Here is a 129715-nt window from a genome sequence, read left to right on the forward strand (position 1 = left end):
GGACCACGACCCGGTGCCCTGCAGCTTGTGCACAGCCCTCCAGCTGTGGCCTCCTCACCTGCTGCGCTGACCACGTCCCTCTCGGACCACGACCCGGTGCCCTTGCCCACTCCTGACCTCTTGCTGCAGGTGCTTAGTCGCCCGCCGCTCCCCAGCCGCACTCATACACCCCCACCCCCAAGCCCCCAGGTACGGGCTCAGGTGCTCTGCCCCACAAGCTCCCCTACCCATCCCTGCCGGGGAGACCAGAGACTTCCGGCCCCCCTGCCCCGGGGCGCTGAGCAGTTCACAGCCCTGGCTCCTCCTGCATTCTGGTCTGCTCGGGAAGACCTCCCAGCCCAGCCCCCACCCACACTGCCCCCTTCTTCCTCTGGCATTGCTGCAGCAGCAGCCGCCCTCGGCTCTCTCTGACACTCTGTGGTCCCTGGAAGCGGCTCGTCCCCCAGCTGGCCCAGTGGTCCTCGGTGGCAAGGGACCATGTCACCAACCTCTGTTCCCTTGAAGGCCACTGATGGCTAGAGCCCCAGGGGCTGAGTTCCAGTTTCCAGTGACATTAGGGCTTCAGGGGGAGGGGAGGGAAGAGCCCTGCAAGAAGGCACAGACCGACGCCGTGTGGTGACAGGATTCAGGTGCCTGCGCCACGCATCAGTCCAGGGGAGAGGGGAGATGTGCAGAGGGTGCCATTTGGCCAGCCGTAAGGGAGGAACCACAGGCACTGTCCCCCTGGCCTTGGTGGGACTGTCACAGGACTCAGGCACGAAGCACAGCACCTCATCCTCCCAGGGCGGCAGGAGAACCGCACCTGCACCACGCCCAGACAGGAGGCAGGGAGCAGTCCTCCCGCCCACACCACATCCCCGAAACCCACAGTGGGGCTGCAGAGGACAGCTGTCCCTGGGGACACCACTCAGATGACGGCTCCCGCGAGCCGGGGCTCAGTGCCAGCTAGGGCACGCCTGCAGTTAGCCACCCTCCGCCCGCAGGAAGGGCTCTGTAGTGCTGCCAGCTGCCCGGTAAGCAGCAGCCTTTTGCGTGCCCAGGTGAAAAGGAAGGGGGCATGCTCCTGGCATCAGCACTCCGGCAGACCAGCCCTGGGACCCCTGGCACCTATCTCTGCCAGCAGGTGCCCCCCTCTCTCCGTAACGGTCCCCAGGCTAAACCCGCATTCACTTCCAGAGGTCAACCAGGCAAGGCTTCCCTGGCCAGAGACGCACTCCCAGTGCACTGGACCTGGGACAGCCATCGCCTGCTGCCCGTGACCTCCTACGTCTGCAGAGGCCGCCGCCGAGGGACCAGCCACGCAAGGAGCACTGCAAGGGTTGGAAGGCACCCTAGGGCCTCCCCATCAGGCCTGCAAGGTTGTGCGTGTGGGGTGTCCTCTTCCAGAGCAGGGGGTGGGGGGGGCAGTGGGGTGCTGACCTCGAGGCTTTGTCCAGACACAGCATAAGAGCCTGGCCCCAAAAGCTTCCTCCGCTCTCCAGAGTGGTGCAGGACACTGTCGCGTTAATGACCAAACTAGGGTCAGACGGAGCCCAAGTGAGTCACAGCTGCCACACTCAAGAGCCTGACGAGCTGTGGTCAAAGCCACACTGGAGTGCGTGGGTGCTAGACCCACTGCAGACCTCCAACAGTGCCCCAAATGTGCACACACGCACACCCTGCACACACACCTGCACACACCGCACATACACGCACCCACATACGTGCATACACACCTGCACCCCTGTACCTCTGGATATACACATACAACACACCTGCACACCCACATCCACATACAGACCCCACACACACACGCACACTCACAGGAAGCACAGGATCAAGGAAACGGGGCGAAACGCCAATGAGCAAATCCGGTCAAAGGCCGTGCACCATCCTTGCTCCTGCGACTCTTCTGTAAACTGGTCGTTACTCCAAATAAAAAGTCTGAAACAAGAAACGCAGCCCCAGCTCCTCCGCCCACACTCAGCGGGCCAGGCCTGCGGCACGGGAGCCCGCCACTTGCAAGGAAAGCCCTCTCCCAGGGGCATGGCCCGTGGGTGTTTGCGTCAACCTTGCATGGGACACCACAGCTCCAGGGCACCCTGTCATGTCCGCCTCCAGCTGACAGCCCAATCTTGGACAGCCCAAGTCCGCCTGGAGGCCTCAGAGCCGGCAGGAAGGGGATGAGGAGCTGGGGTCACCCCACCAGGGTGTATGCACGTATGTGGGTGTGTGTATGTGCGGTGTGTGCAGCTGTTGGCAGAGGTTGGTCACTCTGACTCAGGGCAGACTGTACTCTTGGAGGGGGCCACAAACCGCCCGGGAGATCCAGAGTGTGGCCTCGCAAGACCTCGAGAACTTGCTCGGAGACGTCCCTCGTGCCCTGAGCTGCCAGCAGGCCGGGGCACCTCGCAGGTCACTCCCAGAGCTGCCCTCCAGGAAGGTCACTTCGCAGGGCACAGCCCAAGCCTGTTACTGGCTCTTCTCGTGCAAGGGCAGGTGGTGCATGCGGGAGGAGACCCCATCAGTGTGCAGGGCTGACACCCCCCCCCGCCCCGGTCCAGGGAGCACTGAAGCCTGTGCCTGGCTGCCAGGGAAGGAGGAATCCAAAGTCACTTCCCGGTGAGCGGCCACTACTGTCGCATCTTCACCCAGACTCTCTTCCAGGGGCATGGGCGGGGGGAGGCTTTCCAGTAAACAAAGAGGGACTCTGAGACAGGCCACTGGGTGTTCCCAACTGGAAAAAGAACCCCCCTCAGTAAAAATGTCACAGAGGACAGCTGTTCAAATACCTTTTCTAACACATTGGTTTGGGGGAAAAAACCCGAACACGCCGATCTTAACTACAAGCTGACCGACAGGTGATGGGGCACAGAGAACAGGCAGGGGGAGCCCAGGGAGGAGGGGGATGAAGTTCATCTGCGCAACCGCTGTGCGGGCCCCAGGACCCTGCCAACACCCACCGCGCTCGCCGACACAGGCCCAACAAGCACCCCCTCCCTGCCCACAACCAGGAAACAAAGCTAGTGACCTGCCTTCCTCTTGCCCGAGTGAGAGGAGTGCCTCGACTCAGGCCCTGAGGCACCAGGCAGCACAGGACCCCAGCCGGAGGAGCCCCCAGCAGGAGGAGCCCCCCGCAGGCAGGTCTACCTGGCACCCTCCAGGACTCCCTCTCATCAGCTAAATGCCCAGACAGAAGAGCCACCTGTGGGTGTGCCTTTGAGTAAAAGGTAGAGCTGACCTGATTGGCCTTAGGGGGCAAATGCTCCTGCCACACAGCCCTTTATAAGCAAAACCTGTCCTGCTTAGAACTGCATGCGTCCCTACAACCCTCCCCGGCCACGACACACCTTCTCTCCTTCCTCGGATGTGGTTTCCTCTCTCGAGAGCTAGCGTGGGAGGCAGCCCCTGACTTCTGCTCCCGGGGGCCAGCCTGGCCAGCAGGGTTTGGAGGGAGCCTCCCGACTAGGTGACATGTAAGGAACTGATCTCATTAGACCAACAGGAGTGGCCATCCCAGCCTCTGCTCCTTGGGGATGAACATCTGGCCTGTGACAGCCCTGGACCCTCTGTTGCTTCGCCCCCAGCTGAAGGCGGGGACACTACTTAGCCAGTCAGCTCGGCTAGGGACCGCCTAACCTTTAACGGAGTCGGACGGCCAAGCCCACGGAAGAAAACAGCCCCCAAGGCCTGATGTGCACTTTCCAAGACAAAGTCCGAGAAGTCCTTCTGAGCAAACAGAGCTGCACTGCTATGGGCAGAACACTCACCAGCTGGGGAGCGTGAAACCTCCGGCTCAACCTGCCAGGGAGCCAGGCTGGACGTCCTGTGCTCACCCGCCACGCCCTCCCATGGACCACCGTGTCCCCGCGGGGCGCACCCGTGAGAGCACACGAGAAAGTGTTCCGCGGTGCTGTTCACGTCCCGTGTCCTTACTCCCATCTCAAACTTCAAAACTCTTGAGGTTTGTGCACCTGTAAATTTTACCACAACAATAAAACAAATTAAGAATTAAACTTTTTTTAAAAAAAGAGATTTTATTTGAAAAAGACAGAGACAGAGAGCGCGAGAGAGAGCATGAGCGGGGCGGAGAGGGGGAAGCAGATTCTCCGCCGAGCGGGGAGACCGACGCGGGGCCCGATCCCAGGCCCCGGAACCCCACCTGAGCCGAATGCAGACGTACACTCAGGCAGACCGACGAGCCACCCAGGCAGCCCAAGCATTCAACTTCCCGACGCGGGAGCGGACTCGGGAGCGCGCTGGGGTCTGCGCGGGCGGCCGGGGCAGAAGAAGGTCGGTGCCGGCATCCAGCGGACGGAGGACGCGCACAGACCTCCCGCAACTCGGCTTGTGCCTGGAAAGGCTCGCAGTGCGCCGAGGGGCTACAAACTCTGAGTGAGAACTGGACCTTCAAGAGGCTCCCGGCTGGCTCGGCCCACGGGGCACGCAACAAGTAATCTCTGGGTCCTGAGTTCAAGCCCCATGTTGGGCTGAAGAAAATCGAAAAGAAAGAAAGAAAAAGAAAAAGGAAGAAGAAACAGAGAAAAACGTTCCTCTGAACTCCCCCACAGAGCACAGCGCAGGTGAGTGAGGTCAGGACGGTGTTCGCTTTCCGGAGACGACGGGCTCCCTGCCGCAGACGAGAGACCAGCGTCACCCACGCGACCGAGCGAGACCTCGCCCGTCGGGTGGGGGTGAAGAACCACAGGACAGCAGACTTGCTAAATAGGTATTGTTTATTAAGGCTTGTATTCTCCAGAGGAAAGTTATCCGACGTTGTCCGTGACTCCGTGCGGCCGGCAACAGCTCGGAGTGCCGGGTTCTCAATACAAGTCTAAACAATACGGCTTGCGCTTTGACCGAGAGGGTCTTTTGGAGTAAATAGGTTCCAGAAGGTACCTGCTCTCCAACAGTCGGATCCCCTCCGACGGGCGGGCGCAGACTGTGCCAGAACGACGGGCGTGAGCACTGTTTTCGTGCTCCAAGTCAGACTCTGGGCGGCAGCGAGCTCTTCAGGGTCCCTCATTACACAACACAGAACAGCAAATTCAATTCCTCAAAGGATTTGTTGTTTGCTTTTTTTAAACCCCACCACAGCACCAGCTATCCCAGCAGCTCCTACGTGTGAAGCTCGGCCTCGTGGGCAAACTCAGGAGGGCACCGGGATCCGCAGGTGCAGAGCGGGGGGCTGGGGCGGCCACACGCAGCTGAGCCCGCAGACCGCTGAGCCCGACCCCCCGCCAGCCGCCCCCTCCCCCTCCGTCTGCCCCGCCGGGCCGAGGAGCCAGGAGGGGCCTGACACTCCGCGCCAACACAGCATGCTCACCGAATCTGAAAAACTCAAATCTATCTTTCTAAGTAGAAAAATCAAGTGGACAGACTAGCATTTCAGACAGACAATGGGTAATAAAAATGGCAAACCGGCCGGATGAAGTTGATTTCAGCATTTTTGAAAAGTATTTTAACAGAACGCAGGAAAATGACAAAACAAGCCACGGTTTCTCGTGTTTGCTAGAAAGTAAGAAAGGTGACAAAGAAGTCCCTATAAAGACGTTAAATGACAGTGACTCTTCGGAGCAAGAACATAACTTCTGCCGAATGACAACAGGACCTTTGGGACGTTCTGCCGTGAAGGACGCTTGTGTTTCATGCCGGGTCTGACCGGTAAGCGGAAAACACACTCCTCTATTAGTGAGCTCTGTGATACTGTAACACATAGAAAAACACGAACGCACGCAGATCCATCGGGGCAAAAATAAAAGACAAAGGCCGTGAAGACGCAACAAGTCGGGCCCTGCACAAGACGACAGCACCAAGCACGTGTTCCCTTCAACTCTTCCGGTCCAGCGTCAGAACACAGAAGCTGGCTCATCCTTACTGTTTGTTTCGATTCTGTCGTTCCTGCGGAAAGAACAAGAGTTTAACAAACTGCGTGACCGGCCACGGACACTCCCTCAGAAACGAGGTCCCAGGCTGCCCGGCCCCGGACTGGCGCACCCCGCTGGCACCGGCCAGGCCACGGCAGCAGGGGGGACTGGGCCTCTGAACGCCACCCACCCACGGCGTCTGCCTGCTGCAGGCGAGGCCCCTCTGGCCAGGCGGCCCCCACCAGGCACAGACCCACGTGGCCCCACGTCGGCCTGTCTGGCGTCCCACCGATAGGGTCAGAAGCCCCGTCGGCCCCTCCTCACGACGCTGCAAGTAAAATCAGCCTGAGACACGGACCCACGGGGCTGAGCAGCAGCGCGCTGGCCGCAGTTCAAACCTCTCTCGAGCTTACTGGGGGACAGCTCGAAGCCGCAGGCAGGATCCCACAGACCAACTTAAGACTTCCTCTTCCCAAAACCCCCTCGCTAATGTACCTTTAGGACCCTCCGACTTTAAAACACAAACCGGGTGACGGACAGAAAGTTACCCCTAACCTCACACAACATCCGGAACCCAGTGAGCTTCGGGAAAAGACCCGAGGCGCCACAGGACCTAAGATAAACCACGGCCACCCGCGGCCACTGCCAGAAACCCACTAAGGGTCTTCAGCTTACTACCAATGACTTCTGCCCTATCCCTGTCAAGTCCGCAGTTCAGCTGTTTTAGCTTGTGCCCAAAGACTTAAAACAGATTCTCACTAACGAAGAAATGACAAGCCCCTCTCTCCTCCACACCGAGGAAGGAGGGAGCACTCCCGTTCACGTCTTACCAGCCACGAGCCGCCGTGGCCAGTGCGGCTTCGGAAACTGCAGACGGCACTGGGAGTCCCGTCATCCACGCCCGGCACGGGGCTCCAGCTAGAACAGGCCGCAAACCCGTCTACTCTCAACGGACATTTAATTAAAAAAACGATGTTTTAATAGCAGAAAAGCGTGACGAATGGGGACGAGCGCTCTCAGACAAACCGGCTTCACGAGGTGTGCTCCGCTGTCCTCACTCGCCCCACTGCGGAGCCAGGTCACGGGCCTCTGAGCCCTGTTCTCCTCCGGCACCACAGAGGCCCTCCAGCGGCCTCCACCAGCCCCGGCTCAGGACGCTCCCCGTCACGGGGCGGGAGACAGAGCCGGTGTCCCCGCCCGCCGCGAGGCCTGCACTCCGGGCTCCCGGCGCGAACTCGCAGCTAGCAAACGCCCGCACTGCAGACCTTCCCAGCCCGGACCCCTCCTTACCACCGGGACGCCGAGTTCAAGACTAAGACACGGGGTTTTCGAGGGAGAAGGAAGCAACAGCCTCTGGAGCAGCCCTTCCGGCCCACGGAGGGCAGGGTCTGCAGCCCCCGCGGCTGGCCTACCCCGTGCCAAATACCGCTCCTGAGAGTCCCTGACAGAGGTGTGCACTGTGGTCCCAACCACGACGTCCTCTCAGACCAGGGAGGTCACACGGTGACACCCACATCCCCGTCACTGCTGGTGACCAGGCCTGGGACCCCGACTTTGAGCCCCGGCACGGGGAAGCCAGACGCACCTTGCGCACCACCTCCTCCTCCTCCTGGCGCTTCTCGTAGTGCGAAAAGTCGTCAAAGATGGAGGTCGTGTGCTTGTAGGACGCGATGATCTTCAGCACTTGCTTGGCTTTTTCTAAGGGCACCTCCTGGGTGTCGCGGGAGTTGGTGACCGGCTTGTTGTCGTTGTTCTCCAGTCTGATGTGCCGGAGCTGGTTGTTGGGCACGTCCTTGACGAAAATCCACTTCACGTCAAACTTGCCCTTCCACTTGTCCTGAGCCCAAACCCCCGCGCTCGCGCCGTAGTCCACGGGCGACTTCATCTCCGCCAGCCCGCAGAAGTGCCCGCTGCCGTTGACGCTGAAGAGCAGGTACACGGGCGCCCTGCTGCCAGCGGCGCGGAAGGCCCCGTCCAGGCGCCTGTTGCCGTGCTCGGTGCTGCACCAGATCGAGTACTTGATGGAGCGGTGCACGTCGTCCTCTGAGTAGCTCTTGATGATGAACACGCGCCCGCTTTTGAGGTTCCAGTCGAACTCCTTCGGGTTGTAGCTGTGGGCGGCTTTTAGCTGCTCAAGAACAGGGTGCGACTCCGCGGCGGGGGCAGAGCTAGGCTGCACGGTTCCAGCAGCGCCGCCGTCGCCGCCAGCCCCTCCGCTCTGCCCAAACGCCGCGCTTCTGTTGCGAGGGGCAACCCAGCGGGTTTGGGGCGGAAGTTGAGGGTTCGGATGCTGCGGCTGGGCCGACGGGGGAGGCTGGGTGGGAAGAGGCTGCGCAGCCAGCTGGTGCTGGGGGGCGGGCTGGGGGGCGGGCTGGGGGGCCGGAGCCTTGGGCGGGGGCCCCTTACTGTCCCACGTGCCGATGTCCATGTTGTGCTTTATCGGCGGAGGGGGCAGGGCGGCCCCAATCACAGGTCCGCTTTTCGCTTTCATTTTCGGCTGTGGTTTTGCCGGCTTGCTGGCGATGGCAGCCCACGAGGTCGGCTTCGAGACCGGCATATTTACATTTGTGCCACCGTTGCCAGAAAGGACACCAGTCACCGCCACGCTGCTAACGACCGACCCGACAGTCTTGACGGCAGAGGTGGTGACATCCCCAATCTTCAGGCCCACCATGCCCTGCTCCAGGCTGTTCATTCCAGGGGCCTTGCTGAGAGTGTCGCCGTGAAAGCCCGTCTGCCCGTCCACAATCGTGCCGCCCAGAGAGCTCGGCGGGTAAGTGTAGCTGCTCCCGTATGCGGGGCTCTGCGCCTGCTGGCCCTGTGACCCACTCGTCCCCCAAGCTGAGAAAGCAGGGTTTTCAGGGAAAAAATTAAACCTGTGCTGGTAGATGTTGTTCCCCAGGCCCCCGGGCTGCCCGAAAACAGCATCGTGCATGAAATGATGGTCTCCGTTGCTGAGCTGTCCGTAGGTGGTGAGGTACGGGATGGGAGGGTCTCCTCCAGTAGACCAGGGCGCTTCACTGAGCGAGTACGGGAACCCGATGGACGGCGGGTAAAAGCCGGACAGGTAAGGGTCCGCCATGGACGGGTAACTGTTACTCTGGGGAGACAAGCACAGGAAACGTTAGATGGCTCTGGAGACGCGCCCCGGTGCGGACTGCCTGCGTGGGCACCGCTGACTCTGGAGCACTGTCACTGCCAACAGGGAGGCCCAGAGCACCGACTGAGAACAAAGCCAGAACAGAGAGGCCTGGTGGCCACCTGTTCTGGGTCCAGGCGACGTGACCAGGCTCAGCACTCTACCATGGGCTGTCTGCGGCCCACTCAGGAACCCCCCTCTCCCCTCAAGGAGTGGACGGTTTAAACCTAAAGGATCCCAGAGAGAGGCACAACCCCATCCGACTGGCAATGATGCGGACCCGCACGCCAGCAGCACAGGCAGCACAGCAGGTGAAAATGGCCTCCAACGGGCAACGAGAGGTTTGAGCCACAGGACAAGCTGGGGTGCGCAGGGAGACTTGCCCCACAACCTGGTCGCAAGCCCTCGTACCGCTCAACGCACCCAAGCAGACCCGACCCGCGTGCGACACCCTTCCCTCCCACCCCCTCTTCTGAGTCCGGAGGGGTCTCACCATCTCACGGCCCCACCCTGTCCTGGCCGGCGCCTTGGGCTCTCAGAGTGGCTCTGGCAGCTCCTTCGCCAGCTCCGTGTCCTGCCTGCTCTGAGCTGGAGAGCCCCTTGTCTCGAGCTCCAACCAAGCTGGAGTCCTGGACACAGGGAACACCTGTGCGGCAGCCGAACCACCCCTTGACGCAACAGGGACTCCTCTCAGAGTCTCCGGAAGCCGGCCCAAGGCACAGATTTATACCCGGGGTCAGCAGTTCTGACAAGGCGCCTCCTTGGGGAGATTCACTGGTGGTCTGGCCAGAACTGGACCTCCCAGGCCAGGCCACCGTTGGTGACTTAAATGGTTTCCTGAAGAGTGTTCAGGGTAGGGGGGGGAAGCTTCCTGCCCAAGGCAGCTGACCCAAGAGTGGGAAGCCTGTAAAGGAAAATCAGAGGAGGGGACAGCAGCACACTTCCTAGTCTGTGACCCCATCTTCTGACTGGTCCCCACCCTCCCCGCTTCCTTCCATCCCAAATACCAGAAGGTTCTACATGGAGATCGCTGGCCAAAGACCTCCTCCTCCAACCCCACACCAATCTTCAGGTGCGCAGACCTGCCGGCCCAGCTGGCACAAGGTGTCTGCTGCCACTCCGGTCCCAGGGACCCACTGAGGAGGGAGCTGGGCTCAGGCAGCCAGAGGGTGGGGGCTGGAGTACCAGACAAGCGAGCCCCTCCGCCTCCCTGCAGTGGCAATGTGGAGTGACTCAGCAGACCCCCCAGAGAACCCTATGGAGAACAGGCTGGGCCCCCAGCAGTCACGGCACAACACGTGACAGAGGTGACCCAGCCCCCTGGCTGCCAGCGAACCTGACGTTCCACTTGCTTACGAAGGTGACCCCCTACTGACGGGGCCTCACCCCAGACCCATCCAGATGCAGCCCAGAACACCTGCTCCCGACAGACGTGCTGCCACCCGGCCGCGGCTCAGCCTGGCTAGCTGACACCAAGCACGCAACCTACTCTGCGCTGCACACCGGGGCTGCCCACGCAAAGTCTGGGCACCGGGGCTGCAGGTGCGGCACACACTCCAGGCTTCCCCTCAGCACGCCGGCCACGCAACACATCTCTGCAAGCACAAGGTAAAAGCACCTCCCCGACCGATGTTCTCACACACGAGACCTCTCATCATAGCCTTTGGTAGAAGACACGACCTCAAAAAAGAGGCTGACACGTCTTCAGGGCAAAATCAGGCAACAGAAGGAAGGACACGGCCAAGTGCTGGGCACTTCGGGTGCCTCCTTGAGGCCCCGTCCAAAATAATAAACAAGAGAGCCCTCCAGAAGTCCGTGACCGTTAGCCCTATGTCATCTCCGCTAAAAAACCATAAAAGAAAATCATCTATTCTAAAATTCAAACTTTTCCACACTTAATAATAAGAGAACCACACTAAAAAGAAAGAAAGAAAGAAACTCGTTCTAAATGACCAAAACTGAAGCTTGAGTAAATTATGTAAACAGGGAAGGATCAAAGGGACCCGGGCACAGGGCACGCAGCTGAGGCCCAGCAGGTGCACATGGCAGAGGCCCTACGGATGCCAGTCCAGCTGCGTGTGTCCCTGCACCAGAGGACCGTGGCTGCAGGTCCTCGCTGGTGGGGCTGTGTGCGTGGAGCACGGTTTGGCACAGAGGACGTCTGCCTCTGTCTCAGCTCAAGACACATGGTTCTGAGCAAGGAGACAACAAGAAGTCCACGAAGATCCCCATGGGCTCTGCCAGTCGCACTCCGTGATGTCCCCACTGACTGGCTGGCATCGCTGGAGGCCACGGCACACAAGACCACACGCTCCTCACCGGTCCCTCCCGTCACCCAAGCCTACCACAGAGCAAGCCACTGGCACGAACCAAGGAGCTCATGGGCTTGTCCCGTGACGTGGGCCGCCGACAGGGCGTCGGTGTAGCCTGGCTTTGTGCGACCGGGTGAGACCCCCCCAAAGCTGCCGGAAACCCTGGGCGACAGCTGAGCACCATTTTCAAGACAAGTTTGTCTTCTACAAACCGAACACCTCTCCAGACCGGACAGACGCGCCAGGAAAAGCACTAAGGAGGCACCAAGTTAACCATGAGAGGACTTCTGAGAGCCGGTTCACCCAGGTCCACGAAGAGATGCGGACCGCGCAGGACACCCTGACCCTGAAGCACCCCCACCAGCACTCAGGAGGTCCGCTCCGAGTGCAGAGCAGGCCTCCTGTGCAGGGCGGCCGGCCGGCACGGCCTCCCAGAAGAGTGCTCCAGGACGAGCGAAAGCAGCACCGAGCGACCAGCACTGAGGCTCCGAACAGCAGCGTTTACACAACGCCGCTAGAAAGCGGACACGTCCTTGGACGCTGACGGCACAACTAAGTCGCTGAAAAAAACTACGGAAGTTTACCATTGCTCCTTTCTGTCCCCGTCCCACGTGACCAGACCAACAATGTGCTGACGACGGAGTATAACCTGAGCACAGTCCCAGCTGCTCTTAACTCCCACAGCGCTGCCCGGCCCCTCCCCCAGAATCCCACCCAGAACCCCTCCGGAACCCTTAACCCAGAGCCCCTCCCCCAGAACCCTACCCAGAGCCCCCTCCTCCACAATCCCACCAGAGCGCCTCCCCAGAATCCCACCAGAGCCCTTCCCCCAAAGCCCCACACCCACAATGCCCACCCAGAGCCCCTCGGCTCCCCAGCGCTCTCCCTCCCTCTCCCTAAAACTGACTAGTGCATGCTCCCCGGCACACAAGGGGACCCCGCGCTGCTACATCTATGCAGGAGGGTCCTGGGGGCAATCAGGAAGGAATAAAAGCGCAGCAGAAACAATGTCCCGAGACCTTCCTCTGGGAAAAATCACCCGCCCCAGGGACGCTTCTGTTCAGGGCATTCCAAGTTAAATCACCTTACAGGCCAGCTCTGAACCACGTCCTACCATCCCATGTCTTACCACCTCAACACAAAAACAGAAAGGGCCTCCAACTTGCTACTGCAAACATCTGGGTTTAAGTAAACCACAAAGTGCTGGGGGCTGCCAGCTCTACGCATGGCCTTCACCGTGGTGGCCAGGCACGGGTGCACAGAAGAGCCCCTCGCAGAGCGGCACCCTTTACCCGTGTGCAGCCAAGCGTGCATCGACACCTCGCTGAAGACGAGCACAGCGCGGGGTACCGCGCCCGGCCACCCACGCTACCTTCTCTCCCTCGCTCGGCGGCACGCGCACCCCCGATCCGAGACCCGGCGAAGCAGCACGCGGGAGCTACCCTCGGCAGGGATCTTCACCAGCGGAGTCCCGGACTGGACGTGGCTCAATTCCCAGCGGCTCGTCTGCAAGGTGCCTCCCCACCGAAGGAAGGAATGACAAACGAGCACAAAAGGAGCCCTGGCCATGTGCGGGGAGAGACACACCCCACCCCTCAGTGGGGAACCAAGCTCTGCCACAAACAGGTCCCACCACCGGGTAAACCAGGCCTGTCTGACCCCGTTTCTTCACCCGAAGAACAAGAGGACCAGGAGAATCAGGATCTCAGAGCTCTCCCGTGTTACCTGCTTCCCACACTCCTTCAGTGGGTGTTTCCGGAAATCCGTGCTCAGTCAAGAACACAGATTTACTCCACAGCGATGTGCTGGTTAACCCCGCACCCTCACAGCCAGGACACACAGCGGCCGTCTCGAGGCGGTTCACGGCAGCGCGGGCCTGCGACGGTCTTCGCACTGGTTTCCCCAGGGTGAAAGAGCCGAACCACCGTCCTGACGGAAAATCATCTGCCCCACTTCCAACGAAGGCTCCTCCCAAACAACATGAAAGCTCCTGCCTTCTACAAACCTCTCAAGTGTCTTTGAAACAACCCCCACTGCCTTTCTCTGGTTAAAACAGAACACGCTACTGCCATGGTATTCAAATCACAGACAAAAAAGTAAGGCACCAAAATAAAACAAGTTCATTTAACTGCCTGCCATCACCTCCAGCAATACCTCACGGAGGCCAGGGCAGGCCTCCTCTGTAGCACCTGGTCCTGCCCAGAGAAGGGGCGGGTTCTTAGGGGAGGTGGGGAGGCTCTATAAGGGTCTCCCGAGTGCCTTTGCTACTGATCTGCTCAATGCAACCAGGACATCGGTGCAGAGAAGTTCTAAGACACGTTAGACAAGAGCAGACGAGAAAAAAAAGAGACAGAATAACCTTATTCCTCTGCAAAAAGAGGCAAAGCTTGGTTTTATTCTAAAGCAAACCCAGTATGTTTAAGAAGTGGTAGACATCATGCTTAAACCTACACTCCAACGAGCCTGGTGGCTTTAACCAGGGCAAGCTGGCCCCCAGGAGACATGCTGGGACATTTTCGGTTGTCCCGCAGGTGTGTGGGTATAGGGCAGTCGGTTACTAAAGGCGTCGTGGGGTTGAAGGCCAGGAAGGCTGCTAAACATCTTGCAACACACACACCGCGCCCCAAAGATGTTTCAGTCCAAAGCATCCGGAGTGCCGCGTGTCTAAGATCGGCAGCTGTGACCTCCCGGGGCCAACACAGCTACGGACCGGAGCTCCACGCAGCCCCATCGACCTGCCCCACGATCCTATGAGCAGTTACCACAGCCAGCGCCACAGAAAAGGTCCCTGAGGCACAGGGAAGGCACCTAAGGAACTGTCACCGAGTCAGTGGTGACGCTTCGAACCCAAAGCCAAAGTCTGGCTCCACAGCTTGGTTCTTCGATGCTCTCCTACACCCCAGTTCTAATGCCCAGAGCTAGACTGGCTCACCAGAAAGTTCCAGAGAACTACGCACACCGCACTCCATCAAGAGCAGTGCGTCCCGGCGCCCGACGCCGAGGCCCACAGAAGTCCACCGGCGCACAGTCCCCATGGGTCACTGCTCCCTCCGGAGAGCACCGCAGCCCCATGTTTAGCTCCAGGCTATCGTCCGAGCGAGGCATCGCAGTCTTTCCGGTACCTCATGTTGTGCTTCTCAGTTGTCAGGGTAACGAAGTCGGAAACGAAACACTAAAGGTGTGTTACAAAACTCAATAAAAACTAAAACAGAAACATGCTATTGAAAAAAAAAACTCACCTGATTTGACTGTCCAGAAAGGTAGGGCTCAAAGTCATTGTCATGGACCGTATCCTTCTGATGCAAAGAACCATTTTGTACTAGAACGAGAAGTTGAAAAATATTATCTCTGAATTTTAAACAGTGACTTTTAAGCACAGAGATCAATAGTAACGTCGATGCCCATCAATTCCTAGAAATTGCTCCCACTGAAAAGGAACACGATGGGTATCCCCGGGCGTCTACACAACTAATCCCAACGACGATGCACAACTTGAGCGATTTCCGTGTTTCCGATAAAGACTTCATCGTAAGTCGAAAGAAGGCGACGAGACAGCGGTGCCGACACACGCACGGCGAGAACCTGCAGCCGGTTCTGCTAAAGACGGTCTGGTCGGCGAGGACTACGGGGCCAAAGAGAGGTCGCTGCTTCCAAAGGCCCCCTGCGTGCGCGGGACAGAGACGGCGGAGCCCAGCGAGGACCCAGCTCCGGTCGCGGCTCCCCGCGCTGCCCGCGAGCTCAGCCACACAGGCAAAGCGCCGAAGTGAAGCCCGGGCGTCTCCCCACCCTAAAGCGCGAGGGCCCGCGTCTGGCTACACCCGAGGACACACCCTGCCCCGCAGACACGAAGGGTCACTTACGGGATCCCGCAGGGCGCTGGCGGCTTATCCGAAGCCACAACGTCCCAGCGCGAGCGGACACAGAGAGCCAGGCCCGCGGCCGCCGGGGGCCCAGCTGGCCGAGGGCTGACCGGGCGCCCCAGGGCCGCGCCGCGCCCGCAGCCCGGCCGCCCGCCCCTCCGCCCACTCCGCCCCACGCCCCTGCAGGGGGAGGCGCGAGGGGGTCGCCCTAACCGCCCGCGCCCCGGCTCCTCCCGGAGAAGCCCCGTCGACCCTCCGCAGACGCGACGGCCCGGTTCCAGCTCCCGGAAGCACACGGAGCAAGTTCCCGGGGCCGGACGCCCTTCCCGGGCCTCGCCTCCCCGCGCGGGGTCCGCGGCTCCCGCCCGCCGCCCGCCGCCGCCGCAGGACCGGCCCCGCCCGCCCGCCGCCCGCCGTACCTTTATTGTCTTGTCCTTTCGCTCTCTGCGGCGCCGGCCGGGGCGCGGGACGGGGGAGAGGGAAACACCGAGTTACTCACGGGCGCCGTCCGGCCTGCGGCGCGCTCCGGCCCCAGCGGGCGCGCGCTCCCCCGGCCCCGCGCCCCGGCCCCCGCGCCCCGGCCCCGGCCCCGCTACCTGGGCGTCCACGCTGGCGGCCGACATGCTTCATGAACAGCCCGGCGCGGCGCGGGGCCCGGGCGGCCGCCGGCTCGGGCCTCCCCGCGAGGCCGGGCCCGTCCCCCGCGCTCTCGCGGCCCCGGGCCCGCCGCCTCCTCCCCGGGCGCCGGCCGGGCGGCGGCGGCGGCGGCGGCGACTGGCGGGCGCGCGGGCCGCTCGCGGGGCGCGGCGCAGGGCAGCGAGCCGGGACGGGACGCACTGACGAGGCGCCGACTCCAATGGCGGCGGCGGCGGCGGCGGGGACGAGGCTGCGCGACGTCAGCGCGCGCAGGGCAGGCCGGGAGCGCCGACGGGCCGCCGCGCGCCGCGCCTGCGCGCCACCGCCGGGCGGGATGGATCTCGCGCCCCGGTCCTGGTATCGCGCGGCGGGGGCGGGGCGAGCCCGGGGAGTCCAGGGGGCGACGTCCTGCCGGGCCACCCCCGGCAGAGCTGGAAGCGGCGGGGGGCGGGGGCGGCCTCGTCGGGCGTGCACCTGCCGGGCCCAGCGCCTGCAGCCTCTGCCCCTGGCGCCCTGTGCGTATCCCCGAGGTCTGAAGAAGCAGAGCCGGCGAGTAGGACCACGGCCACCTACCTAAAGCCGCTCACGGCAGGGCGGACCCGACGGTCCACCCTCCGGCCCCGCCCAGACGCCCCGCAGACCTCCCTCAGAGGGACACCCTGAGCGCCGCCCTGCAGCCGCTGGGGCTGCACCTCCCCGCTTCCCAAGTTTTGTCTGTGTCCTCGCCTTCTGCAACCGCTGTCCCGGGGGACCCTGGCTTGGGCCTCCGCGAGGGTCCTGCTTTTCAGCGCTCTCTTGGGTCTCCGCGGTTCATCATGGGTTTGCATGTTAGAGTCTGGACCCCGATTTAACCACGGGGAGGAAAAGAGGGTTCAGCCCCACACTGGGCCCTAGTCCAGGAGGGACAAGGGGCCTTTGGTCTCCGTTTGGAGACGGACAGCCCTGGAGGAGTTCAGTTCTATTCCTCACTCACCCCACCCCTCAGCGTAGCCCCCCCTCCCCCCCCCCCCCCCCGCCTGGACCCGCCTCCCAGCTCCAGAGCCCCTGTGGCCACTCCCCACCCTGGCTCCCAACCTGCTCTTTTCCTTCCAGCCCGCCCTCCCGCGCACTCCTGTAACCTTCACAGACCCCAGGCTCTGCTGAAGGAGAGAGGCCTAGAATGCTGGCTCAGGGTAGGGAGCCAGGCAGGTGGGCATCAGAGGATCTCCCCAAAGCAGGGCCAAGGGGGACGCCAGCAGGCAGGTTAGGCCCTAAGCAGGTGGGATAGGGACTGCTAGGGTCATCGTGGGATCCCAAGACAGGCTCAGAAGCTGCACCAGCGCCGGAGAGACAGGATCAGCGGAGTACCAGACAACATCTCTGGCGGCTTCAGGGGGAGGTAGAGATGGTGCCGGCAGGTGGGTGGGCCATGGGGGAGTCCGCTGCGCCCCATTGCTCGTCACTGGTTCTCCCTGGGCCCTGTCTGACCTAAGGATGGAGAAGTCAGGCTGCTCACAAGGGCGAGAGGAAGCTGCGATTGTTGCCCTGCAGAGGGCTCGGCGTCCCGCAGGGCCAGGCTGCGCTGGGGCCATGGGCAGCTCGTGGTAAGGTGAAACATTATCTTGGTTCTTGAAGGCACAGGCGGGAGACACATGCAGTCCCTCTCCGTAGCCCTCCACCCTGACGGCACACGTGCATGTGGGTCTGTCGGTTTGCGCCCCGCACACAGCTCTGCATCTCACGGAAGCTGTCAGGGACCGCCCACCGCTCCCCTCATCCCTCCCAAGGGCGTCCCTGGGCTGTTCAGGCTCAGGCTGCCGTGGGATGACGTGCCGGGTGGACTGGCTGTGTCGGACGCAGCAGGTGGCTCCCAAAAGAGGCTGCGCAGATTCATCCAAGCTGGGGGGCGGGGCCCAAGGGCTGTGGCCCTGAGTGCCTGACACCACCTGGCTGGAGGCCCCTCACCCAACAACTGGCCTTGGGGGCCTGCAAACAAGGACACCTGTCCACCCAGCGGGTAATGAAAGCGCCCACACCAGTGTCTTGCGCTCTGGTCACCTCCTCAGCTAAACTCCAAGTATATTCCTGAGCAGGGGTCTCCCGGAAACCCCCGTCTCTGCGGAGCTTTCTGTAGAGCTGTTTCATCCCCAAAAGACCTGCTCCTGTTCTCCAGACGTGTGCCCCCCACCCCGGAAGCAACCTTCTGTTACCTCCTGTGAGTCTAGCGTTTTACAGTTTCCAAACCTCTTTTTAATTACTTCATTGGCTCATTCATTCCATGAATGTTAATTGAGCACCTGCTTATGTGGGGTGCTGGGAGTTAGGCAGCAGTCTCCACCCTGAGGAGCTGGCAAGGGGACTGGGGATCTTTGACGCAGCCTGGAGAGCGGCTCTGCTTGCGGCACTGAGCACCTGCTGTGTACGGGGACCAGGCGCAGGGGCAGGATCAGCCTGATGCTGCCCTGTGACCCAGAAGGGAGACACATGATGACAAACGGGTCACCTTCGATTAGAGCTGAGACAGCCAGAAGGGGCTGCTGGTCTGGCCTCAGGAGGACCTCTGGGGCCCCGTCCAGAATGGGGGCTCTGGGGCAGCAGCTTGTTGGCTAGGACTTGGAACCAGGACACAAGGGCAGCTGCAGCGGCCGTGGCCAGGCCAGGGCCGGGACCCACTGCTGTGTGCAGTGCGGGTAGACAGCCTGGCATGTGGGGGTGCACAATGACAGTTAGCAGACCACTGAGGCACCAGCAGCTCTGGGGGCCTGGAGCAGCTGAGCCCCCAGAAGTTAGAGAGCTCACCGGGGCTCCACCGGGAACCCATGGCCAGCTGGCGGGCGTTCACCAGCTTCTGGCAGCAGGCGGCCTGGCCTGTCCTCCACCGGCATCCTCCGCTCCAACCTTTCTGCGTGACTTCCCCGAAGGGCCCAGCCGCACCCCTCCCCAGCCTCTGCTGGTCAGCAACGTTCCCTGCTTTTCCAGGAGCTGAGCTTTTAGAATCTTAACTCCACTTTGCCAACAGCATTCTGCTTCCGCGGTCCCCAGAGACAGTGCCAGGTGGGTCCTCAGATGTCTCACAGCGGCGGGGGCGAGCTACAGATGCCCCCTGCTGGTGGTCGAGGAGACTGCGGGAGTGGGGGTGCTCTGCGCTGTTGTCCCGTCAGGTGACCTTGACCTTGGCAATGAAATGAGGTAAGCTGTGGCCAAGCACCCTGCACTGCTCAGTCTGGGGGAGTGGGGTGGGGGGACCTCACTTCACCTGGCAGCCGGGGGCAGTTCTCAGCCCAGGAGGGCCCAGCACAGCTGGCTCGGCACGGTGAGGGCCCGGGCTGCTCAGACAGCAGGAAGAGGCATTCTCCTCCCTCTGCGTCTCCCAGGGCCTGTCCTGGCATTTATTATTTGCTGCTTAGGGTCATGCTCCCTGGGGCAGGGGGTGCTCGGAGGGGAAACACAGGCCTTCACAGGCTTCCCAAGCCCACACTTGTGACTCGGAGCCCCTGCAGACCCCTGCTGGGGGCAGGGGCAGTATCAGTCACCTGGCAGAGGACAGTGGAGGGGGCAGCTGAGAATCCGTCCCAGGGGAAGGGGATCAGGGAGACCCCCAAGCCTCCAGCACGTGCCACATCATCCCACCGGTTGTCACTTTACAAAACACAAGTTCAAAGACAAAAGTATTAAGAACATCGAGATGGTGCTTGCCAAGCCAGCCCCGCAGAGCCCCGCTGAGCGCAGTGGGACGCCCTGAGGGCAGGCCTGGCTCACAGGTCCACAGGTCCTCCCGCACCATGAAGACTCACAAAGAGAGGGGACCACAGAAGCCAGTGGCCAGAAAACTGGGGGTGGGGGCCGGACCGGGTGCCTGGTGGGGCAGAAACGAAGAGCGGGGCGTGTCCTGCTTTTCTTCTGGGGAGACTCCCCCCGGTGTCCATGGTTCGGACCTGGGCGACTCACCTGGCCCTGTCGGAGCCCCAACCAGACAGCGTCTGGGTCTGGAGATGAGAAGCTTCCTCTGGTGCTCAGCTAGGCCCGCAGGAACTGTCAGTGGTCGCAATGGCCTGGAAGTAGTGGGACGCCGAGCGCAGGGCCCAGAGTGGGAGAAGCAGGCCTGTCCATACAAGCCGCACGCCGTCTTGCTCCGGGCTTTTGGTCACAAGAACCGAGAGGTTTCACTTCCACTGAAGGCTTGAGTTTCTGTCCCCTGCGCCCAGGAGTCTTGACTGCAACAATGACACACGGCGTGCAGCCCCTGGGGCCAGAACTCAACTCGCCAAGGGGGGTTCTGTGGAGCTCAGGCGACCATCACCAGCCAAATGCTGCGCAGCTAGCCCCTCTTGGCTGGCTCCGAGGTCCCACCACAGCCCCCTCCGCCACACTTTCCCCTCGGCCTGGGATGCTCTTCCCAGTCTCTGATGGGCACACTCCGCTCCCTGTTCGCGTCCTATCCCAAGCCTGCCCGGGGCTCCTGGGTGGTCTGGCCCTCCCTCCTGTGGCTCTCCTGAACCTCACGCTCACTCTGGGGGACCTTGGGGCTCCGCCAAGTCATGACCTATCTACAGGATCTACGCTTGACCTGATTGTGAGGGGCCTGCCCCAAGCAATGCTGCCTTGTGAGCCTGAAAACCCAAAGTGAGGGAGAGAGAGAAAGAAAGACGTTTTGCACCCCTATAACCCGCTCAGCCCTTGAGCTCTGCCTGCATGGGGTTGGGGAATTGGGGGCTTGTGTACCAGTGCAGCCTGTCAGCTCTTTCCCGGGAGCCCCCTCCCAAAGGTGGGTTGAGCCCTGATCCAGCCCTCCCTGAAGCTGAACCTAATTGCCTGGGTTCCTAGGCTGGGATCTGGGCCCAGGCATGGGATTTTTCAAGGTTCAAGATGATGCCCAGGTGGTTGCGGACAGCAGAGCTGGCCCGAGGACACGTGGCCAGGGGACATCTCAGGCTTTGCAGGTAGTGGGACAACAAGGCCGCTGTCCGTCACCTCTCCTTCCCCTTCAAGCCGTGCCTTCAGTCCGTCCCCCATCCTCCTGGCTCAGCTTTGAGGGGCAGCTGGGCTCGGGGGAGAGGCGGGCAGGAGCCCGGCTCGGCTGCACTGAACCGTCTTCACTGAGAGGCCAGTTGTCCTGCCCAGGCCTGGGCCCAGACGTGCCAGGAAACAGTCTGATTCAGTGAGCCTGAGGTCATTCGGGCTGGGCCACCCAGGCAGCCCCAAAGCGGTGGGTCGGGTAGGGTCCCCTGGGCCCTCAGCTCGGTGGCGGTCCCGTGCGTTCACCCTCAGCAGGCGGGACAAGATTGCCTTTCCCACGGGCCACCTGCTGGCCTCGGCGGCTCTGCCTGTGGCTCCCTCCAGCCCCCTCACCCCACAGCCCACGTGCCACGTGCCAGGGGTGCCCCCCCGCAGGGCTGCGGTGGCAGTGACCCTCCTGCAACACCCCTCAGTATCAGTGACTTGCCCACTCCCTCCTTCTGCTGTCTGCAGTAACCCCAAAAGCACTTCTACCCCAGGGCCTGCCCTGGAGAACTCAAGGTAAGATGCAGGGGTGAAGAAGGGGTGGTGGACACAGAAGCACCTTCAGTGAGATCCGACCTCTCTCCTTCTCTGCCCTCCCACCCCACCCCCGGCACCTTCCCCGGCCAAGTTCCCTTCCCAGGTCCTTGTGGCTCTGTGGCCAGGCACCCTGCTAGGCTCTGAGGACCTTCTCGGGGAGGTTCTCACCCTCCCACGCTGCTCGCCTCGGCCGTCCGCAGCTGGCCCGGCTCAGTGAGACTGTGCTGGTGGCCTCGAGGCTGCGTGTGCTTGCTGCCGGCGGCGGCTTCGAGGACAGGCCCGCGTCACCAGCAGCCGGTCCAACAGTAGGGCCAGGTCAACGTGGGCTCTTGGATGGAGCGTGGACGCGGGGGCAGGGGCCCCAGCACCAGTGGCCCTGCCCCCCCTTTCCCGTGCCTGTTGCCATCCCCTCCAAAACCTCTGCAGGCCTGTCCTGCCCTTGCCCAGTGCTCTGTGTGGTCACCTGGAGTCCTGGCTCTGGGGCCACAGTAGGGGAGCTCCTGGGGCAGCTGGGCTTCCAGACGGCCCTGTGGAAAGCTCATGGAGCCCTTCCCTCAGCCAGGAGAGGGGGTGCACAGACAGCAGGCCTCCTGCCCTGTCTCAGAGGGGCTCCTGGGATGCTTCCAGGCCTGGCCAGCAAGCTCGGCCCTGCTGAGCCTCCTGGAGGCCCAAGTGCCAGGGACTCCCTTGTGTGGCCTGGTCTCCTTTGCCCGGCCTCAGAAGCCTCACTCCAGGGGAAGGTGTCTAGTGGGCCGATACAGCCGCCCAGGCGTCCTGGCTCTGGTCATCTCCAGGGAAGGCCAGTGCCTGCGTGGACAGCACATCTCTCAGCTTGCAAGCAAGAGCATTCTCAGGCGGGTGTGGGTTTGAGGGAGGAGGGGACTGTGGAGAGGGGTGCTGGCCCCTCTCCCCCGTGACAGCCCGGCCCCGCTTGCTGGGGGGGAGATGGTCTCAGTCCAGGGATATAACCCTCCAAACCCAGCTGCCTCCGAACCTCTCAGGCAGGACAGGAGTCTTGTCTGCTCCCCAGGAGCACATTGTGTGGGTCCTGGGTGGTCTTCAGACCCGTCGGTGATGGCTGGGGTGACCTGCGGCTGTTTGCCCCGTCTCCCACCGGGCGTCGTCGTATCTGGGAGGACTTCACAGCAGAGATACGGCACCCCCGAGGTCTAGGCGGCCGGCTGCTGGAGGCATGGACAGACGCATTCGTGTTTGAAAACGGACTGTTAACTGAGAAATGGGGGCAGGTATCTGGAGGCGGCGCACGGCGGGGTCAAGGGCAGGGCTCCTGCGTCTGCCTGAGACGGTTGAGTTGCTCCGTCTGAAACCACGGAAAGTGCACCGTCCCCTCCCGCAGACAACTTGCATAGCTTCAGGGCAAGGTCGCACCCAGGAACCAACCGGTAGCTCCACAAATGCGTTCAGACAGTGACTTTTACTCTTTGTATTTTCAGCATTCTCAATATTTCCAGAATAACGTGTGACTGCTATTTTTACCTCCCTGCCTCTCTTTCATTATGTAAGCTGTAAGCCGCTCATGGGTAGCTCTTTGTTCCAGGACTCCCTAACGCGGGTGCAGATGAGCAAGGCCTGGGACGCGGGGCGTCCTCCTCCCTCCTGCCCCGGCTCCACGCCCACCCTCAGAGGCCCAGGGAGGCGGTATGCAGGCCGTGCCCAGCGCCGGGAAGGTTCTGCCCCTGCCCGCGGTTCTGCACAGACACAGACCCGCGCTGGCGCAGCTTGTGGGACATCTGCCCCTGGGTGTGCAGAGGAAGGTGCCCTCGGCTCAGGCAGCAAACCCCCTTTCTGAGCCGCTTCCTCACTTCCACCTCGTAATTCGCAAAACTAGGCGTGTTTGGGATGTCCCGGCTTGAGAGATACTGCTTCTACCTCGCCTGCCCCGAAGCGGTAGGGTCGGAGGGGCCCCCAGAGGAAGCTGCCTCTGCCGCCAGGGCCATCGGGGAGGGCCCCCCTGAACCCGTCCTGTCCCCATCCCCAGAGCATGCAAGCCAACCTAGGGGCTGCAGGGCTCCCCCCACCACGAGAAAAGTAGCCTGGAGGCTGGGTCCCCACCTCCCTGTCCATCTGAGGGTCAGGGTGGACCAGGGGCAGAGGGCTGAGCCCTGAGGAAAGCTCCCGCCCTGGGACAGGCAGACCTGAGGGAAGGGTCCCTCTTCATCCCAGACGGTGGAGTGTGGAGGGGGCAAGGACCCAACGTCCTGAGACCAACATGTTGAGAGCTTCCATCTGGGCTCCAGCCCCCACAGCCCCTGAGCTGTGCCCCATCCCTGCCCCCATCGCCCACCAGGCCACCCTGGCCTTGGGAGCCAGGAGGGGGGCAGAGGTGCAGCCGCCACGCTAGTTGCTACCTGCTTTCCCAGCCACACCCTTCACTGGGGTTTCCTGCAGGGACCCCGGTGGCTTTGGGCCTCTGACAGGAGCAGGTTTCAGGGCCTCTCCGGGACCCTGGCAGCATCCAGTACAGCCAGGAGGGCGGCAGGGTTCCTGGAAGGCGAGGCGGCAGCCCCTCCCCTGCACCTGAGGCGTAGGTGGAGTGCGGGGGTGGGGGCGGGGGGCAGGGGCTGGGGGGGGTGGGCTTCGGCTGGGTCTGTGGTCAGTGGCGCCGAAGGGGAGGGAGGGCCAGTGGGGCAGGTGCCCCGTCAGGTCCAACCTGAGTTAGACCCCAGACCCCTCCACCTCCTTCCAGGTCTTCTGTGACCCTTGCTGCGCTACGGCCCACCCTGCCTGCCGCCCTGCAATGGCTTTGCTGCCGGCCCTAGGGCAGGGTCGCCGTCCGGCCCCACCGCCCACTGTCAGCCCACTGCCCCCATCAGCCCTCCTCCCCCCACTGTCAGCCCCCCCACCCCCTCCCAGTGTCAGCAATGACCGTACAGAGCCCGGTTCCTCGCTTGATTCGTCACAAACTTGTTTTCAAGGGCTGCTGCCCTGTGAGCAGATGGGAGATGTGCGCTGCCAGGAGAAGCGTGTTAGTGATGAGAAAGGGTTTAGGGCCTGAAGGGGCGGAAGAGTCAGGTTTGCCCCAGGAAGCAGGGAGTAGGTTTGGGCTCCTAGGCAGGGCGGTGGGGCGGCGGGAGTGGGGGAGACCGGGGCTGCCGCGCCCACCCCGTCCAGGCTTTCTCTGCATCCTTTCCACACCACAGCCTGTTCTGCCTACCTGGGAGCACCAGCTTCCCTGGGTACAGCCCTCCCCTGTGTCCGCTAACTGTTGGGCTTCGGGGCACTGGGACCCCTAGGCTTGAGCTGGTTGGTGGAGACCGTGTGGCCATGACCAGGTCTGAGGGAAGGCTGCCCCACATGGCCAGTGGCTTTGATCTGGGCCTGGGGTAAATGCAGGTTACCTGGGACCCCTGGCCAGCGGTGGGAGCACCCCATGCATACCTAGCCAGGCAGAGGTGCCCCGGGCAGGCCCAGGGAGGTGGGCTAGTCCTGAGGCAGAGCAGGGGGCACCAGGGAGGGCAGTGGGACGGCCGGTCGGGTCACCCAAGCAGCAGGGCGGGTCTGACACAACAGGTGCAGGTGTTCAGAACTGCGACCCTTCCCCAGAGGTCCCTAGTGTCTGGGTCACATGGCCTCCAGGGCTGCAATTCCAATGGGAAAACTGAACCCACACTGTGTGGCTTCACCCTCCAGCCTAGTCCCACCGGGACACTGAGGCTGAGGGAGGTGACAGAGGTGAGCTCAGGCCAGCCCCTTCTGCAGTGCCTCAGGAAGGGCACAAGCCCGGTGGTCCCCAGTCCTCATAGCTTAAGGGCTAGAGCTGTCCACTGACCTGCTGAGACCTCCTGCTCTGGCCGGCCGGGTGAATGTCTCGTGCCCCCTCTGCTCCAGGGTTCAGAGCAGAATGTCCAGGGAAACTGCTCCAGGAGCCAGCCCGTCACTAGACAACCCTGTCCCTGGGAGCCTGGTGTCATCCCTGAGAGAGGGGGGTGCCCTCCCCTCTGGGGGAGCACTGACTGCATAGTTCAGAGCCCCTGGACCTTCTACCTTCAGAGGCTGGCACTGGCATCTGGCCCAGGAACTTGGGGCTGACCCACAGCATCGCCACCCCCTTCTCCCTGTCTCCCTCCTCCCCCAGGACCTGGAGCCGGCCGTAGCCATCTGTGGCCTTGGGAGAGGTGTCCGTGCTCCAGCCTCTCCCACTCTGTCCTGAGAGGCACCGCCCACCCCGGGAGCCCCGTGACACACTCCTGTTGCCTAGAGCGCGTGACGCCAGCCGCCACACTGGCCCCTTCCAGAAAGCAGCAGCCCCCTGCCTGCTCCCCCACTGCTGCATCCAGTGGGGTAGGACTGGGCCCGCCCTCATCACCCGGCTGTTGTAGGCAAAGGCCACTGCTCTCCCCGGGCGGGGCCGAGAGATCAGGAGCCCCGAGGCACGCTGGCTGGCACATTCCAGGACTGGCTTCCGTGAGCCCCACTGCCGCCGCAGAACTGGTCAGGGCTGAGATTTGCGCTATGGGGCTGGAGGACAGGGCCAAGTGCTGGTGCTGGGGCCCAGAGCCAAGCTGCTGGGAAGCTGGCAGTGGTCCCACACGGGGGCGCGGTGGACCCCTCTCTCTGTGCGGCCACACTGTGGGCCAGTACACCAGCGGTGCCCTGTCCGGGGGAGGGCAGGACTACATAGATGGGCAGATCCTGGGCCAGCCGCGCCCCCTCTCAGGGCAGGAGGAAGAGGAGGAGGGGTCCAGGGCTACCCCAGCGGCAAGACCGGCCTTCCCCGGGATGGGCTCTGAGGAGCTGCGGCTGGCCTCCTTCTGCGACTGGCCACTGACCGCCATGGTGAGGCCCGAGCGGCTGGCTGCTGCAGGCTTCTTCTACACTGGTGAGTTCTGGGGGCGCCACTGGGGACCCTGCGGGCCTGGAGCCCCTCCCCCTATAGCAGGGCGGGGCTGGCCCTGGGCAGAGGGGGCAGGGGTCCCGTGGCCTTTCTGCACCTGTCCCCTGCCTCGAAGTCTCCACTGGGGTGGCCAGTGCACGGGGGGTTGGGCTGGAAAGCGTGTGGGGCATCCACGGGGTCCCGGGGTCCAGCGTCAGGTCTGTAGCACCCCCAGCCCGTGGACCCTGTGGATCCCCAGGGTGAGGGCTGCGGGGGCAGAGACAGGAGGCACCTGGCACTCTCCTCTCCGTCACTGGGACATCCATCCAGGCCGTGACCCTGCCCCTGTCTGCCTGCAGGCATTGCATTCCCCTGAATGGAAGTCTGCACCACTGCCCAGGCACTACTATCCCTACTTCGCCTCTGAGAAAGTGGGGTGCTTGTGAAACCCAAGAATAAGAGCAGAGAGGGGGCAGAGACCCTGGGTGCCCCCATGGCTCATGAGCGACCCCAGATAGCCCTTGGCACATAAGGGAAGGCCACCTGGGAGCCCCACATCCCTGGGGGACACACCTGGCTGAGGGGGTGGGTACCAAGAGATCGGAAGTGGGCAGGGCCAGCATCCGTGTTCCGCCCAGGCCAGCAAGACAAAGTGAGGTGCTTCTGCTGCTGCGGGGGTCTGCAGAGCTGGGAGCAAGGGGATGACCCCTGGACGGAGCACGCAGAGTGGTTCCCCAGGTGAGGACCCTGCAGGCCGCTCCTAGGGCTGGGTACGGGCCAGCTTCCCCTTCCAGGGGCGGGGGCTGGACTGCCGCATTCTGGGGCCGGGGGCGTCTGAGGACAGAATGTTTGCTGTTCCTTCCCTGACGCGCCACAGAAGTTGTCTCCAAAACAGTCTTCCCAGCAAGGGCCTCACCCTCCGTGACCCCCAGCTGCCCGCTGCAGGGCCCTGTGGGGGCACAAGGCTGGCTAGAGGGGCTCTCCTGCAGCCCAAGCCGCACCACGGTGCCTCCCGACCTGCTTCCTTCAGGTGTGAGTTTCTGCTCCAGACGAGGGGACAGGACTTTGTCCGCAGCGTGCAGGAGGCCCGCTGCCACCCGCTCTGCTCCTGGGTGAGTCCTGCCTCTCCTTGGGACTTGGGGGAAGGGTCCCTCGCCCCTCCCCGCAACTCCTCTGTCGACTCTAGGCACAGATGTTCTCTGGCTCCTTTCAGGACCAACCAGAAGAGCCTGAAGACGGGTCCCCTGCCGTCCCATCAGGTGAGCCGTGGTGCCTGCCCCGGGCTCTGCTCTCCAGGCGCCTTCGGCCCGCCCCGTGGAGGAGGCGATCAGTGCCGGGAGACTGAGGCTCCTCGGTCAGCTGTCAGGGGCCTACCTGGGCTCGCTCTGGGCGCAGGAGGCTGCGTGTGGGGGCACTGTGCCTGGGGCTGCAGGGGAGAGGAAGCAGCCCCTGCTACCACTGAGCAACCCACCGTGGGCATCGCCAACCCCCGGGCCGGCACTGGGAGCGTGGAGAGGAGACACAGGTGTACCAGGTGCCCCCTGGCCCCCGCGGTGGCTGTAGTCGTGAGCCCACAGGGGGCAGCGGCTGCTGTCTACACTGAGCCCGGAACCGCAGGGTGAGGGCCTGAGGGGCTCCGGGGCTCAGACCCGGCTCTTCTTAGTGCGTTGCAAGTGACTTTCTCCCTGAGCCTCATCGCCCCGAGCCCTGAGACGGGCACGGTGCCAACCGTTGGGAACTGAGCCGGGCTACACCGGGCCCCTGGCGGGCTTCTGTCCCCAGTGGCCTTGGCGATGAGCTCTGACTGTCTTTCCGTGTCGTGGAGCGTCTGAATCACAGGGAACGTCCCTCCCTGGAACCTCGATAAGGCGGCCAGGATGGCCTCAAAGGCTCCTGGGGACCAGCCACAGTAGCAAGCCACCACCTCTCTCCCATGACCCTGAGCACCGCCCCCTGGCCCCGGCCCTCCTCTCCTCGGTCCAGTGCCCCTCTCCCTGTCTTGCAGGTGCCGGGGACAGCCAGGAGTGGTCCGCACGGTGCCAGTGCCCAGCAGTGCAGGCCGTGCTGCGCATGGGCTTTGGGCCGGACCGCGTGCGGAACCTGCTGCAGCGGAAGTACGGCTGGGCAGGGCCGGCAGACCTCTCCGCATCCTGGCTGGTGGCAGACCTGCTCCAGGAGGACGACGGGGACCGGGGGCCGCGGACCAGAGGTACGTCCCTGCCCCAGCGTCTCCCTGCTCATCCCTTCTGGGCGCAGCCCCCAGGGCCGGGTACATGCTCCCACGGCTACCATGCAGGGTCTGCGGGGACACATCCTGGTGGCGTGGGCTCTGGGGTTTTCGGCATGGTGGGGGGCGGGCTCCTGTCAGAGCCTCTGGGTGGGGTTTCACGTCCCCTGGGGAGCCTCTGTTCTGTTCCTCACCCCTACAGCTCCTGTCCACACAGGTCCCGAGCTGCCCACGCCCAGAAGAGAGGCCCAGTCAGAAGGTGCCAGGGAGTCAGGTGAGGGTGGGGCCCACCTGGGGGCAGGCCAGCTGCCCTGCCTCCTGGGGGAGGGGCCCTCCTCCATCGGCCCAGGACAGATGACAGAGGTCTGGGGTAGACACGGGGTCCTCCGGGGCAGGGGGGAGCCCAGGCCCAGACGCACCTCCGGGTTCTCGAACCCCAGGGGCCGGGGATGCGGGAGAGCAGCTGCGGCGCCTACGGGAGGAGCGGACCTGCAAAGTCTGCCTGGACCGCACCGTGGACACTGTCTTCGTGCCCTGCGGCCACCTGGTCTGTGCCGAGTGCGCACCCGCCCTGCAGCTGTGCCCCGTCTGCAGGGCCCCCGTCCGCAGCTGCGTGCGCACCTTCCTGTCCTAGGCCAGGTGAGTGGCCACGGCGCTGCCCACGAGCAGAGCCCAGCCTGGCCTGCCTTGGGCACGTCCTTCCCCGTGTGGGCCTCACAGATGTCTGGACGGGCCTGGACAGGGACCCCCCCCTGCCATCCCACGTTCCTTATCTCCCGCGATCTTAACTCCGGGGGGGCCAGCCTGGCGGGATGGCGGCAGGGAGCACGTCGGATCTCCTCCAGCTCCCCGGCCCTGGCAGGTGTGGCTACCTTCCCCTGACGCTCAGATCCTTGCCCTGGGTCCTTCTCAACACAGCACCCTGGCTGGCCACCACCACTCTGCTGGGGCATCTTAACCGTACCAGCCAGGCCCAGCTCTGCCTCAATTTCCCCAGTGATCGGGGGATAAGGCCGCCTGTCCAGCTGGGTGTGTGAGCCGCAGCCGGGCCCAGGGGAAGGAGCTCTGGCGGTGCAGTGCGCGACGGGTGTGGGAGGGGAACGTGAACCTTTGATTTGTACAGGGGCAGAAAGCTTGGCCTCCTGGTTGTCAAGGGATTCTGTGCTTCTCCCCATCTCTCCGAGCACCTGCTGGGGGCTCCAGTGGCTGGGGAGGGGCTCCTCCTGCAGGCTGAGGCCCCTGGTCCGTGGACGAGCCGACAGGGCACCGCCCGTTCATCCTTCCTCCTCTCCCAGGTGCCGGCTGCCACGCGGGCGCCCTGCCCATCTCCGCCTACTCCTCGGGCCACAGGGCAGGCCTGCTGAGGACAGGGGAGCTGGCAACCAGAACGGGCCGTCCCCAGTCCCCAGCCGTAGGCCAGGGTGGAAGGGAGCTGCGGACGGCGTGGCGAAGGGGGTCTGAAGCGGGGTTTTCGGCGCTTTTGGAGATTCACAGTAAAGTGGTGGGTTTTCCCTGGACCGTGCTCAGCAGCCTCTGTTTCAGATGTGCCGGCCCCGCCCACCCGCTCACCAGCCTCTGTTCCAGATGTGCCGGCCCCGCCCACCCACTCACCAGCCTCTGTTCCAGATGTGCCGGCCCCGCCCACCCGCTCACCAGCAGGGCGGCCAGCCCCCTCCCGGCATGTCCCCCCACAAACCTCCTCGTGCCCGACGGGCCCTTTCCGTCCTCTCTCCTCTCCCTCATTCTGTTCTCAGCGTCGTGATGACTCCTAAAGCCACCTTGCCTCAGGTCACTTCTGAGACTGGGCTTGTAAATGCCCACCAAATCCTGCCTCTCGGGGAAGCAGGTCTGCGGGGCAGTGTTATGTTTTCTACATGGGGGCACTTTGGGGATCCTGTAGGACCAAGGCTTAAACCCTTTCTGTGAACAGCACCACTGGCCAAGGACAAGGAAGGGCCCTGCTCTTGGACAGAGGGGGCCTCTGCTCCTGGCCGCACCCAGCCGCCTCCCCAGGGCTCCATCAGCAGCCCCCGGAGCAGGTGGGGACTTTGCCTGGGTGACAGCTCACAGCAGCCCGGGTGTGCCGTGTTTAACCAGGAGCCCGGCTGCTCGGAGTGGTGGTGGGGGTCACTGTGGGTTTACAGTGGCCTTTGTGGTGGGGTCACACTTTCCTGTCTCAGAGTCCTTGCAGCCACCCCTCCCCCAGCCACAGGGCATGCAACCTCGGGGCAGGGGGTTGGGTGGTGGTGCAGAGGGGCTGGTGTAGGCACCCATGGAGGGCTCGTCAGACCGCAGCTGGGCCAGCTGGGGGTGGGGGCAACAGAGACCCCTGCAGTCTTCTGTGTCTTCTCTCCCTTTTTTTTCCCCAGAAAAAGGAAAAATTATAAATTCTTCTGAAGTTGTAGCCATCCCCAGGTTAGCCTTGGCCCCAATGGCCTGGCTGGTGTCTGGTCACTTGGCCCCGGAGGCAGAAGGGAGGCCAGGGGAGTCTCCCCACAGTCTTCGGTGGTCCTTGGGGCTGGAGGTCACACGCAGAAGGGACTGATGCTTCTCATTTACGCAGGCCTGTGGGGGCAAGGGAGGGGTGGGCAGAGCTCAGAGAGCCCTGAGCGGCAGCCCTTGGCACTGGGGCGGGAAGGCTGGGGCAGTCAGCCATCAGCAGAGCTGCCCCCTCTGCCTCAGAGAGCCCCAAATGCAAAAGGGACAACATCCCAGCAGCAGAGGGTTCCTGGCCTTTGGCCAGGTGGGGCTTCTAGGACCCCAGCCTTGTGTCTACAGACAGCAGGGTTTGGGCCACGAAACTGGGGGTGTGGAATGAGGGGCCACCCTAGTCCTGGCCACCCAGGCTCCAGTGGCTAGAGGAAGAACCTGCAAGGCCCTCCCAGCCTGGCGAACCCCTCCAGAGCCCCGCATGCCCGAGGCAGTCCGCTCTCATCCTCTGCCAAGGCCGCGTGGCCTGAGCGAGGGCTCTCCTGTCACAGAGATGGGGTGCTTGCCACCCCTGACGGCCCTGGGCTGAGAGGGGCTTTCACCTGTAGGGTGGAAAGGGTGCGGCTGCCAAGAGGGCGGGGGACTCTAGGGGAGGGCCACAGGGGTTGCCTCGAGGCCTGGGTGGGATGGGGGAAGGGGAAGCACAGCTCCACGGTGACAAGGACCCCAGTTCTTGGACCCCAAGTTTCAGGACTGTATGTGGGACCTGGCAAGGCCTGCTTGAGAGGAGGCGGACAGCGCCCAGTTACCCCCATCCTGAGCCGGGGGCACGCAGGGTCCTGGACTCTACTTTTTAAGAGGAAAGAAGTCTGATTCTCCAAAGAAACCAACACCCCAAACTTCCTGCCTCAGTGAGACCCCTCGAGAAGACGTCGCCCTCTTGCGAGGAGGTCTCTCCAGGCCAGGTCTCTCCAGCACAAAACCATCTCAGACCCAAGTCCATGCCGGGCTTGCAGCTCCAGGGGGTGGGCGCCACGCCCCAGAGCCTCAGCTTTTCCACACCCAGCGCAGAGCCGGCACGGAGCCGATCTCGGAGAGCAAGGAATAGGTGGACGGACGGACGAGGGACAGATGGGCGGATAGGCAGACGGATGCCTGGTGAGGCTTCCACAAGGAGAGAAGCCTCGCAGCTACGCTAAACCAACCAGCAAGGCCCAGCCAGGGGTGGGCTCTGCTGGCCATCCTTACTAGTGCGCCTGCTCGAACAAGAGGCTGGAAGGCTTCTCCTTGACGAGGTGAGAAGTGGGTCAAATCCACCAATGAAATCCACTGAAAGAAAACAAGACCCAAACAATGGAAAAGATGGCAGAAAGAGAGCACGCCCAACCACAGACCTCTGTGTGCTAATGGCAGAGGCGGGCGAGCCTGGGGGTGCCCCAAGGGGAGGGCAGGCACCGCCCTAGGCCCGGCCCAGGCCTGGCCACGTCCCTCTGGAGGATGGACAGTGTGACTCCCCAGGCAGAACTTTCCGGTGGACACTGGCGAGCTCAGCAGGGGGAGGCAGCCTGCAGGGCTGGTCTGGGTCCCCAGGGCTGCGGGGCACCTCACTGTGGCCCAACCACTGCCCCCCGCCGTGTCCACAAACATCAGCCACCTGTGTCTGCGCAACAGGCGGGGGGCTGACCTTGCTGGGCAGAGGTGATGCATTTCTGAACCGCAGGGCTGACTCCCATGCCGGAACATTTTAATGTAACCAATACGTGAATTCCCCTTAGTTTTCTCCCAGCCGGCAGTGGTCTGAGTGACGGCTTGGGGGTCACGCAGCGTGAGAGCTGGGGGACCTAGGGGCTGGTCCAGAGCCAGTCTGGTCTCCCAGTATAGGAAGCCATTCGGCCCCCAGAGAGGGCTCTGGCCCCGGGAGCAGTGCCCCCCAGGTGCACCCAGGCCCAACCCACCCCAGCCTTGTCTTCTGCAGAGTCTTTCCAGGAAATCGTGGCAGAGCCAGGGGCAGTCAGGCCTGGCAAGCGTGCTGAGATGTTGCAAATCAGAGGAAGGTCAAGGGGGTCCCCCTTTGTGAGCAGAAAGCAAAAGTGCTGCCTGATGGGGCCTGATGGGGCCACCACAGCCAGCAGGGCCCGGTCTCTCAGCTGCAGGAGACAGAGCGGCCCACCCCTCTGCAGGTCTGAGGGCTGAACCTCTGCTGCGGCTGCTGTGGGGGCTGTGGTGGGACCTGCCCTGCAGTCCAGGAGCCCTCGGACCTGGAGGCTTGGGTGTGAGCTGAGCCCTGGTGCCCAAAGCCCGGGGACCCCCTCATCTGTTCTTCCCTCTGCTCAGACACGGACCCCCGAGGGCAGGGGGATCCACCTAAGAGGCGAGGTCTCAGGCTTTGCCAGCAGAAGTCCAGGAGAGGGGCGCCTGGGTGGCTCAGTGGGTTAAAGCCTCTGCCTTCATCTCAGGTGGTGATCTCAGGGTCCTGGGATTGAGCCCGGCGTCGGGCTCTCTGGTCAGCAGGGAGCCTGCTCCCCCCCCCCCGCCTGCCTCTCTGCCTACTTGTGATCTCTGTCAAATAAATAAATAAAATCATAAAAAAAAGAAGTCCAGGAGAACGCAGAGTCACCATCTCTGTGTCCAACCTTCTGCTCCTTGCCCACGGCCTGGACAGTCCAGGCCAGCTCACCAAGAGGCTATTATGGGCACCCGGGGGCCGCACACTTACAGCTGTCCTCCTCGGCGAAAACGCTGACCATGTAGCAGGTGTAGACGAAGGCCAGGGGCTGAAAGACTCCAAGAGGCCGGGATGAGGACAAGGCAAGCTCGAGGCACGGGGGACAGAAGCTCCAGGGTGTCCCAACCATGAGGCCACAGCCCCTGCCAGGCCTCAGTTTCCTCATCTGTAAAATGCACAAGGAGAGCGTGTCTGTGGGACTTCCTCAGCTTCGACGTTCCAAGTGGCATCTGAACTCCTTGCGGGGGGGGTGAGCAGGGTAAGGGCTGGCCAGTGGGTGAGTCCGGAAGGTGACCACATGCTTTAACGAGAGGCTAAGGTGCAGAGAGAAGCCTTCAGAGACACAACCACAGCTGATGGACCCCCAGACTGAACCCCAAACCCCAGTTCCAGCCCAGCCATCACTGTGGGGTCCTCTTGCCGTAACCAACCACCAGCTTTCTCCTTCTCGGGGAGGGGGTGCCCACATGCAGACGCGGCTGGAGAAGTTGGAGGCAGCCAGGTTGGATGGTTCGGCTGCAGGTGCCAAGGACCCAGCTCCGCGGGCAGTTCTGGACAGAGTGGACAGGACTGGCTGCTGCTGTGAGGGAGTCAGTGGCTTGACTGGGCAGAGGCTCCCCAGCCAGTCCCACGGGAGGACACTCAGAATTCAGGGCAGAGGACAGGTGGGCATTAGGTGCCCCATGGACAGTGAGACACCAGGACCACTGTGGGAGAAAGGGCTCCAGTTGAGATGGAGGGGCTGGCACTGCCTGTGGTCCGGTCTCTCTGCACTCATGTGGCCCAGGCGATGTAACCAAGGGTTAACACCTCCCAAGGGTGGCATTCACGCCGCCGGGGAGCTGCATCCTCCTTATGGGAATGAGGGGACCAGCCCTGACTCAGCCAGAGCCCAGGGTGGGCCCTGAGCAGGACTGCTTGTTTCTAACATGCATCCCAGTGCCACAGGGCCAGAGGTTCCCAGGAAATGCCCACTGTCCTGCGTGTTCACAGGGCCTTGGGAGAGGCTGGCAGTCCCAGCTCACCTGGGAGGCTCTTCCCAGGGAAGCAAAGCCAGCCTCCTCCACGGATGCTGGGAAGCTGCAAGGCTGCTGAGGATGGTGAGGTCATGCTGTCGGCCATCCGAGCATCTCCCACACCAAGCAGGGGTCTCCACCCCAAGGATGCAGCTTGGAGCAGGAGTCCGATGGCAGTGGCTTGGGGGGTGCTCCACCTGACCCTGCTCCACATTCCCCACCCCTTGTGGTGTGGATGGTGTCCATGCTCCAGCGTCCTCCTGCTTGGGTCAGCCCATGGGGAGCCCAGCAGAAGGAAGGGGAGAAACAAAGTGTGGACCCCTCTGTCCCTTCTCCTCAGCTGCATCCCAGGGGCAGGTGGACAGCTCCAATGAGCTCTGCCTGGATGTAACTCCTCCCCACACCCCTGCGGGCCAGAGGGCAACGGCTCTGTGCCTGCACACCCCAGGGGAGTGGGATACGCTGTGTTGTCCCTCGCGTGGCACCCAGACTTAGAACAGCCCTTCACCAGCCCCTGGACATTAACCCAACCAAAGGGCACCACCTCGGTCTTGCAAGGGATTCTGACTTGTCGGGGGGACAAAGAGAAAAGGTGCTTCACAGGGGGGCCTGCTATGGAGAGACGGCACAGCAGATCTTCTGAGAGAGGGTGGTGGGGTCTGTCTGTGAGACTAGCACAACCCAGGGTGGGGTAAGAAATGGCATGGGGTGGACAGGAAGGTGGCCAGCAGCACGGTCGTGGAAGCAAGAAGGACAGCATTTCGAGCTGCCTCCCCAGGGCTGGCCGGCCCTCCATCCGCGACGGGGAGACCGGAGGGGTTTACGTAAGCTCTGGGTCTTGGTATCTTCACGCACAGATCAGGCCCAACAGTCCCCCCTCGATGCCACAAGCCGGTCTCCTCCCCCTCCAGAGGGAAGCTTGAGGAGTCCTCTGGAACTCTGATGGGAACCTGGTGTCCCTCCCAGGAAGGGCCGGGCTGGAGCTGGCCGTGGTGCTGAAACCTCCTCCCTCCCACCCCCCACCCACTCTCTTCCTCCGCAGGGTCCTGGGGAAGGACACCCCATGACCCCACCTCTGCCTTCCCACCTCCTGCCTGTCCCCTGCACCCCATTCCCAGCTGCTCTCCGAAGTTCCCAGAAGCCCATGGGACCTGCAGACTCCGCTCCACCAGCACGAGGCTACCTGCCTCCGTGGCAGGTTCTCTCCTCACCAGCCAGACCGCAGGCCAGCCAGCTAAGGGCTCGCCCCTCCAAGCCCTCCAGAACAATCACCAGAGGGCTGGCTCCTGGGGGGCAAAGCACGTACCAGCGAACCAGTATTTAGAAACTCGCATTTCATGAAAGAAAGTGCATCCCTGCGACCCAGTGGACCCGTCTCTCCCACAGACACACAGAACTCCTCTCCAGCACCAGCAGCAGCATGTTGGAAACTCCCACCAAGAATCTTCATTTGTTCTTCCCCAGTTCCCTTTGCCTTGCCTTTTTAAAAATTCTGTAAATGTATGGAGGAGTGTCCTTGCCAAGCTGGTTCTTTCTCCTTTCGAGGAAGCACCTGGGTTCCCACGCATTTTCAGGTAACCATGACCCTCATTTTGTATCAGTGAGCGAGGTCTGCAGCACCAGCACCGGCTCTGGCTTCTGGCCATGGCGACAGCACCCCAAATGCCCCAGTCTCATCATCCGTCGGACCTATAAAAACCAGAGGAGGGAACGCTGGAAGTGGGCAGGCCACCTGAGCTGCCGTGTTTTCTTATGCTGCGGACCACCACGAGCAGCCAAGCATTGCCCAAGACTCAGAATTCAATTTCCAGTGCCAGCTGCTGGATGCTGAACCTCTGTCCTCTCAACCCACCTGGACACATGGATGTCGACGCCACTGTTTACACCAAGCAAAGTCAGGAGCCTCCAGATCTGACCAGTTCCCTCCAGGGACGCGGTGGACACACCCGAGCTGCTCCGTGTCCTTTGCGGTGCTCATGGAGCTACTGGCCAACACGGACTGAGCTCCTCCTGCAAGCACATTCACCGGAGCCTTGACGTGATCTCCCCCAAAAGGTCCTTCCCCCCTGCTTCCCAGGCCACAGAACAGGAAGCTGAGAAACGGGGCTCAAGTGGCTCACGAAGGCGGTGCCTGCCCGACCCAGGACCTCTGCACTGCCCATGGCTGGAGAAGCACTAGCCAGACTGGACTCCATTGTGAGGTTCAAGGCTCACCTGGACACACACTCCAAGGTCCTGGGGCAAAGCCACCTGGCTCCTTGCTGGTAGGCCTTGGGTTCTGTGGTGGAAGCGAGGCAGGACAGGAGTGAGTGGGCTCCGTTGGACAATCAGGTCAAGAGGCTCCTTGCCCAGCCTCCACAGGGCCACCAAAGCCTGTAGCTGGGCCTGTCCCGGGCCTAACCCAGCCCTGCACTACCCGCACAGCCTGCACGACACACAGCTTCAGAAAGGGACCTGGGTTGGTCTCCAAGGGGGCAGCACTTTGCCACGCGCGTCCTCCAGGAGCCAGAAGCCATCTGTGTGATCCCGAGAAATTGTTCCGTTGCTGTCATGGGTTGGATCGTAGCCTCAGAAATACGCGATCAAGTCCTCACCCCCAGCACCTGCAAATACGGTCCTATTTGGAAGCACTCTTTGAAGAGACAAAATTAAGACGAGGCCACCCCAGATGCTGAGATGTAAGGAAAAGTGATGAGATCTGACACACGAAACACAAGAAAGAAGGCTGTGTGAAGACGAGCTACGTCTGCCGGTGGGGACGTCCAACACCGGGGCTGGGGCAGCCCCTCTGCCCGAGCCCCTGGCAGGAACCCACCCTGCAGAACCTTGATTTTGGAGTCCTGCCTCCAGAACGGAGAAAAACCAATGTTTGCAGTGGCCTGTCATAGTACTTTGTTACCGTGTCCCTGGGAGACTAAAGGACTGAAAAGCCAGAAACCACCGGCCCAGCTGGCGTGGCCTGGCCACGCATGGAGCAGCGGGCGCCCCTTTCAGGGAGGAGCCCAGCACGGACTCCGGCTCCAGGGGCCTCACAGACAATGGCCCAGCTCCTCCCAGTGCCTTTCCCTTCCCCACACAGGGAAACGCCTGCACATGACTGCACGGCCAGCCTGCCCTCGGAGGAGCTCCCTGACCTCCCCTTCCTCCAGGGCCCTCCAGGCTGTCTGACCACCTCGGAGTCCACAGTCTGTTTCTTCGTGCTCCTTCCGTGATCCCTAACCTCTGCCTCTGCTACTCACAACCAGTCTCGTTGTCTCCCACATGCATTCGTGAATAAGACACCCCCCTCACAAAAGGACAAGTTCCCTGAGAGACCCTTGCTGAGCAGCAACCTTGGCCAACGGCCTCCCTGTAACAGGCTCTGCCTCTGGATGTGTGAGCTCAGGACAACTCCAGACCCACAGGGTACACAGCCCACGGAAGGTGACACCCGGAGGAGGAGCACCCACTCCATCTGGGCCTGGGGACAGCCTCTAGAGGATGCTCCTGGAGGCTTTGAGAGAGAGGAAGGGGCTGCAGCCCACAGGGGTTTCCCAGCCCCAGCTTTGAGGGGCCTGGTGATGGGGCCATGCTTTCCAGAATACAGAGACCACATGCTCACGGTCAAAGCCAGTCTGGGCTCTGCAGACCAGACAGCTGTGTCCACAGCCGCCTAAGCCCCCAAAGAGGGCATGGGGCAGGTGCCCTTCCCGGACCCCTCCTGGAACGGGGTTTTTCCCTCCCCCCCCCCCTCGATGGCCTCTTCTGGGTAGGAGCATCTTGCGGCCAGTTTCCGGGCCTTAAGTAAAACTGGGGGCTCCCACCTTCCTCTTCTTCAGACGGGTCCTTATCTCTCTGGAGGACATGATGGGGAGAAAGGGCCTCCCTAGGGCTCCAAACCAGAGAGGGTGGGCCTTGTTGGAAGAAAGGGAGGCATCTGGGCCCCGTCTGCCTTGTCACTGCAGGGAACCAACAGCAGAGAGTCGGGGCTCCTGCAGACTGGTGGATCTCCCCGGAGCTCACATCCTGCAGGGCCGTCTCCCACCCTGACTAGGGCTGACCTGTGCAAACACAGATCCTCCGGAAATGACCGAGTGTGACATCCAAGACAGGGTCTCAGAGGCAACGCAGCTGCCCGTCCCTCTCCACCTGCTCACCCTGTGGGACCAGCCGCCCCATGGTGAGGACACCCAAGCAGCCCTGGGGGGTGCACGCAAGGGGACCCCCTTGGAACCAGCACTTGAAGCCCCGGTCCAGCCTTCACTTGACCAAAGCCTCCGCCAAGGAAGGCTTCGTGAGTGATCTCAAGCCACCACCGGCCGATTAAGCCATTCCTAGACTCCCGACCCTACGAGTCACTGTCTCCAGCAGTGATGTTCCAGGATCCTAGGTCACAGCCGCAGCCACCAGCTCCTGCAGACCCCTCCAGCTCCACGCTCCATGCGCAGCACTCTCACTGGGCTTCCGTTCCCCGTCCGCACGCTGGGGACACGAGGCAGGCACGGGAGGATGAGACACGGACCTCAGCCACGCCGTGAGCCCGCACCATGTGCCCCACCCGACAGCAGCCTGCCAGAGACACGGGCGCCAAGCAGCAGTCTGCAGCGGAGTTCAGACTCTCCCCTCAGAGTGGGGTTCCCGAGCGTGGGTAGAAGTAGCTCCCGGCGCACCCTCACGGGCTTCAGGAGACTTGGCGCTTCAGGCCTGAATGCAGATGACGGACCCCAGCAGCTGCGAGCCGAGGGCGCCCTGCAGAGGACCCCCGCTTCCCACGCAGCTGGGGCATCAGTCCTCCTGCCTCCTGCCCATCTAGTCCCAGAGCCCCTCCATGGGGTTCAGAAGCCAGGTGCCGAGACCTCCATGGTGGGAAGGGTGCAGGAAGCTAACCGTCGGGGTTGCAGAAGAGAAACGGGCTTGGAGAAACCACCGGCTTACGGCCAGAGTCTGTCCCAGCAGCGCCCCTGGTCCCCAGTCCCCAGTCCCCAGTCTGGAGGGGCAGAGGGGGCCGGGCGCTGGCCCAGCTCCCGAGGCCTGAGATGCTCCTGCCCACGCCCGACCCCTGCATTAAAGCACTTCTCTTTTCAGGGCTTGCAGATAAAATACGGGACACCCACTTAAATGCGAATTTCAGATCACGATGAACCACGGATGTCGCGTACGTCACAAATCCCGCGTAGAGCACGCAACGCTGAAGCGTAGTCCTTGCTGATCGGAAACGCACGCAGCCCTGGGCATCCTGCAGTTGCACTCATGGGCCACAACCCGTATCAGCAGAGCAGGTGCGGCCCAGCTGCGTCTCTGCCCCCTCATGTCAGGTGTCTGTGTGACTGGGAGGGGCTGTGACAGAGGCTTCAGGGCGGGCAGGGGACAGACAGACACCTTCATTCTGGTCCCATCGCACTGACAGCATCAGCACAGCCTCGCTCTGTCCTTCTCCCGCCCTCATGGCCCCCCAGGGCTGGTGCCCATTCAGAACCCATTTTGCAGAGCAGCGCACTGAGGCTCCAGTAGCCTGAGGGACAGATGGGGGTGGGGTGACTCCTTACCTGTAAGCCCCCTCCCACCCCTTTCCCCGCTGCCTCTCCTGCCCACCCCCACCCCCCACTGCAGGGTACCGTGTAGGGCCTCAGTGTAGCCGGGCTCCAGGGCCGTCCAGGGACCCAAGACCAGCCTGTGGCTCCACAGCAGCCCGCAGCCAGGAGCGGTGTGGGAGAGGTGGCAGGTCAGGAGCTCGCTGCTCTGGGGGTGAGGGTGGGACCAGGTGAGCAGCAGGGATACGGCCCACCCACCCCTCACAGCCCAGTGTGGGCCCCTGTGAAGGGGGAGGGGTGCCCTGCCCTCCAGCCAAGGGAGGCAGGGACCCCAAGGCCTGCTCATCACTCCCCTGCAAGAAGGCCTCCCATTGCTTGCCCTGGCCCCCTACCCTGCTTATACCCCCTCCTCCAGGAAGGCCTCCCTGCCCAGGTCAGACCCTGAGGGTGTGTTCTCACAAGTGCTCTCAGCCCCTCCTTCATGTCCTTGGTCACCACTGTCATTTTAGGTTTGGAACTAACGTCTGTCTTCCCTGCTCTGCTGCCCCAGCTGTGGCCCCACAAAGCAACGGCTAGTCTGCCCCGCGGCGGAGCAGGGGTCCAGGCCGACCCGCATCCCTGGCTCTCAGCTCGGGTGAGATGAAACTGCTACTCAGGTAGACCACGGCTTGGAGGTGGTGCCCCTGCCTGGGAGAGGCCGGTGGGCTTTACCAGCGTCTGAAAGAACCTGCCCCTCAAGGTGCCCCCCCCGCACCTCTTTGCTCCCCAGCCCTCCTCCAAGCCCACTGCCCGCAGTGCCCACAGCCCCCATCTACCCATCCAATCACAGGTCTTCCCCCAACCTTTACTGAGTCCCTTCTGTGGCCTGGGGCTGTCCTGGGAGCCAGGGCCAGGGCCACGAACCGGCCACGGCAGAGACAGTGGCCCACAAGCAGCCGTGTATAATGCTCAGGGGCCAGGCCACAGGTCCTCGGCTTACCCACCTTCCACAGTCCCCCCACCTCCAGGAAGAAGCAGACAATGAAGACGTTCCAGGTGACCCAGACGGCTGCCCACACAGCTGGAAAGCCGAGACGGGGGGTGGTGGAGAAAGTGAACGCGGGTCTTCTGTGGGGGCCAACCTGCCTTTCCAGAGCACCCAGGGAGGGCACTAGCAGGGGCGACTCTGCTCCCCGAGCCTGCAGCCAGCACACTCTGTTTGGAGGTGACTTCCCCGAGCCCGCCCCAGACAGGGCTCAGGCTGCGGCGGCTGAATCCCGGGCTCTCCGCGATGTTCCGGTGGCTTCTAGGACACGATGCCGCCAGAGCCCTCCCACTGGTCATCCCGCCCCCCCGCCCATGGGGGTCTGCAGGAGCACAACAAACTCACCACCACGACATAGCGAGGCCAGTGCTGGTTGGTCCCAAAGAGCCCCAGGATGACCACGACGATGCGGACAAGGTGGCCAGGACGGGCGCCCACCGATGGCCCCGGAGGGCGAACACCTGCCGCTCCAGGGCAGCAGCCTCGGGGCAGCGCGGGCGCCAGAGGGCGGCAGAGCCCCGGCCTGCGTCTTCCGCCCGACCACCACCACCCGGCACCGGCAACGGTCTTGGGTCGTCCAACAGAAATCTCCAAACGCATCCGACTGGCCCTCAAGTCTCCCCTTGGGGGTGTCCCTTCTGCTTGGAAAGGCTGTCTTTGGACAAGCACCACCGCCCCACCTGGATTCCCTCATCCCCAGCGTGGGAACGCCGGGCCGCTCTAACTCACGGGGTTGCAGGCCCAGCCACAAACCCGGGGCAGGACGCGTGAGGCCAGGGCTTGCGGCTCTGGGACACTCTTGGCAGGAGTGGCGCCGAGGCCCCGTGGAGCTCCGGTCAGGGCCCTCCCGATCTGCGGGGCTTTCCCCTCCCTCCACGGACTGCGGCCCTTCCTGCTCTCTAGCCTGCAGGCACGGCCGGCAGAGGACCAGCAGAGGCACTCCCAGACCTCCGCGGAGCTCGATGGTTTTTAAGGCCTTGCTTTCTTTCTCTTTTGTTAGTAGTCCTCATGCCCAGCGCGGGGCTCACGACCCTGAGGTGGCATGCCCCCCTCACAGGTCCCTCCCACAGGCTGGGTGAGCTGGAACCATGAGCAAGCAGCCCTGACGGGTCTCCAGGTGCCACACTGCTCCTCACTGCAGTGAGGGACAGTCAGAGCCCAGCGGGGTGGGCCTTCGTGGACTTCTCAAATGCCCTGACCCCCCACAGGAGCCCCTGGTCCTGCCCCCACCCCGGCTGCCTGTAGGACTCCGACCATCCCCTAAACAGTGGCCAAGGGTGCATCCTGGGCATGGCCAGCTGCCGTGTATGACCCCAAAGGGGTGGCGGCAGCTGTTTCCAGGTCTCTGGCCGGGGACATTCCAAGTGTGCCCTGCAGAGGCTGGGGTCCATCCTGGGAGACCGCGGGGCGTGGGGACTGGGAGCGGCGCAAGGGCAGAGCGCGTGTCTGCTCTGCATGCCACAGCCTTCCAGCTCCACGGGCCCACGGGGCATGGGCAGCTCCAGACCAGCCCCCACCCCCAGGCCAGGAGGTGACAGGCATCGTCTCCTGAGACGCAGGCGGTTCTCTCTGAGGAGAACCAGGACCAGCCAAGCCCCCACTTTCTGTCCCCACTTTGTTCTTAATGCCCAGCGGGTGCGGCCGGGGTCCGGCCGGTCACTAGTCTCCCCACTGCTTGCCCTGCACAGGATGAGCGGTCTGTAACCGACACGGTCTCGAGTGGTCAGTACGCGTCGGGAAGGACGTGCGGCACCGTCACTGCGGCTAAGAAGGCTTCAGTCGGAGTCTGAGACCCCAGTGGGCAGGTGGGACCCGTGGGCCGGGCCCATCCCTTCAGAGGGACGCCCTCAGAGCAAAGAGGAGGGGGCCAGGCAGCTGCGGGGAAGACCATGGGCCCCCTGTCCCCTCCCGTCTGAGGTGCCTGCTGTCCAACTGCAGCCTCCCTGACCCTGCCCTGTGTCCTCCGTGCCCATGGTTTTGGACCACAGGGGGCATCCCTGGGACTACGGGTGTTCCTGCTTGGTGGCCTTCCAGGAAAGGGACGGAGCTCGGAGGGCACTAGCAGGCCAGGAAGAGGGGAGGAGGGCTGACTCAGGGCCGTGGACGCGCCGGGCAGGGCGCGCAGAGACCCAGCTGCCCAATGGACAGACCTCAGTGTTGCCACCATGTGCTCAGGCCAGTCTGTCTGTCTGTCTCCTCCCAGGGCATCCATCCCCATCACAAGCCTGCGCCTGAGGGGGGGATCCTCAGCAGGGCCTCCAAGCCGTGTGTCCTCCCCACAGAGAGTGGCCCCGGAAGGCTCAGGCTGCTCACCAGCTGGTGCCCGGCCTCCTGCCTGCCCCCCGCCGCCCCTTGTGGTTCTTTTCAATTCAGGACAGAGAGGACGCTCATGCTTCAGTAGCCCCCAGAGCCTGCACTGATCTTTCCAAAATGTAGGTCCCACCCCCACTCCCCCAACCCACCCTGAGGGCCCCGCCACCGTGCTGGGGGCTCTGGGACCCCATCAGGAAGGAGCATCTGCATCCGTGTGCCCTCTGGCCACCAGAACCTGAAAATCAGCTCAGCCCGAAAGCACTTGAGTGTCACGGACACTGTGTCAGCCGGAGTCCTTACCGCAGCCTCACCAGAGGGGTCCCGGGACCCCCCTCACAACACCCCAAAAATGGGAACCAAAGGAAGCATTGGACTCGGAGCTTCCTCCTCCCAGCACCTGAAGCAGGACTGGGTCACGGCTAGCAAAGGCCAGGAAGAATTAAAGAACTAACCACGCAGGGGGCACCTGGCGGCTCAGTTCTCCAGCAGCTCGGGTCACGGTCTCAGGGTCCTGGGATGGAGCCCTCAGTGGGGCGTCCCCTGACAGTCTCTCTCCCTCTCCCTCTGCCCCTCCCACTGCTCAGGTTCTCTCTCTCTCAAATACATAAATCTTAGAAATGCAAAAAGAATTGGAGGCTCCACCGGCAGGAAGAGGCAGCAGAACTCCCTCGGAGAAGGAAGCGTGCGGCAGGGCTGCGAGTCACAGTACAGAACGGAGACTGTAGCAGCGAGGTTTCAGGGGACAAGGATGAGCAGAAACGAAGCCCCCTCCCCAGCACCCCCATTTCCTGGCTCACCACACAGCCCTTCAGGTGTTTGCAGACGGAGCTAACCCCGGGCATGGGAGAGGCCGTCTCTGCTCAGAGGTCGCCCTGCGCCCGCCCATGGCCCAGCCCCTCATCCGTCCTGTTGCCGGGAAACAGACAGTAGCTCCCATCAGGGCCGGGATCCGGGAGCCCAGGACTTCCTCGGTTTCACAGATTTGGAGGAAAGAGACAGGCGTCTGAGGGCAGAGATCCTGCCTCTCCCTGCCTCCTGAGACCCCAGCCCTGCCCAGCAGAGATGGGGATTGGGACCTGGAGCTCTTGGCCAGCCCCACGGAGGACAGCCCCACAAACCCGGGCCTGAGGGGTCAGGGCCTGGGTGGGCAGAGGAAGCGGGCCAGGCCCAGACGCGTGTGGTGGGGGAGGGGGAGAGTGGAGCAATCCGCAAGAGAGGCAAAGCTCTGGCGGGGAGGGGGGCCCAAGCGCGAAGGGCCTGCACTGTGATGGGGGACCGTGCCACACAAGGAGAATGAGCCGTGCACACGCGCGTGCATGCCACAGCCTTCCCGGGCACAGCCCGCCAGCCCCACCTGCTCTCGACAAGAGTGACGTGACGTCCTGAGCCCCAGCCTCCTCTCCTGACTACATGACCCTCATCCAGGGGCTGGGGTTCATGCCCCTCCCCAGCACCCCCCGCCAGTGCCACGCACTCAGGGGAGACTCCGGGCTGCCTGCCAGCAACTCCCAGCCCCTGCAGCAGGCCACCGCTGGCCGTGCTCTCCAGGGTCCGGCCCACGCCCGGACTGGAGGTGTGCGGCTGCGCACGGCTCTGCTCCCGACACAGACCCTACAGCTCAGGCGTGTGCCCAGCGTGGGCGCCGGCTCCATAGAGGCCTCCTGGTTGTTTCAAAGCCCCCTGCCGGCTCTGCCCCAACCCTGACCCCCACGCAAAGGACAGCCAAAGGACAGGATGCCACGCGTTCGAGGACTTTCTGCTTCAAACGTCACGCTCCCTGGGTCTCCGAGCTTCCGGCGGGGAGGAAGGCCCCTGCCCTGCCGAGCCAGAAGCCCACAGCCTGGCCTCAACAAAACCCCATTTCCTGTCTAAGACGGGCGACCCCAGGGCTCCTGGGCACCTTCTCCTCGGGTCTGCGGCCTGGGACCTCGGTTTAGCACTCCATCACCCCCGCGCCATGCCTCCGGCTCCAGAATGACTGGGAGCGGCTGGGGCAAAATGGAAACTTGGCCCGGGAAGGGGTGGGGGATGGGGTTGCCCAAGTTCTCTGGCAAAGCTCTGGATACAGGGGGGCAGATAATCCCCAACACAGAAGGGTCCCGGGCGCAGCTCTGGGCGCAGCTGCTGGTCTTCTGTCCTCCCCATCTCTCCAGGACAAAGAAAGGGCGAGGGGGCCCCATCTTCCCGCGCCAAAGGGGACAGGGCCGCGCTCACACACCCTTAACATACACTCGGGCAAGCACACCCCCACCCCCAGGCTCTCGGGCCTTAGAAATGGGCCGACACCGCTCACCCAGGGCCTGGCGCTGGCATTGGAAAGGGAGCGCGCGCTCACGCCCGCTCGGGAGCCCCGTCCGGAGGCTTCTGCTCCGCCCGGGACCTTTCCAGCCGCTCCCTGGCACCTGCCCGGGCGGCACCTGTCCCAGGCTCTCGGGTCCCCGCGGCGGCCCCCGCTTCCCTATGGGCGCCCACGCCCAGCGGGGCACGGAGGTTGGCCTCAGGGGCCAGCGGGGTCGCGCGCGGGTCGCTGGCTCCCTACCCCTCCAGGGCCGCGGCGAACTTTGGCCCCAGAAGCCCGCGGCTCCGACCGTCCCCAGCGGGGGCCCCCGCCCTTCCCGCACCCCGCGCGCTGGGACCGCGGGACCCGGGCAGTAGCGGCCACTCACCAGCTGGAAAGCGCGGAGGAAGATGAGCGCGCGGCGGCCGGAGCAGCAGCCCACCGTGTCTGCGCCGGCCCCGAGTCTGGACCTGGGCCACCCCCGCGCACCCGCTGCCGGGCGCCTCTGCCCGCGGCCCCCGCCGCCCCCCATTCCCGGTCCGCCCCGCGGCCCCCGGCTCCACCCCGAGGCGGCCCCCGCCCCCGCCCCACAGACTCCGGACCGCCAGCCGGGTCCCACCCCGCAGCCCCCCGCCCCTCAGTCCCGGGCTCCTCGGACCCCCTGGCCCAGCTCCGCTCCGAGGAACAGCCGCGCCGCCTCTCCCTTCTTCCCTCCGGGGCCTTCGCGCGAGCTGGGGAGGGACGCGGGACCGCTTCTTAGTCGTCAGGAGGCTTGGAGCGGAGACCGGCCGCGCGGCCGCCCCAGCGCAGAACCGGAGCTCCCGGAGCCTGCCCCAGACCAGTGGGAGGAAGCAGCAGCCCTCCTCCCCTGCCTGTCGCCTCCCACCGAGCACCCCTTCATCTGCCCCATCAACCTCCTCAATAGCTTCCCGGGCTCCAGCCAGGGTTCACAGCCCAGAGGTCCTCTCCCAGGTCTGAGGACTCAGGAGGAGGGCGGGGTGGTCTACCAAGGGCTCACAGGCCCAGAGAATGTGGGGAGATGGGGGGGCAAGTCTGTTCCAACTGTGTCTGTGCCAGGGCAGGGTCAGGTCTGGGGGTAGGGTCACTAGGGAGCCCCCAGCACCGCAGGCTCGAGGCATAGGTTTTGTGCCCCTGAGGCAGGGCTGGGGGACAACCCTGCCATGCGAAGGCCTGGTGGGACTGAGCAGGGTTGGGGCGGATGGGAAAAGGGAGACCGGTGAGAGGCGTACAGAGGCTTTGCTTTTATCCTTGAGTCATAGAGAGCCCCGGAGTTCTCCATCAGTGGGAGCCATGATCAGGCTGGTCCTCGGGAAGTGAGTCCTACACGGGGAGCCAGTAGGTGGTTCCTGAGCAGAGCACGTGGGGGTGTGGGGACGAGGGTCGCACAGCAGGTGACACTTCAGCCTCAAGCCATTGCTCTTGGCTCCAGCAGTCCAGGGCCAGAGTGCAAGCCCTGCTGGTGATGGCTTCCATGGCTGAGCCGTTCAGCCGGGCAAAGGGGCACCCCTGCTCACCACACACGCGCTGAGCACCCCATGGTCACCGGCCCCTTTACAGGCAGGTGATCTGAAATCCGGTTCCCATGGTGACCTCAATCCCTGACCCCACCTGTGGGATTTACAAAGCACCAAGAGTTTTCACCAATACAATATTGGCTAAAGGTCCCACTGTCCACTTAACAAAAGAGCAAGGCCAAGGTCTAGAGTCCCTAGCAAAGTAGAGAGAAAGCCACAGCAGAGCTCTAACCCAGGGTCTGCGGAGGTGTGCGGCTCTCAGACCCCAGTAAGTAGAAAGGTTGGGACAACCGGGTTTGGTCGAAGGGGGAGTGTTCTCAGAGGGTGTTTGCTGATGGGCAGGAGGGAGGGACAGGCAGAGTGGGGTACAGGGAGGTCCCTGGAGCTCAATCCGATGGCCTTTGTGGGGGGCCAGGGAGAAGAAGGGGCCTCTAGAAGCACCCCCCATGGGAAGTCCAGTTCCTGTTGGGGATGATTCAGCAGGCTGGGGGGGAGGGGCGCTTCAGTGACAGGGTCACACATGGGAACTTGGACTCACCACCCAAGGTTTTTGATCTTCTTTGCAAATCTTGACCCTTAGAACACCCGGAAAGGGACTTCCTAGGAAGATGTTCAATGAAAAAAATAGGTGGGTTGATGTTACAGGCAATGGAGACTCTCAAAACCAGTATCCCACGCACGAGGGGCCAGTGGCTCTGCTCCGGGACCCGGGCACTCTGGGAGTCTGGCAGCATCCCTGGGCTCTTCCACTAGACACATAGCATCCCCACCGGTCACGACAACCAAAAATGTTTCCAGACATGGACAAACGTCGCCTGGGACAGCCCTCACTGCCGTGAAGTGTGGCTTCAGTTTTATCAAAAGGAAAGTGTCTTGGATGCTCCTGGGGACAGGGTGGCAGACCAGGTCACCAGCTGGCAGTGTGGGAGCCCTTGGCTCCGTGGCTTCCCAGAATATTTCTCCCAGATACATTCTCCTGTCTGCACCAGGACGTGTGGGCGAGGGCTGTCCCCGTCCCATCTGCAGACGGAAGACAGGACAGCCCCAGGCCCACGCAGGAGACCACGATGTATCTGGAGTTACGAGTCACCTGGAGATAGAAATGCAAGTCAAAACCACAAGGGGACTCGGTTTCACACCCACCAGCGTGGCCAGAGTCCACCTTCCACGCGCTGCTGGGGACGTGAACGGTGCAGCTGCACGGGAGGCTGTCTGGCAAGCTCCTTGAGACGTTGACTGTAGGGTTACCATGGGAACCAGCAGTGCCAGCACACGCTCAGAAGAAACGGAACAGCCGGAGGAAAGCGTGTGCACCCGTTTTTGCAGCAGCGTCATTTGGAAGAGCCCAGAGAGGAAACAACCCACATGTCCTTGAAGAGGTTAACAGGTCTCTACAAGTGTGGTGTGGCCATATGATGGAGCGCAGCTCGGGTGTCCATAGGAATCGAGCCCTGATGCACGCAGCACTGTGCACGGACACCGACGGCATCACACCAAGTGAGACCATCACGACGACTGTCTGCCTTTCCGCCTGGAATCAGGCACCAGGCGAGGGTGGGACCAGGCCAGCCTCCTCCTGGCAGCACCACAGAGTGTCAGAGCTGGCAGCCGTCACCTGTTCCAGAGTCCAAGTCCTCGGTGGAGGGACTGGGAATTGGCCCAAGCCCCTGGGACCTTGAGCTCGGACGTGTGGGGTCTGCCTGGGATTGATGGTGTGCCCCCTACTGCGGCAGGCAGTGGGATCCCCAGGGCGCAGAGTCACCCATCCCATGGACAAGAATGCTGCGACGCAGCCCGGTCACACAGTGGGCAGTGCTGTGCAGTGTTGGGACCCAGCCACCGTGAGGCGGTGAGATTTCGCTCCTCACTCCACGTGCTGCTGGCTGAGCTCCACAGTTCCGGAAAGCTGAGTGGTGCCAAGCCTCATTCCGCACGGACGCCCAAGGTGAACACACCTGTCCCAGCCCCTGGCCTGCCTTGCCCTGCCAGATTAGGGCGGCCAGAAAGTGCACTACGGTGAGTTGTAACCAAAGCACAGAGACAGGCTGCCTGCAGACCCCGCCGGCCTCTGCAAGGGGCAAGGGGCAAGGGGTGGCCAGGAGCCCAACACCTACCCAAAGGACTCAGTCCTCAGGATGAGGCTGGAAATGTCAACACCGCCCTGTCGCTGGGGCTGCCGTCCCCTCCCGCTTCACGCTGCACCCTAGACACACGGAGGGGAGCATGACATCCTGCCTCTACCTCTCCTGGGGGCAGCTGGCCTGGTCCCCTGTGGGCCCTGAGGTGGGCTGCATGGCGGTGCGGGTACATGGACTGGTCGCTCTCCCATGTCTTGCCTCCTCAGGTTTCTGGTCCTGGGGAACCCACCTCCCCGAGGCTCCAGGGCCAGAGCTTGGGGCTCCGATGCCACAGGCTGGACAGACCATCCTCTGGGCCTCTGAGTAGCTTAGAAGTGGACGCATGACCCAAGGTGGTCCAATCCAAGGGAATGCCAGGCTTCTTGCTGGGATGCTGGTACAAAGGTGGATGTGAACCAGGGAGTTTGCAGCCTTGGAAGCTGCATCTTGGGACCCTAGGATAAAGAAGGGACTGCAGGGCAATAAACCCAGTTTATTATAAATTGGTTTATAAACTGGGTTTATAAACTAATAAACCCAGGTAAAAAAAAAACCCAGTTCTCAACAGTGTTGTTGAGCAGCTGGATCGAGCCTTGCCTGAAAGCCAGTTCACCACTGGGCATTTCATCGCATGAACCAATAATCCTGCTTTGTTGTTAAACCATTTGCCGTTGGATTTCCTGTGTCTAGCAACTAGCATCTAGAAAGATTCTTGACTGAGCTAGGCATGGAAGAGGCTCAGGCAGAGCGTGGGGTCCTTACTGTCTGGCTCCAGGAACTGGGCAAGCCGAGGTGGTGCTGGCCCCATCTCAACACACTCTTAGCCGTGATTCCTCATCCCGTGTAGATACATGTGCTTCCATGCAGCTGCTCCTTGAATTGGGAATGGAAGGGTTGCTCCGGGCTTTTGGGAACAGGAGCACCTCTGCTGTGACACACAGCGTCTCAGATCTGCACAGCCATGCGCTCTGCCGTCCCCTCTGTTTCCTTGTGCCCCCAGCCCCAGCTCCGCCCGTGCTCCACTCAGAACCCAGCCCCAGTGCCTCCCACGCATCATTCAGAGGCAATGCCAGGGAGTCTGTTGGGGCTGGGTCCGCCAGGCCCTTCTCCCCTTGGGACTGAGTCCTGCCACCGACAGGCCAGAAGCCAGAGCCCAGCAGCCCCAAATCCAGCTCATGGTGTTCTGTGCAGATGCAGGATGAAGCCATTCCAGGAAGCACCTGGTGGTGAAGAGAAAAAGGACAGGGAGTCCTCGGGAGGAGATGCACCCTGTCCGACGCACCTGGGCTTGGTCTGGCCACCCAGCACAGCAGGGACAGTGCAAATGCTTCCAGCAGGACAGAGGTGAGCAGCACCGTGAACACAGCAGGGAGAGGGCGTGACAAACAGGCGCTCACGGCAGGGCTTGCAGATCCAGAGATGTGTGCCATAAAAACACGGACGCAGCCGCGGAGAGGCCATTGTACACGGACATCCAGTAAACCATGAGGGTGAAGCAGAATAGTGACAAAGCGATCGTGGTGACAACAGAACCCGGTTTGCAGTACGGGGCTGGTTAGAGGAGTTCTACCGTGGGTCTGCACTGAGGAGGAATGAGGAATGAGGCAGATGAGGGAGAAGTGCCACAGAGGGAGGTGCCACTCGTAGGCTGGTTTGGGAAACGCTGGAGGGGCCAGCCCCGGGACCCAAGAGGCCCCGCACAGCATCCTGGGGCAAGGGGTGCGTCCTTCCAGCTCCGCCTGTCCCTGCCTGGCCACGTGGGTGAATGGACCACACCCTGCCAGCCTCAGCCCGTTCCTGCCCACTGTGGTTTGAACCTGTTGTGTTCTTGGTGGCAAAGTGGGACCCGGCAGTTGGGCCTCAGGAGCTTACCTCCAGTCACCTCTGGGTGAGGGACACTGACGGGGAGAGGAGGAGGGCGTGGGCCGGGCAGAGCAGGAAGGAGGACGCAGAAGAGTGGGTGTGATCCCCGCGAGCAGAGAGCAGGGAGGAACAGGTGGCACGGCAGTCACCAGACCAGAGCCCAAGCTCCTGGGAGGCCAGCAGTGCCAAGTCCAGACAACTGGACTTTATCCCGGAGACTCACGGTGCCTGGGGGGGCCTGGGCAGGAAGTGGTGAGTGAATCCCTGACAGCAGTAAGTGAGCCCAGAGGACAAAGGGCACATGGTTCTATGCCAGATAAACCCGGGTCTCGTCCCACGGCCCTGAGCACAAGCTGTGTGACCTCGTGTGGCGCTGGCCCTCTGCCTTCTCCCCTGAATGGTTCCCACTCCGGGGGCCAGAAGGGAGCACCACAGGGCAGCGGCCCGGCCCCCACAGGGAACGCTGCCTTGCGCCCCTTCTCGAGCCCCGGACTGGCCCACCATGGTGTGGGGCTCTTCCTGGCTGGGGTCAGAGTGACAAGGTGTGACCCACAGGTGGTGGCTGAGAGCACGGGAGAGGTAAGAGAGGAGAAACTGCTGGGCCTGTCTTCCTCCCCTTGCCTCCACTGAGAGGCCACAGCGCGGCCTGCGCAGGGCCCCGCGCCCCCCTCCAGGCCGCCCTGCTCCACGGGAGACTCCCTGTGTCGAAGCCCAGGGGGTCCTGGCCCCAGGCCTTCCCGGGAACCCCTGAGCTGCAGCCTCCGGCCATGTTTCCTCAAAAACAGTTCCGGTGAACAAGCAAGGGCCCTGGTGCCCTCAAGACGGGCTTAAGCTGGAGGCCGGGGAGGGCCTGCGGGCCCAGAGGCTCCCCTGCAGGTGTGGGAAACACCCCTGCGCCCCAGCTGGGCCCGACCCAGGAGGTTTCCAAGATAAGGCGAGTGGAGAGTGAGTGATACTGTGGGCTCTGGAACCCCCAAGGCAGGCACTACCTCTGGCGGGGGGGGGGGGGGGGCTGGAGCCCCCCCCACCCCGTTGATGGGATCAGAACGTCATTCCAGGATGCGCATGGCTCCCGCCCCTCCCCGACGCTCCGGGCCGTCGCGCCCGCGGGCAGTGAGCTTCCCAGGAGGCCGGCGCTCTCGCGGAGGGTAGGGCGGGCGTCCGGGCTGGCGCGGGAGCGCGCGGCGGGAGCGCGTGCCGCTCCACACCGCCTCCCGGCGGCCGCGAGCGGGAAGCGCCTGGTCCGCGCGGGGCGTCCGGCACAGGGACGCGCGGGTCTGCACCCGGGGACGCGCTGCGGGGACGCGCTCCGAGGGAGTTGAGGCAGCCTTTACTTCCCGCCTTGGTCGGGAGCCCTGGGCGAGTGCTGCGGGGGTGCGCCTGCGGCTGGGGCTGCCGCCGGGTTCAGCAGCCGGCGCTCCACTGAGGCTGAGCTCGGGGCCCCTGGGGTCCGAGCGGCCTGGGACCGTGTCCGCCAGCTGCCGCCGCGGGCCGGGGTCGGGCACTGCGTCACAGCCTGGGCAGCTGTGCAGCGCGGACACAGCGGGGCCTGCCTCTCAAGGAAGCCCTGGTTGTGGCCCCTGCCCTGGCCGTCTCCCCAAGCCGCACCTGTTGTCGCTTTGCAGCTGGGTGGCTCGCTACGGAGAACCTGAGCCCACCCGGCCTTCGGACACAGACCCTGGCTCAGCCTGCCTGCGCACACCTTTGCCCCACTCACGTGTGCACATACACATGCGTACAAGTGCGTACGCGCCGGCACACACGTCCATGGGCACTTCCACGACACAGCTCCGAGGGAACATACGGCAACATGCACGTCCCACGAACACGGGTGCACGGCGTACACACATGCAAACGCAGACACGCTCACAGACGCGTACACTTATGCACGTGCACACATGTGGCCCACACTGGCCCTGCGGAGCTCCAGCTGTTTCCTTCCTGCCTTTCCTGCGGGCCACTGGCTGGAGACCCCGTTCTGGGGTCCAGACAAGGCGTCTGAGACTGGTGCTCAGCGTCCTGATCCAAAGACACACCTGGTTGCCCCCTGGAGATACCCAGCTCCGCACCCCTGCCTTCTTGCACGCGGAGGAGGGTGGCACAAAAGTGAGGTACGCACCGTGTCACCCCTAAACTGCCTTTTGGACCGGGAGCAAATGGCTTCTTTGTTCTGCACCTCAGTTTCTTTTTTCACTTTTTAAAAAGATTTTATTTGCAAGAGAGAGAATGAGAGAGAACACGCTGTGGGGGGAGGGCGAAAGAGAGCAGCAGACTCCCTGCCAAGCAGGAAGCTGATGCCCAACTCCATCCCGGGTCTCCCGGATCATGACCTGAGCCAAAGGCAGTCACTTAACCAACGGAGCCCCCCAGGTGCCCCCACACCTTGGTTTCTTCATCTGAACAATGGATTAACGACAGAGCATGGGGGCTATGCCGCTTTCAAGGTCCTGAACAAACCCAGGGCCTGGCCTCTGGAGAGTGTTCAGGAAGTGGGGGCTCCTGGCCTGCAGGGAAATCGCAGACTGTTCATCAGCGGGGAGACGGGGCCCAGGGCCCACAGCGGCCTCACAGGTGACCTGCCCTCCTGCCTGGCTCGCAGTGACTTCCTTTCTGCCCAGCTTGTGTGGCAGCCTGACGCCCTGCAGCTTTGTGGGGCTTTCACTGCACTGCCCCAGGAGTTCCCTCCAGTTCTATTCCCATCCAGAGCTTCCCAGCCTGGGGAGGAAACCACAGCCAACACCGTATTACTGCGACTGAAAGTTAACCGATGCCAGCAGCCCCAAAGGAACAAGTCTGAACAGTGCCGACGGAGTAACAGAACACGGTCAGTGTGCAGCTCTGCGTCACCACTCCCCTGCCCAGACCCTGCTGCTGTCCGTGTCTTCTCCTGTTGCGTGGACACTGCAAGAGCCTTAAGATCGCGGGAAGAGGCCACAGCTCCAGACTCCGGGAGGGAATGTGTTAGCCCTGACCTTGGAAGGCCACCCCTCTGGTCTCGGCTCCGCGGACCTGCCTTGCTCTGGGGATGACCACAGCCCCAGGCCTCCCAGAGTGGGGGCAGGGCGGGTGGTTAACTCTTCTGCTTGGTGATCAGGCACCTGAACATTCCGCCGTCCCTGCTTGTTTGGTCCCGTGGGCATCAAATACTGGCTCCAGTTCTGCCTCCCAGGAGGGCCTTCCCTTCTCTTCTCCTTTTAAACATCCTCTGCCCCTCCCAGCCCACCTCCTCCAAGGAGCCCACTGGAAATCCAGCACACAGCTCTCTCTGTGTGCACCTGTGGAGCCTACAGTTCTGACCACAGGCTCTTGTGCTGAAATCTAGTCTCATTACCACCGTGTAGACCCTAGTGGTGCCCATTCCTTCCGTGAACGCCAGCGGCTCCTTCCTGAGGGTTCCCTCCGGTTGCAAGACAGTCCTCACGGCCAGCTGGACACCAGGCAGGCTGGATGTGGTGGAAGTTCAGACGAGCCCGCAGGGCAGCTTTCAGCCAAGGATGGAGGGAAACGCAGAGAGACCCCACCTGTGCCCACCGTGTCGGCGGCCCTGAAGGGGCTGGCAGTCCCCAGTGTCGAAGGCTGTGGAGCAACTGGAACTCTCTGAGGGCAGAAGCAGGAAGCCGCACCACCGTTTGGAGGGCCGCTGGGCAGCTCTGCATGGAGTCCAGAGGACACCCACCCTCCGCACAGCCGCCTAACTTCCTGGCGCCAGAGCGAGAGAAGCGAACAGTGCCCCCCCCCGAGACTGGCGCCCGGGTTTCAAGGCCGCTTCCTTCCCGGCGTCCACACCTTCAAAGTGGCTCCAGCGTCCGGCCAGGCGGGCCCTGCACGAGCGGGTGTCGTCCGCGGTCACGAGGCTCCCCTGCTGACGGCCGCGACACGCACTAATCGGAGAACGCGAGGGAAGGGCGCGGCCGGTCGGCACCCAGCGTGGGGCCCTCCGGACACTGCAGCGAGACAGACCCCCGCGGCGCTCCCTCGCACGCACTTCCCGGAGGACCAGGCCGGACGGCGCTGGCTCGGGGGCAGGGCTGCGGGGGCTGCACCGGTCAGCGGGACGTTCGACGGACGCCGCGTTGCTCCTCAAGCACGTCCCACGAAGCCGCTCCCGCAGCTGCACCGGAACAGACCGCCCGGAGAGCGCCCAGCGGCCCGTCCACCACCGCGACCGCCGTCGCGCCAGGCAGCCCCGCGAACTGCGTCCCCGCGGCAGGCGCGGTCAGGCACGGGAGCCGCGAGTCCCACTCTGCGGCCGGCGCGCCCCGCCCGCCCCGCACACCCGCTCCCCGCGCTCCCCGGCGGCCTGCCCCGAGGGCTCGGCCCCCGCACAGGGCGGCGTGCGGTGGGGGGCGGCGGTCCCTCCCCTGCCGGGTCGCCCCCACCGCACGCCGGACTCGGCCAGCTCCCCCGCCCTGGGAGCCCGGTCCCGGCCGCGCCTTCCTGATCCGCCCCCGGTGGCCTAGCCAGCCCAGAGCCGTGCCCTCTTTAGCAGGTGCATCCTCCGCGCCCGCCGGCCCCGCCCCCGGCCCCCCGGCCCCGCCCCCGGCCCGCCGGCCCCGCCCCCGGCCCGCCGGCCCCGCCCCGCCGCCCCCGGCGCGGGCCGCGCTCCCGCCGACGCGCGAAGGCGGAAGTCCCGCCCCCGCCGCCCGCCCCACCCCGGCTTCCCGGGATGCCCCGCGAGGCGCAACGTAGCCGGAAGCTGGTGGCGGCGGGGCGGGCGGCCGGCGCGCGTCCCCAGAGCAGCTCGCGGCGCGCCCGAGCCCGGCTGACCCCCCGCGGACCCCGGCGGACCCCGGCGGACCTCGGCGCGCGGGCTCGAGTCCGGGCCCTGCCGGGTAAGCGCGTGGCCCCAGGCCCCCGGCCCGCTGGGGCGGACACCCCCGCCCGGACCCCGGACCCCCGGCCTCTCCCCTCGGCGGCCGCCCCCACCTCGGTGCCTTGAAGCGTCTGGCGCCCGCGGCCCCGCGCGCCGCGCCGCTCCGCGGGCGGCAGGGGCGCGGCGACCAGACCGACGTCCCGGGGCTGCAGGCTGAGGGGCCCCCGCCCTGGGAAGCGAGGGCTCGGTCCGGCGGGGGCGGGAGCGGCCGGCGCGGTGGACGATCCCATCGGAGAGGCAGCGGCTCGAGCGGCCCTTCTCGGTCCCCGGTCGGGGCCCCCCCGCAGACCAGGGCGCGGGGAGGGCGTGGGGCTCGCTCGGGGTGGGCCTGAGGCTCCTACCGCTCCCGGGCCGCGACCGTGCGCCCGCGGTGCTGGCCCGGCGTTCCGGGCTTCGGGCTGCTTTCCGGGACGCGCCCGCCCAGGCTCCCCGCAGCTCCGGGCGTCCGCGCAGGAGGGCGGTGCTCTGGGGGCTCCGCGGCTGCCGACGCCCTCCCCACCAGGGGCAGCCCGTCAGCCATCCCCGGTACCCGGCCCAGGCGCGGACAGAGCCCGGGTCAGGGCCGAGCGCCGCGCGGTTGACAGGGGGCTTAGGCGGTGAACCAAGAAGATGCGCCCCAGCGGCTCAGCGGCTGCCGAGTTCCGCGCCCTCGCCCGAGGCGCGTTGTTGCATCTCGGTTTCAAGCGTCGAAGCGTCCTTGGGTGGTTTTTCACGACAGACCGTTACCTGTGGCTTTGAGATGGAAGATGCTCGGCGCGTCTCTCTGGCAGCATCTCGGAGAGGCTGGACGCCGGTCCCCAGGGGGTTCCTTGCCACACGTTACTTTGTTGCTCCTGCAAACCGCCGGTCTGCCTGATTTCATTTGACGCAATCAAATTCAGAGCATGCTCAGCCCCGTTCTGACTTCTGTTTGCCTGCGCCCTTTGACCGGGATGTGAACCTCCGAGGGAAGGCACAGTTCTCTGGAGAGGCAGCGGGCTGCCGGCAGCCCCCAGGGGGCTCTCCGGTGGCCGCGGGCAGACGAGCGTGTGCGGAGCGCTCTGTGAATTCAGACCCAGCCCCACGTCTGCACGTGTGTGTGCACCTGTTGATGCCTTTCGCGTGCGGGCACGGACCTCAGTGTGATGAAACTGTCCCGCTAGACTGCGTCTGGCCAGGGTGTTGTGTTCAGGTGTTTGCTCTGGAGATCCGGGGCTTTGGGTGGATGGTCACACGTAGCCCAGAAAACTGCAGAGCACAGAGGAGGTGCGGGTGAACTCCGGGTTTGGTCCCTCAGTTATAGAAAACCGAGCCGACGTTTATGTGTCGTTTCCTCCAGCTAGCTTCCGTGTGGGCTGATGAACGCAGGGGTCCTGGCCTTCCAGACGGAGCGAGTTTGGTTGTGCCGAGAGTCAGGGCTTCTGCCCGCGACTTCCTTCTGGGGACTGAGGTTGCAGGTGGGGTGCAGCACAGAGATCCTCTGGGAACATTCATGCTGCACGTCAACAGAAGGCTCCAGCTTCACTCCGCGGAGAGGCTGGCCCCATGAGGTGTTCAGCAGCCAGGCGGGCACCCAGTCCTGAGCTACTTACAGGGTCCCCGCGTGTCGTGTAGCAGGCGCTTGTTGCCATGAGAGCCAGGGGCCGCAGCTCACGGGCTCTGTTCACCAGTGAGGGAAGGGCAGGGTCCCAAGGGGCACGTGCGCGGTTGTGTCCTGGTGGCGGTAGAGTGACCTGGGGCCCAGGGCCGAGTGGCGGCAGTGTGCACAGGACAGCCCCGTGCTGCCTCCCACCCCCTCCCCCAGTTTCAGTCCACTGTATCGGTTTTCCTGGTCGTGACTCCAGGGGGCTGTTGGTTGAACTTGAGCTTTGCCAAAACTGGGAGCTCTGTAAGGACAGAAGTGGTGTTTCTCCTAAGCCTGAGTTAGGGGCTCTGGTGCCCCAGCAGTGTCCCTGTGAGGCATGGTGGCAGGTGTGCCCTGCTGTGCTCATGTCATCTGCCACCTCCCCCTCCAGGATGGCCCCGCGGAGGCCGCCCCGCAGACCCTCTCACAGACCAGCCTCTGCACGTAGCGGTCGGGGCTACTACTTTGTCCCCATGCCACAGGCTGCAGAGGGGAAGGAAGGAGTAGCGTGCAGAGAACTGGGGTTCCGTGTCTTCCAAGTTTATTGGCCCCAGTCTGACGTGTTGGCCTCCCAGATGGGCAGTGAGTTTGAGCGGCCAGTCTGTGTACATTGTAGAAAGACCGCCCCTTGCTGCAGGCTTCGTCACGCACTGGGATGTCTTGTCAGTTGTGCGGTGCAGGTGGCGCAGGAGGCCTGCATGAAGGGGACACCAGTAGTTACGATGTTCCTAACTTCTGCATTGCCTTTGGCTGGAACCATGCAGATGGCTCTGGGTTTTTCTTAGCACACGGAGGGCAGATTTCTTCTTCCTCTTCTTTTAAGATTTTATTTATTTGACAAAGAGAACCACAGCGAGAGCGGTAGCACAAGCGGAGGGAGTGGCAGGGGGAAACACAGGCCTCCAGCCAAGCAGGGAGCCCGATGCGGGGCTCAATCCCAAGACTGTGGGATCACGCCCTGAGCCAAAGGCAGACGCTCAACGACTGAGCCCCCAGGCGCCCAGGCAGAGGCCTCCCGTGAGCGGCTCCCCGGTGCGTAGTGAGCTGCGGCGCGACCCCCCAGCTTCCAGGCTGCCGCGGGGGATTCCCCTGAGACTCCGTGCGGTCGTGCGTTCGCGCTCCGTGTTCTTGTGAAGTAGCCTACTGGTGAGTTTTACAACTTTGTGTTTCTCCTCTGCAGCGTCATGGCCAGCCCCAGGACGAGGAAAGTTCTGAAAGAAGTCCGAGTGCAGGATGAGAACAACGTAAGCGTCGGCTCGGCTGCTTTGAGACTCTGCAGACCGCCAAGACCCCTCCCTGTGCCCTTAGTCTGGGTCCAGCCTCTCCTTTGCTCCCTCTTGGGGCTACCCGTCAGGTCTTTGGGGTCCCTGGGCCCGAGTGCCTGGGTGAGTCGCACGTGGCTCTCCCCACAGGTGTGTTTCGAGTGTGGCGCCTTCAACCCTCAGTGGGTCAGCGTGACCTATGGCATCTGGATCTGCCTGGAGTGCTCAGGGAAGCACCGCGGGCTTGGGGTGCACCTCAGGTCAGTGCCCTGCCCCCCGTGCCTTGAGGTCCTCCTGTCAGGGCACGGTGACAGGGTGACACATGCTGCTGTGTCAGCTCGGCGTGCCCACAGGGGTGTCGCGGGCAGTGCATGCGCCGGAGTCACGGCCTGCTTGGAGAGGGGGCTCTCGGACACCCGGTGCTGATCCGTAGTTGGCTCTGGCCTCTAGCTTCGTGCGCTCTGTGACCATGGACAAGTGGAAGGACGCGGAGCTGGAGAAGATGAAGGCTGGAGGCAACGCGAAGTTCCGGGAGTTCCTGGAGTCTCAGGAGGACTATGACCCCTGCTGGTCTCTGCAGGACAAGTACAACAGCAAGGCCGCGGCACTCTTCAGGGACAAGGTGGGACTGGCTGAACGGCGGTGCCAAGGTGTTGCCCGTTGGCGGTGCCGAGGGCTTTGGGAGCTGGCTTTCTCCTTCGGGCTCTGACATGCTCGCAGGGCTGTGCAGTCTGTTCCCAGATGGGACACACGGGCCGTCTTGTCCCACTGGGGGGGAAGCAGGTGGGCGCTGGGTTAGCGGGGTTGAAGAGCAGGCGTGCCCCCCGGGGGGTGTCGCGTGCCGGCTCCCTTGTGGCTGGCGGCTGGCGTCCTGCACCGAGGACGGCAGCACGTCATCAGGGGTTGGAGCCGCTGACCGGGAACTCACCAGCCCTGCTGTTCAGAGTGACACCCTGTCTCGGGTTTGACTTGTGGCAGAGAGCCCCCAGCCCGTGGCCTCTGAGCCTAGGGGCCCTAGGGTGGGTGACAGCACTGATGGTTCCTCACAGTCCCGGGCCGTCTGATGGCTGTGTCCCCTTGGCAGGTGGCCACTCTGGCTGAAGGCAAAGAATGGTCTCTTGAGTCCTCGCCCGCCCAGAACTGGACCCCACCGCAACCCAAGACGCTGTCGTCCACTGCCCACCGGTAGCTACTCCTCTAGCTTCTAGTCTGGTCCCAGACCATTCTGGGCCTGGCCCTGTCCTTGATCTTAGCCATAGCTCAGGACCCTCGTGCTGGCATGGAATCAGCTCTCTAGGTCATTGGAGCAGTACAGGCTCTCCGTAAAAATGCTGCCTGTAAGTTGCATCTGAGTTGAAGGGCCACCCCGTTCCTCCAGAGCCCCGTCGGTGCAGGTCCTTCCAGACCAGCCCCGTGACACGCATGCGTCTGTGTAGGAAACGCTCTGGCCGAGCGTCGCTCACCCCCCGTCCTCTCGAGTGCTGCCCGCTCCCGGGGCTGCCACAGGTATGATGGGGACTGGCTGAGCCCCGTGCCGGACGTCCTGCATCCTCTCGCGTGTCAGAGGCTGGTGTTCTGGGGTGACTGGTCTGGAGAAGACTCCCTGTGTGCACGATGGGTGCCCAGGGAACCCCGCCGCACCCCCGCACCGTGTGTTTCGTGTGCCGGCTTCAGCCTCCGTGCCTCCAGCCTCTCTGCTGCCTCCCTGCCAGCCTGGGCAGGCGCTTGTCGCCAGCCAAGCCTAAGCCACCTTTCAGACAGACCTGGAGGCCGCTGCCCTTAGTTCTCTGTTTTTGGAGGAGCCCAGGTGTGACCAGGGGGATGTGACAGTGTACAGGCCCGCACGGCTCCCTCGGGCACCTGTCCATCCTCTGCTGGCCTCCCTGACGTCTGACTCTCCCTTTCAGAGCCCCTGGCCACTCGCAGAACTCGACCTCCTCTTCAGACAAGGCGTTTGAAGACTGGCTTAACGATGATCTGGGCCCCTATCAGGGGTGAGCCCACGGGCAGCAGGGGGCTCGGGCCCTCGGGGCGGGGGTCTCCTGCTTTCTGTGAGCAGGACGCGCGGAGCCCACATGCGTCACGCGGGGCTGGTTGTGGCATCCCTGAGCCAGCCCAGGTTTGCAGAGTGGTTTTAAGTGGTAAGAAACCTAACGTTTAGGGGAAGAAAGAATAGTTTTCCTTCTTGGGACAAGCCTGACCTGCAAGCGGGTTTTGTTCCCAGAGCCGTCAGACTGGATCTCTTTGACGTTTTTCATGGTAGCCGGCTGTCGGCTTTGGGCCTTGCCGGGGTTCCCTGGGTAAATGCAGAGCTCCCGGAGGAGAGCCTGACCTGTGTGCCCGCCTTGCTGTGGCCGCACGTCCTCCCCGGGCCCTCGCAGCTCGGCCCGGGATCTGGGTGCCTCCCGCCGTGAGGCTTTCAGGAGCTGCTCTTTGTCCCCCTGCAGGGCCCAGGAGAACCGCTACGTAGGGTTTGGGAACACGGTGCCGCCCCCAAAGAGGGAAGAGGACTTCCTCAGCAGCGCTGTGTCCTCCCTGTGCTCGGTGAGGACCGCGCCCTGCCCCACAAGCCCATGCCGGCTGGCTGCCTGCGGGACGCCTCCCCCTCCCTCAGGACGTTGTCTCTGCGACCCACGCGCTCGCTTGGCCTCCGCACGTGTACTTGTTCAGGGACCTCATTATAGAGCGTAGGTTGCCGGTTAACCGGGCCCATGTCCTCCAAGCACGACTCCTGTGCGGGACCTGCCGGCCCTCCCGTCCTGCGAGAGCACTGGGCACAGCCGATCCGGGCCCTCTGCCCGCCAGCTCCGTGCCGGCGAGCTCTCGAAGCTGCACGCTTGGGCTGTCACACCCTCTGGGTTTGGTGCTCGCGGCCCTGCGCTTTGTCCCCCGTCCACCCCCTGCCCCCAGCACTTCAGGTGAAACCACTGTTTTCCAAGGCAACTTACTGTGGCCTTAGACGACATGCGCTCACTGCTGTGCTGTCTATGGGGCCCGCTGCAGCCCCAGGGCCGTGGCCGGCGACGTCCGGCAGCGGTCCCGGCCGTGTGCTGCGCCTGTGAGAAGGCGAGGAGACGTCGTCCGCGCTCACAGGACAGGGTCTGCGGGGCACTGTGGGGACGCACATGCAGACGGAGCCGACGGGAGGGTGGAAACAGGAAGCACTGGGAGCGCCCGTGTGTCCGCTGTTGCTGTAGGGTTCTGCGTCCCCAGTGCGGGTTAGGGGATCTACTGAGCACCACTGTCGGCTGTCCCTTCTAATCCGTGCCCACGCGCTATTCCCGAAGTGCTGGGACTTCGTCAGAAGCTACGGCCGTGACTCCAGAGCCACGTGGTGGCGGCTGCTGGAAGGCCTCCTGAGGCCCCGGACGGCCAGGCTCCCCTCTCCAGGGAGCAAGGGCTCGCCTCCTGCCCGGAGCCTGCTGCCTGGGAGTTTATGAAGTCAGGTGCCACCAAACACAGCGAGTTTGTGTTGGTCTTCCCCTCCTGTGGGTCTTTAATTCACCGAAAAAGCTGAACGTGGTTGTCTGCTAAGCATAAAGGTTCCTCTGCTTCGTCGTGGGTGTGGGGGCTGTGTTGGGAAGCTGGGCTCTGAGCGAGATGTGTATGGGTGTTCGTAGTTTCTGTTAGCTTTGGGGGCTTAGGGGAAGATCTCAAACTCAGAATAGGTCTGCCTGCAGATTAGGTGTCAAGCCCCAACTCCTTCAAGGGGAGGTGGAGGGCCCAGGGCAAAGGAACGAGCGGGAGCGTGCACGTGGGGCCGGTTGTGTGGTCAGGCAGAGCACGGCACGGATGCGCGTGCTGTCCCGGCTGCCGCAGCGTTCGGATGTGCCCACGGCAGGGGGGCCTGTTCTCCTTGGGAGGTGGGGTTGCCACTGTGGGAAGGGACTCCGGAGGTGGCCTTTCTGCAGCACATGGGTGCAGAACCTGTCAGCCTCTCACTGAGCGGCAGACGGCACGGTAGGCAGGGCCTGCCTGGATGGTCACCTATGGAACCTCGACGTGGCCTCTCTGTGGCTTCTTCTCAGGGCTGGAGCAGTTTCACCACCGGAGCCAGCAAGTTTGCCTCCGCCGCTAAGGAGGGGGTGAGTAGCCCAGTCCAGCAGCCTGCCCGCGCGGCCCACATGGGCTGTGCTGGTCAGGGCTCCGGGGCCAGATGGGTCTTGAAGGGGCTCTAACGAAGGGTAGAGGCCATTCCCAGCCTCAGGGCTTCCTCCTGGGCCCGGGCCGTGCACTGCTTCCCCTAAGTCCCCGAGGCTGAGGCAGATCTCAGGGCGCCGCGCGCTGCTTCCATGCTGGGCGTCCGTGTTCGTGTTGGAGATGAGCGCTGTGCAGAGGGCCGGCTCCTGAGAGGAGAGCTTGGCTGTGCCTGGGTGTGGCCTGTCGGTCCTGCAGGCTAGTGGTCCCGTGGCCCTCCGGTTCTGCTGCTGGGCATGGGGCAGGGGTCGGGCATCGGACTGCTCTCTGCCCCTCGCCTCCTCCGCCCAGGCGAGGGAGGGTCGGGGGCTTAGTCGGGACACAGAGGTGGGGTGTGAACCTTGGAAAGGAAGAGGCAGAAGCCTGTCTGGGGACGTCAGCTTGGAGGGACCCTGTCGGGGACGTCCAGCAGGTTTCCAGGCCTGGGTGGCCTTGGTGAGGAAGGTGACCTGGAGCAGGGAGGGCCCGGGGCCGGCTCCAGGCGGGAACAAAGGCGCTGTGGACGTCTCTCCGTGCGCTCCGTGGGCCCTGGTCCCCTGCATCCTCCCCTGCCAGCCCGGAGGAGCCCGGCCTTGGGCACCAGGCCCGGTGGCACCGCCACTCTGGCACAGGTGCCTGCTGGCTCTCTCGGGGCCTCATCCCTGCAGGGCCCCATCCAGGAGGTCCAGGTGCCTTTCCGCAGGAGCACCTGTGGGGGGGCTTTCTTCCTCGGTTCTGAAAGTGTCTGGGGGTGCTGTGCTACAGGGAGCTGTGGGGTGGGGACCTGCTGGGCGCCGAGCAGGTGGTGTGGTCTGGGCCGCAGGGTGGCTGCCCCTGACGCTGGACCTGCTCCCCCGGGCCTGTGTGCCATGGGGCTGCTCCTCCAGTGGGTGTGGCCTCGTGTGCAGCTCCCTGGGCCCCTCGGAGCTGCTGGGAGGGGGTGGCTGGCAGGGGACGGGCCTAGGGCCCAGCATTTGTCGGGGTCTGGGGATGTGCAGCCAGGGGTCCGGCGTCGGGACTGGTGATCTCAAAGCCTCATGTTTCTTTCCAGGCAACCAAATTTGGATCTCAAGCAAGTCAGAAGGTAACAGAGGAAGCTTTCGTGTCTCGTGCTGTGGGAACTTCTAGTCCTGCCCTGTCGGTGTTTGGGCTAAGGCCAGAGGCAGAAGCCCTGGAGGCTGTCCCGGGGTGGGGGTGGCAGCTGGTGTGCGAGCCTGGCCTGTCCCTGTCTCAGGCCCCTGACTTGCTCGCGTGTGTGGTTTTGGAAGTTGTACGTTGGGAGTGGAAAGCAGTGAGGCGTGGCAGTAAGCGGACACCTGAGGTCCCTTTTGAGGACACCTGCTGGGGTGATGCCACGGGAGCGTGAGGCTAACGAAGCTGCCGCCCGCCGCTGCTCCCGCTGTCTGTGCTCGTGCCCTCTCTCACTCAGTCTCTCCCTCCTCCGCCCCAACCTGCTCCCTTGCTGTCTGGGTAAAGTTTTGGGGCTCCAAGCAGCAGCCCGAGCTGGTAAGGCCCAGGTCTGCTCTCGTGCATGCCTTTCCCTGTCTCTGTGCCGACCACATGCTTTGCCCTGAGCTTCCCTGGACCGTGGCCTGTGTGTGCCTCGCTTACGTGCGTTCACCCTCAGAGCGCCTCGCCAGCCCGCTGGGCTCCCACCTGGCCCATCTGGGCTGCTCGGGGACCTGAGACCCTGACGAGGGGCCCGGGGTCCAGAACCGGGGGGCACGGCTCCTGCTGGGCAGGAGGTCCATTTCCCGGCTCCGTCAGCTCGGGCTGAGTAAGAGGACGGAGGGTCATCCCTGTGGCGTGGCGCCGGCAGGTGCCGGCACCCCGTCCGTTGAGGCTGCTGCACGGCGCTTTCCTCAGCCGCCCCGTTGTCCTGCCGCTGCCCCGGCCCTCGGCTCTGTCCTCTCCTCTCTGAGGCAGGCGCCTGCTGGAGGCAGCTGGGCTCCCACGGCCTCCGGCGGCCGGGGATGCAGCTGCCTGCGCCCTAGCTAAGGGGGGTGGCATGTGCCCTGCCGGCACGTGGCTGTGCTCGCGCGAGGCGCTTGCGTGGGCGCTGACGGGAAGACTGGCAGGTGGCCGCCGGGTCCACTGCCGCTCGGGCTCCTTCTGGAGCGAATAGGCCTGGAGCCGTGGTCTCCGGCCACCCCACAGCCAGGGGCCTTGCGTGCCGCGGCTGCCTTGAGCGCAGGGGGTGAAGGGGTGCCAGTGGGCTGCTCACCGTCTCCCGCCTTCCCTTGCTCGGCCAAACTCGCAGCCACCGTGCTGACCGGCATCCTGGGCGACGTGCCGCTCGGGCTCGCCTGACTTCCGTCTCTTCGCACAGGCTTCAGAGCTGGGCCAGAGTCTGAATGAGAACGTCCTCAAACCTGCGCAGGAGAAGGTGATGCAGCCCCATGCCGTGCCCCTCTCTTCCCCCCACCCCCGCAGGCGCGCGCTCCAGGGGAGCAGCTGGTGCTGGGGGGGTTTCCAGCAGCTCCAAGTCCCGCCAGGGCTGTGCATCCCGCAGGGCCCCACCCCTGGCTCTGGGAGGCCCAGCCTTGCGCTCCGTCCCTCGGGGTGGGGCTGGCGTGGGCAGCGTGGAGGAGGCTGGCGGGACCAGGGAGGACCCCCGGCGGGCCGTGGCCTCAGGAGGTGGTGCCCACCCCCGCGGAGGATGCCGCACTACAGTGGCCCCGGCTGGTGTCGGCGGCCCCTCTTCTCTCGCGGGGCGACGGGCTTGCACACAGCTGCCGCCGCGGGTCTGTGCGGCGAGCGCTGGCCTCTGTCGACGGGCCACGGGGGCTTTCTGCCGCTCGGCTGACGGCGCTGTTCCAACCCACGCAGGTGAAAGAGGGGAGGCTTTTTGACGATGTGTCCAGTGGGGTCTCTCAGCTGGCGTCCAAGGTAGGGCAGGCCCGCCTGGCGCTCAGGCGCGGCCGGAAGCCAGTCTCCGCATTCCAGGGCCCGGGCTCTCCGTCCCCACGCGCTCGTGTGGCCACAGGGCCCGCAGAGTGGCGAGGAGGTGCCATGAGACGCTGCCGTGGGCGCCTGAGGAATGTGAGGACAGCTGGCCGGGGTCTGTCCCGTCTGCTAACTGTCGCTTCTTTTTCTTCTGCTCTCGTTCTGTTGCCACTGCTCTTCCCTGGTGAGTGCCGCCTGCTGACGCGCGGGGGGCGCGGGGGGCGCGGGGGGGGCGGGCTTCGGCTGCGGTCTTCCTCCAGCCGGGTTTGGGTGTGCGCGGGCCCTGCGGCCCGGCCCGTCCTGTCTGCGAAGCCCCTGCGGCCCGGCCCGTCCTGTGTGCCAAGCCCCTGCGGCCCGGCCCGGCCCGTCTGCGTGGGGAAGCCTGCAGGGGCTTCGCACACAAGCTGTTTCCTCGAGCTACCGAGTCCCAGAGCCTCTTGCCGCCGCGGCCGCGTGCACACAGGGAGGGAAACTGTGAAGGCCGCGTGCCTGAGCCTGGCCGTGCTGTTCGTGTCTCAGCTCTGCCGGGTCTGGCGCGGGACCCCGTGTGTGTGCCGCGTGTGAGAACCTGGCCTGAGCTGCCGCCTCCTGTCCCCTCTAGGTCCAGGGGGTAGGCAGCAGGGGATGGCGGGACGTCACCACTTTTTTTTCTGGGAGAGCAGAGGACCCTTCAGACAGGTACGCCGTTTCCTGGGTTTCCTCGCACGAGGTCTCTGGGGGCAGTTGGCACCCCCTGGGGACAGGCATGTCCTCCCTTTGGGGAGCAGGGATCCCCGCAGCCCCCAGAACCCTGGAGATGCCAACTCTGTGGTAACTGCTGCTGCCCAGGGCAGGGAGGGAGGGAGGAGGCCTGGGAAGGAGGGGTGCCTGCACTGATCCCTGTCTCCGGTCTGGGCGGGTGGGGCCCGCGGGGCCCTCAGCAGCCCTGTCCCCTCGCTCACGCTCACCGTCCGCTCTGGGCTTGCCTCCTGGCTTGTCTGCGGGAAGCCTGGTCTGGCTGTTTGCCGTTACCAGCTGCAGCATGGGTGGGGTGGGGAGGGGACACATTTCTTGTGCTCAGGGAGCTGCACTGGCCGGGGTCCGGCTCCACTGAGGGGCTCTGCGGGGCCCCCTCTGTCTCAGCGCAGGCAGGGCCCACACGCTCAGGGCTCCCTTTTCCCTTAGTCACTGCAGAAAACCGGCCTCGTACGTTGTCTTCACGACAAGCTCTTTTTGGGGTGGGACTGACCCCACCAGACTAGGGTGGCAGGAGGCCCAAGTGCTTCCAGCAGGTTCTGTGCCCCTTGGCTCTGAGGAGGAGTGGCATGGAGCCCAAGCAGACAGCATCTCCCAGCCCCGTGGGCGTCAGGGTCGGGGGAGAACACCGAGGGACAGCCTGGTGGCTCGGGCTGTGGTTCAGTGTCCTTTTGTCTTCCCAAGACCCCTGGAGGGCCAGAGCTACCAGAACAGCGGTGGGGACCATGCCCTGAACCGCACCGTGGACCAGAGCTTCTGGGAGACCTTCGGGAGTGCCGAGTCCACCAAGGGCCACAGGTCCCCAAGCAGCGACAGCTGGACATGCGCGGACGCCTCTGCCGAGAAGAGGAGCTCGGACAGCTGGGATGTGTGGGGCTCGGGCTCTGCGTCCACCAATAAGAACAGTGACCACAGTGATCTCGGGGAGGCCTGGGGGGGCAGCGGGGAGGGCAGAGCCAAGACGGCCAAGAAGACCACACCGCCCGTCATGCCGGTGGACGAGGGCTGGGACACCCAGGACTGGTAGGCCTGCGGTGCCCCAGCCCCTGCGTCCGCACTTGGCCCCACCTCCTCCCGTCTGACCCCAGAAACCAGCCGTCGCGTGAAGACGGCACTTGGGTGGGACCTGTGGGGGTTGGGGGGAGGGTGCCAGCTCTCGCGGACACCGGCCTTGCAAGGCCACGGTGCAGCGGAGGCCTCCTGCTGCCCCGCGGTCCATGTCCCAGCACCCCTGCGGAAGCCTGGCCGGGGTGACACGGGGTGGGGGACCAGGTCTGCTCCTAAGCCATTGCTCCCATGATGCTCTCCCTAATAAACCCTCCGAGTGGCCGCCGCGCAGCCGTGCTGTGTTGGGTGTGAGGCGCGTGTGCTCTGATCGGTCGGGCCCAGGCTCGTCCCGGGCCTGCTTTGCTGCGTGAGGGTGTGCCCGGGGCCCTCCTGGCTCTGTCACCGCCGGCTGCTCTCCTGTGTTGCCTCCCCAGATCTCCACGCATGGCCATACAAGGCCCCCGACACCTGGGCCCTCTGTCCATGCAAGCACGGGCCTACCGGAGCCAAGGTGGCTCGCCGAGGACACCACAGACAGCTGAGAAGTGGGGGCGTAAAGTGAAACGGGAGGGGAGGCCGGCCAGCACGTGTCTCCTGAGCCCAGGTCAGGGTGCGGGTCAGCGGGGTGGTCTCCCCAGGGTTCATTGAGGAGCCCCGTGGTGTCCAGGCCTTCCCACCAGTCTAGAGAGAGGAACGTTTCTGTCGGGCTGGGTTGCCACCCCTGCGTCTGCCAGCACTGTGCTCTGCTCCCAGGGCTTGGCTCGTGGTGACGTGGGTCTCCTCGTGTGCCCAGAGACCACCTGGCGCCCCCCGTGCCACCACCCCCTTGTTCACAGTCTCAGTCCAGTATGGACAAGGTGCCTTTCCCCCACCAGTCTGATGGACTCGCTCGCAAGCCGCAGCCGTGCTGGGTCCTCCATCCCACACCCCTCCCTCTGGTCCCTGCACTACTGTCAGCTGCTCTTGGACCAGCCAGTGCGTGTGCCTGGGTCCTACCGGGTGATAGGTGCCAGATGTGCCCACCACGAGCTCCGCTGCCACCAGCCGTTCACGTCCCAGGACAGGCCCTCCCAGCATGGGTGCCAGCAGCAGAAGGGTCAGTCTGCGGTGTGTCTGAGCTGGCCGTCACCAGGGGGCTGTCCAGACCAGTGCAGTAGCCCACAGCTCTGCCTGGAGGACACCGGGAGGAACAGGGACACCCGGCATGGAGCAGCTGCGCGTTTGCTGCCTGAGAGTCTCGGTCACTGAGCTGGCAGCCTGCTGGTCTCGAGGGAGAGGCCCCCAGGGCAGAGAGCTGAGCCCAAGGTCAGTCTGCCAGCCCGAGGCCGCGCATCCCAGGGTGACGGTGCGTGCAGGAGCATCAGCTGTCCGCCCCCAGTCAGTCAGGGCTTGGTTTCTACTCCGGGGCCCTCCCCCGTCGGGGTGGGAGTTCTGGCTCTTCCTGCAGCTCTGGTGGGTTCCGTGGGGCCCCGGCTGCGCTCTCTTCTGTAGTCTCGTCCTGGAGGCCGTGGTACGTTGGGAGTGAGCTGCCTTAGGCTTGGGAGCCCCCTTCAATACCAAATGCAGTAGCCAGGGTGGTGGAGTGTTCAGATGTCTGCGGGCAGGGGGACTGTGCGCCGCGCCCTCTTCTGGGGTGCCGGGACGTGGCGTTCCGAGGCCCCTCGCAGACCAAGACAGGTGCTCCTGTGCAGGTGGGGCCCCGCGTGGGGAGCTGGGGCTCGAGCACCTCCCTGGTCCTCTCCTGGGCAGGGTCATGACGGAGCGACGCAGTGATGCAGGTGAGCTTCCAGCGCGGTTGCAGGGGCAGGGGGTTCCCGGAGATGCGGGTAGGAGGGCAAGGAGGTCTCCAGCGGGTGTCTGCCTGGGACCCAGTGCCCACAGCAGCTCACCTGGCCCTGGGCAGAAATGCTCGGCAGCCCCACGCCGTCTGTTTCAGCCTGCGCGCGCGCTGCTGACGGCCCCCGCGGGGGAGCGGTCAGACGCGGAGCGAAGGGACGCTGAGTGCACTTTCCCGAGCTCTCTTCTGGGTGGTCTCCCGTGGGTCATCTGGTCTCGGGAGGCAGATCTGGGTGGGGCATGGGCCCAAGGGGGCTGGGTCCTACACGGGACAGTCCCAGGGTCAGTTCTGGCTGGATCCCAGGGGTCCTCACCGACCCGTGACGGCCCTCTGCCTTTCCGGCCAGCTTGGCGGGGAGTTGGGCCAGTGGCCAAGAGGCTGCCCTCAAGCCCTCTGGCCTCCTGCATGCAGTTCCACCCAGACCCCGGCTCCAGGATACTGGGCCGACCAGGGACTTGTATGACCACCATACGGTGAGGGTCCCTGGTTGCTGCAGACCCCTCGTGGAGGGTGCTGGCACGGGCCAGCCGGCAGGTGCTAGAAGGCCGGCCCTGCTCTCTCTGGGCCTCCCCGTGAGCTTCTGCACTTTCTCTGGGCCATGCCCCTAACACAGGTCGGCCTCTGCCACCCCGTTCAGTCGTCCAGCAAGCTGCTGTGCCTCCAAGCCCCGGTGCTGTGACTGTCCTGGCACCTCACGCCCGGAGCTGGGGCCTTCCTGGGGTCTCCCCTCTGCACGGTCTGGGGTGCACCACCCCCATCCCACCGGTCCTGCTGGGTCTGACCCAACTGATACGGTCAAGGGGGCTCACCCCCCTGCATCAGCCGGGGACTGGGGAAGTGGGACCTGTGCTCGGGGTGCACACGGGGTCCCTGCCTGCACGCTGGCTGAAGGCCAGCCAGCACGTGCAGCTGTCCTGTTCTTTCTCAGTGACCCGGGGCAGCCCTGACGTTGCTAAAGAGTCTCTGGGGCTTCTGAGGCTCTGCAGGACTCCAGGGTGAGCACGCACGGGAGGGTGGACAGCGCCCAGCCAGGGGTGCTGAGTTGACTGACTTACGTGTGTGGAGGGTGGCACCCCAGTGGGGTGCGTGTGAGTGTGTGCGTGTGTGTCCCAAGTGCCCACGAGCCACAGGTGGACGCGGTGTGTCCAGTGTCTGTCTGTGGCTCCTAGATCCAGTCCTCTCTGCTGGTGCACACGAGCATGTGGGGCTTGGCTGCGGTGTAGGTCCCAGGGTCGGGCAGGTGCCCAGCACCCCGAGCTCTGCGTCCATCAGCACTGGTGTCCTGGTGTCCAGGCCTGGGTCCTCAGGCTCTGGCAAGTCACAGAGACCCAGCTGGCCTAGGCCTGAGGCCCTTCCTGGCCACAGGAGCACTGTCTGCCCAGGAGAGAGCAGGGCTCACGAAGCGGTCAGGACAGGGCTAGCGGGGCGGGCTAGCGGGGTGCACAGAGGGGCGCTGTGGCACCTACAGCAGGGCCATCTTGGTCTTCTGGCCCAGGTCCGGGACCGTGCACCCTCACCGCCCAGCAGTGTTACCAGGTCTGGGGCTGGTAGACTGTCAGTGGCGAGGCAGTGTCCTCCCTATGGACAAGAGTGTGGGGAGGGTGCTGAGCTCCCGTGGGAGTCGGGTAAGGGCCCTCCTCCCCCAGCAGCATCCGGACCCAGAACTCTGCCCACTGAAGTCTGCCAGCCTCCAGCATGCACCGTGTCTCCAACTGTGGCCTCCCAGCCCGAGAGCCCCTGCTGTGCCAGCCCCTCCAAAGCGCCCGTCTCCAGAATCTGGGGTCAGCACAGGCTACCAGCCCTGTGGGGTTCCTGGTAGTCAGCTCCCCTCACCCCTCAGTGACCTTGGGTGGATGATCCCAGGTCAGGTAGGTCCAGGGCTGGGGCTGGAATGGGGTCTGGTCTGGCCAGTGTCCCCGCCTAAGCAGCAGGCTTCGGGCTGTCCTGGTGGCTGGGAGGGGCTGCACACTTGTGTGGCTCTGTAGACCCAGAGGGCAATGGAGACGCCGTTACTGCAAGGAAGGGTTCCTGGCGGGGCCAGTGTGGGCCTGGGCACTGGGCCAAAGATAGGGGAGCCCGAAGGAAGTGTTCCCCGCCACTGGCCACCGGAGGCACCGGCCCGTCATCTGTCCGCACACAGTGGCCTTGGTCCCTGAGGTGCCTGCCCTGTGATCTCCGCTTTGGGGCCGACCATGTCGAGTGAGGGATGAACGTGTTTGGTGCTGTGGGATCCCCGCCCTGAGGCAACTGTCCTTCACGCAGGAACTCTATACCCCTACTCTGGGGCTGTAGCTGGGAACGGGGAGAGAGCCCCGCGAGGGGAGGAGGCCAGAGGTGGGCAGTGACGTGGAGGGGAGGAGGGACGGGGACCTTAATAAACCCTGGCTCTCGTGGCTGCAGCAGGACCAGAGTGGGGGAGTGCATGAGGGCCCAGGGATGCCACCCGCGCCCAGGAGGTTAGTGACTCACCTGTGGTCCTGGGGGGCTGGGTGGTGGACAAGGAAAGCCACCAGGGGTCTGCCCAGGTCCGTGATCAGAGAATGATCTTGCCTTGTCCAGGAGGCCCGGGGCAGGGAGAGCAGAGTGCAGAGGGCTGCCCGCGAGGGTCCCACCAAGCCCAGTTTCTGGGGAGCAGGGGGGTCTGGCTTCAGAATGTGGATCAGGAGGGGACTTGGGCCCGGGGGAGTCCAGAGCCCATGCACCGGCCCCCAGCCCTTCGCAGCCCCAAAGATGCCTGCAAGCTCAGCAGCTCGACTCTGTAGGGCTGATGCCCCCCTCCCTGGGTGTGGCTGGGGTCCTGAGCTTCTGTGCTGGGCGTCCCTTCTGCACTGTCCACAGAGGCAGCCCCCCAGGCTATGTGGGGCTTGAACCTGTGTGCAAGGGCTTCCCAGCCGAGAGGCCGACTGGGGCCAGTCCTCAGGCAGGACACACCCTCCTGGGGCTGGCAGAGGGCTTGCTGCGCTGCCCCCAACGGGCTGTGCCCAAACTGAGGTCCCAGCTCTGATGCCCCTCGGGCTGCAGACAGGGTTTGGCCCTACATGGCTCTGTTCCCTCCCCAGGCCCCGTGGCCCTGGCAGAAGCTGTCCCAGTCTGTCCTAACGACGATTGCGTGGCCGGGTCAGCAGTCAGGGCCTGGGCCGGCCCGTGAGAATGTCCTGAGAGCGGGATGCAGGACCAGAGGCTGCGACAGCCTGATGCCTCCAGGGTGTGCAGGGGAAGGGCAGCTGACCACTCACCCAGGGAAACACCTGCACAGGCTGTGCGGGACACAGGTCCACTGTAGGGGGCAGCTCCAGATCACGGCGTGTGGGATGCCCGGTACGGCTGGCTGGACTGATGGGTGCATGGTGGACGGACAGACGGAGGATGGCCGAGCCGACTCTCCCCAAGGCCGTGCTCCGCGGGTGCCCTCACACGCCCCCATCTTGGGCTTTGCCTCTGGCTGTGGCTGGGTGTCGCCTTGGGACTTGGCCAGGGACAAGGTAAGGACGTGGGGGGGGCGCTTCCTGGGGATGTGGCACCGGTCAGTGCCCGGCCCCACCCCAGGGCAGGGCACAGGCCCCACTCAGGAGGGGTCTCCGCCGCCTACTCCTGACTCCCTTGGAGTTCTGAGTTGAACGTGTGCTCGAGGACCTGTGTCCTCTGCCCCAAGTGCTACCCGCGGCTTTTGCTGGACCTTCAGACTCGCTATCTGTCGGGCCCGCGTGGGGACACTGCTATGTGCTTTCTGACACTTACTAGCACACGCGGCCCTGAATTCTGTCTTATGTCCATGCTTTATCTTGCACTATTTCAGGACACCACTTTTTTTTTTTTTTTAAGATTTTATTTATTTATTTGACAGCAAGCGCGAGAGGGAACACAAGCAGGGGGCGTGGGAGAGGCAGAAGCAGGCTTCCCACGGAGCAGGGAGCCCGATGTGGGCTCGACCCCGGGACCCTGGGATCATGACCTGGACCGAAGGCAGACGCATAGTGACTGAGCCCCCCAGGCGCCCCATCAGGACACCTCTTCAGTGTAAAATTTCCAAGCAGCAGAAAGCCAGAGTAAAACCAGGAAAACCCCCTTTTCCTCCTGTCCTCCCAGCAGAGCAGCGTTCTCTGCCGTCTGCCCTCGCCCTTTCCCTGCTCACTCTGAGGCACAGGGAGAACGCAGGGCTGCCCAGCCCTCCCTGCAGCGCCTTACGGCCCACACTGAGGGCTTCCTACCGGGCCGGCTGAGGGGCTCGTCTAACTGACGGTCCTTACCTTTGTGACACTCATCACCGTGTCCTCGGAATAGCCCAAAAGGGACGCGACTGGGGAACATGGCTGCGTCCTCGCTGAGCTCCCCACGAGGGGCACCCGCCTGCACTGTTCTGGGAAGGTGGCTGCCAGCGCCCTGGCTTGGCCCCCAGCCCGGGCGACTCCCAGCGAGTCCTGTGAGGGCAGGAGACTGCGACTCCCCCGTTGGAAGATGCCACTCCTGGGCCACCGCCAGAGTCTTGCTGTGTCTGACGCCCAGTCTCTGTTGAGAACGCGTGCCCGGCCCGAGGGGCACACCGTGTGGCCACACCTCGCGTGGTGGGAGGCACAGGTCTGCTGACCACTCTTCCTTGGTGCTGGCTTGGCATGCAGACTGGCCGTGGTCGTGGGGCATGTCCCCGGGTCCCCATGGCTCTGACAGGTTCACGCGATGGTGGGGCCAAGTCGCTCGTGAGCCCACGGACAGCCTGTGCTCCGGGTTCAGCAGGGCCCCTGCAGACTCTGGGCAGACCTGGGTCTCCCGGACCCTGGGAGGGTGGAGGATGGGGTCCTGCAGGTCCGGGCTGCCTTCCCTGGGGATGGCCCTGCTGAGGGGGCGTTCCTGGGAGGCTTCCCACCAGCAGGCCCCCGGCCGTCTGCCCTGTGCCCCACTGAGGCCCCTTAACATGCAGAGCCCCAAGGCAGCGGGGCATGTCTCCCCCAACATGTCAGAGGCGCCGTGCGACGGACTTGGGAGGGTCCTGCTTACAAGTGGCTTTTCATGGCTCCACCGTGAGACGTTCCGGCCTTTCAGCCTGGTGCTCCCGGGGGCCGCCGGGCACGTCCGGGGGCCCAGTCCAGCTGCTTCCCCCTCTGAACCAGTGGTCATTGTGTCTGCCCTGGGCGCCCCCAACCCTGCTCTCGTGACCCAGCTCTCACTGGGGCAGCCAGAAGAAGCCCATCTCTGTCCCCCTGTTCCAAAAATACCCACCCTGCCACGGACCTCCCGGAAGCTTCCCTGATGGCCAGGCCGTGCCCCAGGCCTCAGGCCCCCACGCCCCTCTTCCTCCCAGGACAGGCACAGCACCCCAGCAGGGCTCTTCCTACTGATCCTGGATGCTGGTCTGGGCCCCGGTCAGCAGGGCAGGGGCGCCCCTCACAGAGCCGTGCGGGCCTCCCTGGGTGGGGGCCGTCTCTTCACTGGACACACCATGCGGCCTTGGCACCTGGGACCCTCGGAGGGCCCAGTCCCCCTCCAGCCCCAGATAAGGCCTCAGGTTCTCCGGTGTCCCCCGGTGGGTGGGGCTGGGCCCCCACGGCTGCCAGGTGCTGTGCAGGGGTCAGCGCTGATCCCCTGGTCTTGTCTCCCCGGCGAGCAGCTGCCTGAGGCTGGCCGTGCTGCCCGAGGACCGGCTGCAGACGAAGTGCAGGGAGGCGGAGGGAAGCGGCCTCGGCTTCCTGGGGCAGGTGAAGCCCGCGGCAGGTACGGGGCTCCGGCAGGGCCGGCGGCTGGCACCCCGCTCTGGGCCCAGCTCCTCCAGCCCAGCACCCGTGTGTCCGCGGGAGGGAAGGACAGCGTGGACAGGAGCGGGAGGTGAGGCCCGTGAGGCCCGTGAGGCGCCAGTGCTCCCCTCGTCAGCTCGCACCGAAGGCTCTCCCTGCTCCGTTGCCTCTGGTTCATTCTTCTGTATTTTTAATTCCTTTATTTCTCCATTTTTAAAGAAGATTTATTTATTTATTAGAGAGTGCGCACAAGTAGGGGGAGCAGCAGATGGAGAGGGAGGGGCAGACTCCCTGCTGAGCGGGGCACCCTTTGCGGGGCTCGATCCCAGGACTCCGAGGTCATGACCTGAGCCGAAGGCAGACGCTTCGCTGCTGAGCCCCGCAGACGCCGTATTTCTCGTTTTCTATCCTGACCTGTATCCCACTGCTTGTCTTCATTGACATTTAAGAGGTGGTTCAGGTTTTGTTCTCCCATTCTAGAATTTCCATCTGGAAAATGTCCGTTTGGTTTTTATATTCTAGGATTTCTTTTCGGTTGTTTCTAGTTTGATGCCTGGATCCGTCGGCTCGTCTCTAGGTCTCCTAAGTGGGTAGCACAGCTCACTTAGAGCCGCGCGCGCCGTTGTCTGGACGCCCAGTGGGTCTCTTCCCACCCCTGCTGTTTCTCCTCACTTCCCCTTGTTCCTTGCACGCCTGGTCGCCCGTCGCTGGGCGGCAGCCGCTGTGAAAACTCACGGAAGTACCTGAGGACCTGACGTGACATTGTCTTCCTTCAGAAAAAGCTTGTGTTGGTTTCTGACGGAGGCGACGTGAACTAGCAGTCGTGGGGAATCTTTTTAAATTTAGAGGTTGAAGGCCCACCCCACTCCGCAATGTGCACGGCCACGAACACACGTGCACCTGGACACACGCCCGGCCTCGGTCTCCCTCCCCACCCCCGCCCCAGGGGACGCAGAGCAGGAGGTGATTCTGACCACCAAGGCCCCAGTGGGGCGCTTGAGCCCCTCCAAGGGCTACACCGTGCAGATCTTCAAGCTCACCGGCTCCGGGAGCGCCCTGCCGGCGCAGAGGGAGTTTGTGCGTAAGTCTGGGACCTGCACAGGGGACCTGGCCGCGGAGCGGGGCTGTGTGGGAGGAGCAGGCCCCGGGGGTGGGGGACGCTCCCGGCCCCACGCGTCCCCCTGAAGCCCAGGACCTGAAGAGTCACGCGACAAGCGGGAGCAGCCGGAAGCCCCCGGAGGCGGCCGCGGAGCCCACACCCTCCCATGCCGGGAGCCCAGGCCCTGAGCCCCGAGTTGCCTCGTCCCCAGGTCAAGACTCCCCCAGCCTTGGTGGTGCAGAATGGGGAGAGGGAGGGTCACCCTCCGCGGCTCCCGCTCTCCCGCGGGTCGGCCCTCCCGTCCCAGCTTCTCCTTGAGCCAGCCGGCCGCCCTCCGGCACCCGCCCCAGCTCACAGGGACAGGCCGGTGAGTGCACTCGGGCGCCCATGCCCCTTGCTGCCCCACGCCTGAGTGTGGCAGGTGGGAAGTGACCCGGCTGTGACCTCGGCAGGGCTGTCTGGCGAGGAACAGCGCCCAGCCAGGGGCTTAGGGGGCAAGGCCCCTTCCCAGCCCTCCACAGACCCGGAGCGGGAGAGCCAGGCCCAGGGCTCTGCAGGAACGACAGACGCCAGGTAAATGCCGGGACAGCTGCCGGGACACCTGGTTCTGGGGGCTGGGGGGAGGGGGGTGGGCCGGGGGGGTCGGGGGGGGTCGGGGGGGGGGGCGCTGTGTGACCCAGGGCAGACAGCTGTGGTGTTTCTGCCAGCCAAGCCTCCTCCACCAGACCAGGATGCCCCTGACTTTGTGTCCCCGTCAGTCACAGGAGAGAGGTATCTCTCTCCTCAGGTGGACACGTCCCCTCTCTCGCCCTCGCTGTCTCCCAGTGGGCTTGGTGACTGCTGGGACAGTCTCCGCAGCCACTTAGTGCTTTGAGCAGGGCTGTGCCCCACATCAGATGGGATTTCCTTGTATTCACCCTACCCAGGAGTCCTCACAAGGGGTCTGGCCTGGGTCCGGGGCTCAGCCTGGAGGCACCAAGTTTATAGACTTTGTGTCCAAAGAGCTCCTAGGCCATCAGGACAAGCCACTGTCCCAGCCAGTGAGGCCTGAGGCCAGAGCTGCCGGCCATGCTGACCACCCCCCAGTCGACACCCCTTGGCTGGTCTCTGTCCGCTGGTCCCCACATCGACAGCCGCACCTGGGGACCAGCCCTGCCGAGGCCACTGGAAGGCAGAGGTGCTGGGGCACCTAGGGGTCTCATTAGCCCTTCCTGAGGGCACTCAGAGGGCTGACACCATAGACCAGGGTTCACACAGGGAATTCTGAGTCCGGTGAGGGTCCCCAAGACCTGGCCACTTGCCTTACTTGAGGCCAGAGCCCCATGGCCCCTCTCTGTCCACCAACACAGGAAAGGAGACCCTGGGGGCTGCAGCATAGCCTGGAGCCGTTCGGGGGGGGCTTTAGAGTGGTGCGGCCCTGGCCCAGCTCCTCCCTCCCAGCCAACCCCCAGTTCTGCTGCACACCCCCCCACACCGTGGACACGCTCTTCCTGGTGGACGGGTCCTGGAGTGTTGGCCATGGTCATTTCCAGCAGGTCAAAGATTTCCTGGCCAGCATCATTGAGCCCTTTGAGATCGGGCCAAATCAAGTCCAAGTCGGTGGGTACCAACCCCCTGCCCCACCGCCCTGCCCGAGGTGTCCCCACAAATCCTACCCCCACCCAGGGGAGGCCCAATTCTGAGAAACGGCAAGTTGGGGAGGAGGCACAGAGCCTCCTGGGGAACCCGGAGGACAGCCCTGCCGATTGTGGTCCCTGGCCACCCACAGGCTGAGCCCCCCCCAGGCCGGGCAGGTGGGGGCTCCTGCAGGGGCTGGGGGACGATCTGGTGACCTGTCCGGGTGCAAACGTGTACCCTGCCTGGTGTCCCGGTGAGGCCGTGTGTGCACTGGGCAGCTCAGCACCCAGAACTGCCCCTGCCCAGGCCTGACTCAGTACAGTGGAGACCCCCAGACCGAGTGGGACCTCAGCGCCTTCCGCAGCAAGGACAAGGTGCTGGCAGCTGTCTGTAGCCTCCGCTATAAAGGGGGAAACACGTTCACGGGTGCGCCTGGGCCCCCAGCAGTCCCAGCCTTGGGGGTCTGTCCAGCTCTCTGTCCCAGAGTCCCCCCGACTCCATCCCACAGGGCAGCCTCCCAGACTTGAAGCCGAGGGCAATGTGGGTGCTGAGTCTGACTCACACCTTTGTAGAGAGCAGGTCATCCCTTAATGACCTCGGGTGAACACGGGGCTTCCTGTCAGCCGTCCTTGCTGGAAGCCAGTGGCTCCTCTGATGGGTGCAAGCTCCCGGGAGGGGCCGCCCGTGGAAGCAGCCCCCAAGCAGCGTGTCCCACAGGCAGCCCCCTGGGTCTTGTGGTGGGTCCTGCCTCTGGAGCCCCCACTGGCGTGGCGGGACAGACTCGGTGGGCCCTGTGCTGGGGTCAGGGGCCGGCGGAACGGTGTCGGGCAGGAGGGTCGCTTGGGCCACACGCCTTTACTCTTGACTGCCCAAGGCCTGGCCCTGACTCACGTGCGGGAGCAGAACCTGAAGCCGGGAGCGGGGCCCCGCCCAGAGGCAGCCAAGGTGGTGGTCCTAGTGACGGACGGCAAACCCCAGGACGATGCCCATGCTGCTGGCCGCGTCCTCAAGGACCTGGGTGTCGCTGTCTTTGCTGTGGGTGAGCAGCCCCCATCCTCGGCTGGGTTTCTCATGGCCGGGTGGGCAACTTCCATTCCCACCCCTCCGCCCTGGGCTGGAGGAGACCGCTGGGTGACTCAGGCCAGGGGCCCCTGGTCGTGCTAGCCGGATGGGACAGACGCGTGGTGGGTGGGGCCGGGGGAGTCCTCGCTGCTGTACCCTGTGAGCAGGTGGGCAGAACGCAGACGAGGCCGAGCTGCGGCTCCTGGAGTCCCCCCCGCTAGACCTCACCGTCCACAGCGTGCGGGACTTCCCCCAGCTTGGCACCCTGGCCGGCTTGCTCAGCCGCCTCATCTGCCAGAAGGTCTAAGGCGGGAGCCGGGGCCCTGGTGAGCAGAGTCCCCCTCACTGGCCACAGTCCTGCCTGGCCCCCCTGGGCAGAGGGAGAGGGTGGTTGTGGCCCCCAGATGGGACGCCCTGAGGCCCCCTCCCCTTGGCTCCCAGGGATCTGAGGGTATCTGCAGCCTGGGGGACACCTGTCCCTCCGGGAAGTGGCTGCTGGGGAGAGCAGGGCAGCTGGTAATGCAGGCCACCTGCTGGGCCATTGACCGGCCTCCTTCCCTCCCACAGTCACACCAGCTGTGGCCACCCCGGCCCCGGACACATCTTCACTCCCGCCAGACTCACCTTGACCCAGGCGACCCCCTCCACTTGTCCTGGACCCCAGACCCCCAGCTGCCGCTCAAGTATCTGGTCACGTGGCGGCCTTCCGGGGTGGCCCCCCACAGGAGGTGAGGGGCTCTCTGCCGGCCGTGGACAGCGTCGGGGCCACGTGTGTGCAGCCGTCCTGCAGGACGGAGGGCACGGTGAGGGTGGTCCGCAAGCGCGAGTGGAAAGGGGGAGTGGGCGTGCGTCCTCGCGCCACCTGTGGCTGTGTGGTGGCCGAGGTCACCGTGGGAAGCAAGGACTGACCTCAGCCCCACCAGAGCTGATCGTGTGCCTGCCCCACACCCCTGCGCTGCCCCGCAACCCTGTGCCCTGCACCCCTGTGCCCCACACCCCTGCGCTGCCCACCCCACCCCACAGGCTCAACTGTGGCTTCTGTTCCGGGTGGTGCTGGATGGGCCTGCCTTGTCCATGACGCTTCACAACCTGACCGTTGGCCCCGAGGACTTGGTGTCTGTGCTCCCTGTTGGCGAGGCCGGGGTCGGCGAGGGTCTGGGGGACCTTGTGACCACAAGTGGGTGGGGTGGCATCATGCTGGGGTTTGGGGGTCACTCCCGCCAGCAGGGGTGGTGCAGAGCCTGGCCTGGTCTCAGCCCGCCCACGGTGTCACTGGGCCTTCCTGACCCTCGGTGTCCTCTTCTGAGTTACTTGCGCCTGCTATGGGTCTCCTGCCCTCTCGGGCGGCCACGAGCCCCCTTAGAAGCTTTCTCAAGACGTAATTCCCACGTTGCAACAACTCAGCCGTGTGGTGTGAGGCTCCGCGGCCGTGGGTCCTGCCGTTGTCCACAGTTGGCTGTGGAGTAGGTCCTCACCAGAGTAGCTCTTCACCCCCAAGCTGCTGCCGCCGGCCCCCCAGCCCCTCAGCCCCTGGCACTCCCCTGTCTGCGGCGGTCCGCGTAGATTTGCCGTTTCTGGACCCTACGCCGTGTGGCTTCTCCGAGGGGCTTCTCACCTGGGGGCCGGGCACGCCCACCCTCAGGGCAGGCAGTCTTAAACAGAAACCCGCAGAGCTGTCCACTGGAAACGCGGCCCAAAGCGAAGTCTGGGGACAGAGTCGGAGGGGTCTGTGGGTGACCCCCACCCTCCCGCCTCCGTCTCCACTGAGACCCACCGCAAAGTCGGCATGGCCCGGGGCCCTCTGTCACTTGAGTGAGGCCCCTCCGTGTGTGTGCGTATGCTTTCTGCAGGGTGCTGCGTCCCTAAAGTGGCCCCCTGCCCCCAGCGCCTCTGCCTCCGCCCCAGGCACTGACCCTGGCTGCAGGGACGCCCACCATCGTCCGCCTCATCCAGCGGCCATCGGCGAGGCCACGCAGTACCTGGTGCGATGCTCGCCAGCCTCCCCGAGCCACCGGGAGGGGAGGCAGAGGAGGGTGCTCTGGGGGCTGCGGGGCTGGGCAGCGCCACGGGCAGGGGCCAGCTTGCCTGCCGCACCCCTGCAGGTGCAGGTGGGGCAGCCAGAGGTGCTGCTGGACGGCCGGAAGCCTGGCACGGACTGCGGCGTCCAGGTGCAGAGCTGGCAAGGGCCGGAGAAGTCGGTGGGTCTTGGTGGAGCAGGGAGGCTCCTCATGGGCGCCCAGGTCCCGGGCGCCGCGGCGGGGAGCGAGCCCGCCCAGCCTGTGGAGGGGCAACACTTCCGTGGCAGAACACAGGCAAATGAGAGCAGAGATGGTCTGGGGTGGGGGGCTCAGGGGACGTGTCCCCTCCCAGATCTCTGTCCCAAGACCCAGGAACCACGTGACGCTCCCCGACCTGCTGGCAGCCACCAAATATAGGGTCCAGGTCTCGGCGGTCTACGGAGCAAGGGAGAGCGCGCCAGTGTCTGCTACAGGCCGGATGAGTGAGTGGGCACCAAGACCACCAGACCCAGACAGACCCCACACTCACACCTCTGCAGGCCCCAGCCAGGTCCAGACCCATCCAGACCCCAGCTGGACCCCAGACCCTCATGCCCAGGCAGCCCCCAGTCAGACCCAACGAGACCCCAGACCTAGGCAGGCCCCAGACCCAGCCAGGCACCTGGACGCCTGGGCCCTGGGGACCTGCCAGCAGGGTGTGCTGTCTGTTGCACTCCGCACGTCACCCAGCAGCACAGAGGTAGCAGAAGGGCGCTCCGGGGTTTTCATGGAAACCTTCCCTGTTGTGCAGCGCGGACAGAAAGCCCACGGTTAAGACCGTATCAGTCCAATATAACGGGTGCGGCGCGGTGCGGCTGGGGGCCGGATGGAGCCCTTGCCCGCAGCTACTCGGAACTGCGGAGTGGGCTCGTGGTTCTGTACGTGTGTCCAGGAGGTCAGGGCAGACATCCAGCCCGGCAGGAGTCCTGGGCCAGCCGAATGCAGATCACAGAGAGGGCAGGTGATGGTCACAGGGGCACTACTTGCGGAGGCCCAGGCTGACCTCCCTTGATGTATCAAGTTCATGGACAAGGCCTCAGTGGTCCCTGGGGGACTGCCACCCGCAGGCGAGGACCCTGCTGGTTCTGGTTTGTTGCTGGTTTCCTTGGAAAATCAGACACTCCGAACAGAGGACCCTCAGAGGCCATTCAGCTCGGCCGCTGCAGCTTCCTTCTGTGGCCCTCCACAGGGCCGTCCAGTTTTCGCTTGAATGCCTCTGGGGATTGGGTCCTCCCTCTGTGGTGCCTTTACCGGCCCGCGGACCACTTCAGAGCACCTCCTGTGCCCCTGGCCGTGGAGGAAGCCTGCGTGGCCAGGTTAGCACATACCCACAGCCACGCATCTTCCTGGCCCCTTGGCACCTTGGGTGGCCAGTGTCAGGGTGCAGCACCCAGTCGGAGCCCCCATGGCCGGGTACTGTCTTCCGGGGCTGGAATTGTGGCCACCAGGGGAGCAGAATACCGTCCCTGTCCCTTCTCTGTCCCGCCCCCGTGGTGTGGGGCCCCCAGGCCTGGAGAGCAGTAAGCTGGTATGAATGAGGCTGTGGCTGCCATGCACTGTGGACTTGAGGACAGGGTGACCACCAGGGGCCCCGGATGGAGTCGAATCTGCCACTGACCCTCCCGGCAGCCTGCCCCACCCTCAGCCCCGCCCAGGTAGGGACCCTCCCATGTCCCACCTGTCCCTCCTGTTGCGTCCTCGTGGGGAAGGCAGCCGGGGACCCCCACCTGCCATGAAGGGGCAGTGGCTGCACCAGGTCATGGGGTCACTAGAAGCAGTCAGGCAGGGGGTCCCCATGAGCTGGTGTTTTCTTCTCACGTCACTATGGAGGTCACAGAGAGGACGTGGCCATGCAGAGACCAGGCCGGGGCCGTGGGTCCTGCTCGGCCTCCCGCAGGCTCTCTGCTAACTGGGAGCTGGGAGAGGAGTCAAGGCCGGGGTCACCCAGGGACGGGCCCTGACACGGGGCTGACATGTGAGTGGCAGATCTGCCCGCAGTAAGGTGTGGCTTCTCCCACCTCCCCCTGCTCCCGCCCCAGGCCCAGGGCCACACTGGACACCTAGGGAGGCAAGGTCACATTCACTCGTGCCCCTGACGTCAGAGCAGGCGCAGACGCCGTGAGCTGAGTCAGCCCAGGTGCGGTGGGGGGGCACCCTTGCCGCTACCAGGGCTGGCGTCACCCTGGCGTCACCCAGCCCGACTCCCACCCACCGCGGGCCCCAAGGGTGCGTCGGTCCATGGTCTTCGCAGTCACCGTCTTCCCGTCTGTGTGCCCTGGGCTGCTCCTCTCCGCCCTCCCTGGTGTTTTCTCTCCTTCCCAGTCTCTGATCACGCCCACCCAAGCTTCCACCTCGTGGCCGGCTTCGACCTCGTGGCCGGCTTCGGGCTGGTGGAGCAGGAGCACGCGTCCCTCTGAGGCGTTGCCATGGAGCGTGCGGCGTCCGGCTGCACCCGGACCTTCACGCTCTTGAAGGACGCTCGGCTGACCCGCTGGGCCAGGTGGGGGGCCCGGGAGCGGCTGCGGAAGGTGCGGCTCTGCCGGCCGCCGCGCTCCCGCCTGAGCTCGCGCTCCCTCAGCGCCCGCTGACTCCCACCCACCCCAACCTGCTCCCGCGCTAACGTTTCTTTCAGGGGGTGACAGGTCTTCCCTCTGCGTGTGGGTGGCTGAAGCCGGTCTCTTTCTCAGTGGCCCCTTCCTCCCGTCCGAGCTTGAATCTGGGGTCTCTATCAGGGCGGGCTGCTCGGAGGGTCCGGAACCCTGAGGCTGTCCTCCCTGGGCGACGCCTGGTCTGCCATCCTTGTCCCTTTTCTGCAAGCGACAGACTGTCTCAGGCCCTCACTATCCACCCTCTGGAGCTCACGGTTCTGCCGGTGTGGCCCCCACCCCAGATGCGATCAGCCACCCCAGGGGAGGTCACCCAGCGCCAAGTGCCCCCTGCCGTGATAGCTGCCAGAGTGGGGCTCCAGGCTGCGAAGAGTTGAAGGGTCAGGAAGGCCTGCCGAGGAAGTGGCAGACAAGTAAGAGCCACCGGGGAGACAGCAGGGAAGGGGAAAGCACTGAGGAAGAAGGAGCAGCCTGTGCCAAGGCCCTGGGGTCCGCTTACTCAGAGAACCTCAAGAATGTGCAGGGCTGGCTCTTTGGGCTCTTGGTCATCCTAAGAGCAAACGAAGGGCAGAGAGTGAAGCTGTAGGCCTGCAGGAACAATGCTACTGGGTGACCTAACACCCTGCTCCCTGCCCTTCCCACCCCTGAGCGGGCGCCACTGGGTGCTGGCACAGACACACCCCCTGTCTGCCTGTTCTGAGCACACCAACAAGCTCGGGTCAGCAGGGGCGACTCCTGAGGGCGGAGCCACCTGTGGGCTTGTGGGCTCCTAACCCCAGGACACAGGCCGAGACCCTCCTGCCAGGCCCCCGTGACCTGCCCTCTGCCCCTGTAGCGCCCCCAGGGAATGGGGTCTTGGAGGACCCTGCCCAGGAGTGTCGTCAACACTGACTCTGGTAGGGTGAGCTTTGGTGCCGGCCACAGAGCATGTGTGGCTGAACCCCCACCAGCCTGGGGCGCTTCTGTCCCCCACAGACCGCGTGTTACTGTTGGGGAGCAGGAGAGGCCCCGCGTGGTCGCAGACCCCCGCACTGCAGCGCCATGGGTCTGGGGGATGGTGGGACCCCCCCCACTGCTCCTGGGCCTGCAGTCACCCCCACCTGTGCCCCTACAGTGGCTCCCAGCTGGCTGCACCCCCGCCGGAGCACACGGTGGTCTTCCTGCTGCACGCGCTGCCCGAGACTCCCCGTGAGGCCTTTGCTTTACGGCAGATGAAGGCTGAGGACCTGCAGCCCATCCTGGGGGTCCTGCTGGACGGTCAGTCCGTGGGGAGGGTGCCGGGCCCAGGTCTGTGCACCCGGAGGAGCTCTGTGCCGCGCCAGCCCAGGATGCCCCGGGCAGAGCCACGTCCATGCTCGGGCCCCTGAGGCTTGGGGTGCGTCGGCGTGCTGTCCTGCCTGGGGCCGCCCCACTCTGCTCTGGGGGTCCCATGCGCTCCTCCCCCTCCCCTGCAGCTGGCAGGAAGTCTCTGACCTACTTCAACCATGACCCCAGGGCCACCCTGCAAGAGGTGACCTTTGACCTGCCCGAAGTGAGGAAGATTTTCTTTGGAAGCTTCCACAAGGTCCTGGAAGGTTCCTGAACGACTGGAGTGTGCCTCCCCCAAGACCCTCCTCCAGTCCCTGAGTTTGGGGACAGGCCCCCCCAGGACACACAGGACGTGACTGCCTGCCACCCGCAAGCCCCTCACACACCGCGGCCCGCCCCTGCGTCCCCCGTTTTCCTGAAAAGTCCTGTCTGGCCTGTCTGAGCCTCTGCCCCGCACTCCCCTCTCGACAGAGGTCTTCACGTGGGTCTGAGAGCATCCCAGCCCTTGGGACGGTGCGATTCAGTCTCCTTTATAAAGGGGAAACTGAGGCCCCACGAGGGGGTGTCCCATGAGACCTGAGGTGGAGTCAGGGTCCTGCCACCCTCGTGACGGGCCCTTGCTCCCCCTGGCTGGCTGGGGCCGTAGGGGAACCCGTGCTGGTGTCCGGCAGGTGCACGTGGCCGTGGGCCACTCCAAGGTCACGCTCTACGTGGACTGCCAGAAGGTGGCCGAGAGGCCAATTGGGGAGGCCGACAGCCCACCTGCCATGGGCTTCGTGATGCTGGGAGGCTGGCCAAGGCCCAGGGCCCCCGGAGCAGCTCAGCCACAGTGAGCACGGGACTTGTCCTGCCGGGCCAGGCCGGAGGGGGCCACGGAAACCCGGCCTGGTCTGGCTGACCCTCTCTGTTGTAGTTACAGCTCCAGCTGCTGCACTTCGTGTGCAGGGACTCCTGGCAGGGAAGGACGTGTGCTGCGAGCTCCCTGCGGCGGTAGGTGGGCCCGCGCCTGCCGAGGCTCCTAGAGTCTGGGGGTAGACAGCATGTCCATCACCATGGGACTGGGGGAGAGCAGGACAGGCTTCCTGGAGGAGGTGGCCTCTGGGCCAGAGCCGGCACCCTGGGCAGCCCGAGGCCCTGGGGGCCAGGCAGGCTGGAATGTGTCAGGAAGTCCCCAGCTGCAGGGGTGCCCACTGCCCTTTCCTGCAGGCACAGCTGGGGTGTACGCTGCGGGCCAGGAAGGGGCTCAGCCGGCAAAGCCAGAGGGACCACCAGAGACTTGGTCGGCCTCTACACCTTGCAAGTGTGGCCGGGTTCCTCGCATTGGACCCACCCTGGGCTTGGCCATGCTCGGGACTTAGGAGGGACTGTGAGATGGCCCAGGCAGGGCAGCCTTGAAGGGTGGCGCCCAGGATGGGGTCCCTGCCCTTCATTCCCAGCCTGCCAGGAGTCCTAGAACCCCAGAGTCTGTGGCTACTCTGAGCTCTAGCTCAGACGAGAACAGCTGGGGACGCACTTAATGAGTGGCGTCTCCTTTCTCCCAGAAGGATGGAGAGACTGCCTTGCCTTCTCTTCTGCCTGCACCTGTTCCTCGCAGACCCCTGGGCCCCCAGGGCCCCCAGGACCTCCAGTGAGTCCTCCCCTGGGGTGACCAGGGGCTCCTGGCAACATTCCATGGTCACAGCACCGAGCAGCGGCCCCAGCCAGCCGCACGCGCTCTCACGCCCCCCAGTTGCCTCATGCGACCCCTCCCCAGCTGCCCTCCCCTGAGCTGAGCCCTCTCTGGTGTGGGGGCCAGCATATCCCCCATTTCCCCGTGGGGCTGCAGCACTGTGCTGCTGGGGGCCAGTGAGTGTGACAAGGCCTGGCCATGCATCACAGCCATGTGGGCGGCCTCTGTCCTGGGTACTCTGGCTGGGGGACCCTGGGAGGCCACGCTCTAGGCCCTGGACCATCCCCCACTGGGCGGGGCCTGCAGTGAGACTGTTGGTGGACAGGCACTGGCTCGGGCTCTGTGGCCCACACCAGACGGGGTCAGGATTGGAAACAGGACCTGTCAGAACAGGAGCCTGCTCTCCGCAGAGGCTGTGGGAGGGAAGGATAGGCTGGGGTTCTCTTGTCCTGGAAGACACTTCCCTTTCTCCACCCAAACTTGGGGACTGCAGTCCAGGCCAATACTGTGGGGCCCTTGGGGGGACTGCGCTGAGCCCTTACCGTGCCCCTGCAGGGCCTCCCTGGAAGGAACGGAGCCCCAGGAGAGCAGGGCTTCCCAGGGCCCAGGGTGAGCAGTGGGGAGTCCCATAGGGCTGGACCCTACCTTTCCTGAGAATGCAGAGGGAGCCCCACAGCTAGAAGCTAGGTGCCCTCCCCAGGGAGGGGCCAGCTCCCCACCCCAGCCCCAGAAATGACCCTGACCCTGAGCGCTCTGACCAGGGGACCCTGTTGCTGCTGGTTTAACAGGCTTTTCTCCTAAAGCAGCTCCAGCTCCCTGTGGAAGTTGCTGGAATTTTTTTGTCGGACAAATGTCCTTTTAACCCTTTCCACTGGGTCGCTTTTCTTACTAATTCTTGGGGGGCGTTCACGCTCTGTGGATACTACCACGTGCCTGAGTCCTGACCACGTTTAACCGCCCGTGGCTGTGCAGACCCAGTGCGGGGCGGGCACTGAGGCTTTGGGGTGTGGCTGCCCCGTCTGCGCGTCTTGTCTTACTAGACTGGAACTCGAGTGTGGGTGCTAAATCAGGTTCGCTGCTGTGGACACAGCCCGACCTCTCGTCCTGGAGCTGCTAGTTTGGTGACTGATCTGAGTGTCCTGCCGGATCCTGGGCTGCCTTGTGTGCGCACAAGCTCATGCCGCCGTTTTTTTTGTGGAGGTCGGTACCTTCCACGCTTGGCTCACGAGCGTTACCTGACAGCATCCTCTCACCACCCCCGCGATGTCCAGCAGTGGAAGCAGTGGGTGTCCCCGAGTCCCTCAGAGTCTGGGAAGGATGCTCCAGCCAGGCCTGAGTCTGGGGCCTGGGCTTTGGAGGCTGTGACTGCCCGTCCGGGTTGGCACTGCCACGGCCGTTTCTGCACCCCTCCAGGTCAGGAAGGGAAGACAGGTTCCCAGGCTCTGGGACCTGGAGCCGTGGCCTCGGGCCGTTCCTGGTTGTAGAGAGGGTCGCCGCAGGACCCCTCCTGGGGTGGGCAGTGCAGTGCAGATGTCTCTGCACAAGCCTGGGTCTGGGTACCAAAGTCAGCTGGAGGGCCAGCGGTACCAGTAGGGACAGGGTCCAGGGAGGGGCTGCTAGAGTCTCCCCAGGCCTTCTCAGCCCCTCCCCTGCCTGCGTCTGCCACCCAAACAGATGGGACCTGAGGGTCTTGCAGGTCGGCAGGGGTCGCCAGGGACTGAGGCCCGAACCGTGCAGGGACCTGGAGTAGGTGCCGCCTCCCCCTTCCTCCAGAACAGACTTCCTGCCGAGTCTCTTTCCTCTCCAGGGCCCACCAGGGGTCAAAGGAGAGAAGGGGTTTCCAGGCTTGAAGGTAGTGGGGTCAGACCACTCGGGGCACGTGGGCGGGGAGGGAATAGGCTGGGGACGTGGGTCTCGGAAACCGGGCCTCCTCCCCAACTTCAGACCTTGGCCTCAGCCTGGCCAGTCATCTATGTTCCCTTCTAGGGCCATCCTGGTCACCAGGGCGCCCCCGGGGAAGGTCGGCCTCCAGGGACCAAAGGTGGGAGAGAAGCCTGCCACAGGAGGGGTCTTGGCCAGAGGCCGTGGGGGTGGTGGCCTGGCCTGCAGGGAGGGGGCTGCGGTCAGTGCCCCGGGCCGGGGAGGCAGGCCCTGAGCTGGGCTGGCCGCCTGGGCTCTGAGTGATGCACAGGGGAGCGCACCACCTTCCCGGGGACCGGTCGTGTCTGCGACCACGTGGGCGTCCGGGGGATGGCGTGTAGGGCCGCCAGTCCCCCTCCTGCCCCAGCTTGCCTCTTCCTTTGTGCTCAGGGAATGCGAGGCCTTGAGAGGGGCGCCAGCCTGCCTGGACCTCCAGGCCCCAGGGTAGGCACCATGTGTCCTGCGACGCTCTACCCCAACCCCTCACCCCACCCCCCTGCCCAGGCTTGGGGCTGAACACAGAGCAGGCCCCCGCTGGAGGGGGTGACAGGAGGCCTCTCCTCCTGGGCCGGAGCCCTGCAGAGGTCCCCGGGGCCCGTCGAGCACTGTGCGAGGGCCTTTCCCACCTCCCCAGGCGGGTTGGACAGCCCCAGGCACCCCTGCATGAGACCCACGTGGTGGGAGCCGACTCAGGTGGGCCTGGGGGGGGGTGAGGCAGGCTGCAGGACACAACCGGGGCCCCTTCTCCTTCTCGGCTGCCCTCCCCAGCCAGCGGGTCCCTGCTGCTCTGAGCGGGGCTGGCGGGGTGGGTGGAGAGGCAGGGCAGGCTCAGCCTGGTGCCTCTCCCCGACGTGCCCTTCAGGGATGGTGGGAGTCGGGACAGCAGGAATAGCGTCAAGGGATATTGTAGGAAAGAATCAGGGCTGAAGGTGGGGCAGGTGGACTCTGCCCTGGGCTTGGGGCGTGGACCAGCCCCGCGGTGGGGATGAGAGGCTAGGACGCGTTAAGGGATCCACTCTTGGTCCAAGGCTGCAGGGAGCCAGCGCGGGAGGGAGGAGGAGCCACGTTCTTGGGGGGCCTACAGCTAACCCCGTACCTCTGCAGGGCTTCCATGGCACGGCCGGGGCCAGGGGCACCAGTGGGGAGAGAGGACCCCCGGGGGCCGTGGGGCCCACGGTAAGTCCCACCTACCGCCTCCCCAGGAGTTGGGGGGCAGGGAGCAAATGTGAGCAAAAGCCTCAGGCCGCCTCGTAGAGCCGGGCCTGCAAAGCGCTTGGGTCTGGGGCTCACCCGGAGCAGAGAGGGCCTGGAGCCACCTCACAGAGGGTCCCGACATGGGGGCTCTGGGCTCCAGGGTGGGGGGGCACACGGGGCCTATAAGCCGGGGTGGGCTCCAGCTGGGGAGGGGGAGGAAAGCAGGCCCACGGGTGGGGACATGCTCTGTACAGGCCCGTGGGTTTCTGGGCTTCGTCCTGCGCTTGCCTGCTAAGGGCAGGCCCTTTGTCCCTGGGGCACTCCCTGCGGCTCCCTGGGATCAGGCTCCGCCCTGCCGGGTCTTCCTCCCCCCACATGGGTGGGACCCCTGCCGCACTGGGAGCAGAGTCAGGGGGCACCCCGCCCAGAGGGGAGCCAGGATGGGGTCCAGACGCGGCTCCTCTGCTGTTAGTTCACTTCTCTGTCACTTTCTCCTTTTCCTCTGCTTAAGGGCCTACCAGGACCCACAGGGGAGCGAGGAGAGAAGGGGAGTCGGCCCCTCACTGGGGTCTGGGCACTTCCTGGGGAGTATGGGGAACCACTGGGCATGGCTCGTGGCCATGTGGCCCCTCTCCCTTGCAGGGCGAGCCACAGTCCCTGGCCACCATCTACCAGCTCCTGGGCCAGGCCTGCGAGGCTGCCATCCAGGGTGAGTGGTGCAGCTTCCTTGTGAGGACCCCAGAGCCTCCCAGGCTTCCGGTGCAGCCTCTGTGCTCATAGCAGCCTGGGCCCCTCGTCGCCAGCAAGCCCAGCCTGGCGTGGCCATTCTCCTTGGCCATGCAACGTGGAGTGAGGGGGAAAGTATGTGGGGCGCCCTTCACTCCACGCCCACCCCGCTGATGCCCCCTCCGCCGCAACCCCAGCTCATGTACGGAAGCTCCACTCCTTCCTCCGTGAGAGCGCCAGGCCCCCCAGACCCATCTTGGAGGCCCCCGGGCCCCCCAGCAGACTCGGTGAAGCTCCCTGGAGAAGCGGGGGACGACGGCCTGCGCCCTGAGAACAGAGGAACTGGCTCCGTGGGGAGGGTCAGGTGCACTGCAGCCCCTCCCCCGTACTGGGCTGGGGGTCCTGTGGGCCCGGTTCCCCATCCTCCTGGGGCCCCGAAGCACACACCGTTTGCTCGGGGCAGGAATGGGCTTCCTGGGGTCCCCAGAGGGTCCCGCCATCCTTCCCTCTGTCCTCCTCACGAGCTCGGGTGCAACAGGGCAGAGGCTTTAACCCACGGAGCCACCCAGGCGCCCCAGCAGGGGCCTTGGTCTAATGACCTTGTCCTATGTCCCTCGGCCTGACTGGGGCTGCACCGCTGGTCACAGCTCAAGCGCTAGGACGGACGGGGGAGACAGAGCCCGTGGGCCTGGACAGGGAGAAGCGAGCAGCAGGGAGGGGCCCTGCCTCCCACCCCCGGCTACACGTCGGGTTAGGGGACAGGGCCTCGCTGTGGGAAGCCCCTTCCCACCACAGCCCATCACGGTTCTCCAGACACGGCCTGCGGGATGAGCACCCCCTCTCCGACAAGGCTGGCCCAGGCCGTCATGAGGGCCCCCACCGAGCCTCCCCCGCTGGGGCCCCACCACACCACTGACCTGGCGGAGCCAAGAGCTGGTGTCTGTCTGGGGCTCAGGCACCCGACTTCCGGTCTGTCAGGACAGGGTCCCCAAGAAGGGAGAGTGTCACCTCCTGCACCTCTCAGCTTACCACAGCTCTCTCCTGCCCAGGGGAACCCGGAGCCCTCAGTCACATGGGCACCCCGGGGCTGGAAGGGAACAAGCCTCCAGGACCCCCAGGGGGAGCAGGTGAGCCCCCACCTGTGGGAGGAGGGGGTCCTGGGGAGCAGGTGCGCGCCGGGGGCAGCGCGGGCGGAGTGCGGGTGCCAAGGAGCAGGGCCTACCGGCTGGCTGAGGTACAGGTACTAGGCGGGCTTCCTGAGTCTCACCAGCTCAAGGGCAGATGTGGGGGCAACAGGGGAGCCCAGGGAGGCCCCGGCCAGGGGTGGGCATGTCAGGAGTGCAGACCACCCGTGCCCGGCAGTGGGCACCTGACCCAAGTGGGTAAGGGCCCTGGGTGGGGGACACGTTCGAGTGGTGCCATGAGAAGCAGACCCTCTGGCCCCGCTGGCCCCGCCCAGACTCGGGGGGCTCGAGTCTGCGGTGCCCGGTGGGCTGTCTGCGGCCTGCCACCTCCTTCAGACCTGTCCCCCCTTCTCTCCTGCCAGGATGGCCCCCATGCTGCCCACAGTGACCCTGCACCCCCCCACCCCCAGACTCGGCACCGAGAACAGCTGTGCGGGCGGGAGGAAGAGGCAGGAGCAGCGAGTCCTGGGGGAGACCTGGGGGCCGAAGGGGGTGGTGGGAGGGACCTGGGGGCCGAAGGGGGTGGTGGGAGCCTTTCCTTTGTACTGTGTTCCGCACTCAGATGAATGGCATCGCGCTGGCCAAGGGGGGCTGCTCACTCCAGGGAGGGGTGTCCCTGGGGCCTGGAGCCCATCCCTGCCGGGGCGAGGCCAGGGCTCCCCACCCTGGGCCCTCAGAGAGAAGTGTCATCCTTCCATGGCCTTGAGGACCCCTGTCCCACCGTCTCCGTTACGGCGTGACTTCGTGCCCCAGGACACAACTTCTCAGCTGCACTCTGAGCTACGGTGGGTGGGGGGTCTTCAAACGCGGTGCCCAGCCCCCCTGCCGACCCTGGCTGATTGGCCTCCTGGGCCCAGCCAGGTGTGGGGTTTGGACAGTCTTGGGGGCTCCTCACCTCCCTAAGCAGGCCGTCTCTGACACCGGAGTGGCTGGCTCACCTCTCCTGTGCTCGGGCCCCATGGGGACCCTGACCGGCTGGCCCCGTGCCTTGTCAGGGCCAGTGCCCCCCGCTCCCACCCAGCAGCCTGGATAGGACAGCTGGTGCCGTGCCCCACCCCAGCCATGTCCCACTTTTGCTCACGGAGAGACCTTCCCAGCAGCGGGTCTGGGGCCACACCCGCCACAGCCTGTCAAGGCTGCCCCGTTCCCAGTGCTAGGGAGAGCTTGGGGCAGGCCTCCTTTAGATGCAGAGGCCCACAAAGGCTTCTGAGGGGACATTTGAGCAGAGACAAACCCGAGGGAAGTGGACGCTGGCAGAAGGCTCTAGCAGGGACGCAGCGTGGAGGCCTGGACCGCGGCACCTGGAATGGCGGGGGAACAGAGAAAGTGGAGCCCAGGGCCAGGGGCAGGTGGGCTGGGGTCTGGACCTCAACTTAGGAGGCCTCTGGGGCTTCTGAGCTTCTTACACGGGCTGTGGGGGAGACCTCAGGGACCTCCTCCGTGGACAGAGACAGAGGTGATGAGGGCGGGCAGAGGTCGGAGCTGCCCGCAGGAGGCTGAGCCCTGCGGGGAGCGGTCTGGGCGGGGGAGGGCAGGTTCTGAGGACAGAAGTGTGGGGGCCGCCGTCTCACCGTGAGTAGAAGCCATGCGGCTGGCTCCCCGGGTGTGAAGGCTCGGCCAGGGGGACCCTGTTGGGGTGGGGGGCAGACGTGAGGCACCCGCCCCGGGCTGCTCGGTCCGGGAGGCAGGAGAGGGCACCGGCTCCCCGCCCCGCCCGCCCTGATCTGCCGCGGCCCAGCCTGCCGCCTCCGACCCAGCTCGGTGGGCTGGGGACAGCGATCCCGTGCCCTCCCCCGTGGCTGACTGCACGAGTCCACGTGAGGCCACGGTAGCACCCAGAGCCTCCACACACGCGCGGGCTCACGCTCACCTTCCCACTCACGCGCTCCCGGACACAGACACGCGCCCACGGCCGCCGGGTCGGGGAGACGAAGCGTCGGGGAGCCGAGAGGCCGACTGGGCCGACGGCGCGGCCTCCAGACCGCCACGCACACGCGCGCTCTCCCTGTTCACCAGGGTCACGGCGCCTTCAGAGAGGGGAGCACGGATGGAGCGCCGCGGGGCCGGGGCTCGCAGCGGTAAAGCAGGGGCGGCGCGCAGCCCCGTGCGAGACAAGAGGCCGGTGGCCGGGCGGTCTCGGACACCCCGGAACCCGGGCGGCACTGTCCGTGGGGAGGCGTCTCCCGGGGCTCAGATGGCACGAGAAAGAGAGAATGTGAGTGTCGGTGTCACGGCGGGTCCCACGATGAAACGGGGGCAAGAGGACGCGGGCTGCGGAGCGCGGAAATCGCGTTGTGTTAGAAATCTGAGGATTCGAGGAGACCTGAGACCTCGCACTGCAGGCTCGAAACCCAAACGGGATTGACTTTTAAAATGCAAGCTTAGAGGGCGTCTGGGGCTCAGCTGGTTACGCGTCTGGGTCGGTTTCCACTCAGGTCATGCTCCCCGGGTCTGGAGACAGAGCCCCACGGCGGAGCCCCACAGCGGAGCCCCACAGTGACTCTGCGCTCAGCGGGAGCCTCTGCAGATTCCCCCCTCCCCGCCCTCTCCCGCTGACCCTCCCCCGCTGACCCTCCCCTCCCCTGTCTAAAAAAACCAAAAAACCCTACACCCTTAGATTCTTTAATGCAAAACATGACAAAGACAATGGAAATTATCCTGAGAAGTCAGGTCAGCGTCAGAAGACAGGAGTGTGATGACCCGAAGTGTTGAAGAAAAAATACTCAAATTTTACATCCAGTGGAACTATCACTGACATCAATGGGGAAAAACATGCTCCGAGTCCACAGAGTCTCGGAAGGGACAGGAGATCCTCTGGCACCCCAGCTGGGCGGGGCAGAAAAGGGAGAAATTAGAGGCTACGCGCGGGAAACCCCACAGTCACTGGAAGGCCTAATGAGATCTGCTACCGACTGAATAATGAAGCCCTCCACACGGACAAGTCACTGCAATTCTAGATCCTTCCGCGGTGGCTGGTGTGTAGCAGGGCAGGTTCCTGAAGACACCCAAAGCCCTTGCTTTATTTGGTGGTGGGTGGCAGGATATTAATTTATTAAACTCTTAAAACATAAACCTTGGTTTTAAGTTGGGAGCAGCCACCAGGAGGGAAAAAGTAGAACGTATAACCCTCAAGATGAGTCAGCGAGGTCAAGTTTTCTTTTCTGGGACGGGATAGAACGAGTAAACAGAGAAACCAGAAAAACAGCTCAAACATACCCCAGTGTAGCAGAAATTACAATAAATAGAAGAGAATTTAACTCATCAGAAGATGAGCTCTCCAAGCTGTGTTGAAAGGCAAAGCCCAGGGGCGCCTGGGTGGCTCAGTGGGTTAAGCCTCTGCCTTCGGCTCGGGTCATGATCTCAGGGTCCTGGGATCGAGCCCCACGTGGGGCTCCCTGCTCGGCCGGGAACCTGCTTCTCCCTCTGCCTCTGCCTCTGCCGCTCCGGCGGGTGAGCTCACTCTCTCTGTCTCGTGCTCATTCTCTTTCTCTCCCATAAATACAATCTTTAAAACAATAAACCGAAACACAGAAACGAGAACACAGCTTTCCGGAAGGACATAGAGATGCGCACAGCCTCGGGATACGCAGATTTCTCAGAAAGGCTCCGTAAGCAAGAACCGTCGCCGGGTAACAAACCGCCCTCCGTCGAGCTTAAAACCTTCTCTTCGAGACACCACTCAGAAGATGAAAAATACAGTCCCAGGTGGGAAGAAATAGTAGCTCACTGAAAGAAAGCGGTAGGTACTGAGAGACTCCGTCCACGGTCGACTGAGTGAGACGCCGTGCGCAGCCCAGCGCCGCGGGGCCTGAGAAGCGCACGGGAAGCACGAGCTCCCGCGAGCAGCGAGCAGCCGTGTGACCGCAGCCAAGTGTCGCAGGGGCACCCGGCCAGGAAGTTTCTCAGCTCCTTATGAAGACAGCAGCAGCTTCCTGCGGCCCCAGAATTCTAGCTATTTGCCCCAAAGACGCGAAACTGCGTCCACACAGACCCATGACTGAGTGTGCGAAGTGGCCCCGCCCAGCACAGCAGAACGACCCGAACGTCCAGCAGTGAGCACACACGGCGGCACGTCCACGGACACCAGCCAAGGGCACAGACTGTGGGCGGGCAGCCGCCACACGCGGAGCCCAGGAGGCCATCCATCCGCAAAGGAGTAGCCTCCGTTTCCACGAGGTTCTAGAACACGCGGAGCCACTGTAGCAGCGGCGGTTGTGGCGGTGCGTCCCGGGGCACGGCAGGGGGGTGCATCCTGGGGTGACACAACGCTGCATTGACTGTGCACACGGCGCCCGCGTCAGCAGGGACAGGAGTCGGGTTCGCGGTTCAAGGCAGGAACACCCCTGAAGGAAGCTGACGGGCTATGTTGCTGTCGGGGAAGGGGGAGCGCAACACCCGGAACTCTGCCCAGACGGACGGGGGCCTGCGGTGAGGGGGCACCGGGCCGGTCCTCAGGAGGACCACAGCCCCAACGCGACAGCAGGGCAGAAGCCAGCAAGCCCGCAGCGGTTCTCAGCGATACCCGCTCGGGAGTCGGGAGGGAAAACAGACGGAGCCAGTGGTCTGTTGCGCCCAGGCAGACCTCGCCCCTGACCGACCTGGCCGGCACTTCTGGAACATTCCCCACGGCCAGCCACACCTCCCTGTAAAGGATACACGGACCATGGGCCATGATCAACCACACGCTGGGCCCCAGGAAGACACCCAAAGCCTTGTCACGGAAAAATCAAACTGCCCGCAACGGGGTTAAATCAGAAACCCACGCGGGGCACTGGGGCGGCCGGTTCCTGCAGCCGCTGAGGTGCATTCGGGAAGAGCCGGGCAGGCGGCCCCGGCGGGAAGCCCGGGCATGGAGGGGCCGGGAGGCAAAGGGACGCGAGCGCGCACACGTCCCGCCTCGGGGCAGTCGCTCCAACAGAAACGCACAAACACCCCAAAACACACCCGGAGATGTCCGCAGCAGAATTGTGTCTAACAGCCCCGCACTGGAAACAGCCCTGAGGCCCGGCCGCGCAGGGCGGGTCAGCGAAGGCTGGGGGAGCCACACTCGGGACGCTGCAGAGCCACGGGGCTGCGGTGCGGGCTGCGCGCGGCGTGTGGACGGAACACGAACACCGGGGAGACCGGAGGACGGCCGCGGGCTGAGGCCCGGGGCGCGGCCCAGCCGGTCTGCGAGGGAAGGCCGGCCAAGTGTGCGCTTGATGGGTGAGCTGGGGAGACAGACGGACGTCCGGGTGCGCCGGCAGGAGGCAGGGCTGGGCCCCGCCGTCATCGGCTGAGCCCCACATTCAGGGGCACGCAGGGCCGTCTGCTGTAGCATTTTTACTCCGACTGAAAGGGGAGACTGTGGACTAGGAAGGACCGGGTCCCGGGACCACGGTCAGGGTAACGGTCACCGCCAGGGGAACGCACACCGGGATCATGGGCTTGCCCTGTGGGGGCTCCGGTGGGAAGCCGGTTCCACTCTGGGGGTCGCAAGGTCTCTGTGGAAGCAGCAGGCCTGCCGCCGTAGGCCATGGCCGGCATGGCCCGCTGGGCTGGGGGTCGTCGAGGGTGGGGAACGCCGGAACCGAGTCCACTGGTGGCGAGGGAGCCGAGGCGCGTGGGGACTCTGGGAACCCGGGCACCAGCCGACCCCCGTGACGGAGAAGCCCGACCACCGTGCTCCGTGCCCGTCTCCACTCACGCAAGTGGCCCAGCGAGGCCATGGAGAGGCCAGTGCCACTGAAAGGAGGACCTGTGACTTCATTCCCACGCCGTGCCCCCCAGGGCCACAGGACGGGGTGAGAGGAAGGCCCAGACCACGGCCTTGCTGGGGCTTCTGGGGCAGGGCAGGGCGGATGGCCGGGGCCTGGCCCTGGGTGTGTGAGGCTAGGACTGGTGGCTGGGGGACAAGGAGAGCAGGGCGCAAGGGTGGGGCCAGGCTGCGAGCCGGAGGGGAGGCACACGCCTGGCAGGCTCCAGGCAAACGCCCACCCCCCACCCCGGGACCTTCCTCGCTCTGGGGGCCTCCCCTCGCCAGGCCTGTAAGGCCCCCAAGATGTCCTAACATCCCAAGATACCGACCACAGAAACCAGGTTAACACGACAGGAAACGAGAGCGTGTCCCGCACAAAGACCAGGCGGCCCTCATGGCCACTGAGCCAGACCCGGGGACTGGGAGTGAAGGTCGTGGGCAAGGGACCCAGAAGCCCCCACGCTTCCGTTCGCGTAGACGGAGAACGCCCCTCGGCGGCGACCGTTGCCAGTTCACGGGCAGACAGAAGACCATGATGGGTCTTGGCGATGCCACCCCGGCAGGGAGGGTGACGAGAGGGACCCGCCCCATCGGGCTCCCCCCACACCCCGACCACCAGAACGGGCCGGGCGGGCTCCCTGGGAACCGTGGCGTCCGTGTGTGCACCCGGGTCCTGGGTCCTCGGTGTCTCGTGTCGTCAGCCTCGCTGACCTGGTCACGGGGAAGTGTTGCCTCGGTGGGAACAGAGTCCTGGAGGCAGATCCGAGACCGTGACTGTGGCTCGCCTGGCGTGAGGGGAGCACGGCACGGAGTGATCCCCCGCGGATCTTCTGACGCGCTGTTCTCTGTCTTAAAGCACGATAACCAAAGCCAAGAATGGGACGGGGGAGAGTCTTGGCGCCGGCCGCTTGGTGTTCTCTCCCGACCCAGAAAAGAGCATCCACGCTGGGCCAGCACCAGGGGCCTCCCCGCGGCCACGGCACGGCTGGACCCGCTTACATAAAGACTGGGCGCTCACATCGGAATCTGTGTCCTGCCCACCACGCAGGGACGACTGCCCCAGGAAGCAGCTGCAGGTCACAGCAGGCCCAATGGGGCCCCAAAAGCCTGGACTTAGACCCTGGGTCTCTGCCTCCCAGTCCTGAGCACGGGGACCGGCCAGGCCCCGGTCGGGGTCCTGTGTCACAGACGGGGGCCCAGGGGAGGGGAAGGGCTCCCTACTGCCCTGACTCTCGTCCACCGCAGCGTTGCTGCCGACGGGGACCAGCGATCGGGCCAGGCAGCAGCAAGGCCCGTCAGGTGCTTGGTCACTCTGTGCTCCCCTCTCCTGACCCGGGCAGCTCCTACCTGCCCCGTGGCACCCCTGAATTAAGGGCTCTGGGGAGGTGGGATTTTGACCGTCGGTAGGGGGCACAGGCTCCTTAGCCTCCTGGGCCTCATCCTCTCTGAACACCGCCCTTACCCCCTTCCCTGGCGCTTGCGGCCCAGGGGCTCTGACGATTCAGGGAGAACCTGGAGGCTGCACGTGCCCGCCCCCAGCCGCCGCAGGAGCACGGGGACACTGTGAGGGCCGCCTCGCAGAGGATGACACCAGGTCCCCCAGGCGGGGCTCCTGGGCCTCCTCGGCTCTGCTGGTCCCCCACCCCCACGCCAGCCGCAGGGACCACACTCCAGGGGGCCCCGGGGCCAGCCTGGCTGAGCTGCCCGTAGCCACCCCTCACAGGCCGACCACGTCTGTGCATTAGACAGGGTGTCCCAAGGGGCTGTGACCAGAGGGGGTCCCACGGCAGGTCGGGGAGAACCTGGACACGGGTCAGAGCCCCTGGTCTGGACGCGGCTCCGGGGCCCAGACGAGCTCCCAGTGCCTGCGGGGACTCAGAGGACACCCCAGGACCTCAGCGAGGCCGACACCCAGGCTCCCTGGGGCCGAGGGTGCCCTCGCCGTGGGGCGCGCCTGTGGACCCCGCCACAAGCAGGCCCAGCCCGACACCGTCCTCAAGACGCCGGGCACAAGCCTGCTCCAACGTGAACTTACCCGGAAGAAAACAAAACAAGGCAATTCCCGCTTGGGCCCCCCGGGCTAGTGAGCGTTGAGGGTTTGCAGCCGGCCGGAGGCTGCTTCCACGATCCCACAGGGACGAGGGGCATGTGGGGCTGGGCGGGGCCGGAGGTCATGGCCCTGGGACGGGTGAGACCACCAGCCTCCTCCTGAGTGGCCAGACGCGCGTCCCGGCAGGAAGCCCGCGTGTCACCATGCTCCAGATAAACTTTAATAAGACGCGGGCGGTGACCCCGGCCTCCAGACGAGAACAGGCGTTTACCCGCTGTCCTTACTGGCCTGGCCGCCCCCCCGGACGTCTCAGCACGACCCTGCCGGCACCAGCTCCCCCAGAGGCGGCGGCCCTTCCCCAGGCCATCTTGCAGTCGACAGAAAACAGGGGGACGATTTGGCAAATGGCAGGAGAATGCAGGAGTCCCTCGGACGGCCGGACACAGGCCCCGGCGAGAGGCCCGGGGGCGCCGCCGGCATCCCGCAGGTGGCAGGGCCCTCCCTGCTAGATCATGCCGGCCAGCCAGGGTGGCAGGAAGAGGCCCGCGGTGCCCAGCAAGCAGACGATGACGAACACCCAGAGGAAGATGCGGTCGATGACCATGGCCACGTACTTCCAGTCCTCCTTTACCTGCGAACACAGACGCGCGCTCACGCCCGGCCCACTGCCCTCGCGCCCCCGGGCCACGAACACCTTCCAGAACATGAAGCTTCCTGGGGCAGGTTCTTCGGCCCCCCTGACACCACGGTCGCCATGTGAGGTGACCACTTGTCCCAAGGTGCCCGGCAGGAGGGGCTCAGACACGTGGCCTCTGAGCGCTGCCCCAGGGACAACCCCCTCTAAGAGTGGGAGGGCAGCAAAGCCACCGCGAGAGGCTTGCAAGGACCCCCAGCGCCAGGGAGGGGGAAACAGAGAGGGCCTGTGGGGACACGGGGTCTGGGCTGCTTCCCGGGGACGCCCGCTCTCGCCTCATGAAGCTGGGGGACGCGGGCCTCCAAGCACACCTCACCTGCACGAGCAGGTGAGGACCGAGGGCCCAGACGGGGCGGCCACCCCTCGGCTATTCAGGGCCAGGACTATCCTGGAGGGGACGTCACAGCGGATGGCACCCAGGCGGTGATGGCTGAGACCCGTCTGCTCCTGCTCCTGCCCCCCCTGCCCCAGGGCCAGATCTCACAGGCCAGCTGCTGTCCTGGGTCATTGGGGTCTCTTAGCTCTGTCCCTGAAGCCCCTCGAGGCAGCCACAGACCCGGGCGCAGCGGGCCGACTCCAAGTGGCAGAGCTGCCAGGGGCACAGGGCCCTCAGCAGGGGTGCAGAGAGGTCCCGGCTGGAGGAGGGGGCCTGCACCCCAAGGCCAGAGGGTGGGCGGGGCCCGTGCCCCCTGGGGTCACCCGCTTAAAGAGAGGCATTGGGTCCGTCCACATGCAGATGGGGACCCTGCGGGACAGGGCAGGGGACAGCCTCAGTAACACACCCCAGCTCCCAGCCCAGGCCGGCCGCACTGCCGTCCTGTCTCCCGACCCCCTCCTCTGCTCCCCCAGGCCACGGGCTCGGCGTGGAGGCTGTGGCCACAAGCTCGTCCTGGATGGGCAGCCCGTCCATGTCTGAGGGACAGGAAAGGGTGTGGCCCGCAGGTTCCGGCCAGCGGGGCACCGAGGCAGGACAGCCGAGGCGGGGGCAAGCCCAGCGTGCCCGGGGGGTGTGTCAAGGGTACAGAGGGCTGTCCGCTGTCCTTCTCTGCTCTGATTTCCCAAGAACTCACAGGCACCCTGATGCTTTTCAACGGTTCTAAACCAAACTGAAAATGGGGAGCAAGCAAGGTCACTTATAAATAAAAAGTCCCTCCAGGACCCTCCGTTCCAGGAAGGCTGAGCAGCGGCCCGCGGCCTCTTTCCCTGCTTTGTCTTTGATCCCCTGGGCGCGTCCCCCATCCTGGATGAAAGGCCTCGCGGACAAAGCCGCCCAGAGTATCCAAGGTCCACCCGCGTCAAGGCAGCTGGGCCCCCAGAGCCTGGCGTCACTCCGAAGCCAGAACCAGGTCGCGGTGCTCCATCACGCCACGCAGACAAGCGTGGGGCTGGGCCCCTGCCGGGCAGGTGCGCACGGCCACCAGAGCCCGTCAGGACTCTGCACACTCCCAAGGGCGTCTGTCCCACCTCAGCGGGGCTCAGACCTACACGTCGAGTCAGGGACCCGTCTGCTGCGGCTAAATGGGGTCCCAGGAGCAGAGTCTCCCAGGCAGAAGCTTCCGGAAACCTCCCGAATGGCTTCCCAGCCTGGATTCTACAGGAGGTCCTCCTCTCAGGGGTGTGTTGCACGGGCCCAGGGCCCCCGTCCCGTCCAGGGCTCGCTCAGCCACAGGCCCAGTGGTCCTGGGGCCACACGTGTCCCCCACGTAATCAGGGGCCATGACCCAAGGTGCAGGCAGGGAGAGACAAGGAGGACCCACGTCCACAGCAGCAGCAGCAGTGGGCATCACCAGGCAGGACACAGCGGGCAAGGGCAAGGGCGATGCTGCAGGACAGCTGCCAGGCCCAGGCTGCCGGCAAGGGACGGCCCCACAGACTGAGGACAGTCCCCACCCCCACTTCTGCCCGTGCTCTGACCTGAGGGTCCCCCGTCAGCCTGGACCCTGGTAGACACCCCTCTCTCCCTCCTGGCTCCACGGGGACCCGAGTGTCCACCAGTCTGCGCTGGGAATCCTGGCCCTCGGGGCCCCCATCCCCACCGCAACCCTGTGACCGGCAGGCAGACATCAGCAGAAGGAAGGAAGACCTTCCCTTAGTGGCAGGCAGTCCCCTGCCCACTGCCCACTGCCCGGTGACCTTTCCTCCAGGACCCGGGAAGAGCAGGAGCTCCTGTCTCAGCACTCAGCTGGGAGACTGGGGACCCTGTCCGGGCTCCTTTGATCCCTGCTGGTGACCGAGAAGCCCCACAGGAGGACCGGCTCCCGGGTCCCCAGGTCCCTGAGGCTGGGCAAGCATGACTGCCCAGACACCCACCACTCCCTGTTCCTTCTCCCTGCCTGACAGATGTGGGCTGCGCCCCAAACCCCAACCCTGCCCTCCCCATCAGGCCTTTCAGTCCCTCTTACTACCCTTCCACTCCCGCACCGGGGCCCAGTGCCCCCCAGGCCCCCCGCCAAAGACCCACTCCTGGCCCCACTCCTGGGCCTTCCCAGGGGCCAGCAGCAGGGCCCAGACTTCCCGGGCAAGGCCTCCCTGCCGCCTATGGGCTCCCGCCGCCCGGACGACACAGAGGACACCCCTGCGGAACGCTCTCACTCGCCACTCCGGCCACCTGCCAGAACCAGGCGCTCCGGCAGAGCGCAGGGGTGGGACGGGGCTGCGTGCCCCGCAGAGCTCAGCGGCCCAGGTCCGGGGCCTGGATTCTGGATTCACCAGCCACCCCGTCCTCCGGGGAGGGAAGAAGGGGAGCGATCAGAGCGTGCCCAGCCGCGGGCAGAAACTCACCGAGAAGTCCGTGTCCTCAGCTTTCAGATGGTCAGCAATGTACTGGACACCCTCCACCGCCCGCACCAGGGCCGGAGACAGGGGCAGGTGCCGGGCCGGCACTCGGGTGCCACAGGCTTTGCGCACGGCATTTGGGGACGGCTCCTTCCTGCACCTGCACCTGCATGGAGAGGGCTGGTCTGGGGGCAGGAGCTCGGCGGCACTGGCCTTCGGGAAGGCAGGGGAGCTGGTCATGGGGCCCCCAGCCATGGAGGCAGCCTCGTCTTGGGGAGCACAGCCCTGGATGCTCCAAGACCGGCACCGAACGCCGCCCTCCACCCTTTCAGCCGTGCTAGACACGTGCTGGACGCTCAGGGACCGGGCTTCGGTGAGCCCCGGGGCCCGGGTGCTGGCGGGTGGGCGGCAGGAGTCGGGCAAGGGACGGGGGCTCCCGGGGTCACCCTCCGAGGGCTGCGGCACAGGCACCCGGTCTGAGGGCGATGCGCAGGCCGGCTGGGGCTCGGCCGGCTCGTCCCGGGGGCCGCGGAAGGACGCGGAGCGCGAGGGGCCCCGGCTCCGCTCTCCGCCCACGACACCAGGCTCCCCCTCGGGCTCGGGCCAGAAGCCGGGGGCGCTGGCCACCTTATGCATGGACTCGATGAGCCGCCTGCAGTTGTCCTTGACCACGGAGGGCCGCTTCATGAGCAGCAGGCGCGGCACCACGTCCAGGAAGACCCGGCGCACCCAGGCGGGCATGGTGTGCGTGCGCGGGGAGCGGTGGTGCACGTTGAGCACGAAGACGGTGATGACGATGGACAGCGTGACGAAGACCATCGTGAACAGCAGGTACTCGCCGATGAGCGGGATGACCAGCGAGGTGGACGGGATGATCTCGGTGATGAGCAGCAGGAAGACGGTGAGCGAGAGCAGCACGGAGATGCAGAGCGTGACCTTCTCGCCGCAGTCGGACGGCAGGTAGAACACGAGCACGGTGAGGCAGGAGATGAGCAGGCAGGGCACGATGAGGTTGATGGTGTAGAAGAGCGGCAGGCGGCGGATGACGAAGGCGTAGGTGATGTCGGGGTACACCTCCGCGCAGCACTCGTACTTGCGCGTGTTGTAGGTGCCTGCCGCGTCCACGATGACCCACTCGCCACTCTCCCACAGGCCCAGCTGGTCCACGTGGCTCTGCATGCTCACCAGGTCGATCTTGGCCTTGTCGTACGTCCAGGAGCCGAACTTCATGGTGCAGTTCTGCTGGTCGAACGGGAAGAAGGTGACGTCGATGCTGCACGAGCTCTTGTAGATGGCGGGGGGCGTCCACTGGACCCGCCCGTCGTGGAAGAGGTGGGCCTTGGTCAGGTGGGTGATCGCGAAGTCCCCGTCCGCACTGTGCGGGGAGAGAGGGGCGTGAGACCCACCAGAACCGCGGCTGGCGCTCCGGCGCGTCTGGCCTCACGGGTGAGCAGAGAGGGGCAGGCGGCCGAGCCGGGCACCGGCGCGTCACTCATCTGCCTTAGCTCAGCGTGCCTACCCTGGGGGACGCGCGGCTGGGAGGACCTCCAAGCGGCCCACGCCGGGCCTGACACGCACACTTCCTGGTGACGATGGCCATCACCCGGGGCCCGCACCTGCCCACACCGGGGGCGGAGCACCTGGTCCGGCTCGGTCCTGCGGCTGTGCGCCCTCCGTGCTGCGAGTGGGCGGGCCGTCTGGAGGGGATCATGTTGCTGCAGGACCCCAGGCCAGAGAGCTCCAGCCTGTGGTGTGACGGCAAGCGGGGCCTGACCCTGAAGAACAGAGGCCCACGCTCTCCCGCCCCTGGGCCCACCGCAGAGGGCGGAGGGCACGGACGGTCCCAGCTCCCGCTCATACCCCGCACGGGTCCGCACACGGGCGGACTGGGGGCCAAGCAGCCCCGCTGGGCCCATCACTGCGCACCTGGCCGTCCTCCCCCTAAGGACAAGGGCACGGCGCGACACTGGCTGCCGGGCACCACACCACGGAATTCTGCAAGGCCTCCTGGGACCAAGCGGAGTCCCCTGAAGGTGACCCTGGGGGACAGGCCAAACTTGGGGTGAGGGCCTGCCTAGCCACTGTCTCCTGCCAAGAAGGGGTATGCCGATACCACGGAGCACATCACTGCTTTCTCTCCGTTACCCCGACCCACAGGCACGAATCCCCCTTCCTGCCCAGGTGAGGACCCCAGGCCGCCGGAGCAGGAGGGGACAGGGCCCACCCCTGGCCATCCGTCCTCCGGCCTTGCCCTCAGCCTCAAGAGTGTTGGCACCTGTCCATGGCCGGGCGGGTGAAGGAACGAAGACCCACTGGCCTCGAAGTCCAGGCTCTGGCCCCGGACTCCCAGACAGCGACGTCCACCCTGGTGTCTCCACAAGGATGCACGCGCGTGGGGTGCGCCACGTTGGTGCCCTGTGGAGTGAGGCAGCGTGCCCGTGGGGGCCCGGGGACACTGGCTAGCAGCCCCCACCCTGAGCCCTCAGCGGCTCCTGGCGTCGGCCGTGCTCGGGATGCCGGCCCGGGTCCCCAGCAGGTGCAACCTGAGCTGCGTGCATACTGCTCTCTGGGCCTCAGTCTCCCCCCGGGCTGGGCTGTCCACTCTATGGACAGATGGTGGCCGTGGCTGGCCCCATCCTCCCCACGGCCGCACGGAGCCCCAGGGACAGCACCCATGGGCCCCATGCTACCGTGACCCTGCAGACAGGGTCACTGCACAACGCGCTGACACAGCAGCTGAGTAAGAGAAGCCGCCGGCCCTGGGCTGAGTCAGGTGCCCCGTCCTGGGCTCAGAGCGTGGCCTTTGTGCCTGCCCACACCCACCAGGGCCTAAAGCCCCCAGACATCCAGCTCCGAGGCCCCCAACGGTCTCGGGTGGTGCCAGTCGGGTCCTACGATCTCTAGGCACCCTTCTGGGCCGATGTCTAAGGTCAGCAGCAGGTGGAGACCCACAAACACATCTGCCAGGAGAGTGGTGGGGGTCTGCACGTGGGACCCAAGGCCTAGACTCCAGCAGGGGACCGCGGCTTTCTCCGGGGCGGGGTGGCCCGGGCTGTCCTCCCTCAGCAACCTCGACCTACAACCCAGAGCCCCATCCTCGGAGGCGCCGAGCACACATGCAAACACGGCTCAGAAGCACTCTGCAGGCAGGTTTGAGGCTCTGGTCAGCGGCAGGAGCCCGGGAGGTCCTGACCCCCCAGGAATTGCAGGGAATGTTCCAGAAGTTCACGGAAAACAGCCCCAGGGCCGGGAGTGTGCACCAGACCTCCGGGTTTTGATGCTCAAAAACAGGGTCCAAGTCTTCTCCTGGTGCACAGACCGTGGCCCCCCATGGCCGGGCACAACTGCACCCTGTGCCCCCGCCTGGGGTCTGCTGTGTCCTTGCCCGGCGCAGATCTGGCTCCCAGGAGGCCCCCTTGGGACATAGGGTCTGGACCTGTGGGCAGACGCGGTCCCCGTGGGCAGACTCTCACTTCCACAGCCCAGGTCTCGAGGAGGCAGAGACTCTCAGAAGGCAGCTGAGCGGAGTCCCTAACCCAGCCTCGGCCCCCCCGGCTGTGAAGGGCAGGGCCCCGTGTAGGGGAGAGGAAGCACCGCCCCATATCCTGCCCCATGCCCCCCCTCCAGGAAGCCAGGGGGCTCTGGATGGATGTTGGGACCCGACGGTCAGATGGTGAGTGCGCTCTGGCCTCGCCGCGTCGGCGCTGTGGCCCCAGCAGAGCAGAGCAGCGGGGCCCCCTGAATCCCCATCCGTGTGGGGGAGAGGCCTCCGCTCCAAACGCCACCATGGAGAAGCCCCCAAGTGGACCACACGGCCTCCCAGGCAGGGGCTCCCCAAAACCACGAGAAAAGCTGCCCATCTCCGCCCTCGCCCAGTAGCCCAGGCTGACCACTCCAGGACACACCGCCATGGCCAGCATCAGGCACCCCGTGGCCCCTTCCTGAAAGAGCCTCTATGCCGACCACAGCCCCACGGAGAGGCCAGAGGTCCCCCCCTCCCCCAGGACCTGGAAGAGGAGAGAGAAGAGACTTTGAGGCAGTGGCCCCAGGCTCCCCGGCCGCAGTCCTGGGGGGTCTGCACAGCAGCCCCCAGAGCTGCTTCTCAGCTGGAACCATCCTGCCCAGGGAGGACAGAGCTGTCCCCACCACAGGAACGCTCCCCTGGACCCAGGAAGCAGACAACACGTTCTCTGAATCAAACAGCCCAGGAGACGAGCTCGGTGGGGTCACGGGCAGCCGGGTGCGGACCCCAGGAAGGCCAGGGAGGCCAGGGAACCCCGGGCCGGTCGCTCCGTCGGGGCTGGCTGTGGAGAGCCGGGATCCTGCCCCGCGGGCAGAGCAGCAGCACCAGTTCCTGCTGGCGGAGCCGACCCCCACCTAATGCATCTCCGAACACCGTCAAGCTCTTCCCGCTGCCATTACTGGAATCAATTAAGTTGGAAGAGGAGCCCAATCGTCCTTAATCAAATAGCAACGTTTTATAGGTCAGGCCCAGCGCCCGGGGCCCTGGAAGGGGCTTTGTACCAGAGCCCATCGGGGTCTGGCACGGGGAGGGCAGGGGTCCACAGGGAGCTAAGTGCTTCCCTTCGATTCATCTGTAAACACTGCGGGAGCTGCGGCACGGCTGAGCCTAAGACCGGGAATCCACATCCCAGCTGGGACCCGGCAGTGACGTGGGGACACAGGAGGACGTCAGGCTGCCCCGGGCTCAGGAGCCCCCAGCAAGGGTCCCGGCGAAGGACAGCTGGGACCCTGATCTCTGCCACCACCAAGCCTTGCAAACACTGGCTTCCGGCACAGTGATGGCGTCCGTGAGCAGATCCCGGGCGGCGTCCGGCCCCAGAGGCTGCTGGCTTGGGACTGTGATGGCATCGGGGCTGGGGAGGGGCCGAGCGCCCAGGAGCAGGCGCACAGAAGGGCCAAGGGCAGCGGGCAGGAATGGGGCAGGAATGGGGCAGGAATGGGGCAGGAATGGGGCAGGAATGGGGCAGGAATGGGGCAGGAATGGGGCAGGAATGGGGCAGGAATGGGGCAGGAATGGGGCAGGAATGGGGCAGGAATGGGGCAGGAATGGGGCAGGAATGGGGCAGGAATGGGGCAGGAATGGGGCAGGAATGGGGCAGGAATGGGGCAGGAATGGGGCAGGAATGGGGCAGGAATGGGGCAGGAATGGGGCAGGAATGGGGCAGGAATGGGGCAGGAATGGGGCAGGAATGGGGCAGGAATGGGGCAGGAATGGGGCAGGAATGGGGCAGGAATGGGGCAGGAATGGGGCAGGAATGGGGCAGGAATGGGGCAGGAATGGGGCAGGAATGGGGCAGGAATGGGGCAGGAATGGGGCAGGAATGGGGCAGGAATGGGGTGAGGCGTCTGGGGGCTTCCTGCCCCCAGGGCAGGGAGGACCACCTGCCCAGTCAGGGGCTGATCCCGAAAACACGAGAGCCGCTCTAGGCCCGAGGTCCCCTTGCCCCTGTGGGGAGAGGGACTGATGCCTGCACGGGGCTGGCTGGTCCAAGTGGGGAGGGACCCACGCTGTACCCGGGGCCCCTGTCCCCTGCTTTGCTCACCCCCTGGACCCTCCGCCCCCGCCTCTGTTCCCTCCTCTGCCTCCCAGAGGCTTCAGCACTGGCTCCCGAGGACAGACCCACACAGGCCCCTGCGTCCTGCTCACCTCGGGACCCCCTGGGTCACTCGCACCTGGACACAGGTGCCCGCCGCCCCTGCCCGCTGACCTCCCGGGGCTCACTTGTTGTAGAGGACAATGTCCGGCCGCCAGATGAGCTCGGAGGGAATGCGGATGGAGGTGACATTCTCGTAGTCCGCGGGGTCCCAACGCAGCTTGTAGTCATACCATTCCTGGGCAGGGAGGGAGGAGGAAGCCACAGCCGGCGAGTGAGGCGAGGAGGGCGCGGGGCAGGGGAGGACCCCGGGGTCGGGCTCCCGTCACTCACCTGCTTCACCCACACGTTCGTTGTCATCATCTGGTTCTTCTCATCCTGGGACACAAAGGGAAAGAACAGCTGTGACCTCCGGGGGACAGACTTGGTTTGGACGTGCGCGCGCGCGCCTGTGTGTCCCTCCCTTGCTCTCTCTTGGCCCTGAGTCTCCTGGCCCACGAAGACAGGCCTGAGATGGACAGGGAAGCAGGTAACCTCAGGGAGGAGTGAGGACCTCATCCCCGGAGGCAACCAAGGCCAGGGTGGTCAGCCTGAGGATATTAGATGGGGACATGGCCCCTGAACCTCTCCCGAAGGAGCATGGGGACAAAGCTGGTCTGGCTTGGCAGGTGGCCAGGGCCAGGTGTGGGGATGTCTGAGGGCTCCCAGGCTGCTGCAGGAGAAGCTCCTCCCGGGTCCCCCACCAGCCTGCATCGACCCTCCCGGCTGGTCACAGCAGCCTGTCCGCAGGCTTGCGCAGGTGTGCACAAGGTCCCACTCACTCCCTAGGCTGGGGACCGACAGCCCCTTTAGGACCAGGGTCTCAGCACCTTGAGATGGACAGGTAAGGGGCTGGAACAGGGGAGGTGGGAGCAGGAGACCTGGCTGGGTCCATCCCAAGGTCACTGTACGGCCACCTGTCCGGTGAGGAGGCTGGACCACGCACCCCAGGAAGCCCTTTCCAGCCACTATCCCCAACCCCACGCCATCCCTTTCTCCCCTACTGGTTCACGAGGACGGGCCAGCTGACGTTTCCCCTGGGAAGCCAGACAGGTCCCCTGGGCAGTCAGCCGGCAGGACATGCTGGAGCCTTTTGGAGAAGGGACGCAGGGGTCTGGGGGGACAGGAAGACCCACATCCCACCAGCCTCTGGGAGCCACAGCCACAGCCCAGCCCCCTGGCACCGTCTGGAGAGGGGGCACGCCTCGGCGCACGCTTTGCCCAGGGTTTGGGGAGGAGCCCTGAGCCACCGGTGGGAAGGCTCCCTCAGAGTGCAGGCTGCCCGTGGGGTCCGGACAGGCGGGGCCCTGCCCCGGAGGGGAGGGAGGCTCGACAGGGCTGCGGGGCAGCGTCTGACCCCGACGTGGCCTAACCTTTCCCCTCAGCCACCCAGGACCAGGAACACACAGGCCATTGGCAAAGCCCACTGAAGCCAAAGACATCCACGGGGTCCTCGAGCAGAGGGGGACCCTGGGCCAACAATGGGTCAGGGAGGCGTCTCGTGCCCCAAAGGCACAGGCCTGGGCACCTGCCCTCCTGCCTCCCCCAGGAGACAAGCTGCCCATCGGCTAGTTCAGGAGAGGGAACCGGGCCTCTCGCCGCCATCAGGCACTGCCCTTGGTCCTGCTCTCCCCGGGGCACTGAGGGCAGGCCAACCCCCAAAGGATGCCAAGGAGTAAATATGACCTGAGCTGGCCCTACGGCTGGTGCTGGACACAGAGTGACCTCCACGACCCAGTCCTGCCCCATGCTGCTTGCCCACGACACCCCCGCCGGCCACAGCCTTTCCTGCCTCTTTCCTGCCTCCTCCATCACTTCCCAGGCTCAGAATGAGCTTTGAGGGGCAGAGCCCAGAAAGCCCCAGGACACCTCGGGCTCCCCTGCCTGTGTGAGCTCGCACACGGGAACCTGCCCCCCGACACTGAGCTCCGGAGAGGGCAGGGCAGAGCGCAGACCGGGCGCGCGGCTCCTTCTGCCCATACACGCGGGCCCCAACCTCAGACCCCTGCCCAGGACACCAGCAAGACTGCTCATCCACACACACGCGTGTGCAGGCATGTCCGGGGCAGAATGCTGAGCCTGGGAGCCTCTCTCTCCCTCCTGCTGTGGCCCCAGGGCCTTGGGCACGGCCCTGGTCATGGTGCCAGAGCCTATGTGCTCCCAGCCTCAGCCTCCTGGGCCAATGGGTCGCGCGGGCATGTCCGGCAGTGAGCAATCCTGGAAGCCCAGGAAGGCCAGACAGTGCGCTGCCGCGGACCCCCACAGGCCCCCAGGGCTGCCACCGCCCACCACGGCTCACAAGCCTCCAGGAGCACTGGGAGCGCTTGAGGGAAAAACCCAAGGCCCAGTTCCAGGACACCTGAAGGTGACCGAGGACAGAGGAGACTGACTAGTGCCCCCATGCACATATGTCCCTCCCGCCTCCCAAAGCTCCCCCGAAGCTCCCCTCAGATCTGACAGCACATTTCACAGGTGGAAACTCCGGGGGTCACGGGCAGGGGCTGTGTGCAGCAGCGTCTGGCGTCCAGGCCCCCACGCCCCCTCCCGGGCAGCTCCCCCACTCCTAAAGCAGACTCAAGCCTGAGACCCTGGCAAGGGAGCGAGGTGGGCATCTGGGGAGACCTACAGCCCCCCCCAGTCGGATGAATTCCACCTCCCTCCCAGCAACCAGGGCTGACTGGACCCTAGTGTGGACCACTTGGGCCCTCCCCCACCCAGCAGGCCGGGGACCTCCTCACAGGCATGAACCAAGCTCCCAAGGCCCTTCCCGGCCGGGCCAAAGCTGGGACTTCAAGGGTCTTGGGACCCCATAGAGGCATTTTCGGCTCTTTGCTCCTGAAGGAGACAGCCCTGACCTGGTGAAAATCCGGCATCTGAGTTTTCCCACGGGGGTGGCCTCCCTGTCCTCTGGGCCGATGGCAGCCTCCCCACCCCTGCAGGCTCCCCCAGCTCTGCAGCCTGCCCTCGGATGGGCCCGTTCCCTCCAGCAGGAGCCTCCAAGGCTGTGTGCCATGGGCCAAGGCTCAGAGCTCCCCCTCCCCACCCTGGGCACCTACCACATCAATGAGCTGGGCGATGGACAGCCCGAAGTGGACCAGAACCACGTCCGAGATGTTGGCCACGGGCCGGGACCACTTGTTGTAGCCGGAGAAGAGTGTCTTCAGCAACCGTTCCTCCGCGTGGGCCCGCGTCTCCACCGGGCTGCTTGCTGCGGGGACAGGAAGGTGGGCTGCTCAGGAGCAGAGGGCACAGTCCTCCAGGCTGTCCCCTCGGGCCTCCCACCAGGTCCTGGTCTCCTCCAGTTCCAGCCACCTCAGGACATTTGCACATCCTGCCCCACTTCTGGCCTCGGTTTCTCTCCTACCCTCTGGATTGAAACTTTCTCAGGGAAGCCTTCCCAGACTCCTCAGGCACTGAACCCCAAGCAAAAACAAAGGGTAACAGCTGGCTGCGGAGGTGGGGCTTCATCTCCAACATCCGCTGAGCTCCAGAAACCTCCCCCAACGCACAAGGTGAGGGTAACCCACAGAACTCCAGGACAGCAGGACAGCCGGGTAGGCTGTCCTGGGGATGGAGAGCTGGCTCCCCACGGCTGCCAGCGCCCTGAGTTCTCACCAGACCCTGCTGACTCCAGCACCCTGGGGCCGTGGACAGACAGCCTTCCATGAGACGAGGGTGACCCCTTGCCAAACACAGGCTCTGCTTCCTGAGGAGGGGCCGCTCTGATCCCGCCCCATCGGGCAGTCTGTGGGCTAAGGGCCTCTGTCCCCCTCTGCCCCTGCACTGGGCTCACTGTATCATAAGGGGACTTGGGGAGGGAACAAGGGACCCACTGCCTGCAGGCAGCTCAGTCCGCTCGCCTGTTATGTCCAGGACCGAATGTTAAGAGAGGATTCACAACACCCTGGGGTCAGTCTTAGACCTCTCCTCTCAGGGACCTCTCACTCTGAGTCCGGGGACCCCCTCCCAACCGTATTCTTCCTGGCCGGTTGCACCGGGAAGGGTTAGCCCACTCCCCACCGGGGAGGCTAGGGGCTGCAATTCCCTCCCCAACCTATGAACAGCGCGGTGGCCGCCCGGGGATGGGGGAGGGGGAGGTCGAGGGGGTTAAGACTTCTGTCCCAGTGAGTCTGGGGGAGCAGAAAAGGTGTAGATGGGGTGCGGCCAAGGGCGGAAGTCACCCCTCTGCTCCCCCAAACCTGGAGCAGGCGCGCGGGGGGGGGGGGGTCTGCAGGGAAATTTGGCCGATGGATAAAGACGGAGATCGGTGGGCCCCGCCTCTCTCTACCCAAGTTGGAGCTTCTGGGTCCAGCTCCCAAAACAGCAGCCCCCACCCCCACCCCTCCCCAAACCCCTTTCCCGCATTCGAAGGCGAGTTAACTCCTTCCTTGCCCCGCTCAGTCCGCACCGCAGGACAGCCTTTGCGTCTGGGGTGGGGGAGCCTCGGCGGCTGCCCCGTTGCGCGCACCCGCGGCTCGGGACCGCAGCCAGGAGCCTCCCCTCCTCTGGCTCCGGAGGTCCAAATCCTCCTGAACCGGACGAAAGGGGGCCCGTCTAGCGCCCCGAAACTCACCGGGAAGGAAGCCGGCCCCCAGCAGCAGCAGCAGCGGCGGCAGCAGCGGCGGCTGCGGCGCCCCGGGGCCCCCGAGCTCCATGGCGCACCGAGCGGGCTCTAGACGCGGGCGGCTCCCGTCTCCGCCGCGCCCCCGCTCCCAGGCCCGCGCGCGCCCAACTTCATGCCCCCGCGGCGCGCGGGCCGCTCCGTCCACGGGGCCTGGTTCCGCCGCTCCTCCCGCGGGGCGCGGCGGCGGCGACCCGGCCGGGAGCTCGGGGCTGTGGGCTCCACGGCGCGGCCCCGCCCGGCCCTGCCCGCCTCCAGCCGGCGAGGAGGAGACGGAGGAGGGAGAGGGGAGGAGGGGGAGAGGGGAGGAGGGGGAGAGGGGAGGAGGGGAAAGCGGGCGAGGACGTGAGGCGAGGAGGGCGGGGCGGGCCGGGGGCGGACCACCAGCCGGGAGGGGGCGCGGAGGGGGCGCGGAGGGGGCGCTCGGCCGGCGCCGGGGTAAAGTTTCCCGCGTCCTCCCCGGGGCGGGGGACGAGCCCGAGCCAGGGGTGTGGGCCCGTAGTCCCTGCGTACGACTGGGGGATCCTGGCGCCGGGCTGGTTTTCGGAGCGCGACACACTGACCTCCACCCCCGCCCCCAGTCCTGGCGCCCCACCGCCTGCCTGGATGGGGACCGCGCACCCAGGGGCCGGCCCGCGCGCGCCTGGTTAACTCCATCAGCCCCGCCCGCTCCGCAGTTGGGAAATCACTAGCCCCCCGTCGACTTCCCCCGGGAGGCGTTCCGGAAAGACCACCCTCTACCGGCCCGTCCCCCGCGGACCGGAAAGCGTCCTGGGGGGAGCCCAGGCGTCGCGGCCGCCCTCCCGGGGAGAAAACCCTACAGCCCCCGCCCCGGGCGCAGCGGCTCTGCGGCGTCCGCTCCGGCCTGGAAGGCGCGCGGGGACCTGAGGGGCGGCGGCGGAGGGTCTCGGCCCGGGCGGCTGGAGAACCAAGCGCCCAGCGGCGCGGGCGGACGCCTCATGTCCGCCGCAACTGGGATGCCTTGCGCGACCCTGCTCGGTGCCCTGGCAGGGGCTCTGCCCCGGGTGGGTCAAGGTGGCCGCTGACCCCGCAGCAGGGGCTCCGAGGAGGGCTGGGAGTGGCCGCTTTGTGCTCGCAACCGCGGTCTGCAGTGAGGGGAGGGCTGCGCAGAAACGCACCCGCGGCCTTCCCGGCGCGCCGGGTTTCCAGAGCCCCCACGCGGGGACCTCGGGCCGGGGTGGCAGCGGAGAAGACACTGCAGACTTCACTGAGCTCCCGGCCTAGTGCGCGCCCTTGAAGGGGCAGAACGTGGGTCTGGAGCCCCCTGCCTCGCTCGGCACCCGGACAGACCCCGGGATGCTCCCGGGTGACAGGCATCAGTCCCAAGGGCCCCCGACCCCTCCCCATTTCTCTCAACCCATCCCCCCTCCCAATCTCCCAGAGCCCCTCCCAACTGACCTCCCCTCCCCTTCTCTCCTGCCCCCGCCCCCATCGCCCTCTGCCCCTCCCCTCCCCATCTCTCCTGCACCCACCCCCCACCCGGCCCTCCTGCCCTCTGGCTCCAGGTTGAGCCCTGCACACCTCCTACACCTGCTTTGAGACCTCCAGGGGCTTCTCTCACTGCTGTCCTACCACGAGAGCTTTTAGAATGCTCGGCCTTGGCCCTTAGCCAGTCTGGGCAGGGCCGGCAGCACCCCTTTAACTGGGCTCTTGTCTTCCCTGCATGCCTGTGAGGAGGTGCTAGCACACCTAGGTTAGGCCATGTGCCCAAGGTCACACAGCAGGGAGGGGGATTCCAGTCCAGCCCACCTGGCTTCAGGCCTTGAGCAGAGCGTGTCCCAGGACTGGCCTGTGTCCCTACCGAGGTGGCCTCCTGGTGGCACCCCCATGGTCTGCCATTTCCTGGAGCCCCGGGAAGCCTGCCCTCCGGGAAACCTGGCCTGCCCAGACCAGCACATGGCTCTCCTTCCGACGACCCCACAGACAGACCCAGTCCTGTTTACGCAGGCAGGACCCTCAGCCCTCTGTCCTCCCTCCCACGCCCCCAGCAGTGCCAGACTCCGGATTTCTCTGGTGTTTACTGGGCCCTTCCCCAAGCATCTCTGGGTGAAGCACTAGAAGGCCCCCAAGGGACCGGATGACCTGGGAGCCAGCGAACAGACCTGGCCTTTCACTAGCTCCTTGCAAAGGAGGGAGGAAGGTGCCTCGCAGACCCCTGTCTCTCTAGGACCAAGAAAAGCCGTCTCCTCCCCCAGGACACAGGCCACAGGAGGCTGAGACCCTGCGGGGGCCTCCCCTCTCACAGAAGAGCCCAGGGAGGATGACAGGTTCTGGTGCATGGGAGAAACAGCCTGTAGCCCCTGTTTTTACCTCCGGTGTTAAGAAACCCCTGTTCTGTGCTGTCCCAAAACAAGTAAAGCCGCACCTTGCTTGACAGTCGCCATATGGTTCTATACTCCTTTGTTCGCAACAGAGGCCGGCCATGCTCTGGGTCCTTCTGGAAGCCTCTTCCAACTATCTCAGCAACCCTATGAAGCAGGGCTCACCATTACACTCATTTGGCCACCTAGGAAGGTGCCACTAGCTGGGGAAGCGCCCTTTCCTCCTGCTGTTATCCGGCGGCAAACAGGACAGCTCTGGGGATGAGGAGGCTCCCTCAAGGCTCAGCGTTTAGTTCACTCCTCCAGCTCCCCCCCCCCACTGTCAGGCTGGGGTCAGAAGAAAAGGAGGTGCACAGGGGCCTGGGCCAATCCGCGAAGGCTTCCTGGAAGAAGGAGCATGCAGGAATGTAGGCCCAAGGACTCCTGAGGAGGGTCCAGCCAGGCCCCCAGCCCCTAGCAAGTGCTTGGAGCTGATTTGGCCTCCTGGCCTGCAGTGGGGGCTGGAATGGCCGTGGGGTGGGGGTGGGGGGCTGGGGGGTGACACACTTGTTCAGGAAGAGAAGCCCTTGGCTCTCGGCAGAGCCTGCAGAGCTCCCAGGGAAGTCAGCTCTACCTTCTGTTGCCCTTCACCTTGGCGGGCTCGAGCCGAGATGGTGGCTCCTATGGCCATTCCCATGGGCAATTTCCACCAGAGAGCCCAGCCGAGGCCGCAGGCCTGTCTCCCCCACCCCCCCCCCCCCCCCCCCCCCGTGCCTGGGGCCAGGCTCCAGCAGGCGCGGCCCCGTGGCCGGCGTGCTCACACACATCTGTCCAACCTCATTTGGCTTTCCCTGCAGATGTGCTAATGCGGCAAGATTAATCGGGTCTAACTCATTAATTTGCAGGGCCCTCCCTCCCACCCCACCCGCTGGAAAGCACTCTTGCGGGAGCCTAGAAATCATCACCGGAGCTGCCGGAGCTGCCGCTGAATTCGACTCTTACTCCAGCCTCCAGACCCCTCCCTCAGCTGCTCCCCAGACTGCGGTCTCCGCGGAAAGGAAAAGCCCCAATTCACAAACAAATGAGACCAGCTTCAGAAGAGTCCGCCCCCACCCCCAGTCCCACAGCCTTTGTGACCAGAGCCCTGTGTCCTCTGAGGGTGATCCCTGGTGGGGGCCAAGGGTAGGAAGGAACAGGCCCCCCGAGACCCCTCCCCAGCCAGTGTCCCGCCAACAATAGGGATGGCAGAGTGGAAGGTCATCTCCTGCGGAAGCAGCCTGTCCCCCTCCCTCCCCTCCCCCGCTCCCTCCCCCTCCCCCCCTCCCTCCCCCTTCTTCCTCCTTCCCCCCCTCCCCCTCCCTTCCCCTCCCGTGGCCCTCTCCACCCTCTACCCTGTCCCAAGGACATTTCCATGGCAACCAGTTGGTGCCATAAACAGGGATTTGAATTAAAGGTGGGAGATTCAGCTGGACCCTAGGACCCACGGTGGGGGCAGGGCCTCAGCGCCAGGACCCAGCAGGGTTCCAGAAGCCCCTGGGGGGGGGGGGGCAGCGCTGGCTCAGCCCAGATGCAGGGGTCCTGCACAGACTCCCAGGACCCTAGGGGACCTCCAAACGGTCATTAGCCACATGGTGACCTGCCCACGCCCCGGCTCACCCAGCAACACCGCACACTATGTCCGTCCAGTCTCTTCTGCGGTCGACAACCACAGGCCCTTCAAAACCCAGAAACCCTTGAGGAAGGGGCACATGAGAAGTGGGGTCAGTCTCCACTGGAAAAGAACATTTCAGGGGTGTTCACTCCCCCACACTCCACCCCAGAGCCAGACCTTGCTTCTCTCCCTAGGTCTCCTCACCACCAGAAAGCTTAGCGTACCTTGAATGTGGGTCGCACTCCCCCTGCACCGCTGCCACCGAAGTGAGTTCAGAGGGAGGCTGTAGGCTGTGTACATAGTGTCTGGCTTTTAGCAGGAGTGGGGAAACATGTGGAAGGCATGGAGGAGTGAATGAATGGCTGGACGGACGGACGGACGGACGGACAGGTGGTGGAAGATGCATGGGCGTTTAGCTACCTGTCAAAGGGCATAAGGGAAGCCAGGCCCAGGGTGGGGCCCTACTGTGCCGCCCTTCCTCCCCACCCTACCCTGGGCCCTACACACTCAGACTGAGAGGATCCGGGCGTGGGGGGTGGGTCCTGGGCTTCTGGGCACGTGATATCTGGGGGGGAGGGATGATCAGGCAGGAGCAAGGACCGAGACCTGCAGACGGTTCAGAGCCAACCCTGTCACCTCATCGATTTTCCTATCGTCTATCAGGAGCAGATCAGGCTTTAGTGGCTCTCACTCCGCAGGGCCTGGCACCTTGCCCCGCCCTTCCTCAAGTCGGGGGTCATGCCGGCCCCCCCCGGCTGCCCCTGAAGCACACCTCTCAGTCAGTCCTGCCTAGGAGACCCTCCCTCCGCGGCACAGTGGACCCTGCCCTGCCCGAGCCCCAGGTTGGCCCTGGCTGCCTTTTCCCTGGGGCTACTAGAAGGACCCTGGTCTGGCCTTGGGATTGACTCTCCCATCAGGATCCCTGGTCCAGCACACAACACCAGTGAGGCCCTGAGGGAATGCTGTGTCCGGTCCCCAGGCCATGCTGAGCACTGCAGGGAGACAAGAATCCTCCTGGGCCAGAGGGCTCCAGGGGCGGGCCTCCCTGCTGGCTTCCTGCTCTCAGCACCACAGACAGCTCTGCTGCGGCTGCCTCACCCACAAAGGCTTCCCTGGGGCCCTCATCTCCCAAGGGCCAAAGCCCTGCTCTGTCCCCAGCCACACATGCTTGCAACCAGACATAAGAGACCGTTGCTGGCCCCCTGACGGCCACACATGCTAGCTGATGGGCAACACTGAGGGAGAGCATAGCCAGGAGGCCCCAATTTTTCCTGAGCATCACAGTTTAAAGACCCCAAAATGTTTTCCTTGGAGGAGAGGAGAGGGCAGTGGCAGAGGAAGACCGGCCCCCGCCCAAGACATGCACGCTCACCCCGAGCTCTGGGTCTGAGTCATGGACAAGCCGAGCTGCTCCGGGACCGGGACCTGCTGCTCTAGCGCATTCCCCGACCCCTCACCTCGGGTGTCCCGGAGCCGGGTCACTTTGCAGATCCAGCCTGAGTGGGGCTCAGGCCTGCTCCCCGACCTTCAAGAGTACCCTGCGAGCCGGTGTCCCGTGAGCTGGCCTTTGCCCTCAACACTGCAGGATCTTCTTAGACAGAATACCGACCCGCCACCCCCGACTCCGGTTCCACAGCTGAGGGTCTCTGCCCCCCGCCCCTGCCCTGCCTGCTCCTCTGCGAAGTAGTTAAATCTCTACGAACACGCCGCGGAGAGCCCAGCTCCGAGGGGAAGCGGGCAGCGCGAGGGGTCTCTGGTCCTGACCGAGGGGACTGGGCGCTTGTGCAGCAGGGCAGTGACACGAGGGCGCGGACACGGGCTCCGCCCTGTGGGCCGATGCCTGTCCCTCCCTGTTCCCTCCGCGGCTAAGTGGAGGCAGCAACCGTCCAGCTCAGGTCGTTGTGAGGATGGGGGAGGCTGCCAGCCGCGCACGTGGGACCTGGTTCAGGGTCTGGCGGCCCCCGAACTGGGCCACTGCGAAACGACCACCAACCATTCTTCCTCCTCAAGGGAAGGGTCCCTGTGCTGACAGCCAAAGGGCTGGCCCCGGGGCTGCAAGTCAAACGTCTCCAGAGTCCAGGCGTGGAGCTCGTGGGCTGAGCCAAGGGCGGCACAGACACGGAGCCTGCACCTCTGCCCTGCGGGCCCTGCCGCCTGCTTAGTGCTCAACTCGGGGGCCGAGGGTCAATACCTGGGGCTCTGTCCAGGTGGCCTAACCCAGGACCCAGACAACAGGCCTCTGGACACGTGCCTGCCCTTGAGCTGGTGGACACATCGGGCCCTCGGCAGCCGCTCCGAGCAGGCTTCAGGAAAAGGACTGAGTCCGGCTGTGTGAAGAGTTGCATCCTCATGGCCGTCGGCACCAACAAGCCCTTTGTCCCAGCCGGCCGGCCGCCGGTGGACTCCTAGCCCGAGCCTTCAGGGCGGATCCAGGCAGTGCTCCTGGGAGGAGGGGCTCCAGGGGAAAGGCAGGCGGGTGGACCACAGGCCAGTTGGCTCCTCATGCTGAGGGACCCCTCTGGGAGAGCGCTCAGCCATCTCCCCAAAGCCTCTTCTCTCCCCTCCGAGTCCACGTGCCCTCTCTCGGCCTCCAAACTTGGCACAGGGCAGAGAAGAGACTTCTGTGGCTCTAGATGGAGCTCTGCCAGGCTGTGAGACCCTCAAGGCCTGACCCCTCTGGGTGGATGGAAATACCACATCAGGACACAGAGAGGCTCTGATCCCAAGCCAAAACTGATGTCCCCGGGCCACACGTGGGACTTGCCTGCTGAGAGCAGAGCGACGTGTAAGCTTTGGGACGAGACCAATTCTGCTGACCCACGGGGGGTCCCCACATTGCCGGCTGTGGGTATTCCTCTTCCCCCACCAGACCCTGACACCCTCGGGGAGCCATCCTAGAGGAGCCACCCTAGAGGTGCCTCCTGCCCAGGCTGGGCTTGGCCCATGCCCACAAGGCCCCACAGGGCCGGCCCAGGGGCCTTCAAGGAGAGGACAGGACCTCCTGAAGTTGGAAACTGGGACTTGATCCAGGAAAACTGGCCCCATCTGCCAGGAGAGGGGAGCGGAGGTCCGGGTCATGCTCCCGTTGGCCCTTGACGGTGGGAAGAGGGCTCTGCTCCCTGCAGATCTAAGGCAGAGCTAAGGTCCCTTCCAGCTTGTCACTTCTATCCCTGGGCACGTGCCCTGGGCCCCCACTTTTGGAGAGGCAGATGTGAGCTGTGGGATCACGAGTCAGGGTACCTAGGCCCAGGCCTGGTCCCGCCACCTTCAGGCAGAGGAACCTAGGCAAGCCCTTTCTCCAGCTCGGCCTCCCGCCTGTAAAATGGGGTGCTGCCCCTCACTTCCCGGGCTCTGAGAGCAGGAATGTCCTAACCAACCAGAGCTGGCCTTGGTCGCTCCTAGACCAGACAATTGGATTTTCAGATCAGCACATTCCCTCCGGAAGGGCAGCCAGGGCCGGGCAGGCCCGTCCTCTTCCTTGTCTTAGGAAAAGGCCCTGGCCTTGTGCTCCAAGCACCACTGGGTGCCTGGGATGTCTGAGACAGCTCAGGAATGGGCAGCAAACCCGGACACTTACTCCCGTGGAGGCTGCTGACCCCTCCCTCTGGGGGACCACCGCTTACAGGGGCCCTGGGCCTGGAGCTCTTCAAAGGGGCGGAAGGGGTATCTCGCACCTCTGGGTCCTCAGGCCCTTTGGTGAGGAACCCCAGGCTCAGGTCAAGGTGAGCAAGCCGCAGAGAGCAAGAGGAGAGCTCCAAGGAGCACCTGCGCGTTGAGGGTGGTGAGTTCAAACCCACGTCAGGCATAGAGCTTCCCTTAAAAAGAAAGTACGTTTCAAATCTTAGACTGACGTAATGTTTGTTGTACACCCGAGACAGACACAACATTACGTGCGAATTCTAGCTCAGTAAGGCTAGAAACATAAAGAAAGAATAAAATGTAAAAAAAAAAACAAAAAAAAACCCCCAAAGAACAAATAATCCAATCAAGAAATGGGCAGAGAACATGAACAGACATTTCTGCAAAGACATCCAGATGGCCAACAGACACGTGAGAAAGTGCGCCACGTCACTCGGCATCAGGGAAATACAAATCAAAACCACAATGAGATACCACCTCACAGCAGTCAGAATGGCTAAAATTAACCAGTCAGGAAATGACAGATGCTGGCGAGGATGCGGAGAAAGGGGAACCTTCTACACTGTTGGTGGGAATGCAAGCTGGTGCAGCCACTCTGGAAAACAGCATGGAGGTTCCTCAGAAAGTTGAAAATAGAGCTACCCTATGACCCAGCAATCGCACTACTGGGTATTTACCGTAAAGATACAAACGTAGTGATCCGTAGGGTCACGTGCACCCGAATGTTCATAGCAGCCATTTCCACAATAGCCGAACTTTGGAAAGAACCTAGATGTCTATCAATAGATGAATGGAGAAAGAAGATGTGGTATATATACACAATGGAATACTATGCAGCCATCAAAAGGAATGAAATCTTGCCATTTGCGATGACGTGGATGGAACTAGAGGGTATTACGCTGAGTGAAGTATGTCAGTCAGAGAAAGACAATTATCAGATGATCTCTCTGGTATGAGGAATCTGAGAGGCGGGGCGGGGGGCTGTGGGGGAAGGGAGGGAAAAAAATGAAACAAGATGGGATCGGGAGGGAGACCAACCGTAAGAGACTCTCAGTCTCACAAAACAAGCTGAGGGCTGCAGGGTGGCGGGGAGGGAGAGGGTGGCTGGTGACGGACACGGGGGAGGGCGTGGGCTGGGGTGAGTGCTGCGAAGTGTGTAAGCCTGATGATCACAGACCAGTACGCCTGGGGCTACTAATACATTCTATGTTAATAAAAAATAAAAAATTTAACAAAAAGAATAAGGACTGCAAGCAAAAAAAAAAAAAAAAAAAAAAGAGGAGGAGGAGGAGCGCTCCAGTGGTTGGGGTGTCCCCAGACAAGGTCCTGGGGCCCCAAGGCCCAGCCCTCCCTGCCAAGCCCTCAGGCTCCTTCTGGAAGAGATGCCTGAAGTTCTGCCTCCCCCCAGGGAGTCAGGAGCCAGGACTGCCGAAGACACCCATGGAGGGTGATCAGGTCCTTACTGACCAGTGGACCAGTTAGGACCCAGCTGGACACATCCTTGAGCCAGGCATGGGCGCCTGTCACTCCGCCCAGGGACCAGGAGCGCCACTCCACTGGCCTTTATGTCTCGGAGCTCACCAGTGTAATCTGGGGAGTGGGGGAGGGCAAGAAACCGGCGCTCCTCTGCGGCTTGGGGTGCTCTTAATTCCTGGCACGTTCTAACATTTGTCATAGCATCTGGGGCCACACGATTTCTCTGTTGCTCCCGTGATGACAAAGCCGAGGTCATCTGGCCACCTCCCGTATCACGGCGACCGGATGCCCGAAGTCTTGCAGACCCGGGCCCCCGCCCCGCCGTCCTCGATAAGCGATGCCCAGAGCTGCCAGCTCAGGAGAGCTCGGAAATGCAGCTCTGCTCCCTGTTGACAAAGACGTGTCTGCAAATAGCGCTTCATGGCTCCCAATCCCAGTCCCAAGAGCCCGGAGCCAGCACCGCCTCTGCTACCTGGGCACGGCTGCAGCTCATGAATATCCATGGCCTCTTCCTAAGTCCCGCGAATTAAGCCAACTGAGACACCCAGCTTCCCAGCTTCTGAGCCTCCGTGCAGGCTCCACTCCCTCTGACCCTCAGCCTTTCCCCAGTCGTCTCACCTCCTTCCTGCGCAGGGGTGGGGCAGTCGGGGACCTCCCTCTCTGTGCACCCGTGGGATCACGCACATTTGGGCTGTCCCAGTGCCAGCACCACGCTCCGGTCCATCGTCTGTTGCCAAAGCACTTGACACGTCCCTGGCCTGTGCTCAGGGAGACCCTGGCCCTTGTCCCAGTCCTGGGTGGATAAAATTACCCTGCCGTCCGTTTGCAGAGTTTTCTAGGCATTGGAGACAGATCCGGCCGCCGCCGCTGTGGAGGGCGGTGCGCGACCCTTCCTTGGCTCCCCTCCTTTGGGATAGCGCTTCCAGCACCGCGGGGGCCACACAGAGCTCAGTGCTGACCCACAGGTGGCAGTTCCTTATTCTCAGCACCTGCTGGTTGGGGGCGTCACACCCTGCCCAGGGCCCAGACACCCCTACGTGGCCTGTGCTGGCCCGAGAAGGGGGCTGTTCCTGCCCTTTCACACGGAGCCCAGCTGCCCACTCTGCCATGGCGCAGGGGACTGGGATCCAGGCAGGCAGGAGGGAGGGAGCTGAGAAGCCCGGCTCCTGGCAGCCCAGGAGCTCCCCACCTTGGTGCGGGTCCAAGAGTGTCTGCCGCTTGGATCTCGCTCGGAGGGGCTCTGGGCTAGACAAGTGGCCACGGGGAGGGCGGGGCAGGGAGCTGAGCAGCAGCAGCTCCTGGAGCCGAGGCCCTTGTAGCAAAGCCCTCGGGGGAGACCTGCAGGGTGTCAGGACCGCTGCTGCACTGTGTGGGGAGGGAATCTCGGTCAGTCACGTTTGTCCCCACTGCCCCGCTGGCCCTCACTCACCCGAAGCCTCAGGCGCTCTCTGAGCCCCCACAGGGCAGGCGGAGCCCCCCCCCCACCGTGGCCCAGGGCCTGTGGGAGCCTGATGTCCATTTGGAGGCTCAGGCAGTGCCCATGGATCGAGGGGTCAGAGCCTCAGTGGGCAGGGGATGGCCTGTGTTGTTGGCTGCAGGGAATCGGGACCTCTCGGAGCCTTGGGCATGGCATGCCACTCTGGAGCTGGGCTTTTCCATCCAGGAGAGGGTGGTCGGACAGCTGCCCTCAGTCAGGGACTGGGGCTGCCTCCAGCCCCTCCGCATCGATTTTGGGACCTTACCGGGCAACACCTCATAGTCCCTGTGTGACGAGCTTGTCCTCCTCCTGGATGGTCACCTTCACAAAGTGACCAGGAGAGCAAGACCCATGGTGATGTGAGCCCGGGGCTCTGACCCCATGGGCCAGGTGGGGTCTCCGCCAGTCCGTCCACCCCCACCCCACCCCACCCCACCCCACCCCCGGCGCCTGGCTATCTCAGCAAGTCGGCTAGGGCTGAGAGGGTCGTGCCTGGCTTGGAAGACACCGGCAAGCCGGCCACGGCCACCTCTCCAGAATCAGCCCAGGGGCCTGGACCCCCACAGCACAGACACCCCTGCAGCCCCTTTCTGCCCCACACCTGGCCACTCTCCCTGTGTGGGCAGCTCTAGCGGTCTGGGGGGGCGTCCCCCTGAGCCCTTCCTCCAAAGCCTGTCCCGCAGGCCGTGGGGGAGCTGCTGCTGACCGCGCTGCCTCCTGCCTCATCTGTTCTGCCCGCTGACCTGCCCGGGCCCACAGCAGCCACCGACGGTGCCTGTGAGCGTCCGCCCGGGGGCACCTGTGCTCCCGCTCTCGCCCACATCCGTGGCCTCAGGCCCCTACAGAGACCCCTTCTGCCGCTCCCCCGTGTGGTGAGCGGACTGTGCCCGGTCACGCCCTCCCTGGCAGGGGCACTGTTGCAAAGATCCCCTCTTCAGGACGACAGCCTGAGAGGGACCCAGGCCCCGTGCTGGCAGACACCAGCCAAGGGGCGGGGGTCACCATGGGAGGACCAGCCGGGAAGAGCCTCGCGTCTAAAGACCGAGGCCACCCCAAGGCGCTGGGCTCAGGTAGAGCGGCCCCATGCCTGCCCTCCCCGCCTCCAGCCGAATCCTGTGGACTCCCAGTCAGGGTGACGCCTCAGGCCACCGGCTGCCAGCAGGGGCGTGCGCTCCAGATTCTAGAAAAACCTAGCACCCCAAGTAGTGGGCTTTTTAAAATGTAGGTCCATGGGGACGCCTGGGTGGCCAAGGCGGTGAAGCATCTGTCTTCGGCTCAGGTCATGATCTCGGGGTCCTGGGATTGACCCCCTGCTCAGGGAGCCTGCTTCTCCCTCTGGCTCTGCCTCTGCCCTGCTTGTGCTCTCTCTCTCTCTCTCTAAAATAGTTTTTTTAAAAAATCAAATCAAATCAAATCTAGGTGCAGGGGAGGGGCCCTCCTAGTGTCTGTTCTCTGCTTTCCCTGGATTTCGGGTGCTAAATCCTCAGCCTGGAGCCCCGAAGGGAAACGGACTGCCCCCAACTCCCAGGAGCAGACCTCATGTGGGAAGGGGCCCGACCCAGCTCCCCAGGAGAGGGTTTGGGGTCAGGCTGCTCTCCCGCTTCCTACACATGTCCTTGTCCAAAACACACTTGTGCCAACAAAGTGCCTCCCAGAAACGCCGGCGAGGTGCTCGCAGGGGAGGGGAGGCCGCTGCTGATGGAGGCTCCAGCTTCCCACCTTCCTGTCGATGAGCTGCAACACCCCTCTGGCCATGGGGGCTCTCTCCTGCCGCCTCCAGAGACGCTGGAGGCTGAGCTCACCCGGCCAGGGCCTGTGGATCCTCACCGCCCACCTCAGGATCTGGGGGACACGCCACTTGCTACTAGGCAAGATTACCGACCACAGAGCAAAGAATTTGATGGGATTTCTATGCATGATTCCCCCAGGGAGGAGGGACCTGTCCCCAGGCAAGGCCATACCCCTCGGCCTTGCCATCCCCAGAGTTAGTGCCCAGGCAAGGGCATAGGGTCACGGTGGACCCTGGCCTCGGGACACACCCGGAGGCCTGGCAGAGCACACCCCTCAGCGGGGCCTAGACACTCCCAATGTCCATTCCAGGTCACCCCCGTCCATAGCCTCATCCTTCCTGGCTTCTTGGGAATGGACTGACCAGGCACAGTCCTCACCAGCCTTTCCTCTAGAGCCCCAACCGCCCAGCCCAGCTCAGAGAGAGGGAAAGGCTCGCACCTGATCCTCACCCCCAAGACCACTCATGGGCCAGGTGTGGGGGGCGGTGGGCCGGGGAGCGGGGAGATGGTCTGGATGTAAAGACAATGCCCAGGGAGGTCCTGGGGGGGATGGTGGTACCACGGCCAGACTGTCCCAGTGTGGACGGTGACCCTGTTCCCATGAGACCAGAGGTGATGAGGCCCCTCCCTGTGCTGCCCACTGTGGGGTCTCGGCAGTGGTCCTGTGTCTGAGCCGGTCCTGGCGCTCACCCCATTACATGAGCCACGGACACGTGGCACTTAGAGGGACCACTCAGAACAAGTGCCTCCGATCAAATCTGTTCGTGGAACCCAGTTAGAGAAAACTGATTACTCAGCCCCCTTTTCCTGCCTGACTTCTCAAAGGCCTCATTCTTGTGGTTCCTTGGCCGGGGGCAGGGGGCCGAGGGGCATCACAGACCGTACTGACAGGAATGCAGAGCCATCTGGAGGTCTCTTGGGCACCTTCTGTGAAAGGCTGGACCCTAAGGTAGTGATGGACAGTGGGCTATGACTCTTCTCTGGGGCCCAGGAAATGCACTGTAGGCTCCAGGGGGACCTGGGGGCCAGAGGCTCGAGACGCCGAGACGGACCCTCGAGGCGCCGGCTCGCCTACCACCGGCCCCCGCCCCGCACTCTCGCCCGCCCCCAGCCTTCCTTTCTTCCCCAGAGGCTGCTTTCACAGTGTGAAATCTGGGGCAGTGGGACCCCGTGTTATGCCCAACCAGCCGCCCCGTGTGTTCTGGAGAGCAGGGGACGGGGAGAAGCAGAAGAGGCGCTGGGGCCTGGGATCCAAGCCAGCCCCATCTCAGCCCGGCGTCCGCTGCCGGTCCATCCAGTCCCACCCCGAAGGTCACCCCAGCCCTCCTGACACTCAAGACCTCGGGAGACCACACCTCCGGGCAAGGGAGGGCCCCCAGCCAGCCACAGACGGCAAGGCCCCCACTGCCCGGGCCCTGCCAGGAGGAGGTGCCCTTGGGCGACCTGGCCCACTCAGGCCTCTTGAGAAATCGGAGGGTCTAAAAGATGACGCATTAGGGCAGGGGGGACAGGATGACGCGTCAGGGCGGAGGAGACAGGGCAGGTCAGGGCCGGTGCTTTTGGTGGGGACCAGAGAACACTTCTCGGTCATGGTTTCAGCCTTTGAGCAAACCCCCTCCAGGGAGCAGAGACAGAGGGCAGCCCATGGGACGTGCCCTGGACCTTGGAGGGACCCTGATGTCAGGCTGTCCCAGGCAGAGGAAAGGCCGATGGAGCTGGGTCCCAGCTGGGAGGGCCGGTGGCCCCGGGCTGTGTGCCTTCGACCTGGGGGTGTCTCCGCGGGGTTGTAGCCCACAGAGCTGATGAGCTCCCCCCACAACAGCACACAGGATACCTCCCTGCCTCTCCCCTCAGACCACCACATCCTTGGAGTCAGGCCTCCCAGACCAAGTGCTTGCTTAAGAGACACTGCCTTAAACGCAGAGGATAGAGGCAAGGGACACTGACTCGTCACTCAAACAGTGTCAGCCGTGGGCAGGTGGAGGCGGGCCCAAGCGACGCACCCACAGGCAATCCCACAGGAGGGGCCCGGATGCTCCAGAGGCAGTGTCCCTGCTCGTGGTCCCCCCGACCATGGGTGGCCAGACCCCTCCCCTCGCAGAATCTCCCTAGTGCCACAGCCCCAGCAGGATGGCCATCTACTCCCCACACGTCTGCCAAGGGCCACGCTCAGACCAGGGCACTCCGGGACACGCCAGAGCTGTGCCTGGGAAGGACGTCTCCCCCTGCAATCTGGGACCAGCTGGCCAGAGACGCGTGGGAGGAAGTCAGCCTCGTGAGAGCGGGGCACAGCAGGGACCTCGTGTGCCCAGCAGAGAGGCTCGCCCGGCGGGCCTGGGCGCGGGGACCTCAGAGGCCCAGGGAGGCTGAGTGCCAAGCAGTCCCTGGCGGAGAGGGGCGAGGAGCGCTCAGGATTTGGGGCCTGGCCTGGCTGGCTGCGGGGGCCCCACTTCTCCAGGCCAGAGCTACCCGTGACCCAGGTGACCAGGCCTGGCGGGGAGAGGCTGCGTATGTGCGAGGACTCTGGCTGGAGCCCCTCGGCTGGTTTAACTGAGCAGTTGCCGGGAGCCTGGCGTGGACCCAGGTTAACAAACGGCACGTGGGAGACTGTCTCTGGTGTTCCAGAAGGTCGCACATCCCCGCCCCCCTCCCTGACCTGCTCTTCTCAGAAACTCATTCATCTTCCCTGACCTCACCAGAGACCCTTCGGGACCCATCCTCCAGCCCACAGGGTCTGCGTGTTTCCGTGGCAACCTGCACGTGCTTCCTACTGTGAGCTCGTTGAAGGCGGGGCCCCACCGGGATCATGCAGGCGAGTGGGGGCCAGAGCAGCGCACCATGCCGGGGACTAGTCCGGGCAGCTTGGGCACTGAGCTGTGTGCCTGCTGAAAGCCACTGGGTCTCCTGCCTCATGTCCTTGACTTCCCTTGTTCCAGAGGACAGCCTGAGAACAGGGAAACTGAGGCATAGGAGGGGGAAGGAATCTTCCCACATAGCAGCCCTATGAGGGGATTGCGCTGCCTGGCAACAGCCACACCCCCTCCTAGGGAAACAGAAGCATCCCTGGACAGCCCGGCAGCCGATCCCCCATGGGAAGGGCGTCCCTCTCGAGGCGCTCTGGCGCCCCCGCATCCGCCTTGGAACTTTCTAGGGCGTAGGGGAGAGGCCAGCTCTGGGCAGGGGAGCAGAGGACAGCGAGGACCAGCCCCAGGTGTGACGTGCATGGCCCCGTCCTGCCCAACGCAGGGCACACGCAACACCACGAGCAGAAGGGCTCCCCTTGGCGCCCGACGTCCTTTCCCTGGGGCGATGCCTAACTGGGATTATTTCAGACACACATGGGCCCTACGATTCGGTTTCTGATCATAAAATCATTATTTCTGATGCAAGTTACTCAGCCCACAGACACTGCTGGAATTTGGCTGAAGAAAAATGGGGACACCTGTCCTTCCATGATGCCAGCCCCGGCCCAGCCTCTGCGTTCCTCCCGCCCTCGCCCTCCCTTCTGCCCCAACCTCCTTCCAGCCAGCCCTGGGCAAAGTGTGTGGGGACACGTGGGGCGTCTTGGTGCTCCGAAAGCACCTCGGGCTGCGGGGCACGGGGCTCTGACCGCAGCTCCTGGCTTGGAGAAGACCTTTAGGCGGGGAGGAAAGGTGGGGGTGGGGAAAGCTCGGAGCTGGGGGGGGGGGGGCTGTCCGTGGCGCTGACCGTGGTGCTGACCGTGGTGCTGACCGTGGTGCTGACCCCATCTGCTCGCCCGAAGAGGGAGACGGAACAAGAGGCGGGCCTGTAGCGAGGACAGGGCTCCTGACAGGGACGGCCAGGCGGCAGGGGGCAGAAAAGAACCAGGGGTCAGCCCCACAGGGGAAGCCGCCTCGGGGGCCAGGCCCTCCTGCGCTCCCTGCGGCAAACTGAAAGGCTTGGGACCACACGCAATGTCTGCCTTTCCGCAGCCCACTCCTGCCCCGTCCACTCACCCCAGAGCAGTTTACTCAACC

General features: G+C 64.5%; 6 protein-coding genes across 20 annotated transcripts; 3 read left to right on the forward strand and 3 right to left on the reverse strand.

The window, feature by feature from the left end:
* Window positions 1–4697: 4697 nt before the first annotated feature.
* On the reverse strand, window positions 4698–114309 carry YTHDF1 (YTH N6-methyladenosine RNA binding protein F1). Of its 3 annotated transcripts, none has more exons than XM_082746464.1 (5): window positions 114303–114309; window positions 15577–15613; window positions 14537–14616; window positions 7432–8946; window positions 4698–5880 (listed from the first exon to the last, which is right to left on the reverse strand). In XM_082746464.1, exons 4-5 carry the CDS (start codon window positions 8926–8928, stop codon window positions 5854–5856), a joined length of 1524 nt encoding a protein of 507 aa, XP_082602590.1. In that variant the 5' UTR covers window positions 8929–8946; window positions 14537–14616; window positions 15577–15613; window positions 114303–114309; the 3' UTR covers window positions 4698–5853. The 3 variants fall into 3 exon arrangements, with proteins under 3 accessions (XP_082602590.1, XP_082602588.1, XP_082602589.1); XM_082746462.1 differs by lacking the exon at window positions 114303–114309 and adding an exon at window positions 15754–16022 and having other exon boundaries at window positions 15577–15601; XM_082746463.1 differs by lacking the exons at window positions 15577–15613; window positions 114303–114309 and adding an exon at window positions 15754–16022.
* Window positions 24194–31476, forward strand: BIRC7 (baculoviral IAP repeat containing 7). Of its 5 annotated transcripts, XM_082746457.1 has the most exons (8): window positions 24194–26150; window positions 26783–26882; window positions 27175–27256; window positions 27358–27403; window positions 28150–28353; window positions 28589–28645; window positions 28812–29010; window positions 29667–29883. In XM_082746457.1, the coding sequence occupies exons 1-7, from the start codon at window positions 25784–25786 to the stop codon at window positions 29003–29005; spliced, it is 1050 nt and encodes a 349-aa protein (XP_082602583.1). In that variant the 5' UTR covers window positions 24194–25783; the 3' UTR covers window positions 29006–29010; window positions 29667–29883. The 5 variants fall into 5 exon arrangements, with proteins under 5 accessions (XP_082602583.1, XP_082602579.1, XP_082602581.1 ...); XM_082746453.1 differs by having other exon boundaries at window positions 28128–28645; window positions 29667–31476; XM_082746455.1 differs by having other exon boundaries at window positions 28150–28645.
* NKAIN4 (sodium/potassium transporting ATPase interacting 4) lies at window positions 31482–42525 on the reverse strand. Its single transcript, XM_082743031.1, is given in 10 exon segments — window positions 31482–32099; window positions 32102–32260; window positions 32757–32830; window positions 33518–33575; window positions 39457–39508; window positions 39681–39757; window positions 39927–40033; window positions 40137–40260; window positions 40796–41230; window positions 41422–42525. Coding segments are annotated over 10 exon segments (1392 nt in total). The 5' UTR covers window positions 41677–42525; the 3' UTR covers window positions 31482–32048.
* On the forward strand, window positions 55859–68115 carry ARFGAP1 (ARF GTPase activating protein 1). 9 transcript variants are annotated; one of them, XM_082746481.1, is made up of 14 exons: window positions 55859–56014; window positions 58839–58902; window positions 59071–59180; window positions 59371–59542; window positions 60005–60105; window positions 60828–60914; window positions 61368–61464; window positions 62949–63005; window positions 64148–64180; window positions 64573–64602; window positions 65426–65482; window positions 65926–65985; window positions 66644–66720; window positions 67462–68115. In XM_082746481.1, the coding sequence occupies exons 2-14, from the start codon at window positions 58843–58845 to the stop codon at window positions 67802–67804; spliced, it is 1284 nt and encodes a 427-aa protein (XP_082602607.1). In that variant the 5' UTR covers window positions 55859–56014; window positions 58839–58842; the 3' UTR covers window positions 67805–68115. The 9 variants fall into 9 exon arrangements, with proteins under 9 accessions (XP_082602607.1, XP_082602608.1, XP_082602611.1 ...); XM_082746482.1 differs by having other exon boundaries at window positions 66650–66720; XM_082746485.1 differs by lacking the exon at window positions 65926–65985.
* Window positions 69578–94194, forward strand: COL20A1 (collagen type XX alpha 1 chain; the record flags this gene model as incomplete). Its single annotated transcript, XM_082743032.1, is given in 40 exon segments — window positions 69578–69602; window positions 70008–70134; window positions 73052–73151; window positions 75264–75266; window positions 75268–75367; window positions 76334–76560; window positions 77836–78085; window positions 78410–78529; window positions 78978–79142; window positions 79333–79466; window positions 79733–79893; window positions 79987–80628; window positions 80729–80808; window positions 81051–81128; window positions 81131–81363; window positions 81536–81665; window positions 83641–83801; window positions 84113–84178; window positions 84664–84724; window positions 84804–84885; window positions 84943–85085; window positions 85283–85392; window positions 85808–85913; window positions 85916–85965; window positions 86050–86089; window positions 86092–86126; window positions 86678–86687; window positions 86690–86763; window positions 87361–87414; window positions 88613–88657; window positions 88792–88815; window positions 88817–88846; window positions 89116–89169; window positions 89830–89901; window positions 90431–90466; window positions 90562–90628; window positions 90843–90932; window positions 91695–91885; window positions 92192–92324; window positions 93728–94194. Coding segments are annotated over 40 exon segments (4776 nt in total).
* On the reverse strand, window positions 99660–113493 carry CHRNA4 (cholinergic receptor nicotinic alpha 4 subunit). Its single transcript, XM_082746452.1, has 6 exons — window positions 113316–113493; window positions 111799–111950; window positions 109037–109081; window positions 108832–108941; window positions 103092–104460; window positions 99660–100247 (listed from the first exon to the last, which is right to left on the reverse strand). The coding sequence occupies exons 1-6, from the start codon at window positions 113395–113397 to the stop codon at window positions 100122–100124; spliced, it is 1884 nt and encodes a 627-aa protein (XP_082602578.1). The 5' UTR covers window positions 113398–113493; the 3' UTR covers window positions 99660–100121.
* Window positions 114310–129715: the final 15406 nt, after the last annotated feature.

Source organism: Mustela nivalis (assembly GCF_964662115.1).
Source record: "Mustela nivalis genome assembly, chromosome: 8".
Lineage (NCBI taxonomy): Eukaryota > Metazoa > Chordata > Mammalia > Carnivora > Mustelidae > Mustela > Mustela nivalis.

What these genes read in the sequence shown, in the direction of transcription:
- YTHDF1 (XM_082746462.1), bottom strand. Translation starts at nt 15,780, where the DNA reads ATGTCGGCCGCCAGCGTGGACGCCCAG. An exon ending in TTTCTGGACAGTCAAATCAG is followed by an intron (nt 8,947 to 14,536) that starts GTGAGTTTTTTT and finishes TTGTCTCCCCAG; the next exon opens with AGTAACAGTTACCCGTCCAT. An exon ending in AGGAGGAGGTGGTGCGCAAG is followed by an intron (nt 5,881 to 7,431) that starts GTGCGTCTGGCT and finishes TTCTTTCCGCAG; the next exon opens with GAACGACAGAATCGAAACAA.
- CHRNA4 (XM_082746452.1), bottom strand. Translation starts at nt 113,397, where the DNA reads ATGGAGCTCGGGGGCCCCGGGGCGCCGCAGCCGCCGCTGCTGCCGCCG. An exon ending in GGGGGCCGGCTTCCTTCCCG is followed by an intron (nt 111,951 to 113,315) that starts GTGAGTTTCGGG and finishes CTGTCCCCGCAG; the next exon opens with CAAGCAGCCCGGTGGAGACG. An exon ending in CGAACGTGTGGGTGAAGCAG is followed by an intron (nt 108,942 to 109,036) that starts GTGAGTGACGGG and finishes CTCCCTGCCCAG; the next exon opens with GAATGGTATGACTACAAGCT.
- BIRC7 (XM_082746453.1), top strand. Translation starts at nt 25,784, where the DNA reads ATGGGGCTGGAGGACAGGGCCAAGTGCTGGTGCTGGGGCCCAGAGCCA. An exon ending in GCCACCCGCTCTGCTCCTGG is followed by an intron (nt 27,257 to 27,357) that starts GTGAGTCCTGCC and finishes GGCTCCTTTCAG; the next exon opens with GACCAACCAGAAGAGCCTGA. An exon ending in GTCCCCTGCCGTCCCATCAG is followed by an intron (nt 27,404 to 28,127) that starts GTGAGCCGTGGT and finishes TCCTCGGTCCAG; the next exon opens with TGCCCCTCTCCCTGTCTTGC.
- ARFGAP1 (XM_082746481.1), top strand. Translation starts at nt 58,843, where the DNA reads ATGGCCAGCCCCAGGACGAGGAAAGTTCTGAAAGAAGTCCGAGTGCAG. An exon ending in CTGTGTCCTCCCTGTGCTCG is followed by an intron (nt 61,465 to 62,948) that starts GTGAGGACCGCG and finishes GCTTCTTCTCAG; the next exon opens with GGCTGGAGCAGTTTCACCAC. An exon ending in CCAAGCAGCAGCCCGAGCTG is followed by an intron (nt 64,603 to 65,425) that starts GTAAGGCCCAGG and finishes CTCTTCGCACAG; the next exon opens with GCTTCAGAGCTGGGCCAGAG.